General features: G+C 37.3%; 5 protein-coding genes and 3 pseudogenes across 10 annotated transcripts; 5 read left to right on the top strand and 3 right to left on the bottom strand.

Moving 5' to 3' along the window:
* Nucleotides 1-28,556: 28,556 nt before the first annotated feature.
* LOC121741173 (homeobox-leucine zipper protein ATHB-52-like) lies at nt 28,557-29,030 on the bottom strand. Its single transcript, XM_042133866.1, has one exon. It carries the CDS (start codon nt 29,013-29,015, stop codon nt 28,605-28,607), a length of 411 nt encoding a protein of 136 aa, XP_041989800.1. The 5' UTR covers nt 29,016-29,030; the 3' UTR covers nt 28,557-28,604.
* A 7,459-nt stretch (nt 29,031-36,489) lies between these two features.
* On the top strand, nt 36,490-44,384 carry LOC121741592 (guanylate-binding protein 4-like). Of its 2 annotated transcripts, XM_042134428.1 has the most exons (14): nt 36,490-36,849; nt 37,999-38,160; nt 38,995-39,060; nt 39,245-39,388; nt 39,525-39,638; nt 39,821-39,922; nt 40,046-40,231; nt 40,458-40,547; nt 40,620-40,754; nt 40,959-41,081; nt 41,285-41,370; nt 41,452-42,064; nt 42,165-42,242; nt 42,935-44,384. In XM_042134428.1, the coding sequence occupies exons 1-14, from the start codon at nt 36,595-36,597 to the stop codon at nt 43,982-43,984; spliced, it is 3,204 nt and encodes a 1,067-aa protein (XP_041990362.1). In that variant the 5' UTR covers nt 36,490-36,594; the 3' UTR covers nt 43,985-44,384. The 2 variants fall into 2 exon arrangements, with proteins under 2 accessions (XP_041990362.1, XP_041990364.1); XM_042134430.1 differs by lacking the exon at nt 36,490-36,849 and having other exon boundaries at nt 38,046-38,165.
* Nucleotides 44,385-48,107: 3,723 nt separating this feature from the next.
* Nucleotides 48,108-53,384, top strand: LOC121741301. Of its 2 annotated transcripts, none has more exons than XM_042134017.1 (8): nt 48,108-48,194; nt 49,797-49,915; nt 50,180-50,247; nt 50,991-51,063; nt 51,754-51,866; nt 51,947-52,048; nt 52,672-52,771; nt 53,006-53,384. In XM_042134017.1, the coding sequence occupies exons 2-8, from the start codon at nt 49,832-49,834 to the stop codon at nt 53,180-53,182; spliced, it is 717 nt and encodes a 238-aa protein (XP_041989951.1). In that variant the 5' UTR covers nt 48,108-48,194; nt 49,797-49,831; the 3' UTR covers nt 53,183-53,384. The 2 variants fall into 2 exon arrangements, with proteins under 2 accessions (XP_041989951.1, XP_041989952.1); XM_042134018.1 differs by having other exon boundaries at nt 48,112-48,225.
* A 16,071-nt stretch (nt 53,385-69,455) lies between these two features.
* On the top strand, nt 69,456-73,097 carry LOC121810925 (annotated as a pseudogene).
* Nucleotides 73,098-73,518: 421 nt separating this feature from the next.
* On the bottom strand, nt 73,519-84,707 carry LOC121741511. 4 transcript variants are annotated; one of them, XM_042134295.1, is made up of 9 exons: nt 84,389-84,706; nt 82,602-82,739; nt 82,239-82,446; nt 81,886-82,105; nt 80,825-81,768; nt 80,572-80,729; nt 75,064-75,215; nt 73,909-74,231; nt 73,519-73,833 (listed from the first exon to the last, which is right to left on the bottom strand). In XM_042134295.1, exons 1-4 carry the CDS (start codon nt 84,609-84,611, stop codon nt 81,916-81,918), a joined length of 759 nt encoding a protein of 252 aa, XP_041990229.1. In that variant the 5' UTR covers nt 84,612-84,706; the 3' UTR covers nt 73,519-73,833; nt 73,909-74,231; nt 75,064-75,215; nt 80,572-80,729; nt 80,825-81,768; nt 81,886-81,915. The 4 variants fall into 4 exon arrangements, with proteins under 4 accessions (XP_041990229.1, XP_041990227.1, XP_041990228.1 ...); XM_042134293.1 differs by having other exon boundaries at nt 73,519-73,825; XM_042134294.1 differs by having other exon boundaries at nt 73,519-74,231; nt 80,825-81,771; nt 84,389-84,707.
* A 5,491-nt stretch (nt 84,708-90,198) lies between these two features.
* On the top strand, nt 90,199-101,213 carry LOC121742494 (receptor-like protein 4). The gene is made up of 9 exons (XM_042135636.1): nt 90,199-90,535; nt 91,085-92,143; nt 93,427-93,574; nt 94,398-94,469; nt 94,698-94,769; nt 100,111-100,182; nt 100,262-100,339; nt 100,530-100,711; nt 100,807-101,213. The coding sequence occupies exons 1-9, from the start codon at nt 90,466-90,468 to the stop codon at nt 100,926-100,928; spliced, it is 1,875 nt and encodes a 624-aa protein (XP_041991570.1). The 5' UTR covers nt 90,199-90,465; the 3' UTR covers nt 100,929-101,213.
* Nucleotides 101,214-108,773: 7,560 nt separating this feature from the next.
* LOC121741943 lies at nt 108,774-115,763 on the top strand (annotated as a pseudogene).
* A 24,596-nt stretch (nt 115,764-140,359) lies between these two features.
* On the bottom strand, nt 140,360-141,955 carry LOC121810748 (annotated as a pseudogene).
* Between the last annotated feature and the right edge of the window lie 2,224 nt (nt 141,956-144,179).

Here is a 144,179-nt window from a genome sequence, read left to right as displayed (position 1 = left end):
GTAACAAAGTTAAGACACTCTAGTTTTATTTATTTGTTGTTTTACAACTCTAGGATAACTTTGGTTCAGACTTTAGAGTTTAGGCTTACTTTGCTTAAGATACTAATATGTGAAGATAGCTTATGTTTGTATTTTGATACACATTAGTCTCAAAATACTCGTGTTATATTAAAAATTAATTGAATGATTGGATTGAATATTAACTGAATGATTTAAGAGAGAATATTAATTGAATGATTAGATAGTACTCGTGTTATATTAAAAATGTGGTATGAGCCCACAAATTTTAGCCTAAAATGAAAATGAGACATTTTAAATACGACAATTCAAAATACTCCATAAAACTGGAATATAATTAAAAGGAAAATGAATGGCATTATATTTTTTTCCTCATAAATACATGATTTTACAATAAAAATAATCTCAAAACACACTTTTTAAAATAATCTCAAAATACTCCATAAAATTGGAATCTAATTACGTAACTAAAATGTTATTTGCTCATATAAGTATACTAAAAATTCCAAACGTCGTTATTGCAAGTTGACCAATCTAGTGGAGAATTGTTTTAATAAATTCTACTAATATTTAATTATTTATTCTGTCTTTTTTCTTTTTTTGAGGGGAGGGACAACAATCAAAATAACGCGTCTCGTACAATTAATACTTTCTATAAAATCCACTAAGCCCAACATCCCAAGTTGACTTTAATTGGCCGGTTCACAACCTAGATTGCCACAATCGGAATTGCCTTTTCAAAATGAGGGCAAAAACTATTCATAATTGGAATTGTTAGTACTTAGTATGGACCTAATCTTTCATAGTCTTAGTTTGCTCGAGATTAATTTGAATTAGAGTCCTTTTTCGGTTGCCATTCAGTTAACATAATATTATTTATTGTTTAGTTGTTATTTTAAAGTTCAATCCTTAACAATATATCATGGTTTGTCTTCATAATTTTAAGATTACATTGTATTTCATGATTATTAATCTTGCTTTTATCAATTTAATCTTAGACAATTCCATTTTAGTTTATCACATATTATATTTTAGTATTATCTTGTCTGACGAACTGAATACTATCTTAAAGTTATGACAAGCGAGGAAATATAAAAAATTCACTAGAGAATAAGTTACAAATTTGATTAGATTTAAAGTTCTCTTTGATGGTGAGATTGAAATGGAATTAGAAACTTGGAAGTTGAAATCTCCATTACAAATTAGATCAATGTGCAAGTACTTTATGTCTCTTAAAATTAAAAGAAAAAAGGGTGATTTCAAAATGGTGGTGTAGTGTAGGGAGGTCAACTAAAAACTGTAAATACCTTGAAGTGGTTGATAATGATGACCATTCGAGGTGGGCTTACGAACCCTATTGTTGCTTCTTTAAAATGACTATTACGTAATTTCAAACGTAATCATATTTTTCTTTAATATCTCATTCGTCACGTCAAAATTTGATCACGTATCACTCCAACTTTGAATTTCGTTGCACAATTGCACAATCATTTTTTTTTAAAAAAATGATAAGAGATTTTATACAGTTATTGTACTAGTACTAGTACCAGTTTAAAACGATAAAACAAAATGTTATAAGTACTCTGTATTTACAATTTTAGAAAGTGTTCATCTTTATTTAGTGAAATACCGAAAATAAAGTTAGGCATTTATTTTTTTAAATGAAAAAAATAAGAATATTGTACTCCATTTATGATTTTACTCAAATCAGTGATCGAGCATTAAGTTACTAACTATCAAATTACTATGAGAATATAGGAAATAATGAGCATTATCGTGCTGTAAATTGCTATTTGAATATGAACTAAGTAGGAGTATATTACTATATCACAAATATAGATACAAATTCAAATTCAAATTTGATGGATCCGCGAATTTCTGATGTTAGTAAACGCTGGTAGAGAATGAAGATTACGACACAAAGAATTTACGTGGTTCGATTTACTGAAGTAAATCTACGTCCACGGGAAGAAGGGAGGGCAAGATTGTATTGCTTGATCTGGGATTACAGCTTACAACACAGACTTGCTATAGGGTATTTTATCTCTAGAGAGCTTAACCCTTTTCTATCTGATCTAAGTTCTATTTATACATTGAACTAAGGTCGTGGTTTGCAGCCCCACTAACAAGATCGTGGGTGAGCAATAACTGCTCAATAACTGCTTCGTACCACTAAATAGATCGTGGGTATAGCGGAGATCGTGGAGGCCTTTCATGAGTCCACTAACTCCTAGTTCGGTCGAATGCTGAGACCGAACTGCTGGACTTTACCGATCAGCTCTTGCCGATCTGAGAGGAGAGCTTGACTGGTCGGCTTTTACCGAGCTGTAGGCTGAGTCCGAACTCTTTGGTCGTGCCGAACTCTTTGGTGCCGAACAGATACTCTTTCTTGGGCTCTGGGCTGATGGGCCGTCACTGTTATTGGGCTTGCCATTAGGGTTTAGTTCGTACCCCATCACTACCCCCCCCCGAAAAGCGAAGTGAATCACTTCGGCGAGGTGAGTCACTTCGGCATTCTGGATAATGGTAAGGGGGAGGCTGACGTCAGGGGACGTGCCTTGCGCGTGCCTGCATTAAATGCGACAGTAAAATCCGGCCGTTGAATCCTGAAAAGGTGGGATTCGAAACAGCGCAACGATCTCGAAATCTTTCCCGAATCTGATAAATATGCTCTTTCTTCCTCATTTGAACACCTTTGCTGTTGCGTCTTCTATACTCTCTCTTTCTCGAGAAATTTTCTTCCGCTTTCAAGAGCTTCTTCAGACTTTCTTCACCTTCAAAAAGTAAGAAAAATGTCTTCTTCTTCTTCTTCGGAGTCGGGTAGCGGTAGGAGAGGCGGTAAGGGGTCTTCTGGCCGGAAAGAGTCCGGGGAGAAGACCGTAGAGTATTTCCATAGTATTTTGAGTAAGGATACTGTGGTATCCCTACCCGAAAAATACTTTTTTCCTGGGGGGAGGGCGGTGGTACCTGACGGTGATCATAGGGCTGACTCCCCGCCGGAGGGTTACGCCACCGTGTACGAGGCCTGCTTAGAATGCGGGCTTCGTTTCCCCCTCCCTTCTGCCTTTATAGATTTACTAGATTTTTTTCAGCTTCCTTTAGGCCAGGTGACTCCGAACTCTTGGAGGCACTTGTCGGCCTTCGCTGCCGAACTCCGTAGGTTAGGAAGGGATTTGTCTTTGAAGGCGATCCTTAAATTCTTTCAATTTAAGAGGAAGGGGTCTTGGTTTTACTTGATCCCTGTACAGCCCTTTAGGGCCTTTTGTAAAACGAAGTGGCCGAAGTGGCAAAACCGCTTCTTCTATTATGATAGGACCGCGGCTCCTAGTTTTCCTTGGAGAGGGCCGAAGTCCGTTATCCGTCATCCTCGGCCTGAACCGTTGGACGAGCTCGATGGCGAGCTCAACAAGATTCCCATAGTTAGGAAACAATACACGGAGTCTGAGCTCGTCAAGGGCGACGTCATGTTCGACATCTCGTCTTCGGACGAAGAGGCCGAGTGTGAGGATTTCTCTTTATCTTTATGCTCTACTTGCTTTAACGAAGAAAATCTGACTTTGCTTTCTTGCTTTTTGGCAGTGTACATGCTGAATAAGGCTATCCGAAAGTCCTCCGAGCTTGTGGAGCCGGAGAGGCAGAGAGCCCCTCGCTCGGCATCTGAAGCCGAGGAGAATCCGAAGAGGCAAAAAACCTCTTCTTCGGATCCGAAAGTGCCGGAGTCGTGTTCGGCTAAAGGGAAGGGGAAATTTCATGAGTCCCCAAGAGTGCCGGGGAAAGACCTGGTCATCTCCGAGGTGGTTGCAGACATCCCGGAACACGTCCCTGAGCCTTTTCAATGGCCGACAAATTTTGTGGAGGTAAGCTTTCTGACTTGGCTTCTTTTCCACATTTTTTGATGGCCATTCTGTTGAGTTTTTTCCTTGTTCATCTTCAGAGAGCCAAGCTCGTCTCCGTGGAGCTCTCCAAAGCATCCCACGACTACGAGGAGATGCAGAAGAAGTTGCATCTTGCTCGTAGTCTGGCCGAACAGGCTGAGGCCAAATTTGAGAGGGCCCGAGCTGCTAGGATCTCGGCTCAGGATGAAGCCTGGTCAGCCAAAAACCAGCTCATCATCCTGCAAGAGCAGACGAAGCACCGGGAGGCTCAGAAGGAGGCTGCCGCCGTGGCTGCCCAGGGGGAGGCTCTCCGTGTTTACACGGAGAAACTCTTTTTGAGCAGCCAGTTCTCGGCCTTTGTCGGTAGTCTGGTAAGGCTAATTACCGATAAGGGCGAGCAGGGGGCCGACGTCGTGCTGCCTCTGTACAGCCGTGAGATAGCAGCTCGGCTTCAGAATCTGCCGCTCCTTGAGGAGCTCGCTTCATCCTCGGTCCTGCTTTCTGCAGACCGAGTCCGGAGTTGTCGAGCTGATCGGGACGAGAACCTGGAGGCTATCTTTGCCTCCGTGGGACCCGTTTCACCCGCTTCGACTTACAACGGAGAGGGTGAGGCCGAGTCGCTGGAGCTGGAGGCCGAAGTCGAGCGGGCCGGGCATCCGGAGAAGGAAGCCGATCAGGAGGCGGAGGCGAGGCCGGCAGGATGCGAGGCCGAGGCTGAGGTAGCTCAGGAGAAAGAAGCTGAACCAGACCAAGGAGCCGGAGACGAAGCTGGCGGAGTATGATTTCGTCTCCCTTCTCTTAGTCTAGTTTCTTCCTTGTAAAATGGCCTTGAAGCCCTCCTAGTGTAAAAATTTTCCTTGTGAATGAAAAATTCTCCACACTTGTCTTCGTATAGCTTTTCGTACTCGCCTTTATTCCTGTTGTATTTTACTATCTGCTCGGTACAGCTGCCGAACTAATATAGCTGCTTTGTACTCAAGGAGATGGAGATACTTCACTGGAAACGGCTGTACTCTTCGGCTTTAGACGAAGCTGAGAAAAGAGCTATAGCCGATCAGACGAAGAATGACGAGCTTCTGGCTCGTTTAGTGAAGCTGGAGGCCGATAATAAGGACTTAGAGTCCGATAAGAAGGATCTGGAGGCCGAGCTGAATACGACCATTGCTGAGAGGACTGCGTACGAGGATTACATCCGTGTGCGCGGGGGAGTGACCATATCAGATGTTCAGAGTCGAGTTGACGAACTGTGGGAGGAATATCATGTACTCCGGAGGAACAATGCGCTGGAGAGCTCGGCTTGCCAACAAGTTGTGAAATCATTGCGGCGCTGGGCTTCTCGGTACAACATTGTTCTTTCTCGGCGCCCCTCCATAGAAAGATTCCTTCGGCATATCGTGGCAACAGATGCTCGCACTCCAGATCAAACCTCTGGTTCCCTTGTTCAAAATCCTACTCCCAGTCAACAACGAACTCCGGAACAGCCGGAAACGTCAAGACGAGAACGGGCTCAGGAGCAACCGGAATCGTCAAGACAGGGACGGACGGAAATTCGCCGAGGAGTTGTGACTATGAGCGAGCAAGATCAGCAGATGCTTATTGCAGAGACTCTTCATCGCCGAGGTGTTAGGACTTCTCGGGCTCGGGGAAGAGGCGTTGGGTCGAGGATAGCATCTCGTCGACCTGCTTATTCTTCATCTGCTCGGAACAACCGAACTCGGCTTCCAGAGGATTTTGCAGATAGGTGGCTTAACTTCAGCAACCCTGGACAGTAGAATAGTCCTTTGTAATAGCGTAACGCCATTTTGTAGGGTAGCGGAGTTGTATGCCGAACAAGATTTGAAAAATGAAATTTTGTTTTCGCTTCTAACACTGTATTTACAGCTTAGCGAAAAAATTTCATCGTACTTGTCCTCGGTCTTATGAAGTAAACTTCTTTGACCGGACTTGGTCCTTGGTCTTATGAAGTAAACTTCTTTGACCGGACTCGTCTTTGGTCTGATGAAATAAACATCTTTGACCGGACTTGGTTTGTGTTCTAATTTGGCGATTTTTGTCGCCGGGATCGAACTTTCCCTTGTCCTAATTCGGCGAGTTTTATCGCGTGGATCGGACTTTCCCAGTTAACCGAAGTGGTCTTATGCAGTAAACCTCTTTGACTAGACATGGTCGTCCCCGGTCTTATGAGGTAAACTTCTTTGACCGAACTTGGTCGTCCTAATTCGGCGAGGTTTATCGCGTGGATCGGACTTTCCCTTATTGCAGTTCGTTTCAGACGAAGTGCTTATTTCTTAAGCCGAATTGTGGTCTTGTATCTTCCTGAGAAGCTTGGACTCACAATCGTTGGCTTATTGCAGTTCGTTTCAGACGAAGTGCTTGTTAAGCTGAATTGCGGTCTTGTATCCTCCTTGGAAGCTTGGACTCACAATCGTTGGCTTATTGCAGTTCGTTTCAGACGGACTGCTTGTTAAGCTGAATTGTGGTCTTATATCCTCCTTAGAAGCTTGGACTCACAATAGTCTTTAATAATCGATCTAAAAAGGGGATCAGTCTTTAAAGAACGATATACCTTGGTACCATTTGTAAGAGACGACAAGCACATAGAGACAAAACACATAGAGAAAAAATGAAAAAGATGAAAGAAAAAAACTTTAAACTTTTTATAAAACGACAAGTAAAAGGTACAAGTAAAAAACAAACAAATAAAAACATATACCCCTATGACCGAACTAGACACGAGACGGACTGACCGGACCTTTGTCTCTTACAAGTGGAACTTCTTGAGGTTGGAGACGTGCCATGTTCGGGGGTACTTGTTCTCCTGACATGTGAGTCAATTTATAAGACCCTTTGCCGAGGACTTCTGACACCCGATATGGACCCTCCCATGTGGGTTCGAGTTTGCCCAGCTTTTCTGCTCGGCTTACTTCGTTGTTTCTCAAGACGAGATCTCCCACTTGAAATTGAAGCTTTTTCACCCTTTGGTTATAATACCGGGCTACTTGCTCCTTATACTTGGCTGCTTTTATGCACGCCAATTCTCTTCTTTCTTCGGCGAGATCTAGTTCTGCTCTCAGTCCGTCGTCATTCATTTCTGAGGAGAAATTTAGAGTTCGGGGACTGGGTACGCCGATCTCCACCGGAATTACGGCTTCAGTGCCATACACCAGACTATACGGAGTTTCACCGTTGGAGGTTTTGGGTGTAGTTCGGTAGGACCATAGGACTTGAGGGAGATTTTCTACCCATTGTCCTTTGGCTTGTTCTAACCGAGCTTTTAACCCTTTCACCAGAATCCGGTTCGTTACTTCCGTTTGTCCGTTTGCTTGGGGATGGGAGACCGAAGTGAACCGCTGTTGAATGTTCAGCTCTTGGCACCAATTCTTGAACGTCTTGTCGGTGAACTGAGTCCCATTATCCGAGATGAGGATGTGGGGTATGCCAAATCGGCACACTATGTTCTTCCAGACGAAGTCCAATGCCTTTGAGCTCGTTATCGTAGCTAATGGTTCCGCCTCCACCCACTTCGTGAAGTAGTCCACGGCAACGATAAGGAATTTCATTTGCCGAGGAGCTTGAGGAAGTGGTCCCACTATGTCTATGCCCCATTGCATGAAAGGCCAAGGGCTTTGCATAGTGTATAGATCGGTCTGCGGCATCCTTGGGACATTTGCATGAATTTGGCACTTCGTACACTTCTTGACGAGCTGCACTGCCTCTTGTACCATGGTTGGCCAATAATATCCCCATCTCAGAACTTTTTTAGCTAAAGCTCTGGCTCCGATGTGGCTACCGCACGATCCTTCATGAACTTCTCTGAGGATGTAGTCCGTCTCTTCTGGTCCTACGCACCGCAATAACGGCTGGAGGTAAGACTTTCTAAAGAGGACTCCTTCATGAAGTTCGTACCGAAGTGCTCGGCACGTGATCTTCCGAGCTTCTCTCTTATCCTCGGGCAATTGTCCTTGATCCAGATACTGCAAGATCGGCGTCATCCAGTTCGGCGAGCTGGATACTGAATGTACCTCGGCTTCATCAATGCTTCGATGCATTAATTCTTCTGCCTTTGAGCTCGGATCTGAGGCCAACTTACTTAAGGTATCTGCTCGGCTATTTTCCGCTCTAGGAATGCGGATTATCCGAAAATAGGAGAAACTTCGGCTGATGCTTCGCGCTTTGTCCAAATACTTCTTCATTCTCTCGTCACGAGCTTCACTTGTACCCAACATGTGATTTACTATGACTTGTGAATCACAATGGACTTTGAGAGATTTGACGAGCAGACTTTGCGCTAACTGGAGTCCGGCCAGGAGGGCTTCGTACTCGGCTTCATTATTAGTAGTGGGGAATAGGAACCGAAGTGAGTAGGTTACCTCGTGTCCGTCGGGAGCGACAAGTAGAATACCAGCTCCACTTCCCATCTTGTTTGAAGCTCCATCTACGAATCCGCTCCAGCAGTCCGGCGGCTCTACTTCGGATTCCAAGGGCTGTGCTAGTTCGGCATTGGCAGAATTCTTCTGTTCGGCAATAACAGGAATTGCTTGATCGAACTTTGCTTCCGCAAGAAAATCTGCCAAGGCTTGTCCCTTGATGGCTTTCCGAGGTAGATATTCAATTGTGTGCTCTCCCAACTCTATAGCCCACTTGGCGATTCTGCCTGATGCTTCTGGTTTGGTCAACACTTGCCGAAGTGGCAGATCAGTTAAGACGCATACCTTGTGAGCATAGAAGTATGGCCGCAGTCTCCTTGCTGCATTTACTAATGCCAGAGCAATCTTTTCCAGTGGTTGATACCTGGTTTCTGGACCTCTTAATGCTCGGCTTGTAAAATAGATGGGAAGCTGCTTTAGGCCTTCTTCTCGTACAAGCACCGCGCTGATGGTTTGATCCGATGCCGCTAAGTATAAGAATATTACTTCGGCTTCGGTTGGAGCAGAGAGAATAGGAAGCTCGGCTAGATAACTTTTGAGCTCGTCAAAGGCCTTTTTCTGCTCGGCTCCCCACTCGAACTTTGGTGCCTTTTTCAACACCTTGAAGAACGGCAGTTGCTTTTCGGCTGCTTGGGAAAGGAATCGATTCAGTGCGGCTAGACATCCGGTTAGCCTTTGCACGTCATGTATGGACTTCGGCATTGCCATGTTCTGAACGATTTGAACTTTTGAGGGGTTTGCTTTGAGTCCGTCCTTTGAAACCCAACAACCCAGAAACTTTCCCGAATCTACCAAAAAGGTACACTTTTGGGGATTAAGTTTGAGGTTGGCTTTCTTGAGCACGTTGAGAGTGGACTTGAGGTTGTGCTCGTACTCCGAAGTGCTTTTGCTTTTGACGACTATATCGTCAACATACACTTCGACCTCCTTTCCAATCAGGTGCCGAAAAAGCTTGTCTACCATCCTTTGATAAGTGGCTCCGGCATTCTTTAAACCGAATGGCATCTTTTTATAAGCGAAAATGCCGAAATCAGTAATGAAGGCCGTTTTTGAAGCGTCAATCTCATCCATTAAAACTTGATGGTATCCTTTGTACAGATCAAGAAAACAAAAAATTTCAAAGCCTATCAAAGCTTCTACTTTTTATCTATGTTCGGAAGGGGATAGCAATCTTTGGGACAGTGCTTATTTAGATCGGTGAAATCTATGCACATCCGCCATCCTCCTTCCTTTTTCTTGATCATGACAGGATTGGCCACCCACGAAGGATACTTCACTTCGAATAACACATCCGCCTTCAATAATTGACGGACTTCGTCATGGATGACTTGACTTCGTTCTGCCGCAAAGAGTCTTTGCTTCTGTTTTATCGGCCGGACTGAAGGATCAATATTTAACCGATGAGTGATTACCTCGGGGGGCACTCCGGTCATGTCCAACGGAGACCATGCAAAGACGTCTTTATACTCCTTGAGGAGCTGGATGGTTTTTTTCCCGAAGTAGGGGCGTTCCCGCGAAGCCGATCTTAACCGTTCTGGATGGATCGTCTTCGTACAGCTGAACTGTCATCGAGTTCGGCTCCGGTATGACTTCGGTCATCGCCTCTGACTCCGGCTGCTGTGATTGCTATGCTTGGTGGTGCCGATCTGACTGCTCGGCACTTCTAAGCGCAATTTGCAGACATTCCTTTGCTCTCTTTTGGTCACCTCGGATGACCGCTATCCCTCCTTTAGTAGGGATCTTGATGGTGAGGTGATAGGTGGAGCAAACGGCCCGAACTGTGTTGAGCCAGTCTCTTCCCAGGATGACGTTGTACGGGGACCGAGCTTTCACCACGAAAAACTCAATCATCGTACTGGAGCTAGTAGGCGCTTTCCCCACCGTGATCGGAAGGCTGATAATACCTTCAGGGCGGGTGTCCTCCTGGGTGAAGCTCTTCAGGGGAAGCGGAGCCGGACTGAGCCGAGCTGGGTCCACTTCTAGTTTGTCGAAGCACTCTTTAAAAAGAATGCTAACCGACGCTCCTGTATCCACAAACACCCTGTGGATCAGTTTGTTTGCCACTCCGGCTTGGATGACAATGGCGTCTTGGTGAGGAGAGATGGCCGGGACGGGATCAGCAGCCGAGAACGTAATCACTTCGTCCTGCTTCAGCGTTTTATGCGTTGGCTCCTCTCGATTGGAGCCTCTGCGCTCTGACTTTAGGGACGACTTGGTCTTCCCGGCAGGGAGAGCGTCAATAGTCTGGATTACTCCATCATATTGCGGCTCGTCATCGTCTTCGGGATCCGGCTGCCTTTTCGGATCCTGAGGAGCGCAGTTCGCACCACTCTGCTTTTTATTCTTCTTTGGCTGCTTGCTTCGGTATTTTTTCAATGTCCCTGCCTTCACAAGAACATCGATACCTGCAGCCAAGTTTCTGCACTCCTCAGTATCGTGACCGTGGTCTTGATGGTAGGAGCAGTAGCTATCCTGTGGTCGGCGCGCGGCTGATTTCGTCATCCGCTTTGGCTTTTCGAATAGGTCAGAGTGCAGTTCGAAAATTTCCGCTCTCGGCTTGTTCAGCGGTACGAACTGAGCGGGCGGCTTCTCGGGATTGAGACGAGGGTCCCAATCTGTCTTGCACCGGAGCCCTTTGAATTCTTTCAAATGGAGTCCGGCGAGGATGCCCCTGATCGCTATGATCGGGCTTCCTTCTGTCTCCTCGGGTCGATGAGCTGTCTAACGACCGTTTGCGACGGTCTGCCTCATCGGCCCGGGAGTACTGGTCCGCAATGTCCCACATTTCCTGAGCTGTCTGCGGACCGCACTCAACGAGCTTCCTGTAGAGAGCTCCGGGCAGGATTCCATTTTGGAATGCCGAGATGACAAGCAGATCGTTGAGATCGTCTACTTGCAGGCATTCCTTGTGGAATCTTGTCATAAAGTCGCTGATTTTTTCGTCGCGACCTTGACGAATGGAAAGCAGCTGAGCCGAAGTGATTCGGGCTTCCGCTTTCTGAAAGAACCTCCTGTGGAAGGCATCCATTAGATCTCGGTAAGATCTGATGCTGCCCTGGGGGAGGCTATCGAACCACCTTCTCGCGTTCCCGATGAGCAGCTCGGGAAACAGCTTGCACATGTGGACCTCGTTGAGACCCTGGTTCGCCATGTTATATTGATAGCGCCCCAAGAAATCGTGAGGGTCCACGAGCCCGTCGTAAGTCATCGACGGAGTTCGGTAGTTCTGTGGTAGGGGAGTTCGGGTGATGTCGTCCGAGAACGGAGTCTTCAGTGCTCCGTACACGGCGAATCCGATATCTCGTCGGTATGGAGGAGATTGAGTTCTCCTGTGATTCCGGTACCGAGGAGGAACTGGAACATGTTGGGGACGGGGATTCTTTCTCCTGGGAGATGCGACACTACTGCGGTAGTGACTTTCTTGTGCGGAGGGAGAAGGAGAATCCGCCGTTTTCGTCTCCGGCTGCTTTTGGCTTTTTTGCAGGAAGGTTAAGAATTCCTCCTGCTTCGCCGCCAAAAACTGCTTGACAGCCTCATTCAAATCGGGCTGCTGGGAAGACTCAGTGGGACGATTTTTGGAGCGGCTTGTTCCTTCGCCATGAGAACTGGTGGTGGATTTATCCCTAGGCTGTTTTCCAGACCTATGGGATGGATTGGCTCCCTCCTGGTTCTCACGGGCAGGAATACGGGTACTCTGCGATCTGGTATGCATTTTTTGGGTGGAAAAAATGGATCAAAAATTCGCTTTATCACAAATTTTGTTCTTCGCTTCCCACAGACGGCGCCAGTGATGGATCCGCGAATTTCTGATGTTAGTAAACGCTGGTAGAGAATGAAGATTACGACACAAAGAATTTACGTGGTTCGATTTACTGAAGTAAATCTACGTCCACGGGAAGAAGGGAGGGCAAGATTGTATTGCTTGATCTGGGATTACAGCTTACAACACAGACTTGCTATAGGGTATTTTATCTCTAGAGAGCTTAACCCTTTTCTATCTGATCTAAGTTCTATTTATACATTGAACTAAGGTCGTGGTTTGCAGCCCCACTAACAAGATCGTGGGTGAGCAATAACTGCTCAATAACTGCTTCGTACCACTAAATAGATCGTGGGTATAGCGGAGATCGTGGAGGCCTTTCATGAGTCCACTAACTCCTAGTTCGGTCGAATGCTGAGACCGAACTGCTGGACTTTACCGATCAGCTCTTGCCGATCTGAGAGGAGAGCTTGACTGGTCGGCTTTTACCGAGCTGTAGGCTGAGTCCGAACTCTTTGGTCGTGCCGAACTCTTTGGTGCCGAACAGATACTCTTTCTTGGGCTCTGGGCTGATGGGCCGTCACTGTTAAATCACAAATAGAGTATGGTATGTGTTTGTTAAATCACAAATGGAGTATGGTATACGTGGCACGTATACGTGGTGTCTCGGTACACAGACTGCCGCTGACGCACAGCCGTCAAATCGCGTCAGCTGTCAAATCGTGTCAGCCGTCAAATTGCGTCAGCAGCATGCAGGCCGCCACTGCAGAAGTCTGTGTGATATGCCCATAATGCCCTTTTAGGGCTGAAGGGCCTTTTAGTCCGAAAAAACATGATATGTGATTATGTTAAACACCAGAGACTTGTGGCGATATTTTTAAACGTCAGGGGCCTGGAGTGAAACAAATGAAAACGTCAGGGATGGTTTATGTAGTTCACTCTTTTGCAAAATAACGTTCGAATTGAAGCGCCTCACTTGTAGTGGGACAGAGGGAGTGCTATGCTCTCTGCTTTCCAGCATCCAGATTAATTATTTGAAATATAGTAAGTATCATTTTTTAGTCAGAAACTTATGGAGTAATAGGCATTTAACTTGTTTACGCCACTTCTAGGAATCTAGCTTGTTCTATAGTATAGTGTTATTATCAGAGACGCACATATTGTCTGATGAAACAGGCCAATAGGCCCTCTACATTTCAAAATAATACTACTACCACATGTTAAACGATTAAACACCTTTCATTTAGTCAAACTCAGATAACTATCCTTGTTCTCATTTCCAATCTTGTACTACTTGTCAAATTAATAGTAACAAAGTTAAGACACTATAGTTTTATTTATTTGTTGTTTTACAACTCTAGGATAACTTTGGTTCAGACTTTAGAGTTTAGGCTTACTTTGCTTAAGATACTAATATGTGAAGATAGCTTATGTTTGTATTTTGATACACATTAGTCTCAAAATACTCGTGTTATATTAAAAATTAATTGAATGATTGGATTGAATATTAACTGAATGATTTAAGAGAGAATATTAATTGAATGATTAGATAGTACTCGTGTTATATTAAAAATGTGGTATGAGCCCACATATTTTAGCCTAAAATGAAAATGAGACATTTTAAATACGACAATTCAAAATACTCCATAAAATTGGAATATAACATTATATTTGTTCCTCATAAATACATGATTTTACAATAAAAATAATATCAAAACACACTTTTTAAAATAATCTCAAAATACTCCATAAAATTGGAATCTAATTACGTAACTAAAATGTTATTTGCTCATATAAGTATACTAAAAATTCCAAACGTCGTTATTGCAAGTTGACCAATCTAGTGGAGAATTGTTTTAATAAATTCTACTAATATTTAATTATTTATTCTGTCTTTTTTCTTTTTTTGAGGGGAGGGACAACAATCAAAATAACGCGTCTCGTACAATTAATACTTTCTATAAAATCCACTAAGCCCAACATCCCAAGTTGACTTTAATTGGCCGGTTCACAACCTAGATTGCCACAATCGGAATTGCCTTTTCAAAATGAGGGCAAAAACTATTCATAATTGGAATTGTTAGTACTTAGTATGGACCTAATCTTTCATAGTCTTAGTTTGCTCGAGATTAATTTGAATTAGAGTCCTTTTTCGGTTGCCATTCAGTTAACATAATATTATTTATTGTTTAGTTGTTATTTTAAAGTTCAATCCTTAACAATATATCATGGTTTGTCTTCATAATTTTAAGATTACATTGTATTTCATGATTATTAATCTTGCTTTTATCAATTTAATCTTAGACAATTCCATTTTAGTTTATCACATATTATATTTTAGTATTATCTTGTCTGACGAACTGAATACTATCTTAAAGTTATGACAAGCGAGGAAATATAAAAAATTCACTAGAGAATAAGTTACAAATTTGATTAGATTTAAAGTTCTCTTTGATGGTGAGATTGAAATGGAATTAGAAACTTGGAAGTTGAAATCTCCATTACAAATTAGATCAATGTGCAAGTACTTTATGTCTCTTAAAATTAAAAGAAAAAAGGGTGATTTCAAAATGGTGGTGTAGTGTAGGGAGGTCAACTAAAAACTGTAAATACCTTGAAGTGGTTGATAATGATGACCATTCGAGGTGGGCTTACGAACCCTATTGTTGCTTCTTTAAAATGACTATTACGTAATTTCAAACGTAATCATATTTTTCTTTAATATCTCATTCGTCACGTCAAAATTTGATCACGTATCACTCCAACTTTGAATTTCGTTGCACAATTGCACAATCATTTTTTTAAAAAAAAATGATAAGAGATTTTATACAGTTATTGTACTAGTACTAGTACCAGTTTAAAACGATAAAACAAAATGTTATAAGTACTCTGTATTTACAATTTTAGAAAGTGTTCATCTTTATTTAGTGAAATACCGAAAATAAAGTTAGGCATTTATTTTTTAAAATGAAAAAAATAAGAATATTGTACTCCATTTATGATTTTACTCAAATCAGTGATCGAGCATTAAGTTACTAACTATCAAATTACTATGAGAATATAGGAAATAATGAGCATTATCGTGCTGTAAATTGCTATTTGAATATGAACTAAGTAGGAGTATATTACTATATCACAAATATAGATACAGATTCAAATTCAAATTCAATTTTGAATCGCTATTCCCACGAGAGGGTGTCAAAAAACACTTTTCGAATCCCCATATAAAGATTTGTAGCCAAAATTTTACTTTTGTTAGGTCCACCGTCCACTATATTAGGATAATGAAAGAAAGAGAACCAAGATAATGATTTATTATTAAATTATAGTCACAATATTATTATTGCTCTATTGGTTCGACATTATGTTGTGAAGTAATGTCCTTTCATCACCCACTGCCGCACATTTAAGGTCGTGTGTAAAATGGCTTCAGATTGTAAAAAATGGATCTACTTGATTTATAAACAAGTTTAAAATTAAGTGGCTTCAGATTGTAATAATTGGATCAACTTGATTTATAAATAAGCTTAAAATTAAGTGGCTTCAGATTGTAAAAAATGGAGCAACTTGATTTATAAACAAGTTTATAATTAAGTAGTAATTGAAATTCAAGTTGAACGTAGCAATCAAGTAAATGAATAGTTCCCAAAATCAAAACAAAGTCGCGAGAGCATCCACAGCGGTGCTCTTTCGCAAGAGCAGCCGTCGTGCCAACGGCATGGCAAGAGCCTCACCGCTGCACTCTTGCCGTCGGCGGCAGCCGACGTGGCATGCTCTGGTTGGCAGTTGGTTTATCATTTTAATAAAAAAAATATTTTCTCACTTCCCAATAAAATATATCCATTTTTTCCACACTTTTAATTTATTTTTTATCCCAATATTCACACTTTCATCTATAAATACCCTCATTTCAACACAAAAAATCACACTACGCCAAACAACTCTCCCAATCTCAATTTTTAGGATTTTAATTATGTAATTTTTTTTAGAATTTTAATTATGTAAGTTTTAATTTTTTAGTAATTTGTAATAAAATTTTGGATATTTTGAATTCATTTTAATATTGTGGAAATGTTTTTAGTAATTGAAGTATTTAAATTAAATAATAGAATGGTGGGACCCTTGAGCATGCTCTTGCGAAAGAGCATGCATGTGGGTGTTGTGCTCTTACGAAATAGCAAGGGGTAAAAAATGAATAAAAGTGGATCCGGACCCACATCAATGCTCTTGCCAAGAGCCAGGATGTCGATGCTCTGATTTTCTAAATAAAGTAGTCTGCTTTGGCGGAAAACTTCCACAAACGCGTAAGTTATTATCTATCTTAAAGTAGAGACTAGAACATCACAGTATTTTAAAATATGGATCTAGAGCTAGAGTCCAATTTGATATTAGTGGGCTGATCCTAATCGTTCTCTAATTTAAGTGGAATGTCAACATTAAGGTTTTAATCGATAAAATTATAATCCTTCGACAAAATTATAATCACTAGAGCTAACCCGGATTCGATAGATTTGGGTTTGTGGGTTGATGCTAGATGTAACTATTGCATATTCTTCTACTTTGTTTGATAAATAAGTTCACACTTCAATGATAATTTTATTAAACTGTAATACCCTGACTTTTCTACCCTTTTTATTTGTTCTCGTAGTGACATCGTTTGTGCACCTGAAAATTTTTTGCCTTTGTTTCGATAGAAGGATATATCATTTTGGGCTATGATCTTTTTCTTTATTTATATGAAGCTCAATTCTTCGTCACCAACTTTTGGAAGTCCTTTTCAACATCCTTTGGGCCTAGAGCAATTATTACTTTTAACCCAATTTGAAATCCAATTATTATGAGCCCAAATAATTCATTAATTTTCATCTCACTTTGAGTATGCAAGAATTTAAGGTGAGATTACCTTTCACTCAACAATTATTCTGTTCCACAAAATCTGGAACAAATCGGTTTCTACCCCATGATCTCATGAAATCGGTTATACCTATACATATCTCTCCATGACCACGTTTCATCAGATTCAATTTTCGTTTAATTAGTGCAAGTTTGCTGAATTATAAAGAGATGAAAAGGATGAAAGAGTAAAGTTAAAAGCAAGAATGAAGCAGGAGGTGCCACACCGATCATGTGGTGGTCCAATAACACACGCTCGTGCGTGAAAGGGGCACATTTCATTCATCACTTTTGTATCAAACAAAAATCAGCAAAACAAGAAACTGAGAGATAGAAACAAAAATAGAAATCAAATCTTCAACACCATCTCTCGGAATGTGAGCATTTTCGAAATTAAAGAAAATAGAGAAAGAGAAGAGAGGTTAGTTGTCCAGAAGCGGAACGACTAGGGGAGAAGAAGTCCTCCATGGGACGGCTGCCACGAACTCCGGCTATTGCTTGGCGGCGTTGGGATAGCGCTCACGAGGGGAACAGGAGAAGGCAACGACGAGGTCGAGCAACGACGGCTGGAAAGGAGACGAACAGCAGCAGCGGTGCCTGCGTCGTTGGCCTGGACGTGAAGCAATGGCGGACAGCAACTGATCCTCGGCGGCGATCGATTAAAGGCCGTGCTGGTCCATGGCAGTCCAGCGAGGAAATTCCAGCGGCGGCTATGGAAAGACAATGGAGAGGCAACGTGCCCCTGAAACGAACAGCAAGAGAGATGGGCGCTCTTTAATAGAGACGGTGTAGAAATCATGGTATTAAATATGCCCGGTCAATGGATTTTGACCAAATAATAAATGTGACGAGACATTTAATTTTGTGAAATTAAATGACATAGCGTCGATCTACATTTTACGTAGATAAATGTAGTATATTCACTTTCTCAAATCCAATTTCCGGTGAGTGAGAAATAGTGGATTAAAGTTGGGCATAATTAGCTTTTAATTAAAGCTTGGAGTTGAAGCTTAGGGAATAATTAACTAGTGTTAATTATCTCATATTGGAGGATTAACATATCTTTTAATGTGTATAAATTAAGTGACTTTATGTTACTTAATAATTATAGTGGACCAAGATGGGTGAAAGAGCTCACACGCGCGCACACGCGCGCCGCCGCCGCCGCCCGCCCGCTCGCGCTCGCGCTCGCGGGCCTCGGGCCTCAGGCCCGATCCTGATCTCGATCTCGATCTCGGCAATTGGTCTTTGGGTGGTCTTTGGGCTTGGGGCTTGGCCCAAACTATTCTTTTTAGACCACCGCCGAGTCAGCAATCCAAGTGGCTTGACACGTCGTCAAGCGAGGCACAGTCACGGCTGCCACGTGAGAAATCCACACGTCGGCGGTTACAAATCTGCCATGATGAGCCTTCATGGCTGTTGACCCACAGCAGTGGACTGAGCCTATAAATAGGCTAGCCACTCCATGCATTACACTACATCATTCACAAGCATTACAGCATAAGCTCTCTCCCTCTCTGCATTGTCTTTCTGTCGAAGCTCTGCCCTCTCCTACATCCAGTTCGCCGGAGCTCTACTGATTGCGGTGCTGCATCAATAGAGACGTAGCCGTTTTACCTTTAGGGACGACACGCCAAACCGAAGAGCACTATCGGGGCGTATCTCGTCTTGCGGGAAGAGGCCTCCTCGACTCGGCTCAAACATTTTTCACGGTTACTGTTTCGTTTTTACATTTGTAATCTCATTCTCGTTCAGTTTCCTCTTTTGTATTCCTTCTTTTGGGTTGTATTACGCCCGGCTCTTATCTCTTGTAATCCAGAAACCAACAATCGCAAGACGAGATAACTTGCCTTTGAAGGGATTTGGACCTTTTAAACTAAACTAAAAACTTTCGAAACTTAATCCTTTGCTGGAGATGTCGACGGAATCCAACACTGCTGCTGCCACCACCACCTCCGCCATTCCCTCCACCATGGCGACCACTGGACCGGTCAACACTTCATCGATTCCCTCGATGATGCCAACCCCCGGCTTCCGAGCTGCCTCATCCACCGTCCCTTGGGTTTGGGACAACCCCTTCGGGGCGTCCACTGGTTCCACCTTTGGTGGTTCGGTTAGTTCCACTTTTAGTGGTTCCTTCGGATCCTTTAATGGATCGAGTGTTGGTGCCTTCGGGCTCAATACTGGTGTTGGATCTTCCGGGATCAACACGAATGTGGGGGGCACTATGCCCAACACGAATGTGGGGGGCACTATGCCCAACACGAATGTGGGGGGCACTATGCCCAACACGAACATGGGGGGCTCTATGCCCAACCAAGTTGTTGGCTCCTTCGGGGGCAACGGAATTGGTTCCTTCAATGGACCAAGTGCGGCACCTATGGCACCAAGAATGACGCCACCCGCCGAGAAGCCACCAAAGTTTGGAGGATCTGACTTCAAGCGGTGGTACCAGAAGATGTTGTTCTACTTGACAACATTGGGCGTCGCCAACTTCCTCACGGAAAACGAGCCGCCAGCGCCAAGTGACCAAGAGACTAGGCTCGAAGTCATGGCGGACTACGAAGCTTGGAGAAAAGGAGATTATCTTTGTAAAAATTTCATTCTAAGTGCATTAGATGATAGTTTGTACAATGTATACTCCAATGTAACCACATCTAAACAAATGTGGGAAAGCCTAGAAAAGAAATATAGCATAGATAATGCTGCAGGGACTGAACAGGTCGTAGCGTCCAAGTTTATGGACTACAAAATGGTCGACTCTCGACCTATCATGGAGCAAGTCCAAGAGCTCCAAATGATCATCCACTCCTTAGTGGCTGAAGGGATGACCTTGCCCGATAAGTTCCTAAGGTGCACGATCATTGACAAGCTCCCTCCAAGTTGGAAGGACTTCAAGAGTTATCTCAAGCACAAGCGAAAGCAGATGACCCTTGAAGACTTGATCGTGAAATTGCACATTGAGGCCGACGTGCGCAAAAGTGATCAAAAGGCTAAGGGCTTCACCCCAAATGAAGCCAAAGCCAACCTGTTGGAGCGGGGCGGTCCCTCCAACAAACGCCCTCGCCCAAACCGTCCAAACGACAAAGGGAAGGGAAAGCAGCCTTCAAAGAAGTTTGAAGGCGACTGCTACAAGTGTGGCAAACCAGGCCACTTTGCTAAAGACTGCCGCAGCAAGAAGAAGAAGCCGACAGCCCACGTCGTTGAGAAGGAGTTCAAAGACTGGGATGAAAACGACCTCATTGCTGTGGTCACCGAAGAGGTTAACCTTGTGGATAACAAGGGTGGCTGGTACATCAACACCGGCGCTACTGCTCATGTCTGCTCAGATAGGAGCAAGTTTGCCTCCTACACTGCTGCTGAAGGGAGGAAGATCAACATGGGGAATCAAGCATCGTCCGAAGTCCTCGGCGTTGGCAACGTGATTCTCATGATGACGTCTGGCGTCACAATCACTTTGAAGGATGTGCTGCATGTCCCGGACATCCGCAAGAACCTAGTGTCAGGATCAATACTAGTTAATAAGGGGTTTAAACTTGTATTTGAGTCTGATAGGTTTGTCTTGTATAAGTTTGGAAAATCCCTCGGAAAAGGTTATGTAACCGATGGGCTTTTCAAGCTTAGTGTAGGAACTCGCAGTGTTGCAAAGCCATTGGCTAATAATAATAAAGCATCTACTTCCTCTTATTTGACCGAGTCTTCAAATTTGTGGCATTGTAGATTGGGACATGTAAATTCAAAAGCCATTAAAAGATTAGTAAATTTAGATTTACTAAAGGCTAATGAAGTGGATAATCAAGATAAATGTGAAATTTGTCTTGAAGCAAAAATGACTAAGTTGCCGTTTCATTCGGTTGAACGAAACACAAAACCCCTTGAATTAATTCACACGGACGCATGTGATTTAAAGATGGTGCAAACAAGAGGTGGTAAAAAGTACTTTATCACTTTCATAGATGATTGCACAAGGTATTGCTACATTTATCTTTTAAGAAGTAAAGATGAAGCAATAGAAGCGTTCAAAAATTATAAGAACGAGGTTGAGAATCAACTTGGTTGTAAAATCAAAATGATTCGAAGCAATAGAGGAGGCGAATATGTAGCCCCGTTTGAGGAGTTATGCAACGCAAGTGGTATAATTCATCAAACAACTGCTCCATATTCACCACAATCTAATGGTGTTGCAGAACGCAAAAATCGAACTCTAAAAGAGATGATGAATGCACTGCTTCTAACTTCAGGATTACCACATAACATGTGGGGGGGAAGCTGTTTTGACAGCCAACTATATCTTGAATAAGATCCCTCTCAAAGGAAAAGATGTCACTCCTTATGAGTTGTGGAAGGGAAGGAAGCCATCCTACAAATACCTCAAAGTGTGGGGGTGTTTGGCAAAGGTGATGGTTCCTCCGCCCAAAGAAGTTACAATCGGACCTAAGACGGTTGATTGCATCTTCATTGGATATGCACTTAACAGTAGTGCATATCGATTTGTTGTTCACAAGTCTGAAATATTGACTATCACAGTAGGAACAACAATTGAGTCAAGGAATGCTGTATTTCTCGAAAATACATTTCCTTGCAAAGACAAGGAAAAAGTCTCAATCAATTCTGAGACAAGAATTGAAGAAGCCACTAGTTCTAAACAAGTGGAAGAAGAAGCCACTAGTTCTAAATCAGCAGATGCGGAACCTGAATCGCGCAAGCGTGCAAGGCTCGATCCAAAAGATACAGTACTGAGACGTGGTAATAGAGTCAGAACACCAAAAACTTTTGGTCCTGACTACATTGCTTTCATGTTGGATGAAGAACCAACATCGATAAAAGTAGCCTTTGCTGGCCCAGACGGGCTGCATTGGAGAGAAGCTGTTCAAAGTGAAATTGATTCAATTTTGCTAAACCACACATGGGTGTTGGTTGATTTGCCCGAAGGTGCTAAACCTTTAGGATGCAAATGGGTTCTTAAAAGAAAGTTTAAGGCCGATGGAACAGCTGATAAGTATAAAGCCCGACTAGTAGTAAAGGGTTTTAAACAAAAGGAAGGACATGACTTCTTCGATACCTATTCACCTGTAACAAGGATTACATCTATCCGGGTGCTTCTCGCTATTGCTGCATTGCACAATCTTGAGATTCATCAAATGGATGTAAAGACCGCGTTTCTGAATGGTGAATTAGAAGACGAAATCTATATGGAACAACCCGAAGGGTTTGTAGTACCTGGACAAGAGAAAAAGGTATGCAAGCTCGTAAAGTCCCTATATGGATTGAAACAAGCGCCATTGCAATGGCACTTGAAGTTTGATAATGTGATGTTATCAAATGGGTTTAAAATCAACGAGTGCGACAAATGTGTCTACATCAAGAGCACTAATAACGGTCATGTTATAGTGTGTCTCTACGTTGATGATATGTTAATCTTGGGTAGCAACACTCAAGTAATTAACGATACAAAGGCCATGTTAAAGAGAAACTTTGACATGAAAGACATGGGTCTAGCCGATGTAATTCTTGGAATGAAGATTCTAAGAACGAATGATGGAATCATCTTAACACAATCACATTATGTTGAGAAGATATTGAATAAATTCAAAGCCTATGATGGCGCGCCGGTTAAGACTCCAATTGAACTCTACGTTCACTTGAGCAAAAACAAAGGCCAGCCCGTTGCACAAGAAGAGTATGCACGGGTCATCGGGTGCATTATGTACTTGACTAATTGCACTCGACCTGACATTGCTTGTGCCGTGAACAAGTTGAGTCGTTACACGAGCAATCCAAGCAAAGAGCATTGGAGAGCTCTTGTGAGGGTTTTGAGATATTTAAAACATACTCAAAATCTTGGGCTACACTTCTCGAGATACCCCCCGGTACTTGAAGGGTACTGTGATGCCAATTGGATATCCGATAATAGCGACTCACTTTCAACAAGTGGATATGTCTTTACTATTGGGGGTGGTGCTGTATCGTGGAAATCCACAAAACAGACATGTATAGCCCGATCAACAATGGAATCGGAGTTCATTGCCTTGGATAAGGCTGGTGAGGAAGCCGAGTGGCTTAAGAACTTCCTTGAAGACATTCCATGTTGGTCTAAGCCAGTGCCACTAGTGCTGATCCACTGCGATAGCCAAGCAGCTATTGGAAGGGCAAACAATGGCTTCTATAACGGTAAGTCTCGACATATACGTCGACGACATAACACCGTGAGACATTTGATCACAACAGGGGTGATTACAATTGACTATGTGAAGTCAATAGATAATCTAGCGGATCCGCTAACCAAAGGGTTAAACCGTGATCAAATGAATAAGTTGCTAGAGGGAATGGGTTTGAAATCCACAAACTAAAGAATTATCATAGTGGTAACCCAACCATGATGACTGGAGATCCCAAGAACTTGGTTCAAAGGGACAACTAAGCTATGAGAGTTCATGAGAAACACTCAACTATATCTATTCCCTAGAGAGCAATAGAGTGTTGGAGAGCTTGCCTAGTGGTAAAGGCTAAGTCTATGACTTTTAATGGTTCTTAAGGATCTCAAAGAGACCAAGTATGGCAAGGTACTCGACTAAGAATCACCTATGTAAGTGCGAAGTGTGGTCGCTTCATAAAAAACGCACTTATGAATCCAAAGTGGTGTCCAAGACTGCAATGGACACAAAACGTGAGAACGGATGTGGTTGAGGTGTTTAAGCGTTAACACCATTGTCTCGGTGCACACCGTGGGGGATTAGTTCAAAGCATCGCGCTACTAAGCCGCCTGTGTATCCGATGGTGTCGACTATGGAGGGTTCAAAGTCAACAACTACCTATCCTTATGCTTATATACCTCTCGAGGGTTGAGCTTGTGTCTGCATGCATATGCATTCGGCTATTTCCACTCATGTGGGGGATTGTAGAAATCATGGTATTAAATATGCCCGGTCAATGGATTTTGACCAAATAATAAATGTGACGAGACATTTAATTTTGTGAAATTAAATGACATAGCGTCGATCTACATTTTACGTAGATAAATGTAGTATATTCACTTTCTCAAATCCAATTTCCGGTGAGTGAGAAATAGTGGATTAAAGTTGGGCATAATTAGCTTTTAATTAAAGCTTGGAGTTGGAGCTTAGGGAATAATTAACTAGTGTTAATTATCCGACATTGGAGGATTAACACATCTTTTAATGTGTATAAATTAAGTGACTTTATGTTACTTAATAATTATAGTGGGCCAAGATGGGTGAAAGAGCCCACACGCGCGCACAAGCGCGCCGCCGCCGCCGCCCGCCCGCCCGAGCCCGTGCTCGCGCTCGCGCTCGCGGGCCTCGGGCCCGATCCCGATCTCGATCTCGATCTCGATCTTGGCAATTGGTCTTTGGGTGGTCTTTGGGCTTGGGGCTTGGCCCACACTATTCTTTTTGGACCACCGCCGAGTCAGCAATCCAAGTGGCTTGACACGTCGTCAAGCGAGGCACAGTCACGGCTGCCACGTGAGAAATCCACACGTCGGCGGTTACAAATCTGCCATGATGATATAAATAGGCTAGCCACTCCATGCATTACACTACATCATTCACAAGCATTACAGCATAAGCTCTTTCCCTCTCTGCATTGTCTTTCTGTCGAAGCTCTGCCCTCTCCTACATCCAGTTCGCCGGAGCTCTACTGATTGCGGTGCTGCATCAATAGAGACGTAGCCGTTTTACCTTTGGGGACGACACGCCAAACCGAAGAGCACTACCGGGGCGTATCTCGTCTTGCGGGAAGAGGCCTCCTCGACTCGGCTCAAACATTTTTCACGGTTACTGTTTCGTTTTTACATTTGTAATCTCATTCTAGTTCAGTTTCCTCTTTAGTATTCCTTCTTTTGGCTTGTATTACGCCCGGCTCTTATCTCTTGTAATCCAGAAACCAACAGACGGCAGTAGCGTGAATTAAAGGAGAGGAAAAATAAATAGAGAGAGAGCAAGAGATGGCAGATTTGAGAAAGAGACGAGAGAATTGGTTGAGGAGAAAAGAAGAATGCCTTGTTGTTGTTTTGATCTTTTAAAATGAGTTGCTCTCATTGTTGGATTAGTTTAGCTATTTGAAAAGTTTGGTTAAGAAGAGTTAGATTTGGAAAGAAGAAAGATTTGGTGGATGAGAGTGCTTTTGGAGCTCGAATGGCCAGAGACAACGTCGGTTGTCTACAACCATGATAGCAAGCGGCGTTGCGTCATGACCGAGCAGCAGGGGGGTAGCGGCATCCCGGTGGGCAGTGGGGATGACCGTGTTGGCAGTGGCAGCAGGGTAGCAGGGGCTGACCGCGACGGCGGCGGGTTTACGGAGGTGACCCTGGGAGAAAGAGTTGGACTTCAAATCCCATCTTTGGATTTCACGTGAGGTGAGAAAAAGAAGAAAGTTGGCCTTGTGTTATTTAAATGTTTTAGGCAATGTGAATTAATTTATAGATTTGGATTGTGCCTTTTGTTTTAGTAAGAGCATCTCCAATAACCGGCGTCACCACCGCGACGCCGAACCATTGGAACCGGCGTCGACGAAATCGGCGTCAAAATCGGCGTCGCCATGCCGATTCCCCCGCTGACGCCGGTTCCGACGCCGATCCTCACGGGCGCCATTGTGCGTCCCGGATCGGCGCCAAACCGGCGTCGGATTTAAATTTTTTTTTTGTTTTTCGAAAACACTATATATACGCGCGTTGAACCTCATTTTTATTCGCACCACTTGTTTTAACGAGTATTCTCTCTACCTTACTTTCTGTTCAAGATCAATTTAAGAAATGAGTAATGCCGGTGGTAGTGGTGGGGATGCGGATGAGTACGAGCGTATGATGAACGAAGAGCTAGATGCCTATACGAGCCGTGAGGTTGATCGATGGATGCAGAGTTATATGCAGCCGGCGGCACCTCGCCCACGACCAGTTGTCCACCGTCGACAAATGGTGCATCGTGATCATGAAGCTGCACATCAGCGCCTGTTCACAGATTACTTCGCAGAGGAGCCGCGTTTTGACGCCAACCATTTCAGGCGTCGTTTTAGGATGAGGCGGGACTTATTTATGCGTATTGTTAACGCATTGGAGCAGCGATATTTGTATTTCCGCTTCAGGCACGATGCGGCTGGCAGACCCGGCCACACCCCTATTCAAGAGTTGTGGGCGCGGAAGATTGCAAGGCGTTAGTTTTTATGCAAATTTATGTAATTTTTTAAATGTAATTTTTTTAATTATTGTACTTTTTTTTAAATTAATGTACTTTTTAAATTTTAATATTATTATTCGAATTTTCCGTATTTGTCTCGTAAATTAAATTCTGTATGTTGATACGAGTGTAAATTAAATTATATAATTGTTATTAGTGATGTGGATAGGTAGTGTGAAGGCTATGTGAGGGCTATTTGATGTCCAGTTGATGTGGCAAGCTGATGTGGCAGGAGAATTGTAGTGCTGATGATGTGGCAGTGTGAAGGCTATTTGAGGGCTATTTGACGTCCTAACCTATTGGAGATGCTCTAAAGGAGATGGATTGGAGTACATTAAATCAATGAGTCACTCTATGCACGCTTTTTGAGAACGGAATGGAACACAAGTTAAGGCTTTAAACGAATGAGGTGTGCTTTCTTTTTAAATAAGGGTTATATCCTAAGTATATTTATTTTTGCGAAATATGTTTGTCATGCCATATTTTTGTGTTGCTATGGGACCTATCTGAAGTGGCTTTTGCCATGTATGGTTAATCAAATTCGGGTCTGACTAGGGAGTGAGTCCCTACTCAGGCTAGTGTACACCCCGTAGATCGTGCGCTATCTCTTTGAGTTGGCCGGTCTAGTGGCTTGGAATGTGGCCACATTCCTTGTCATGTATGTTCAGATATGGTATGGTGATGTTGATGATGTTGAGACTGATGTTGATGATGATGTTGGTGAAATGTTTTAGTGACTCGGGCACTTTCAAAGTTAAAACCCCGAGGCCACTCGTTAATGGCGTGATAAATATTTTTATTGAAAATGTTTTCGGCATGAGTCCACTGAGTGCATCAAGTACTGAGCCCTGCATTTCTTTTTAAAGTGTGCAGGTTGAGCTGTGACGAGCGCAGTGGGTGTTGAGCAGAGCTGGTGAAGATTTGTGTTTGCTTTTAAATGTTCCGAATATATTATGTCTTCATACATAATATTATTCTTCTCTCGAATGCTTCCGCTAAATATTGTTTCTTTTGAGTTCGTGTATTGTTGAGATATTTTCATTTGGAGTTGTTGATTGTTGAGATACTCTGATTTTATTCGAGCTATTCCATTTGTTTCGAGCTATGGTCGATTTGTGCTGATTTCCCCCTTTCTTCCCCACTTCTTTAACCCTCCCCTAGTCGCGATCAACCGTGTTTTCTATCCTTAGAAAATGCGAGCGTGACATAAACTGAACAACTACATAAAAATAAAATAAAATTAACTTTCAGAAATGAGTATTTAATAGGAGTATATATAATATAATATTAAATAAATAAATTCAAATTTACAGTTAATATATACTCTCGTTGTTTCCTCAAAATAGAAACTTTTGGAACGGCACGCGTTTAATGCAAAATTGACAAAATAAGAGAGACATAAAAAGCAAAATTTTATTAGTGAAAAATGAATCTCGCCTCATAAAGAAAAATAACTTTTCTAAAATGGAATGTTTGTGGTTTAGGAAACAATCCAAAAATAAAAGAGTTTATTTTTAGAAAACTAATAAAGTATTCTATATATAGAATACCATAGTTTAAAATTTATCGAACTGTATTTATATTTCGTTTTAATTTTACAAACATTCACATGTTGAGTTACTTATCATTGTAAAATCTTGGCCCATAGACAAAATACTGTCTAAAATAAAATAAAACCCTGTTTTATAGCCCTGTTGCTTCACAATTGAACAAAAAACAGAGCTTAAATGTAATGTGTAGTATAGTTTTTCAATCATGGATTCCGTGTTTTATTTGATAGTATTTGTCATCGACACATCAATGTTTTCAGTATTAAATTTAGTTCCAGAATTGAAGGTAAATTTTGTATCCTATCCAACTTTTGTTGATTGTCGCCATACAATACAAGATTTAATGACTGGGACAGTGTTTAATTATGATAACTGATAATAATCAAATATACTCCAAGTTTTTGTGTTTGAAATACAAATTTCACAATACTTTCATGTAAACCGGAAAATATTAGTATCAATCTAAGAATCCAATAAATAAATGATTAATTACTTATAAAATCATGACTAATAAAAAAACAGTACCTTATAGAATGAGTTTTTGCATTTGAAAATAAATAAAAACTGCAGATTTCATATATAACATGAATTTTTCTCAATAGAAGTGTATAAAAAATAACCACTTAGTTGGATAGGATTTAGAGTTGGGTTATGCTATATTTAATCAAACACAGAAAAGAAAAGAAAAGAAAAGAAGACCATTTAAGGATATTGATCAAAAAGTTTGAAAGTGAAATGTGATACTCAAGATATTCATTTCATTGTAAACTCTAATAAAGTGGATTATAAATTTTTCATTTTTATCACGATATATATTATATTCAGCTTAACATAAATTATATCATGAAAAAAAGATTTCATACTAAAGATCATGTATCACACTAATACTAATCACAAAATGAGTCTTGTACACGTGACGACACTCCAAAATTGGAGGAGTTGAAAGAGGTGAAGGTGGGCCCGGTGGCACCTTGGGCCCTAGTTAACTCCACCTTGAGCCTCTCCACCTCATTCCTAAGCCTCGAGTTATCAATCAACACACTCTCGAGTTGCATCTGCAAGCTCTTATGCTCCACCTCCAGCCCTTGGATTTTGTCACGCGCCCGCTTGTTTTGGTACCATATCGCCACTTGCCTAGGCGGGATACCGAGCTCAAATGCCAGGCGAGACTTGTGGTCGGAGTCCAACTTCTTGTTGAAGTTGAAATTCCACTCCAATATCCTCACTTGCTCCTCACTCAGCCGTTTCTTCTCTTTGGTTTGTTGCTTTGGGATTGCGGGATAAGGGAATTGATCCATTTGTACTATATATGATCTCTAATTATACATACTTTATTAAATTGGAAATGGATAGGAATTTATAATTGAACAAACATAGATAAGTTAGTTGTGAGGCAAAATTTTCTTGTGTTGCGTCATACATATTTAATAGGTATTTAATGACTACTAAAAATGTCAACTGATCAATTACGCCGACAATAAATTACCATAAAACATACCATTTGTTGCTCGCAATTTTCTTACAGCTCAAACTTAGGTTTAGAATTTTGATCCACTAATTAATTGAATTAAGCACAATATATTAGAATGCACTTTTTACTGAGTTAAAACATGGAGAAGATATCTTTGACCAAAATATGAGAGAGAGTTGAATGTCCTTATCAGGAAATGGTGGATAGAATAGAATTAGCAAAATATGAACATTTGATGCATTAATGCTACTGTGTTTTTCATAAGTTAACAACTGTTAATTTACTCCCATAACTCAATTATTGCTTACCATGGTTTAGTGTGAAATACTATGCAATTTAAATAATACTACTACTAGTAGTATTTATATACTTGTTGACGAGTTAGATGCATTAATATTACACTGGAACTGTTTCTGTAGGTGGTGTTCGGTTTCCTAAATAAAATAATATCAAGATACAATATAGGATTGAGTTGTAAGATTATTTTAGTCTCAGCGGGTTAGCTATAACTAATTATTCTATTATTATCCATCTAATTGTGAGATTGGATCTTATGAACAAAACACATTATATATTTAATCTGGGATACAATCTTGCAAACCGAACCTCCACTTAGAAGATAACTTGATAGAGATAATGTCAATGGAGTTGTTTTGGATAGATTTACACTTTGAATTTAAAGTTGAAAGTTGAACATAAGAGTTGAGATTAGAGGCGGCTGCCCTTCTTGGTCTCATACTCTCATCTATTTTCCTCCTCCTACTTTTTTTTTATCATATAAATTTATTTATTTTAAGTAATTCGTAGCTATTATCAATAGGATGATGTTTTCGTTTATCACGTCATCAAATTGGAGAGGAAATGCTTTTATTTGTCTGTCCGCTTCACTGTTGATTCATAACTAGTACTCCAGTAGACTAATTTATGTTGTAAAATAGTAATGAAAACCAATCCCGGAATTCATTTGAGCCCCCCAGTTTATATTTTTTTAATGTCATGAACTCATGATTGTGCTTTTTTTTTTAAATATTAATACTAATCTTTACATTTTGGAGAAAATAGCAGAAACACCGTTAAATAATTTATTTAATTTATTTTGTGTTCATTTAAGAATCGGTTATTATATTTAATTTTTTTCATCATTTATGAAATTATGTTAAATTGGATAAAAATTTTACGTGTCTTAATAATACTAGTAATTTGAATAATTTGTTTTATATATTTAAAATAAATTGAATACATATACTCCCTTCGTTCCACAATAAGAGTCACATTTTACCATTTCAGTCTGTCCAACGATAAGAATCACATTTCACTTTTACCATAAATGGTAAGTAGGTCTCACATTTCACTAACTTATTTCACTCACATTCTATTGTAAAACCAATATAAAAAAGTGGACCCCGTGTTCCACTAACTTTTTCAATCCAATATTCGTTACATTTATTAAAACTCGTGCCCACACCAAACGTAACTTCTGTTGTGGGACGGAGGGAGTATGATATTATAAAGGGATATTGACACCTAATATCATGGAACTTTCAAAAAGTTAGGTTTTTACCACTAACTTTGAAATTGACAAATACTATCACGGACTTTATCCCGAGTTTGTTATTTCCCACCAATGAAAAATTCCAGCAAATAATATCATGATACAGATTTTTTTTTGTAATTTCTCGACAGCAACTTCGAGAGTTTCAAGATTTTCAATCTTTGAGAATAGTTTTTCTTGAAGCACACCCTCCAAATTTGTTCTTCAATCTATTAATATAGCCGGAATTTTTTCATTGGTGGGAAATAACAAACTCGAGGTAAAGTTCGTGATATAATTTGCCAATTTCAAAGTTCGTAGGAAAAACTCAACCTTTTTTAAAGTTCCATGATATTAGGTGTCAATATCCCTATTATAAATTGAAATAAATTAAATAGTCATCTTTATATATTTATTGTAGTATATTTAAAATATATTGATCACCATCTTCATACATATTTTTATTTTAACTAAGATATAGTTCTAAATAATAGTCTTTCAGGTTTTAATCTATGAAAAACTAGATTTAAATACAGAAACGCAGAACAATATTATGCGTATGACATTTTTATGTCATTGTTAGTCAATTTTTAGGTCATTCTAACAAAGCATGACCTAAAATGATTTTAACATGACATTGAACCTGAATCTTATAATATGACCTAAAACTGCTTAATTATGACCTTCCGTGTTTTAGATCATCTAATCCTAGGGTGCATTTCTGGATTTAAATGCATTCATCTCCCATAGTCTTTATATGTAAATAATTAGATTTAAATCCAAATAAATATAATACTAATTTGAAGGTAATACAGTTGGGAAATTGAAGAGAATTGAGTTTTTCGTTTCTCGTGATAATTAGGGAAAGTGAAAGAGTTTTGGAAGACGAAAAGTGAAAAGATTTGAAAGAGGATCCTGAATACTTTTGTTTGGACTATATATATTATACTACTCCGGGAGTGATTTATTGCTAATTAATACTTAATTTCTAACTACAATTAATTTAAAATCATGGGATTTATAGATATCTAGTGATCTATAAATTGGCATGTGTAATTTCGTTTTATTATTATTTAAATTTAAAAAAATAAGAAAACTACTAATATTAGGGTTTTAGATCAAAATGTCAATATAGTATATTAAATATTTCAATACGGTTCATTGAATATGTCAACACAATTTAGCATTGACATTTTATATGTATTTTATTAATATATTATCATAGGTATGTTGACATTAACCTGCTATAATAAAAATACGAAAATTCAATTTATTTTCAAATTTTGACATCAGGACATATGCAAGTGAGATCTCGTTAGAATCCTTATAAAATTATCTTTAATTTGATATATGTTGTGTGAAAAAATAATTTAAATTAAGATAGTTATAATCATTTAAAATTGTAAGATAATTTTTTAAAGTTAGTTATAACTAACTTTTTGTTAATTGATATTTTTTTAGATGGCATTTATATTCATGGATGAATGATTTTTTACCTTGTTTTAATGATCCAATACCTATAAATGAGTTGTAGTTAACAATTCAAGGAGTTAGCAATATAACAAACCCCACCCTTATTATTCTATTTGTTTGCCGTAAATCATTCCACTCACATGCATTTTTTTTACTACTTACATTTTTCACTCAATTTATGGCAAAACTTTGTGTCGGTTTTAACTTCACCAAAATTGTTGTAACATGAACTTGGTTTTGTGATTGAATTTTGTTTTTTCTTTGGTCTATTAACATATACTATCTCCATTTCTTAAAAATAAAATTTAATCTATCTTTTAAAAATTGCAACTTTCTAAATTTTTAAAATGATCTCTATTATTATCTACTCCTTCAAATCAAACTTAATAAGCCTCCAAAGTCCAAAGCTGGGTCTGAAAAATCCGGCCTACCGTTTATTAGCATTTGCACACGTAGGCTGGCCCAATGGGCTACAAAACTAAGGCCCTGCAGAAATGCAAAACACGCCAGACCCATTTATTTGGTGTATTTATCTAATTCAAATCCAACAATCTCTAAATTAATCAAACTGTTTAAAATATTGGCTTTTTCTTTAAAAAGGTAAATATTGTCAATTTAAAATATTGAATGCTAGTAATATCACTAATATCAAGATAAAAAAGAAAATAAATCTAGAAGTAACCTCTATGACATTTAATTTAACTCAATTAAAAAAAATATCTCTCTAGATCATGTTATGCCCATCCACAATAATCATCACTTATTCATCTAATATCACTTTTAAAATATTTTTTAATTTATTCCTTATAAAGGACAACACATGCAAACATTTATCCCTAATTAGAGGTCCCCAAACCGAACCGAACCGGCCGAACCGGCCCGGAACCGTCACCGGCGGTTCCGAACCGGAACCGGAACCGTCGGCGACGGTTCGAACCGTGACCGGAACCGCCGGTTCCCCCGGGCCGGTTCAGGTTCCAAATTTTGGCAAACCGTAACCGGCGGTTCCGAACCGCCGGTTTCGTCGGGACCGCCGGTTCCGAACCGGCGGTTCGGCGGTTCCGGCAACTTTTATAAACATTACTTATTCTTTATATATATATTTTATAAAAAATTAATATTGAATAGTTTAATGATTTTAAATTCTAGTTGTCATTTTATTTTATTTTTGTCTAAAATAATATTTATTTGTACAATTTTATTAAATACAAATCAGTCTATTTACACAAAAAAATAACTATAACTTATCATTTAATGTTTTACTTTTTGTTGATATTGACTATGAAAATGTCTATTTTTCATTATTGTCACAAAATTTAAGATTCTTCTATTACATAAAATGATTCCAATGGCATTCAAAATCAAAATAAAAATAATTATGATATAATTTTAAAATAGTTCTAACATCACCAAATTATTTCTCACATACTTTAACCTTAAAATGGTCTTAGATGTACAACGTTTTTGCAAGTTTGGGTACATAACATTGCAAGTATTAAATACATATGGCGGTATGATATATAAAACTATACTTTGCAAGTTTGGGTACATAAAATACTTTTAGTAGATTGGGACAATCAAGTAGTACAACCCGACCAAGACTACTTCCCCAGCGAAGAAGAGTAGGCCAATTCCTCTTATCAAGCCAAATAGGTAAGCAAGGTAAGAGAACTACTTGGACTTTGATTCCAAAATGCAATTGAGCATTGAGGATACGTAGGCATCTCAACTTAAATTTTAAATTTAAGTTGTGCTCGAGTCATTTTCATTTATTTCTTTTTTCTCCCATTTGTTTCGAATATGTAATTTGTAAATTGTGATCAAGACTTTAAATCTTTTGTAATTTTTAATCTTTAAATTGTAATTTGTAAATTTTAAGTTGTAATTTGTATCAATAAAATTGCATTTGTACATCGCATCATTATAATTTTATTTATGCAAGTATATTTACATTTTTTACTTAAATTACATTTACAATGTTAATAAAAAAAATAAAAATTCTATGAACCGCCGAACCGGACGAACCGGCCCGGAACCGGATAGGAACCGGCGGTTCCGGCGGTTGAGATGAACCGCCGGTTCACGGTTCAGGAACCGGAACCGTCGGACCTAGGACGGGCCGGTTCAGGTTCACGATTTTTTTGAACCGGAACCGGCGGTTCCGAACCGTGAACCGCCGGTTCCCGAACCGTGGTGACGTCTATCCCTAATTCATCAAATCCCAATGGGTCATAACATTTCATTCTTTTAACTTAAAAATGTAATTAATAAAAATCATTTCATTAATAAAACTTCAATTAAAAATTTACAAATTGCCTTACAAATTCTAAAAAATTAAATACTACATAATTAAAATCCTAAAAATAAAAAACCATACAAAAAGTTACTCTTCTAGTGGAGATGACATTCAAATGAGAATTGAGGTGCTCAATTGTTTAGTAATGTGTCACTATGACTGCGTCATACGGGAAGTGTCGATCGTTATTGCGGCGAACAACATTTCAATTAAAACATTTGTGGGAGTTTGGAGGGTCGCTTAGTTTAGTCTGTCTCATCCATGCCTCTAGCTATGAAAATTTTTAGAGAGAAAAATGAGCGAAAAATATTTTTTTGGTGTGAAAAAAAAATATGTGTATGATGAATGCGATAGTTATAGATGATTTTGAGACTAAAGAATGAAAATTATAAAAAACTGTAGTATTTGGGGAATTGATATTTTCCCCCCAAATTTTCCCCAATTATTTTAATAAAAATAAAAGTTAAAACGGTTAACGGACGCCCACTCGGCGAGTGGGTGTCATTGCCGCACCAAAAGGCACCACATGGGGGGCAGCGCATGTTCAACAAGGCTCAACCCCTCTACAAGGGACGCTGGTGGCGGGAGAAGATGACTGCAACGAATGTCCCTTACCAACCCATCCTTGTGAAACGGGTTGCTCTATAATAAGGGATACTATAATGAATGCTCTAATAGGTACTCAATCCGTCCCTCATTAAGAGTCATATTTTCCCATTCCATCAATTTATTCATCTCATATGTTATTATAAAACTAATATATAAGTGAGACTCACATTTCATTAACTTATTCAACCCACTTTTCTTTATAATTTCTTAAAATTTGTGTCCAAATTAAATAGAACTCTTATTCTGAGACGAAGAGAGTAGTATAAAAGACTATAGGCCAAATGTGGTCCTAAACATATGAAGGTTTTATGAATTTGGTCCAGAACATTATCTTTTGAATTATTCCGTCCCTCACAAATGAAAATGGACCGAATTTTAGTCCTTTTTGGACGACACCGTTTAAGTGTAACAGTTTACAAATTTTGACTGGATTAAGAGTCTATACTATAAAAATTTTATATTTTTTCAAAAAATATTTTAATTTAATTTTAAAAAACAAATTAAAAAGAAAAGTGTCTTTTATAAACTAGTCGCCACCCTAGTTCTAATTTTACATTCTTTTTCTTTCTCATTCATCTTCTTCCTCGGTTTATGTAGAGGAGAGGAACCCTAGTTCTTGCAAGAACCACAAGTCTCAGCTGTAACCCAACGTCGTCAACTATGGACCGTTCGAACTACAGCAGATGGACCGGTGAGCACAGTGGCAGACTTGAGCTCCCATTCCGGTATGAATTTTACCATTGCAAGAATCAGGCTTCACTCCGAATCGTCAACACCCATGGGAAACCTACAATGAGGAAGCTATAATTTGTTTGGGAGAGAAAAAATTGCCATTTTTTAAGTGGTGAGAGTTTTAGTTTGATTTTGTGCAAAGTGAGTTGAGTGGGAGAGAGGCGACGATTCTTAATTTTAGGTTTTGTTGTATTTTTTGTTTGTTATTGTCTTATTAAAACCATTTTCAGTTTTAAATTATTGTTGGAAAACTATATTTTAATTAGTCTTTAATTAAACATAAATAGTAACTTAATCTAGTTAAAATCGACTAAAACAGTCGTTAACAATTAAATTTAAACGGTGTTGTCAAAAAAGGACTAAATCCGGTCCGTTTTCATTTATTAGGGATGGAATAATTCAAAAAATAATATTATGGACTAAATTCATAAAATCGCATATACTTATGACCAAAAATTACCTTTAATTTAATCTATATAAAATAAATATGGAAAGTTGACAATACAGTTGGCTAAAGATCGCCTTCCTCCAAAACTAAGCTGTCATTAGTCATTTGATATGAGATTATAACTTTCCGAAAATACCCCCCGTTAAAAAAATCCCGGAGGTACAAAATCGTAATTCCAGCCTTCCTTTGGCGAGAACATTTTTCCCTTTCCAATTCTCTCTCTTTAATTTCCCTCTCTTCCATTTAAAAAGTGAGTGGAGACGCTTTCCCACATTTCGCCTCACAATCAACAATTTCAAAGGAAAGATTTCGATAATATGATGCGATTATTCGGCCGAAGCCCGACCGCAGAATCTCCGCACGCGGCGTCTCCGCCGACTCCACTTCCCGCCGCTTCGCCCAATATGTCTGCCGGCCCGGCGAGGCCAATCCGCCTTGTCTACACCGACGAGAAGGGTAGGTTTCATATGGATCCAGAGGCGGTGGCTCTGCTGCAGTTGGTGAAGCAGCCCGTCGGGGTGGTTGCCGTCTGTGGCCGCGCGCGTCAAGGAAAGAGCTTTATATTAAATCAGGTACAGTTGGTTTGGCAGGGTTTGTGTCAGTCTCGGCAATTTGATTTTTTTTCTACCGTGACTTGTTGCGTAGGGTTTCAGTAGTGCTGGAAGACTGGTTGACTGAGATTAGTTTTGTGATTGACTTCATAGCTTTCTGCTTGATTGGAATTTTCTCGTGCATTAGGGTTTTCGGTAGTCTGGTTGATTTTAGGGTTTTGGGATCATTGCCTGATGTGTAGTGGGTTTTGTTACTAGTTCAGGCGCTGTTCATACTTCAACATATGATAATAAGCAAAAAGGGTTTACTTATCTCTTAACATTCTATTACTCCTTTTAGGTATGGCAGAACTCGCTTTCAAAGGAAAATACCATTCTTGATACTTCTATCTATTCACAGTATTACTTATACTGTAGAAGAATTCCTAACACCGAGCAATCTATTTAGCATACTTATTGCTTATCAATTAGTGGAATATTAGGCTTGTTGAGATGGATAAGAAAATGACTGGTTGTTTCTCTTACTACATTGTCGAATGGTTAGTAAAACTGGTAACTTATTGTTGTCTTTCAAAGTAATTGTTGTGCCTGTCATCATCAAGCTGCAAATCAGATTTAATCAGGATTGTGCTACTCTTTAATGTAAAGTTTACAGTATCATTTTGATGTTTGGGTGAACTCTGAGCTTCTAAAGGAATTTTTTTGGAGTTGGGTAGAAAAATTACACAATTTCACTATTTCCTATCTGTTAAATTCAACATCATAGCTTGCTTCTTTCACTGTTGAATGGTTGGGTTTAAGTATATCTTGATTGAAGAATAAAAGAAACCAATGAAAATATTTTTGGCCTTAAGGTTTGTTTTGAGCATTTTTCCTGCATTAAAAATATTTTCTAATGTGGTAATGGTGCATTTGTTTTGTTTCTCGTTTGTTTTGTGTTACGTCAGCTCTTGCAGAGTGAAGAAGGTTTACATTTTTGGTGAATTGATTGATTTGGTTCAACTGTCTTTAAAAAATTGAGCTCGAAAATTAATTGGTTTCAAGATTTTTTTTATTTTATTTTATGTGATTTTGGCCCTTTCATTTGTGTAAAAAGAAGGCTATTAATGTGAAAAAACTACTTTATGCATACATACTATTTGAGTAGCTTGCTGAGATTTTATTTTGCAGCTTCTTGGGAGGAGCAGTGGATTTCAAGTGGCTTCTACACATCGTCCTTGTACAAAAGGACTTTGGCTGTGGAGTACTCCCATACGGAGAACTGCCCTAGATGGAACAGAGTACAGCCTCTTACTGTTGGACTCAGAAGGAATTGATGCTTATGATCAAACGGTCAGGTTTTGTTTCCTTTATTGCTTCTGGATTAGTATTTGTAATTGAATATTGTAAGTGTTATTTGTTCTAATCGTGGTTTAGAAAGATGTTCTTGAGGCTCGCCGCAGTGTGAGGCGCCTGGGAAATGCCTTTGTAGCCTTATTTGCACTTCTTGAAGATTTCATTATGACTTTAGTTCTATCATTCCAATTTTATTTGGAGAGTTTCTAGACCGTGAGCTAGTTATGAACTTATGATTCATATGCGTTTAACTCCCTCCGTCCCAACATAGTTTAGTCGTATTCCTTTTTTGGTCGTCCTACTATAGTTGAGTCATTCTTTATGGAAAAATTAACACATTTAATCTCGTTAATTATCTATTTTATTCTCTCTTAACTTATCTATTGTGTTCTCTCACCTACTGTATTCTCACTCCACTTAACTCAGTAACACAATATTTTAAAATCTTGTGCCCAAAGAAACGCCTCAACTGAGGTGGGAAGGAGGGGTATTATAGTTGCTATGTTTTTGTAATCATTTTATGTGTTTCTCTGTTTTCTTATATACATGTGTTTTTATTATTTACTCCCAGGGCTAATGCCTTGGACCACCTTGAGGCTTAAGCCTTCTGGGTCCATTGGAAAAGGCCTTGAGGCATAAAAATGCTGTTGTTCAAAACCTTGGTCCTATTACATGCATATCATCCGCACCCTTGCTTGCAGTGAACATATTCCCCATGTTTGCTGATCTTAAATTATATATAACCATTTCTTAATGATATGCATAGCTATACGTGCATAATCTATCCCATTGTATTCTCATCTCGTCACTCTGGACTTTATTTTTTGACAGGGAACATACAGTACTCAAATATTTTCATTGGCTGTGCTCTTATCAAGCATGTTCGTATATAACCAGGTAATTAAATTGTTGAAGGCATTCTCTCAATGTCTAGCAGTAGATAACATTGATCTTTATCTTGTATTCTGTTATCCTTGACCCCTTTGGTCCAAATTTTGATCATTCAATGAAATTGCTTCAAGGAAAATGACTTTTGATGCCAAGAAAATAAGCATAATGATATTTTGATTCTTTGGCTTAGATGGGTGGTATTGATGAGGCTGCACTTGACCGTCTCTCTCTTGTGACCGAGATGACCAAACACATTCGCGTTAGGGCATCTGGAGGTAGGAGTACTGCTTCAGAGCTTGGACAGTTCTCACCAATATTTGTTTGGCTGTTGAGAGTAAGTAATAGAATATAGACACATGTTGTTTTCAACTATTGGCCATGTTTTACCTCTTGGTAGGAATCAGGAGCACCACAATGTTTTGTTGCTTCTCTACTTTGCAGAACATATAACTGTTCAAATGCATGTGTAGGACTTCTATCTAGACTTAGTGGAGGATAACCGGAAAATTACCCCGCGTGACTACCTGGAGATTGCTTTGAGGCCGGTTCAAGGAGGCGGAAGAGATGTATCGGCAAAGAATGAGGTTATTCTTCTATTTCTTGTCTATGCCTATGCATTACTGGATATTGTAATTTGCATTTTTAAGCTGTAATGCTGTGCTCATGTGATTCTTTCAACAACATGACTCAACTTCCTCACACTCTCTAAGATTCTCTCTCTATATAATATATGCTGAGCTATTTATTGGCTGAAATACTTCACTAGATTCGAGAGTCCATCCGAGCTCTTTTTCCAGACAGAGAATGCTACACTCTTGTACGACCACTAAGCAATGAGAATGATCTTCAACGACTCGATCGGATTCCTGTAAGTGGTTAACTGAGACAATTGTTCATTTTCATTTTTTATATTTTGTGTGCTATCTATCTCAACAGCCTTCTTTCTTCTTTCTCCTTTGCTTATTATGCTTAATCTTTCGATGTATTGCAGCTGGATAAATTAAGGCCAGAATTTAAATCCGGTTTGGATTCTTTTACAAAATTTGTGTTTGAGAGGACTAGGCCCAAGCAAATGGGCGCAACTGTGATGACAGGGCCTCTTTTTGCTCGTATTACTCAGTCATTCCTTGATGCTCTAAATAATGGTGCTGTGCCTACAATAACATCTTCATGGCAGGTTAGCATGCTCTTTTATCTGGGCAAGTTGCTTTCCGTGGAATATGAGATATTCCACTTATAACCTTTTAGTATATGATATGAAGATATAGTTGTCATTGCTACAACATTATTGTAAGTTATATTGCATTCCACATCTTGTTTCCCTTAATGAGAGGACACCTTCTTCTACAGTCAAATTTTAATCTATTTAATTAGTTATCTCTATCATGATATTTTTCATTCAGAGTGTTGAGGAAGCAGAATGCCAGAGAGCGTATGAAATGAGTACTGAAGTGTATATGTTTGCTTTTGACCGTTCCAAACCCCCTGAAGAAGTAAGTATTGGTTTTCTTGTGGATGTTGTGCATCTCTTGTTTATTATTTGCTAAACTTTGGAACCTGTGTAGGCTGCCTTAAGAGAGGCGCATGAAGATGCAGTTCAGAGGTCAATGGCCTCGTTTAATGATAGTGCTGTAGGTGCTGGTCAAGTGAGGCAAAAATATGAAAAACGTCTTCAGACTTTCTTGAAGAAGGCATTTGAGGTTCATGTTCCTAGCTTAATACTATAAAAGATCTTCACTACTTCTTTAGGCTTCATAATCTGTTACATTTACCTTATAATTGAATTGTTGTAATTTACGGATAGATTAAGATCTTTGGATGTTGTTGATTACGTTTTCTAATTAACGAATGTCGTTTTGGGTCTATTGGCCCTATTATTGATTAAAATTGCATGTTAATTGCAGGATATTAAAAAAGATGCTTTCCGGGAAGCTTATCTGCATTGTACACGTACCATAGAAAATATGGAAAGGGAGTTGAGAACAGCTTGTCATGCTCCTGATGCAAAAGTAGACACAGTTCTAAAGGCAGGTTTTCCTTGTTGATAGATATTTTCTTTTGGTATAATATTGCTAAGGCATGCAACCAAAGTTTCATTTATTTGTTCCTCTTGTGTAGAGAGATTCTTATTGTGACTTCACTTTCTTCTTGTTGTGCAACTTGAGCAAGTATAAAATCAAATTCTCAACCGAAACAGTTATAGATGGCCTAAATACTCCTGTTCTGGCAGGCGCTTGATGGGCTCTTGAGCAAGTATGAATCCTCTTGTCATGGACCAGAGAAGTGGCGGAAAGTAGTTCTTTTTCTTCAACAAAGGTTCTTGTATAATGTGTTACTCTGTATTATAAATGGTGGTTGGCTATGAAGTTCTTTTCTAATATTATTTAATTTGTCCAGCTTGGAGGGTCCACTTCTCGACTTCATTAAGAAGCAAATCGACCATATTGGAGCAGAAAAGAGTTCTCTTGCTCTGAAATGCCGTTCAATTGAAGACAAGATAGAATTGCTTAACAAGCAACTGGAAGCTAGTGAGAAGTATAAATCTGAGTACCTGAACCGCTATCAAGATGCTATCAAAGACAAGGAAAAACTTACAGATGACTACATGAACCGTATAAACAATTTGCAAAAAAAATATAGTTCTTTGGAAGAGAAGTCCTCTAACTTATCAAAAACACTTGATATAGCAAGACAGGAATGTATGGATTGGAAAAGGAAATATGAGTTGGTTTTATCAAAGCAGAAGGCTGAAGAAGATCAGTTTGGTGCAGAAGTTGCGATGCTCAGATCGAAAAGTTCTGCTGCTGAAGCAAGATTGGCAGCAGCTCAGGAGAAAGCTCAATCTGCTCATGAAGAGGCAGAGGAGTGGAAGCGTAAATATGATATTGCTGTCAGAGAAACAAAAAATGCTCTAGAGAAAGCTGCTGCTGTCCAAGAACGCACAAATTATCAAACGCAATCAAGAGAAGCTGCTCTTAGAGAAGAATTTTCTAGTGCACTGGCAGAAAAGGTGAAAATTCCTTCCTCCTGGAGGAAATTATACATTTGTTTGCATCTCATTATGCTGGGACCAGTTATGTGACTTTATTCTTCTGTAATAATATCAACAGGAGGAAGAAATGAAGGAGAAGACCTCAAGGATTGAGGAAGCTGAGCAGAGTTTGACAACTTTGAGTTTGGAGTTGAAGGTAAGGTTTAGACAAGAGTAATCATTTGATTAATATTTGATAGCTTTGTGCATATTCCTCCCCATTATGGCTTAACTTCTGTGGTCAGATTAGTAGCTCTGTAAATCAATCAGTTTTTTTGGTTAAGGTACTTGTAAGTAGCTGCCAAATGTATTGACTCTTATGCCCAGGAAAATTCCACCTTTTCAACTTCTGCCTGTTTTTTTCTGAAAAGAGAAGCTTACAATAACTTTCTGGCAGCTTGGTTTCTTTCCTTTCCTTTTGTTCTTTTTTGGGGGAGGGAGCTAGTTGGTTTATATGCTACACCCTCCGTCCCAAAAGAATATGTACTTTGGTTTCGGCACGGGTTTTAATGCAAAATTGGTAACATAAGAGAGAGGTAGAGAGAAAAAGTAATTAAAGTATTGCTAGTGGAGAATGGTCCCACCTCATTAGAGATAAAAGAGTTTCCAAAATTAGAAAGTATATATTCTTGTGGGACGGATTAAAAAGGAAAGAGATCATATTCTTGTGGGACGGAGGGAATATATTTTATTAAGCTGAACCTTGTCTTTTTTTGTTTTTTTTTCTTTTCTGTTTTCTTGCTTGAGCTTGCACCTGTCATTCTGATCTCTACCAGAATCCATATCTGTAAGTAATCTCGATGTAAATTAGTGCCTGCAACTTATTTTGTCTGATGTTACTGGCTATAGGCTGCTGAATCAAATCTTAAGAACTATGATCTGGAGACATCAAGATTAAAGCTTGAAATCAGGGAGCTAGGTGAGAAGGTAGAAGGAGCTAATATGGCTGCTCTTTCAGCACAAAGCAAAGCCAGGAGTCTGGAACAGGAAAAACTACATCTCGAGCAGAAGTATCAAGATCAGTTCGACAGATTTGAGGAAATTCAAGAAAGGTGTAAAGCAGCTGAGAAAGAAGCTAAAAGGACAATGGAATTGGCTGATGAAGCCAGAGCCGAAGCAGCTTCTGCCCAGAAGGATAAAAGTGATTTCCAGCGTGTAGCAATGGAAAGATTGGCACAGATTGAGAGGGCTGAAAGGCATGCTGAGACTTTGGAGAGGCAAAGGGCTGACTTGGTTAATGAAGTTGAGAGGTACAGAGCATCTGAAAGGGATGCCTTGTTTAAGGTCGAAATACTGGAAAACAGAATTAGAGAAAAGGAAACAGAAATTGACTCACTGTTACAGTCAAATAACAGCCAGAGAAAGACCACTGTTCAGGTACTTGAGACTCTATTGGCAAGTGAGCGTGCTGCTCATACAGAGGCAAATAACAGAGCTGAAGCCCTCTCTGTTCAGCTGCAAGCTACTCAGGGGAAGCTTGATGAAGTTTCTCAGGAATTGACTGCTCTTCGATTCGGTGAAAAATCGACAATGGATGGCAGACTGAGAACTGCTTCCCATGCTAAACGTGGTAGGACCAATGATTATGAAATGGGTGCTGACTCGGTACAAGATACGGTCATGAATGACAAAGTAATCAGAGGAAACAAAAGGACCAAGAGTACCAACAGCCATATGAAGTTGGGAAGTCCAGAGGATGGTGGTTCTGTATTTAGGGGGGGTGATGAGCCAACCAATAGTGAACAAACAAACCAGGAGGATTACACTAGGTTCACGGTGCAGAAATTGAGGCATGAGCTTACAAGTCACAATTTTGGAGCTGAGCTGTTGCAACTAAGGAATCCTAACAAAAAGGACATTCTAGCTTTGTATGAGAGATGTGTTCTCAAGAAACCATAGTAAAAGTTTGTCACGAGTAGCTCCTTATGTACATTGGTGAACTTTCTAAAACATTCAGGTGTTTGCGTGTCGGCATTAGTTTCTTAGTTTCAGTGAGATGGTGGAAATTATGTGTCTGGATATGATAAATTTGTTAGGTCTCAAGTGTGGAGTGATGTTCATCCTGCATTATTTAGTGTCTTAGAACATTGCTGTTCCTGGGCTGGTTTTGCTGTTGTTACAGGACAGTGATGACTGACGTGTGCTGTAAAATTCCAGGTTGATGAAAAGTCTTGTAGGTTGTGTTTTAGAGTATTTGATCTTGTGTATGCATTGCCATGGATGAATGGTGTGTTATAAGAATATTGTTTATAATTTAAGTCGTTTGCTGTTATTTGAAAATAATTTATTTTTGTGACGATATGATTTTCTTCATTCATTCATTGCATTCTTTCTATTACTACTATGAGAATCTGCAATTCTTGTCCCTTAGCAGTTAACCGACAGCTTCAAGTTGTTTCCTGAAACTTTTCATAATCTCTTTAAAGCAGCTTGTCTTTTTGAGCGATCCACAAAAAAAATTACGAAAATTAAAAAAAAAACCTAGATTGCTTGTCTTTTCGAGCTGAATCTTTTCACCCCTGTACAAGGATGCCTCTATAACATGTTTTGTGATTTTTGTGATTTTCCAAATAAAGCCTTAGTCATAATTGGAATATAGATATACAGTTGTGATAAATGCAAAATTTAATTTTATGGGTAGATAGAACCAAAACACAGGTTCATGTTTAAACATCATGAAGGTCATCTGTAGTTAGTTTTTAGATTATTTTAAAAAAGATAACCTAATATGATTTAAAAATGACTTCAAATTCAAATATTTTAAAATGTCCTAAAAACAAATTTAAAAGGACATTCGTGTTATCTAACAATGATAATTTTGTGTTTTGCAATAAGATTGTGTACTTATTTTGATCATAATCCTAGATTTATAATATTATTAGAGTGTCCTAAGTACAGTGGCTCCGCCACATTGGCCGCTGCCGCCGCCGGAGGCGCCGCGGCAGACCACTGCTGGAAACGCACAGCCGCGGCGGGGGGGGGAGGGGTGGGGGTGGATGGTGGCGATGCCGCAAACGCGGCGTGGAAGGGGCAGTGGGCGCGGTTTAACGGCGTCCGGCTCGACGGACCACTTCAGACCGCGGCGGCGTTGGCGCCGAAAATTAGTTATTTCTTAATTTTTCTTTAAATATACCCATTCTCCCATTTTTTTTTCATTCAATTCCACACTACAACTCCACATCAACACTACAATTCCACATCCATATTTTCATCCCTCTACCTAATTGATTTTTTTTCATTCAATTCCAAACTTCAATCTAAAATTTTAATCAAATTCTCTCTCATAAAATGGCTGACGACGAGTATCAATGCATGTTGGATGTGGCGTTTGACGAGGTGGTTGCAGAGGTGGAGCGGGAAGTCCAGGAGGATACGGAGAGTGCGGTGGCTGCGGCGGTCCCTCATCCGATTCATCATCGGCGGTTTATCCGGCATGACCATGCCGGGGCTAACCAACGGCTAATGGACGACACTTTGCAGAAAACCCCCATTATCCGCTAGATGTTTTCAGTCGGCGCTTCAGAATGTCGCAGCGGCTCTTCCTCCATATAGCGACGTGATTAGTTAGGCGGTACAGGTGCTTCACCCTCCGACAGGATGCCAGCCACCGGATCAGACTGTCTACTTTGCAGAAGTGCACCGCTGCAATTAGGCAGTTGGCCTATGCCGGACCGGGTGACATGTTCGGCGAATACCTGCATATGGATGAGACGACTAGCTTGGAGGTTCTGAGGCAGTTTTGTAGGGGCATCAGGGACATCTTCAGTCCAAAGTATCTTTGAAAGCCAACCGCACAAGACTTTCAGATACTGCTGGATATGCACGGGACGGTGCACGACTTTCCATGGATGATGGGCAACATCGATTGCATGCACTAGGAATGGAGGAATTGCCCAGTGGCGTGGAAAGGGCAGTTCAGTACCGGCTTCAAAAGTAAACATCCGTCGATGATCTTTGAAGCCGTTGTTGACTACCGGTTGTGGATCTGACATGCGTATTTCGATGTTGCAGGGTCTAACAACGACATCAACGTTCTGCAGTCGTCGCCCCTCTTCAATGAGCAGTGTCGTGGTGAGGGTCCAGAAATCAGCTTCGTGGCCAACGACAAGCAGTACAACAGGGGCTACTATTTGGCAGATGGGATATACCGTCGGTGGCCCGTATTGTGAAGACGATCCGACATCCAGTTGGTCCGAAGAAAGCCTACTTCGAGCAATGTCAAGACGGTGCGAGGAAAGATGGTGAGGCTGTTTTTGGTGTGCTCCAAGCGCGATGGGGCATTATACAGTGCCCGACACGAATTTGGCACCAAAACGATGTCGCTGATATCATGTATGCATGTATCATATTGCATAACATGATAATAGATGATGAAGGCTCGGCTGCAGAGCGTTGGGCATCGGACGACGATGCTAGTTCAAGTCATGGTGTTGCCACCGCGTCCATGCAAATGAGTGTACCGCGTACTAATGAATACTTGCTCCAAGCTTTCACCGATATGCGTAGGGAAGGAGAACATCTGGCACTCCAGACTGATATGGTGGAAGAGCTTTGGGCACGTAGGGGAGCGGGCACATTGTGATAGCCATGACGGCGGTGTTGTGTTTAGTGTTTTTAGCTAATTTTCGTTGTATAATTTTCCAATATTTATAATACAACGAAAAATTGGTTTTAATAATTTTTTTAAAATTAGTTATGTTTTTTCCTAATTATTTTCATCCGATAATTTTTATTCTGGTCCAATTAAAATATACCAACAATTGATTAAATAATGTGATTTGTGGCTGTGGCGTGACTATCCATTGAGCTGGACAAGTTTTTATGGCTGTGGAAGAATTTTTGTGGCTGTTGGCTGGCTGTTTCATGGCTGGTGTCCACCACTGTGTACACTCTTACCTCTATCTTTGCAAAATATAAATTTTTGAAACGACACTGGTTTTAGTGCATAATTAATAAGTAAGAGAGGTGAATTGGTAAAATAAGAAAAAGTGAAGCGAAATAAAAAATGTCATTGAATTGTTAGGTCTATGTTCTAAAATAAAAAGTTTAGAAAAATTATATTTTTAAGAGACAACCTAAAATGAAATTAATTTCTAATTTAAGTGACAGATGGTATGAAATTGTATCGTGATTCGTGGGTTATAAAAATCTAAAATGAAATTAATTTCTAATTTAAGTGACAGATGGTATGAAATTGTATCGTGATTCGTGGGTTATAAAAATCAATAACCCTATAATACACTTGATTGCATCATCTATTTAATACTTGTCCCGTTTCACATTAGTGGAGTCATCTCATTTTCTATACTTACTTTAAAAAAATAATATTGTACAAACTCCAAATTATAATCTGGATCATTGAAAAATGTCAACAGATGATAAAATTACATCAACAGAAAATATCAACACAGTGTCAACGGTTAATGCTGTGTTGACATTTTGTGTTGATGCAACTTTATCTTCTGTTGACAATTTTCAACGGTCAAGATCATAGTTCAGAGTTTGTACAATATTTAGAGTTTGCATTTTATCACTACCCTATAATATCAAATATTAATAGTAGTAGTATTTTTAAAAAATAGAAATTATTTTTATTTTACTCACTTATTTAAACTAAGAAATTTTTTATTTTAGAATTTTTTTTGTCTCTTATGAGAGTAAAATTTATTCTCATCCGCTAACAATATGCATTTCTTGACACTTTGTGAAGTGTCGTACTCCCTCTATCCCATAATAGATGTTTTATTTTATTTTTTAGTTTATCCCATAAAATATTTACATTTCATTTTTTAGAAATTTTTGTTTTCTCTTATATCAATATATAAAAATATATTTTCTCTCTTCACTTAATACATAAAAATGATAAAATAACATCTCGTAAAATCTCGTGCCATCACCCAAGGGTGACATCTATCATGGGACAAAGGGAGAAGTATAATTTTATACTAATAAAATTAATCCTATTATTATAAATTTAAATAAAATATAAAAAACTAAATTTATACAAATTTCCCAAAATACTATTTCTCCCTCCCCTACTTAGTATCAAATTCTCCCCTTCCATCACTTTCATCTTTTCCGACAATAGTTTGAAGCCGTGAAATTTCAGGTTCGAATTTTGTGATCTGATTCGGGAAAATGTACTCTCTCATTCCATGGATTTCTAATTGACATATTTGACTCTATATTCCATTCGATTTTAATGGTGTTGATTTACTATAATTTCCCTGCATATTCTTTACTCCAAAACTGAAATTCCAGTTCTCATGATTTATGTTGTTGCTGTTCAATTACACTCAGACAAAAGTCTAAAGGTAGGATTTAGGGATACTTTGGGATATGGTCAATATCAATGGAAATTTGAATTAACTAAAGCGATCTTTCATATGTTAGACATGCATATGCATTTGGGTCCTTTTCTACACAAACACACTTGGTTCTAGGACATTTTTTGAGATTGTTTTAAAATACTGTACTAATAATACATTTTTGGAGTTGTAGAGAATGAAAATTCATGTGGAGTCTTTGCTAGTATAAATAATGAGACATGGTATGTTGCATTGTGTCAACTGTAGACTGATTTATCCTCAAAACTCAATAGAATCTAATTTTTATTTTAGAGATTTTTTTAACTCGTTATATTTTCATAGTTAGTGGGGTATGGTAGGTATAAGACCAAGTATGTGTGTTGATCAATTCTTATCATGAACTAGTGAAAATTATAATTTTTATGAAATGGAAAGGCTATCAAATTTTATCAGTGTGCAATGAATGTGAGAGAACAAAAATAAAACAAGTGTGCAGTTTGATGAAATCAGTATGAGATTCACCTGATTTTTTTGTTTAGAAATAACATACAGTACTATTTTCAAGATAGTTGCAGTTTTGTCAATGCGCATACTTGATTTCCTTAATTTATGTGCTTGTGTGATTTTTCACAATTTGTAGTTATCGCAGAGCCTATTTACCAAAAATAAATCAGTTGGATTAGGTTCAGTTTAGGTTTAACTTGTAATGTAATACTTGGCTGAAAAATGTAGTCAGAAAACCCATAAAGTATATCATATTGTGGTTTGAAAACATTCATTTGTAGGCTTCTCTGTCAATCTTCATACATTGCATCCATTGGGCATACTTTAGTCACATACCATGTGTTAAGGCGTTGTCTTTCTACAGATGTAGCACATTAACTATAGATGCACAATATGTCAATGCCGGTCAATTACAACATTTGAAAAGATTAGTATTTACACTAACATTATTTTCATTTACCGGATGTAATTGAATGTATATACAAATTGTTTTATAGTGTTTTTTTCTAATTAAAATAATCAAGGTTTCGGGCATGACAAAATCGTTTATTTTGCTCGATGCTTGTTACTTTTTAGTATTTCCTCTGAACTCATTCATTACTTAAAAGCTTGTTTATGTAATTCTAAAGTGCATTGCTTGTAGTGAACTTTCTTATCCATATGTAAAAACACTGGTTATCACCATGCCTTAACGAAATCTGAATCATTAAAATTTGATGTTTACATCATTACATTTTTGTTTCCTGGTAAACTTGAAGTTTAATTTTACTAGTGCATGTGTCAACAAACTTGATGTTGTTAAAAACTAACTTGTTATTGCCATAGCAATTATGTATCTACTTACTGAAGTTAGTAATGTACCTTTTTATGATAAGCTATTACCCTGCCGTTTATCTCAGTTGGCCTTTGAACTATACATGCTTTGGATTCTGTAATGGGCTTGAGCAAAACTGAAGTGAACTTGAGAAGGTTACTTGCAGCAGCTCCACAGCAACAAAATCAGGGAAAGCTTGTACATGTATGCACTTGGTCTTCATAATTCTTCGCTCATACATTTATTACATTATATTCATCGTTGTAGTCAAGCATATTACATATTTTTGTTGATTAATTTGGGGACAGTTTAGTGAGAACATGGTTTTGGATTCTTCAAGATACTTTTGACCAACTTCTGTGATTTTCAGCTTACCTGAGTTATTTGTCAATTGGATTTGGTTTTGAGGATTTTGTTTTTATTGGAAAATAAGAAATCCATTCTTTTGTTTGTGATGATAATATTTAGTATGTGGCCACTTTAAGAGAGCAACTGGAGCAATTGGCTGAAGAGAGGACTCCTGAAGGTTTGCCAAGGTTTGTCTAATTCATGCATGTGACTTTCAATTTGGAAAACTCTATACAAGATCTGTGGTATCTGATTCTTTATTTGGTTCTTCATATATGAAATACATGGTTAGTTGGTTACCTAGCCCTTCATGCCTCACAAGCGACTCCAGAGGAAGGATCTGTTGATTGATTGAATTCTATTAGGCATAACGAAGCTGATACTTTCAACTAATTTATGGCTGTCAGTTTGAATAAAACCCATACGTTGTTGGACTCCATCTAAAGTTCATTTTCATCATAGACTGCTAAGCATTAATCCGGTGGTGGTTTGCATAATTTCTTGCCTGAAATTACAGTATTCTTGATTTTCCTTTCACACCTAAAATATTATTTTTTTTGTTCCAAAGACTATTGATTGGTAGATTTCTATTTGCCTCCTCATGCCTTACAAGCAGCTTTGAAATTTCTATTATTGATTATTTTGCTTCCAGCATTTGAATAAAAGCCGTACCGTTCACTGGTGTATTAACAGTTTTAATGAAACACTCTGTATAATTATACTTCCTTTATAAAAGCTCATACATAATTTGATAAAATCAAGTTAGTTATTCCCAAATCATCTCCTTGTTAACCTTGAAGTCAATATCTTTTTGTAAGCTTTGTATTGCTTTTCCTTTTATACCTTAAACTAATATTCCGTAATATCTATAAATGCTATCCAGGAACTCATATATGTTTTCTATTTGATTGTGCCACTCTTACTTTTTCAGGGTATCAAAAGCTCAATTAAATGAATATTCAGTGAAAATTGAAGCTGTAGCAGCTAAGTTAGATGTCACTGAGGTGGGTTCGAGTTTTTAGCTGGATGCTTGTTGAATAATACTTTACTTAATAACTCTGTTCTATGTAGCATACTAGCATTCCATATGGTTTCTTAAGATGCATCTAATGTCCAAAGATGGTCCAATTGATAATAAACGGTGCATTCCTTTTCATTGCAGTTTTAACATTTTGGATTAATCAATAATAATAATAAAAAATCAGTGCTCATTGAATATCAGCAATGCTAGGATCTAGATAACTTTCACTAAGAAAAAGAATAGTGCATTTTTTATTTGTTGTATGTTTGTATGTTGCTTCTGACACTATCAAGTTGTTTAGTTTAATCATTCATTTCTTACGTATAGTTTCTTGAAGTTTGATTGCATTAGTTTACCCGTTCAATACTTTCAATAACTTACCACTTTGATGTTGCTAACTTCCAACAAAAACATGGCAATTAGAAAGTTGAATTTGGCTCTCTCTGACTCTTTCTTAGTGACTCTGCTCTCTTTGGGGCAATTTTCTCGACCTTCCACATTGCTAAGAATGAAATAACCTTTTATGCTTATATGGTAGTTGCATGACCGCCTCCTCGAATAAACTAGGAAGTAAAGGCCGACTCCATGTATAGACTGATCTCTCTAATTAAATCCATCTGTCAAGCTATTAGCAATCATCTCTAAAATGATCCTTTTCCTTGTCAAATTCCAGTCCAGTACTCAAGTTAATCAGGAGCCGTCCTTTGAAACCAAGGTCAGAGAATCCCCTACCACATCTGATGGAGAAAGAATTCAATCTCCCAGAGGGCTGAGAAGGAGATTTTTGTACGTAAACTGATTGTTATACTGTCTTATTACATTATTTGCTACCTAAATTATTTAAAATTGACTCTTAGTTGATACAGACCCCCATCAGGAGATAAATCCCCCAGTAGTATTGAGGACAGTAATAATGCGAAGTCTGTCAAACTGGATGCTGCAGCACATGCTCATATTGAGAAACACAGGTAACATAATTTCATCATTTCTGAGTTATTCCACTGCATGTATTTTTCTCAAATGAGCTTATATTTGGTTAATTAGTAATTAGTTAGTTCTTATGAGATGACCATAGAATCATAAGATGTTACTTTGGATAAACTTGTAGCATTGCTTTTGTTTAACTAAAGGTCATTAAACTTCTTAGACGTTGGTGGATAATAATTTTGTATTTAGGACATTCTCACTTCTTAGATAAATTGCTTATTGTCAGTAAAGTCCTAGCTAGCATCTTATATTGGAATTTCTAAAACATGTCATATGAAACGTCTGAAGAAATATGAGCACCCAAACTTGTAACATGCTTTACATAGCTTAGAAGCCAATAGCACTTTTTCGCTGGTTGTTTTCTGGCAGAATCTAAACCTATCAAAGTTAAAAAAAAACACACACGAGAAAATCATTGTCTGAATGTGTTCTGGACATTAGTGTAAATTAGTAATCATACGTCATACTTGCCCGGTTATCATGTCTTGAAGTTGAAGGTATAATCGGGCTTTTAATGATCTTTCTGAATTCAATGTGTGATTTTTTTTCTCTTTCGATCTCCATGTTTATGAAGATATATTCGTTGTGTATTTTTCTTATACAGACAACTACAAGAAGATTTGACGGATGAAATGGTTGGTTTGGCACGACAGCTCAAAGAGAGTAGCCTTATGATGAATCAGTCCATAAAAAATACTGAGAAGGCGAGTGAATTTTTGTTTTGTCATTAACAAAAAGCAGTTTGAAATTGGTTGACAGGGCGATCGAGGGTTTACACGAAACTTCATCACTGCTATTTTAGGACCAAACTGTTATCATTCTTACCTATATGGAGTATTATTGATCATGAAATTTCACTTCTAAAATGGAGGTGGTGTTGCACTGCCTTTATTATGGAGTTGTAGTATTATTTCTGCTGATTGCCGTGTCCTATGTAGATACTCGACTCAACTGAGAAAGCAGTTGAGCAGAGCTTGGCGAGCACTGGACATGCAAACACTCGGGCAATGGAGGTTTATTCGCAGAGTCTGAAAACGACGTGCTTTACATGGCTCCTGATCTTCGCCATGGCGTGCATATTCGTCATGGTTGTACTCCTTATTCGTGTTACCTAGGACTAAGGAAAACCTTTTAGCGCAGCTGTAGAATGTAATTGATGTTTTTTTAAACATAAATGATGTTGGAGTAGGGTTTGACAGCAAAATCATGTGAATATGAATTTGGATTGAGGTCTCATGGTAAGATGGTTTTGTATAAAATTTTGGGATCACTTTTTTAATGAGCAAATAAATAAAAAAAGAGAGCAGAGCCTACTAATTACAATCATTTCAATTTATATTATTTGTATAAAATTAGTGGCTTTTTTTATAACCACCCCAACTTCAAAATAGAAACAAATAAATCACCTAATTGGAATTGGAATTGGAATTGGAATTGGAATTTGAATTTGAATTTAGTTTTCACAAATAAACCCACTCATGCGTCAACCAGTTCACTTCGTAACTTCGGTAAGTCAGCACGTTTTTCATTTATGGTAATTTATTTAAGTTAACATATTTTTCGTGTCGTGGCAATCATTACCTTCCTAAAACAAAATTTTAAATAATGAATAAAAATTATAAAATCTGCCTTGTTTGTGTTCTTCGTGCCAAAGTTTCCGGGAATTGAAACAAGAGATTCTGTAATTCTCTGCATATAATTATAACAGTACAAAAATAGTTGGGGTATTATATGTGTTTAGAATTAAAGATCTCCTAATAAAAAAAAATCTTTGATAAAAATATATGGCACTCGCAATTCCATTAACGTTCCCGACAAAAAGAAAGAAAAAGTTATACGAACAAGACGACAGAAAAAAATCATAATTTGGGGGGGAGTAGAAGTTAATTTAAATTATTGCAGAATAAATTTCATTTAGAAATTATGTTAAAATAAGAAATTGGTTGAGAAGTGTAGGGATCAGACTATCCGGATTCACTATTTACCGAGACCTCTTTGGTCTTGTTTACAAGATGGCTCAGTCAAACCACCATCCAAGCGACTGATTTAATACAAGGACACTAGCTATTACAACCAATGAGCTAATGAACTTAAACACTGCCTTCACGAACCAGAATCCTCAAGATTCACCGAGAACCCTGCACAACTAGAAACCCTAGTTAGTAAAATAAGAAAGATCCTTTCGGATCTACACAAACCAAGCAGTAATAAGCAATATAACAAAGGAATCGCATAGATCTATAAGCAATGGCTCAGCCACCCGCCAATAGTACAGATCTATTCACCAAAACAACAATCCAAGGGAGCAACGTTGAGTTCAACCGTGAAACTCTTCACAAACCATAGGTTGCAACCCCAAACCACTCCACTGCACCGGATCTAGCCGATCTCAAAGCTCACAACCACATAAACCTCTCCGCAAGAAACCCTAACTTCTCTGGAACCCCAGCAACCGAAGTAGTTGCTAATCTCAAACCCACACACTCGTTTAATCACACAAATATCAGTGATAAACCACAGTGGAACAACCAGAGAAACATCAGAGAAGGAAAACTCAAGGGAAACTCAAGAACTCGAGAGAGAAGTGTGAGAAATCAGAGAGTAGAGAGTGAAGTGAGGCGGTGAGTGGAGAGAGGGGGGTATATCAAACCGGGAATGGGCTAGGGCAATAACTAGCCCAACTTACCTGATGGGCCAGATTAATTCCAGGCCCAACAATAATAGTCCACCAACTTAACAGCCCAAACAATCAACATACTCCACCTTGGACATTATTTTTGGGAAACCAATTGCACTATTAGCTAAGGTTTTAATCATCATAGCCTACAAGGCAGTTCCCACAGCACCAAAGAACAAAGTTCAATTGCATAGGGAAGCAGCCAGGTTTGCCTACAAGACTCCTGAGGGGCTGACACCCATTAGTCTTGAGGACTTAGTGCCTCCAGCCACCAGCTACCCTTACCACAGTAAGCTTAGAGGCTGAGGTCTTTAACCCCAGGGACATGCAGCTATCCTAGGTCAAAATGCAGATATTTAATGCAGAAAAGAAGTTTTTCAAGTGGTAAGCATTTAGTTCCCATGTCAGCTGGGTTCTTATCAGTGTGTACTTTTAAAAGAGAAACCTCATTCTTTTCTACAATATCTCTGATGTAATGAAACCTTACATCAATGTGCTTAGTCCTATCATGGAAGACTGGATTTTTACACAGTTGAATGGCAGACTGAGAATCTGAAAACAAAACAGGAGGAGTTTTCACAAAATTGAGTTCAGAGAGCACTCCCTTTAACCATACAGCCTCCTTCATTGCCTCTGTAATGACAATGTATTCAGATTCAGTGGTAGAGAGAGCTACAATATGTTGCAGCTGTGATTTCCAACTTATGCAGGACCTGCAAACAGTAAAGACATAGGAGGTGGTGGACTTCCTCTTGTCTCTATCATTAGCATAGTTAGAATCAACATAACCAGTCAGTTTTACACCATCTTCACATCTGGAATAGCACAATCCATACTTAGAAGTATGTTTCAGATATCTTAACAACCACTTCAAGGCTTCCCAATGAACAGGACCAGGATTTGACATGTATCTACTCAAACAAGACACAGCATAGGCAATATCAGGCCTAGTACTAACCATCAAATACATCACAGATCCAATAGCATTAGCATAGGGAACCTTTTTCATGGCATTGATATCATAATCAGATTTGGGGCACAAGTCTTTACTCAACATGAAATGAGCAGCTAAGGGAACAGATGTAGGCTTAGCATCTAACATGTTAAACTTCTTCAGAATTTTGAGCACATAGGGTTCTTGATGCAAAACAAGTACACACTCTTTTCTATTTCTGATAATATTAATGCCTAATATTTTCTGAGCATCCCCTAGATCTTTCATGTCAAAATTCTTGCTCAGAGCAGTTTGCACAGCAGTTATAGTCTTCAAGCAGGGACCCATTATTAACATGTCATCCACATACAACAGAAGGAAGACAGGAGCAGCAGTATTCAAGTTTTTAACATACAAGCAAGCATCAAAAGTGCTCCTAACAAAACCTAGATCATGCATGCAAGTATTAAACTTAATATTCCACTGCCTAGGTGACTGTTTCAGACCATACAAAGCTTTCTTGAGCAAACACACGTGATTAGGAAACTTAGGATCAACAAAGCCTTCAGGCTGTCTCATGTAAATAGGTTTATCCAAGTCACCATGCAAGAAAGCAGTTTTAACATCCATTTGTTTCAGTTCCCAATCAAAATGAGCACACAAAGTAAGCATCAATCTCACAGTTGTAAATTTAACCACATGGGCAAAGATCTCAGTGTAATCTACCCCCTCTTGTTGAGTAAAACCCTTGGCCACTAATCTGGCCTTATATCTTAAACCTTCCACCTCACTTTTAAGTTTATACAACCACCTGCAATCCACAACAGAGGCACCCAGAGGTAGAGGAACAAGTATCCAAGTATGATTAATTTTCAGAGAGTTCATTTCCTCTAACATGGCTTTATGCCATTCATTCCAGAATTTAGACCTAGTAGCTTGTTTATAAGATTGAGGCTCTTCCCCATCAGCTTCATGAACATTGAAAGCCAAATTGATTAAAGCAACCAAGCCTACATAACCATCATATCTAGCAGGTTTATGAATTTGCCTCCTAGGTCTATCTCTAGATAAGATGTAATCATTTAGATTTGGAGCATCAATAGCATTTTGAATACCAGAGGGAGAATTAAGCACATTCTGGACAGGCATTATAGGAGGATTACAGACAGGACTACCAGGTAAGTCAGCAACATTGTCCATATTATCATTTAAGGGCACATTCATATCATTATCTTGTGGACCCCCTTCATTAGGTGTTTCATTAGGAGTATAGATTGGAGTACAGTTCCAATAAGGTTGCTCCACCTCACTTGGAACATCCTGAGGATGTTCCACAACAGTGGGTGTATCTGTGGACTCCACCTCAATAAGAGGGTCACTGTCCACATTCTGTGGAGCAGGGTTTTCAGCCATTTGTAAGCAAGGGAATTCAGATTCATTGAACACAACATCCCTACTAATAATGACTTTAAACCCTGGCTCATCTCTTAGCCATATCCTATACCCTTTCACACCTTCAGGATATCCCAAAAAAACACCTTTCCTAGACCTTGGTTCGAATTTATCAGTTTTAGTATGCACAAAAGCAGAGCAACCAAACACTCTCAGATTAGAAAGATCAAGGGATTTCCCAAAGAACACATACTCAGGACAGAGTCCTTGCAAAGGCACAGAGGGAGATCTATTCACAAGATAAGTTGCAGTCATTAAAGCTTCACCCCAAAATTTCTTGGACAATCCAGACTTAGCCAACATACATCTCACTCTATCAAGTAAAGTTCTATTCATCCTCTCAGCCACCCCATTCTGTTGAGGGGTATAAGGGACTGTCTTATGTCTTTTAATGCCATGACAAGCACACAAATCATCAAATTGTTTATTACAAAACTCTAAACCATTGTCAGTTCTGATAACTTTAATCTTATTCCCAGTTTGAGTCTCAATAAAGGTTTTCCAAGTAGTAAATTTTCCAAACACATCATACTTGTGCTTCATAAGAAAACACCATACTTTCCTTGAAAAATCATCAATGATTGACAGAAAATACACAGACCCAGAGTGGGAAGACACAGAGGCAGGGCCCCACACATCCATATGCAAGTATTCCAAGACATTTTTACTAATGTTTGCAGGGACAGGGGTGGGAAAAGAAACCCTATGTTGTTTACCCAAAACACATGTGTCACAGAAAGGCATGTTGCCCATTACATCAGAATCAGACAATATTGCATGTTTTTTCAAAATGTTTAACCCCTTTTCACTCATATGACCTAGCCTATTGTGCCACAGTAACAATTTATCAGAATTTACCACATTAGCACAGGCTTTATCACAAGTCAGAGGCACAACATTACACACATACAAGCCACATTTTCTCTTTGCCTTAAAAAGACACATAGAACCCTTACAGATCTTCATACTTCCATCTCCCCACTTTCCACTCAGGCCAGAGTGCTCAAGTGCAGTACATGACATCAAATTGTAGCATAATTCAGGCACATATCTTACATCATTCATGTTCAACACATAGCCATTCTCAAACTGCAAACACACAGTGCCAATACCTTGAACAACACACTTTTTATCATCAGCCATAAAGACATAGGTATTAGTTACAGGCTTTATATCAGTGAACACTTCCTTAAAAGGACTTACATGGTATGTACAGCCAGAGTCACATAGCCAATCATTTGAAGAGAAAGCACATTTGGGGGAGGCATTAATATACATCAGACCATGCAGCATAAACACAGAGTCATTTTCATTTTCAAATTTGACAATATTTGCCACATTTTCAATCTGTGAGTTTCCATTATTATTGTTAGGAGGTTTATACTTCTTTGGCTTATTACAGTTCTTCTTAAAGTGCCCAGGTTCCCCACAATTATAACATTTCCTGATAAATCTAGGGTCCTTACTGTTGGACCTAGATCTGACCTTCCTTCTGGAGTTAGACCCTCCATTAGATTCATTCCCCCCTCTTGAGTTAGACCTTCCCCTAACATTTAAAGCCTTATTAGGAGTAGCCTTATCAGAAGCTCTTTCCCTTAGATCCAATTCTTTTGATTTAAGAGAGCTAATTATCAAATCAAGAGGAGCAGCATCTCTGCCATATTTAATAGCTGCTTTAACATCACTGTATGAATCAGGTATGGCATTCATCAAAGCAATACTGGTATATTCATCAATAGTTTTATCTCCTGACCTCTTAATGTCTTGAACAAGCTTTTGAAATCTATCCACATTGTCATCAATATCTTTTGACAAATCAAGCTTAAATTTAAAAAGTTTTTCAAGCAAATACATCCTTGAAGACATAGAAGTTTCAGTGTACAAGGTATCAAGATATTTCCACATTTCAGAGGCAGATTCAATGTGATTTATCTTCCTAATCACAGAGTCAGACAAATTGAGAATTATAGTTGCTTTTGCCAATTCATTCATTTCATCAAGCTTATCTTGTGGGGTATCAGTAGGCACAGTACCATCAACACATTTAAACATTTTTTGCTGAATAAGAACACATTTAAGCTTCTGTTTCCAAATCACAAAGTCATGTTTGCCATTGAAAGGGACCAAACTGACAGGTTGAGCCATTTTAGAAGCAAACAAAAGAAAAATTTTCAAGCAGCACAGAGAGCAAGAAAGGCAATAAAAACCCTCAGCAAGCAACCAATCAAACACACAGACAGCCTTTCAGGCAGCAAGAGAACACAGATTCACAGGGAACAAGAAAAAAAATTACTCAGATTTCACAGAGTTTTCACACAAGAACCTTAAATCCTTGACTGTCACGAGCAAGGCCGGCTAAGGCTATCCCAGTTCGCAATCACTCGCTTGTGGAGGGCGCAGGGGGTCACTTAGGCAGCACAAAATGCTTGGTGGTCAAGTAATAAGAGATTTTAAAGCAGAGAGCGCAAAGAAAAAAAAACAGACAAACACCACGGAAGCAAGAAACACAGTGAAAAACACACTAAGAAACCCTAAGTCTTGCCAAGACTGTCTACCAGCAACAAAAAACCCAATCCTATAGTTGGCACTAAACAGAAAACAGAAATATCCAGAAAGATTTAGCCAATTTACCAGAGCAAACCCCCACTCGAGGGAGGGTTCCACTTGCCCACCTCCTTTAGCGACTCGGCGTGCCGGAATAGTCCCCCCGTGGCTCTGATATCACTGTAGGGATCAGACTATCCGGATTCACTATTTACCGAGACCTCTTTGGTCTTGTTTACAAGATGGCTCAGTCAAACCATCATCCAAGCGACTGATTTAATACAAGGACACTAGCTATTACAACCAATGAGCTAATGAACTTAAACACTGCCTTCACGAACCAGAATCCTCAAGATTCACCGAGAACCCTGCACAACTAGAAACCCTAGTTAGTAAAATAAGAAAGATCCTTTCGGATCTACACAAACCAAGCAGTAATAAGCAATATAACAAAGGAATCGCATAGATCTATAAGCAATGGCTCAGCCACCCGCCAATAGTACAGATCTATTCACCAAAACAACAATCCAAGGGAGCAACGTTGAGTTCAACCGTGAAACTCTTCACAAACCATAGGTTGCAACCCCAAACCACTCCACTGCACCGGATCTAGCCGATCTCAAAGCTCACAACCACAGAAACCTCTCCACAAGAAACCCTAACTTCTCTGGAACCCCAGCAACCGAAGTAGTTGCTAATCTCAAACCCACACACTCGTTTAATCACACAAATATCAGTGATAAACCACAGTGGAACAACCAGAGAAACATCAGAGAAGGAAAACTCAAGGGAAACTCAAGAACTCGAGAGAGAAGTGTGAGAAATCAGAGAGTAGAGAGTGAAGTGAGGCGGTGAGTGGAGAGAGGGGGTATATCAAACCGGGAATGGGCTAGGGCAATAACTAGCCCAACTTACCTGATGGGCCAGATTAATTCCAGACCCAACAATAATAGTCCACCAACTTAACAGCCCAAACAATCAACGAGAAGAATAGACCAAATCACCAATGATTATGTAATGATTAGACCTACTAAATCCCAACATACCACACGTAAAATAATTACTACTACTACTACTAATTTGAATAGCCAACCCTATTGGTTTAGAATTAGACAGATCACCGTCCAATTTTGAATTTTCGCATCATTTACTCATTCTTAATACTAACACTATGGAGCACTACTTTTGCGGCTAATTTTTTCATTTCTTGGTTGTGGATGTTTTTGCTAAAGCTCAGTAGCAATAATAATAATAATAATACTAATAATAATTATTATAAACAAATAAATAAGGGAAATTGGTTCCTAAAACCATAAACTTTGCCTAAAATTTGGTATTTCCCACGAACTTTAAAATTAGTATATATATCATAAACTTTGCACTTGTTAGGTATTTCCTATGACATATCTATTAGGCCATCCACAACGCTGTTCCTATACCGTTCCTTAAACCACTATTTGAGGGCCCCACTGTACTTTTTTACTCCATTCCTTAACTAAGGAACGGAACCTGCAACCCTCCGTTCCTTAACCGTTCCTTAAATTACTATTCATTCAATTTCATTTTTTATTTTTATTTCCAACCCAATTCAATTTAAATAAACACACTTTAATAAAAAACAAACACACTTTATTAAAAAACACACAACATTAAAAATTACAACTTAAACTTAAAAAAAATAAAAAAAGCACAAAATTCAAATCCTAAAAAAATAAAAAACACAAAATAAAAAACACAAAATAAAAAACACACAATAAAAAACACACAATTAAACGTGGGAAAATAAAAAAACTACTCCGCCGGCGAATCATCCTCCGGAGGCGGTCGAGGTTTAGGGGGAGGAGGAAGACCAAGTAGTCCTGCCATATGCACAATTCCGTTCCACCAGGCCGTGAATTGGGCGTACGAGAAGCGGTAAGTGTCCGTCATTGTGGCGGTTATGTACGCCACCATAAGTGTGTCCGAGCCTCCCCGCGAGCCCGATCCCGAGGCCGACTGGCTTGATTCGCCTCGGCCCTTCTTCGCTCTAGCCGCCTTCGCCGCCTTCGTCCCTTGCGGCCGACGGCGCCCACGGCTGGATCCCCCGTATTCGTCGGGCGTTGGATTCCCCGTACCCCCAAACACCTGCGGTTCACCCTCGCTGGCCTCACCGGTGTCACCAGACGAGTAGTTGCCGGTCGCCGTGTGCTTCGTGCGCTTTGAGGTTGTAACACCCGTAAAAAAAAAAGAAAAAAAAAATCAAATAAATCTAATTAAATCTTTTCCTAGTTGACTTGGTCAAATATATTTCTCTAAACCATATCACCAAACGATTTCCCCATATCTATACTCCCTAAAATCTCTCCAACCACCAAATCCATCAATATCTATCAGTTTTGCCTATATATATCCAATCAATCCCACGATCTTTCTACACATAAATTCAATACCAAGAAAAACCAGGAACTAAAATTTAGAGAAAGAACCGAGTTGGAGAAGAGAGTTTTCTGCCGCCTAAGAAGGTAATCACCGATCAATTCCCAGCCTTGATTTCCTTGCATTCATTTAGGATAACTCGAATTTTGGAGCATGAAATCTGTAGTATTCGGACAGTAGGTTCCAACGCATGTTTGACCGACCAAACGAACTCCTTTTTATACGATTCTTTTTTCTGAGTAAACCTTAAGGTGTCTTCTGTGTGGTGTGTGAATTTCAACCTATTTGGACGAAAGATGTATTTTTGGTGAATTTTTGAAGTTGACTGCGCAGTTCTGCCAGAAATTGTTTTTCTCGACCAGGGAGTTACGTTTTCGATTTGACCGACCTAAAAAGATTAGTTTGATGTGAAATTTTAATTGAATGATATTTTATGTGTCTACTGTATTGTGGAAAGTTTCAGCCCCAACGGAGACCGGATGAATTTTAAATGATTTTTACAAACCAACCGCGCAATTCTGCCAGTTTTGTTGTTAGGTGAAAATATCACTTGTTGCTAAGTTTTAATGAATTATATGATGCATGTATGATTTAAGAAGGCATCCTATGGCATGATTATGTGTAACACGTTGAGAAGTATTATGGCATATTTTTCCTTATGTTGATGAACGTTCGGGAATGGACAATATAAGAAAACGATGAAAGGAACGATAGGACATGCATGATAATTGTAATAATGGAAAACCTGATTGTGTGGTGATATTGACAAGGGTTGTTGCACGTACGAGGGTACCAAGAGTAAAAGGTTGCGTAAAGTCGTGATTGTGTGGTATAAGTAAACGAGGTGGGCTTTCTAACTAAGTATTTTGTGGGCTTTCTAACTAAGTATTTTGTGGGCTTTCTTTTTAAATATGGGCAATGCCCCAAGTATATTTTTATGTGAAAATGATACGAATATTTGTCATGCCGTGTTTTGTTTTATTCTATGGAACCTATCTGATGTGGCTTTTGCCATCAATGGATAATCGAATTCGGGTCTGTCTAGGGAGTGAGTCCCTATTCAGGCTAGTGTACACCAATGGGGATCGTGAGCCGTCTTTTGGGTCGGCCGGTCTAGTGGCTTGGAATGTGGCCACATTCTTTGTCATCAATGGATCAGATATGGTAGACATCTATGGGAAAATGACTGCAGTCACGAGTTTTACGATGGAAATGATTTTAGTGTCTTGGGCGATTTCTAAAGTTAAAACCCCAAGGTCACTCAATGGTGGCATGATAAATACTTTTTATAAAATGTTTTCGGCATGAGTCCATTGAGTGCATCAAGTACTCAGCCCTGCTTTTCTTTTAAAAATTGCAGGTTGAGCGTGACGGGTGCGGTGGGTGTTGAGCAAGACCGTTGAAGAAATTAAGTGTTTAGAATGTGTCATGTCTTCACACGTGGCATATTCCTTCTCTCAAATGCTTCCGCTAAATATTGTTTCTTTTGAGTTGTTGATTGTTGAGATACTCTGATTTTATTCGAGCTATTCCCATTTGTTTCAAGTTATGGTCGATTTGTGTTGTTTTCCCGTTTCTTCCCCGCTTCTTTAATCCTCCCCTAGTCGCGATCAACCGTGTTTTCTATCCTTAGAAAATGCGGGCGTGACAAAGTGGTATCAGAGCAATTTTTCTTTCCACTCTGGACCCGAGAGTCTTTTTCAGTGTTAGTCTAGACTTGTTTCGCTAGACTAAAATAATAAATAAAATAAAATAAAAGAAGATAAAATAATAATTGTGTATTGACGGCTCAACATCCCGCTTCGCCACGCTCAATCAAGAAAGAGGTAATTTATTCTTATGAAAAAATTTTATGAGAAAGTTTGCAGCAAAGGAGATGAGAAGCTATGGTTATGAAAACAAAGTATGTTTTACAATGGGATACAAGAGCTATGGTTATGAAAATATAGTATGTTTTACAATGGGATAGAAGAGCTATGGTTATGAAAACAAAGTATGTTTTACAATGGGATACAAGAGCTACTATGGTTATGAAAATATAGTATGTTTTACAATGGGATAGAAGAGCTATGGTTATGAAAACAAAGTATGTTTTACAATGGGATAGAAGAGCTATGGTTATGAAAACAAAGTATGTTTTACAACGGGATAGAGGAGCTATGGTTATAAAAATATATATGTGTGTGTTTTGCGATATGTTATGCAATGAGGTGACTTATCTTTTATGAAAAGATTTGATCAATGGAAAATGCTGTGTTTATGAATTGTTCAAAAATTTGTGAGTTTCGAGAAAAATAGTTTTAACTTTTTCATTTGGAAAATTGAGCTATGGAAGTATGATGATATTTATGTTATGAGGTGCAAAGTATGATGCGTTATTCTATGGAGTGTTTTATACGATGGATGAAAGTTTATGCGAAAGTATATTTTAGTTTTGAGTCAAAACTTTTATTTTAAAAGTGAGATGTGGAAATTTTAGGAAAGTGTGAAAGAGTTTGAAGAAAGCTTTTGTGTCAAAATTTTATGAATGCAAATGTGAGGTGCGAAAGTGTTTAGCTATGAGATGTGAAAATGTTGTGTGTTTATCTTGTGGTATGAATGACGTTAATTGTGGTAGATGTTGAGATGAGAGATGATGAAGTATGTGGCGAACATAGAGTGCTTACGTTGTAGGTTAGGTTGAATACGCGCAAACCGTAGTTTTAAGTTGAGATAATCTATCACTTTCCCGAGGGACGAAAACGAACGAAAATCTGAAAGTTTGGGGAGAACCCCTAATTTGTCAAGGCACAACGAGGCAAGGAGATCGAGAGTGCGAATGGATGCCGGTGGACCATGAAACTTTTTCTTGGAATTGCGTGAAACGTTCGGGCAAGCTTGATGTGTGAACTATTTTACTATTTTCTACGTTTTCCATGAACGACAAGAACAAAAAGAAGACGAAGAAGATTTCAAGAAGTGGAAGATAGCGAAGACGAAATGAAGTTCAAATGCAAAAGATGGTGCAAAACAAGGAGGGATGATGCGAAGTGCGCAATTTAATTTAATATAGTCTAATCTCGCGTAATTTATTAAAAGTGGCAGCGATGTGACTTTCAACTACAATGTTAATTAAGCGACATGAGGAAGCTGCTTGGAAGACAAGATGATGGAGAAATTCTGTATTCGAAGGACGTAAGCAAATTTCGGGACGAAATTTTTGTTAAGATGGGTAGATTGTAACACCCGTAAAAAAAAAGAAAAAAAAAATCAAATAAATCTAATTAAATCTTTTCCTAGTTGACTTGGTCAAATATATTTCTCTAAACCATATCACCAAACGATTTCCCCATATCTATACTCCCTAAAATCTCTCCAACCACCAAATCCATCAATATCTATCAGTTTTGCCTATATATATCCAATCAATCCCACGATCTTTCTACACATAAATTCAATACCAAGAAAAACCAGGAACTAAAATTTAGAGAAAGAACCGAGTTGGAGAAGAGAGTTTTCTGCCGCCTAAGAAGGTAATCACCGATCAATTCCCAGCCTTGATTTCCTTGCATTCATTTAGGATAACTCGAATTTTGGAGCATGAAATCTGTAGTATTCGGACAGTAGGTTCCAACGCATGTTTGACCGACCAAACGAACTCCTTTTTATACGATTCTTTTTTCTGAGTAAACCTTAAGGTGTCTTCTGTGTGGTGTGTGAATTTCAACCTATTTGGACGAAAGATGTATTTTTGGTGAATTTTTGAAGTTGACTGCGCAGTTCTGCCAGAAATTGTTTTTCTCGACCAGGGAGTTACGTTTTCGATTTGACCGACCTAAAAAGATTATTTTGATGTGAAATTTTAATTGAATGATATTTTATGTGTCTACTGTATTGTGGAAAAGTTTCAGCCCCAACGGAGACCGGATGAATTTTAAATGATTTTTACAAACCAACCGCGCAATTCTGCCAGTTTTGTTGTTAGGTGAAAATATCACTTGTTGCTAAGTTTTAATGAATTATATGATGCATGTATGATTTAAGAAGGCATCCTATGGCATGATTATGTGTAACACGTTGAGAAGTATTATGGCATGTTTTTCCTTATGTTGATGAACGTTCGGGAATGGACAATATAAGAAAACGATGAAAGGAACGATAGGACATGCATGATAATTGTAATAATGGAAAACCTGATTGTGTGGTGATATTGACAAGGGTTGTTGCACGTACGAGGGTACCAAGAGTAAAAGGTTGCGTAAAGTCGTGATTGTGTGGTATAAGTAAACGAGGTGGGCTTTCTAACTAAGTATTTTATGGGCTTTCTAACTAAGTATTTTGTGGGCTTTCTTTTTAAATATGGGCAATGCCCCAAGTATATTTTTATGTGAAAATGATACGAATATTTGTCATGCCGTGTTTTGTTTTATTCTATGGAACCTATCTGATGTGGCTTTTGCCATCAATGGATAATCGAATTCGGGTCTGTCTAGGGAGTGAGTCCCTATTCAGGCTAGTGTACACCAATGGGGATCGTGAGCCGTCTTTTGGGTCGGCCGGTCTAGTGGCTTGGAATGTGGCCACATTCTTTGTCATCAATGGATCAGATATGGTAGACATCTATGGGAAAATGACTGCAGTCACGAGTTTTACGATGGAAATGATTTTAGTGTCTTGGGCGATTTCTAAAGTTAAAACCCCAAGGTCACTCAATGGTGGCATGATAAATACTTTTTATAAAATGTTTTCGGCATGAGTCCATTGAGTGCATCAAGTACTCAGCCCTGCTTTTCTTTTAAAAATTGCAGGTTCAGCGTGACGGGTGCGGTGGGTGTTGAGCAAGACCGTTGAAGAAATTAAGTGTTTAGAATGTGTCATGTCTTCACACGTGGCATATTCCTTCTCTCAAATGCTTCCGCTAAATATTGTTTTTTTTGAGTTGTTGATTGTTGAGATACTCTGATTTTATTCGAGCTATTCCCATTTGTTTCGGGCTATGGTTGAGTTGTGTTGTTTTTCCCCTTTCTTCCCCGCTTCTTTAATCCTCCCCTAGTCGCGATCAACCGTGTTTTCTATCCTTAGAAAATGCGGGCGTGACAGAGGTTGAGCCCGAGCTCGAGCGGACACCGCCGGCCCACCTTTCCTCGTCCTTGACGAGCTGCCAAATATCAACATATTTGAACTGTAGACCGGTGTCCTGGTAGAAGACGCGCAAAGCCGCCCTCAGAATGTCGGCGCCCGAAGCTCCGCTTTGGTAGTTCGCCGCTTCGGCCGAGTAGATGTCGCAAAATTTTTTGACCTGTGCGTCGACTCGGCCAAAGTGAGCACGGAGCATTGTATATTTGCGCTTCCGGGCCCCTTTCGGCTTAGTCTGGTGGTAGACATCACGGACCTTTTCCCAGAAGCACTTGGCGGCTTGTTGATTCCCGACGATTGGATCGTACGAGACGGTGAGCCAGGCGGTGTACACCGCCTTGGTTTCTTCGTAGTTGTACGGATGCCGGCCCAGATCCTCCGGTTCCTCCTCCTCCTCCTCGGCCGCCTCAGACGCAGCCCTGGAGCTTCCACCGCCCCGGCTTCCTTCCTGGGTGGGTTCAACGGGGATATCCTCCCGAATCTGGGACAAACCCTGAGAAAGCCGCGAGCCGGGTGGTCGAGCGTAGGCATCCACATCGAAAGTGGGTGGTTGGTACCCACCCGGCGTCGCCGACCCCTGGGTGCCCGGCGTCGACGACCCGGAACCACCAAGTGTGTTGTACATGGTCTCCCAATCGCCGAACGCGTTGAGATCCCACCCACCGGAGCCGCCACCGCCGTAGTTGCCGTCGCCGGACATTTTTGTGTAGAGATTGAATATGAAAATTGGAGAGGAAATGATGTTGATTTAGGAAGAATAGATGTGTAGTTGTGTGTGAAATGAGAATGAGAAGTAGGAGTATTTATAGAATAAGAAAATAAAAAAAAATTTAAAAAAACGGTAATATTACCGTTAATTAAAAAAAAAATTTAAAAAATGATTTTTTTAAAAAAAAATTAATTATTGCGTCAGCAGGTGACGTGTCCCACTCGCGGGCCGGCGTTTCGTTCCGTCGGCACCCGGCACGGAATGGGAACGGAACCGGGACAGAATAGGAGCCCACAACGCGTTCCGCTGCGAAACCGTTACGGCGGAACGGCACGCGGAACGCCGACGGCCCGCGTTGCGGGTGCCCTTACTACTATATTTGACTAACTTACGGGGTTTTTTTTCATACTTGACACAATTAAATTAACGTGGTTTTCAACGTGACTTTTTATCCTAAATGTTATGAACTTAAAAGTGGTTTTAAAACGTATCACGTTGCCTACGTAGAATAAGATTTTGATGAAAATATCTTATTTGAGTAAGTTTGGGAAATACCAAACAAAATGCAAAGTTTGTGATATTATAGACCGAATTGAAAGTTTATGGGAAATACCTAATTTTAGGGAAAGTTTATGGTTTTAGAAACCAATATCCCAATAAATAATAATACTCTCTCTGTCCCAACTTAATAGAGTCATATTTTATTTTAAGGTGTCCAAAGTTAGTTGAGTAATTTTCTTTTTACAAAATTTGAATAGATTATTGGACAGGTAATAAAAAATTACTAAGTACTCCTACTTCATAATTAATCACGCTCAAATTCTAAAATTTAGCTCTCCACATACAAAAAGACTAATAACATCACAACAAGAAATAACAAAACAAAATTCATACGGGCTGATGATCTTGTTTTTTCCTCGACCATCAATCAATTAATTTTTTTGCTTGATCTACCCAATAAGAGACTATTGTCTTATAGCCTATGCTAATTGAAATTATGGTATATAGCCTATCATCTATGTGGTGGGATAGAAATTCCATACTTATATCATTGATACGCCTTTATGGCAGACTTTTAGCGTGAATAGAAGTTTGAAACAGAGATAGTCTAGAATGGATAGGAACTTGGCTTGGACCATGCTCAAGTCATCAAGTGAGAAAATAATAAAACAAGTTGACTTTACCTACTTAATAACATCTCTTTGCAAATCCTCATTATAACTTCAACTTAACAGTTGGCACCACTTTATATGTCAAATTGAATCGATTACAGTTCAAAATTAAGATAAAAGAAATAATCTCAACGAATAAAATAAAATAAATAACCCTCCTCATTTAACAAATCTTCTATACACGTGGCACGCACCCTTTCTCACATAAACAGACCAACATTGATGGATGTTCGTGTTTGTGTATAATTTCTGCCCGGTTTTCCAGTGCTGCGAGTTTTGGCCTGGTTTGATGTGTGAATAAGCTGGAGATCTGCATGTTTTGTTATTCATTACGATTTGTTTACTAGAGGTTCGCGGAGGTCTGGCATATACATGAAGCAATTTGACATTTTAATCTCCTTTGATGAAATCCGCAATTCATCTTTGACAGCTGTGAACTCTTACAATTGAAATCAATTTTGTTAACGGCTTTGGGTTTTCTCCCGATAAATGATGATTGTACCACTAAATCGTCTAGAAATCAAGATTCTGTATTTGGCTAGGTCGTGTAGTTTACTGCTCATGTGGACCAAAAGCACTTGCTCGCTTAATTATTGGAATTATTTGTTATGATACAGTATAATGCTATCTGTCTTTCTCAATAGTAATTTCATGGCAACAAATGTTAGTGGCTATTTTGCTGCTCCACAATCTGGCATGGCCATCCAACATATAATTTTTTTCACCACTCTGATACTTTTCTTGAAGTGGAGAAGGAGCTCACTTAGAGGGCATCGGCTGTTATAGATGTCCATGAGAAGTATCGAGGCTGTTTAAGTTTTCTAAGCATATTAGATGTCTTTTATGTCTTCCTTGTCGGAAGTGTAGCAGTTGCATTGTGATTGTCATGCACATAATTAAGTAGTAAACGATGCTTTTCCTTGTTGTGGCCAAATAAATTCGTGGTGGGGTCTAGTTGTTATGACATGTTAATGAGCATGTTCTATATTGAAAAGCCAAATAGAGTAGAAAATAAATGTGATTATGCGAGGACAGGAAACTCGGTTGTTTTGCTTGGGAAAATTGTGAATCTGTTTGTAATTGTGATAGATTTGGACCTATCATTGTCCCATGTGACATGATATTCTATTCTTAAGATTAAATACGCGTTATAGCTGTCTATTGCTGCAGAAACTAGGAATTCAGAATCAGAAAGGCATTTACTTTCATTTTATGTTTGGGATGGAGATAAAATACCCAACTACAATATGGAGATATTAATTAGAGGAGTTACTGACTTCCACAGTTGCCGCAATGTGGCAGAGAATATTTTTGTTTGCAATAATCCGTGTTAGGCCATGTTTGCATTTTGCAATGTGTGTAAACTACTATTAAAACCTATTTTGCTCTATACCAGATTTATTACGGTGAAGTTGGGAGAAATACGCAAGGAAGTGCAGTGCCCAATATGTTTAGGTACACTTCTTGAATCTCAGTTTGTGACATCTGCATATAAAAACTCTTTTATGCAAACAAAGTGTCAGATATCACATGTTAGTATTGGCTATTTGATTACTTTGAAAATGCTGTCTTGCTAATAATGTGGCCAGGAATGGACAATGGTAATATATTTGGTGCCACTCACATCTCTTTCCCTACATAAGTAATTCATAGCAGTTCATTATTCCTTGAACAGGTATAATTAGGAAGACAAGGACAGTCATGGAATGCTTACATCGTTTCTCATTGACAAATCCATGCGCTTAGGGTACTTGCTTCCATGTTCTATACTATGGTATGAAGATTGGATTTTTCTCGCCTTCTAACTAGCTGATTACTGATGCAGCAACAACGAATGTCCAGCTTGCCGCACACATTGTGCTAGCCGCAGATCCTTGAGAGATGATCCGAATTATGATGCCCTAATTGCCACTCTGTATCCTGATATTGATAAATACGAGGAGGAGGTACTAGTTGAGAAATGCTTTGCCTCTTTATTTTCCTATATAAAATTTTATTTTCTTCATCAAGACATCCTTCTTGTTTCTTTCAGGAATTGGCTTTCCATGAGGAGGAGAATGCTCGCAATAAGCAGGTAGAGTTTCTCAGTTTTCAACTGAGGCTTCTTCTGCTTGTGGATTATGCAGTGCAACCATATGCTCACACTATGCTTTCATTGAGAGAGCTTAAATATATGTAGCCCGTATTCCTTAAAGATGTCTGGATCCCCTCAGACCCCTTTTTGGCTGCAAATCCTAATTGTGTACTTATACTTATTCTCCACGAATGACTAGTAAACAGTTGCCTCCCAACATTTGTAGTTAAGAATTGCCTACAAACCAAATACAATTGGCTTAGTGGTTCTGTATGCTGACAGATACAAGCTTCTATTTCCCAAACATTTCGTCGGCAAGCTGAAGCACTAGGAAAGAAGCGAACATCAGCCAGAGTCACAGCAGCAGCATTTGTCAGGCGACAGGGCAACTATCGAAATTTGAGAGGCCGGCGAAATCGGACAGCTGATCACCAAGGATCTGATGAAGAGGATGGATCTAATGGAAATGATGGTAGCAAAGACTCATCATCAGCTGATGAACGCTCTCCAGACATCAAATCTAAGAGATATAAAAGACGGCGTGGAGCTCGGACTTCACAAACATCAGGAGCAAATGCAGATGGAGGTTCTGATGATAATAATTCTGAAACCAACAGAGAATTATTAAGTGCTTCAGCTGGAATTATTGGAGGTACAGAAGTTTTTGCCTGGGGACGAGGTGGCATGTGCAGTAACGGCCGGCATGGTGGTCATTGTTGGGACAACATCAAACTTTCCAGGAATAACCGGCTTTCAAAGCTAGTTGATCATCTCCAATCTTCAAAGGAAAATGAAGAGGTCGTAGCTATAGTCTGTGCTTTTGAGGTCACAAATCCTGACCCTCACTTCTTGTTCTTATCTAGCTTCTCATTTAATTGGTCATTATATTAAGAGAGGCTTAACAAGGGGATGTGATAGGGTGTGGATAGTGTTGATTTGGAACTAATGAATCTCGGAACCTCCATACACCGGAATAAGTTGATTGCTTACTTTGTATTAAATGTGAAATTTAAGTCTGTGAGTTTGTGTGATTGCCTCATCAACGTTTTTGCATGTTACCATTTGATCTGCTATGGGAACTTAAAAGGGTTTTATCTTCTTGTTTCAGTTGAAAGTAAGTCTGACACTTGTGTCATTGCTTGAGGACAAAATGCCCAGCCTGAAGCGACCTTACCTCTGCTGCAGTCCTCGATCATCAATTAGACACTTATGCCAGGTATTTTCTCCTGCATTTTGCTGTGTGGTCTTTCATTTGCTGAAGAAAATTGTTCAGTTAGACTAAAGTGGAGATCCTGAAAGATTTTTATACCCATGTCTCTTGCAGTATGTTGCTATGCAGACATCCACTGAAACTAGTGAGATTGAGATACTAATAATTAAAGATTTTCATCCTGTAAACAACTCTTCAAGTATAAAAAATGAGCCTGGCATTCTCAATGCTTGCCACAATGAGTTGCAGCTTTTGAACGAGAATCAGACATTAGGGGAAATTCATGGCAGTTTTACTCAGCAGAATCTGGTAAGATTTGTTCCCTTGTGATGTACAAAGACTTCAACTGATTCTGTCTTTTGCATGCATGATTTTACTTTAGCACCTTAGCTCTTATGTAATGAGCACATTAGATTGAACAAGATGCTTGTGGTCTTCACGCCCATCGGCTCACCTGTCCGTTTACTTGTTTGCATGGTTACCACCCAGGAATATACTAGAGATTATTAACCTAGTTATGACCTATATCTGTTCAGGTTATTGCATACCGGCAGAAGGTGCAAGGCGCATGTAATTGACTGGGATGGAGCTTAATCAGTTCTCTCAAATGAACTAGTATGATGCAGGAAACAAATCTCTGCTTTTATATGTTTAAAACTACATATTTTGTGGATAATACATACCGATAAATTTATGAATCTTGTACAATCAATTCTAGTGTAAGCTTATATCTGGTGGCTTCACATTATATATATATAGGAAGAGGACCGGGTGAGCCCTACAAATGTAGGAGAGAAATGAGAATCATTTTCAGCTCTTTGATAAAAAAAGGTTTATGTTGTATGCATTTTCTTATTGGCTGAGTGTAACATATGTGTTCGAATCTCATCAGGCGAAAATTTAGTATCCTATCGCTCATTGCTCGTTTGTTGATTTTATGCGTTTGAAAGTGACACTAGATGAGTTTAAGCAGTAGCACCAACATTTGGAGTCGGTTTCAAGCTTGTCTCCCACATCCAACCTCGTATGAATCAACAACCACTTCATTCAATACTTTTCTTTTCTTTCCTTTCAGCAACTAAATTGAGGCATCCGAAAATTATTTTAAAATGTGACAGAGCTGTACACATCGAAATAGACAACAGAAAATAATGCAATAGTTCTCTATTACTCTGGGAAGGAAAACCTCAAATCACAAAATTAAAGGAAAAATTAAAATATCGGATCCTAGCTTTGCATATAAAGCCCACAATTATGGCAAGCTTACCTATCTGTCAACACAAGTCCAGTAATTCACCATGCCGAAGAAAGTGTTCCCAGATGTTGCAGCAGATTTCCCCTCGAGCGAGTCGCTTTCTTTTGCAGGCCTCATCAGCTCAAAAGAAAAGAAAGAAGACCAGGAGGAGTTCCAATTCAGCTGCTCCAATGTTGGCTCGATGATTGTGAGCCCAAACAACTGTTCACCTGGTAAGTCAATTTCAAACTACCAGCAAGCGACTACAATACGGAGTTCACGGCATCGAGCTTCTAAGAGAGTACCTTTGGAGAGTTTCCTACAAATTCCTCGGAACAGGAGAGAGTCGGATGTGAAGCAGCCAAATCACCAAAGTAGCAGCAGGAAGCAAGTTTCCCAAGCCAAAAGGAGAGCAAATGAGAAGCAGTCGGCAGGAGACAAAAGTTTCAGTCTGAAGCTGCTATCATCATTTGCCACCCCTTGCAGAGATTGTCGTTCCAGTCAACCAACCCAAAGCATCAAACAACACACATCGCAGTGAGGAAAGTATACAATAACAGACTTCACTTTCCACAGCTCATCACTTCTATCAGCTGAGCTTGCAATTGCTAATGGCTTGTCTGTTGATCTGTTGCAGCATATCCAGATAAGAAAAGATCACCAAATTTCCCAGAATATAACCTTCTCAAGAAGGAACCTTTTTTACTTGGGAGTAAATCACAGAATATTTTATCAATCAGATCATCAATATTTTGTAACCAATTATTGCATGACCACAAAAGCACCATGAAGCCTAATGGAAGTAACTAAGAGGAGCTCATTTAAGGAAAATGACTTAACTAATGCTTGTGAATACGATAAATTCATTGGTTACTGAAGTGGGGAGAACTAAAAGTAGAATTCTTGAAATAGGCTGCCAACCTAAAAATCCTATAAGAATGAAATTTTTTGCATAATATTTTCTAGTAATTTAGAATTCCATGGGTAGTAAATGAGCTTTCACTATGAGCTTCAAGGTGAGATAAATCACGACAAAACCAACTACTGGGAACCAGCAGTAAATTAAGGGGAAAGAGAACCTAACTGCAGTGACATAGTAATACATTTCATATCTTTGACAAACCAAGTCATGATATTAACAGCAATGGATGTATGTTGCAGAGTGGCAACATTTAAATTCGTTTATCCAACAACTGATGACCACAAGCCCAGGAGGACAAATGCATCTACTTCTTTATTAACAATAGAAGAGATTAATTATTTTTTCCTCTCTTTCAATTGCAAAACCAACATCCCAGAATTATCTCCTCCAATTTAAACTTACAAGGCTTCTATAGCAAACTTCATAGGATAGCATATTCAGATTTATGTGAAATCTGGATGTACAGTACACCAAATTTCAGTGGTCTATGATTTCCATGCAGTAAATGAGTAGTCAGGATAAGGTCAAAAAATATTACCTACTATTAACTCCTACGCAGTGATCCCATGGCAATAAGACAATTAACAGATATAAATGAAACTGGAAGGGCTCATGAGACACTTCTTTGCTTCATACTAACCACGCCAACAGAAGCACCTGATTCTCAAAGAAGGGTTGCTGATGCTCTACCTGGTGTGCATTCATTTTTTAGACTTCACATTTGATTGACATGCATTCATGAGTGAGTGTCTTTAATGAGAAAATCTGGACGAGTTTATGCCTATCTTGATTGCACATGCACGGGGTGTAGCATCCTCATGACCCTCTACAAAGTCCCTTATTTTAATTTAGGGGGAAAAACAAGTTGTCAGAGCACACAATTGACCAAATTCATGATAAACATTCATGCTAGAGGCCTAACTAGGTCATACTAAACTACTAGGACAGAATGGCAAAAGGAAGATTCATAATTAGATCGTGTCTCTCTACTAATATTACGATTGCTCCATAGCTCTAGGTTTAGCAGCATTGAAGACATGAGAACCAGCAGACAAGTTCTTCTACATTGTTTAGTTGTTTATCTAGTTAGGTATTAATTGTTGAGATATCCACATATGAATTGTTTTCCATGGAGAGATATTGTTTAGCGTGTTAAATAAAGAGAAAGAAAGTAATTGAATGTATTAATGGAGAGAAAAAGGTAACTGAAATAATAATGAAGAGAGAGAAATGATGGTTGAGTGTATTAATTAGCGTTTAATGTTTCCAAAAAAAAAGGAAATGTGACATCTTGTGGGACAAACTAAAAAAGAAAGTTTGACATCTACCTTGCGACTTGGGGAATTTTATTTTATTATTTTATTTTACTAATGAGTACTCCCTCCGTCCCATTATATGTGAGGAGTTACTTTTGGGCACGGTATTTAAGAAAATGATATTTATTGAGTTAAGTGAAGAGAATAAAGTATGAGAGAGGAAAATGTAGCAGAGATAAAGAGAGAACAAAATAAAATAGAGAGAATAAAGTATGAGAGAGGGAATAAAGTAAGAGAGACAAAAGTGTTGCTTATTGCCACAAAAAAAGGAAATCAATGTGAGGCAATCCAAAATGGAAAGATGATCACTTATAGTGGGACAGAGGGAGTATTATTTTAATCCCTTTGTTCCTTAAAAGTATGTGCACTTTCTATTTTAGTTTCGTCCGTCACATAAAAATATGGACATTTCCATTGATGGAAAGTTATCATATGAGCTTTAACTATACTTATATTTCCCTCGGTCTCTTTTTGCCATTTAAGTTTGTCCCACAAATATAGTCCACTTTTTATTTTTGGAAACCTTTTTACCACGCATTCAATTATATATTCTTATAATAATTAATTAATTTTAATATTAAAATTATAATCTGCTAAATTATACTCCCCTCGACCCAATAAATATGAAACGTTTGGTTTCCGTTGTATTGTGAGTAAATGTAGATAGAGTAAAGTAAAAGTGAGGAAAAAGTATAGATGGTGTTGTAATAATTTTAGGAAACGTTTCATTTTTAATGAGATCGCCCAAAAAGAAAAACGTTTCACTTTTAATGGGAAAGGGGAAGTATTTATTATTTATAATTTGAATAATACTCCATATTTATCTAATTTTATTCTTTTTTAATTCTATTTATTACCCAAAACTTTTGGGCACGAAGATTAAGAAATTGTGTTGAATAGATTAAATGAAAGTAAAATAAATAGGAAAGGGAAAAAAGTAGGAGAGATAAAGAGATAAAAAGTATCTGATGAAATAAAGTAAGAGTGATTTGATGTTTTGTTTTTTGTCAAAAAAATGAAATGCCTCAACTTTGTTGGGACGTCCCAAAAAGGAATACGTGACAGTTTTCGTGATTTTCGTGATGTCAACACGGTATTGTAAAAAAGTCAACTCAATGACTTGAATAACTAAATTTGATTGACATTGTACATGCATTATATTGACATTACATGTAGTATGTGTTGACATTAACTTGATTATTGAAAAATTATCAAATTTTATAATGCTAACATATGCAATTAGGATCTCGTTAGAATCCTTATAAAATTACCTTTAATTTGATGTATGTTTTGTGATTTTTAAAAAAAATCTAGACAGTTATGTGTTCAGAGATATTTTTTAAAAAATAGTTATAACTAACAAACTTTAATTTTCATTAAAACCTTTGATTGACATTATTTACACATCGAGTTGACATCGATACTCTCTGATTGACATTGTTAAAACAACTAGTTGACATCGCGTGCAAATTAATCGTGGCCGTTTGTTTTCAAATCGGATTGACTAGATTTGGTAATAGTTATCAATTTAGTGCTTCTCCGGTAGCCCAGATAAGACCAATATATATGAGTTATATAGATTATTTGGTTGTTTGGTAGATAAAATAAGGCCATGTTAGGCCATCAAAGCCCATCTCGGCCCTCTGAGGCCCGGAGTGAATTAGTTCAAAATGATGGATTATTTAGCAGCCCAAAAGAGTGAGATAGCATATCATTATCTTAAAACCCATTTTGATTATTATCTTGTGCTAATTTAACATGCCAGCCGAACATGCACTTAAGGTGTAGTTAGCATCTTAATAGGACCATAGTATTAATTATACTTTATGATTCACTAAATTATAAAAAAAAACATTTTAATAAAAATAAAAATGTGACATCTATTATGGGACGGATGGAGTACAATATATACTATTTTCATCTCATAGAAATAGACTGAATTTATTTTTTCATCCGTCCAATAAAAATAGTCCATATCCATTTATGGAATCTTTTCTCTTTCTCTTTTACTTTATCATTTATGGGTCCCACCATCCACTTCATTATTTTAACTACTTTTTTTCATTCTCTTTTACTTCACCCGTTACGCATTAAAACTCGTGACATCTCCAATTAGGCTATTTCTATGGGATTGAGAGAGTATTAAATTCTTGATATATTTGTTATAGTATTTCCGATTTGACCAGTGGTCTAACAACTAGTTGAACCGTGATCCGATAATTTTGCTGGTTCATTTACCAACTCGATTTTTAAACATTGATTTAGTACAAAGATATAGGCTGAGTTATTGGAGCAATGTTGTCAATGGCAACTTATGGCGGTGACCCCAAAAACCGTCACAAGGATATTGCGTATCGTGTGGAGGGACATAGCAATTGATAAATACATATATAAAATATTACTCCATCCGTCCTTGAAAAATATGAACATTTGGTTCGGCAAGGGCTTTCATGCATAATTGGTAAGTAAGAGGGAGATAAAAAGAAAAAAGTAATTAAAGTATTGTTATTGGAGAATGAGTCTTCCCTCATTAGAGAAAAAAAAGTTTCCAAAATTAGAAGTTCATACTTCTCATGGATGGATGGAGTATTAATATATAATTCATTTGTCCTGCCGCAAGTGATCAACTTCATTTCAGCACAAGATTGAAGAAAATGATATTTATTGAGTTAAGTGGAAAGAATAAAGTATGAAAGATAAAGAGAGAATAAAGAAATGAAAAATAAAGTAAACGATAGAGAGAAAATGTGTTGCTTTTTGACCAAAAAAAAAGAAATCAATCACTTGCGGTAGGACAACCCAAAATGGAAAGTTGATTACTTGCAGTGGGACGGGGGAGATTATATAATTCAAATGATTAGAAAATAATAAAAACGTAAAATCTATAATCTTAGAACCAAGTAAAGCATAGTCACAAAAAACATATAATATGTCTAATAACCAAAGTCTTAGTTAAACAAAATATAAAATCATGATAATTAGTACTTTCTCGTCCCTCTATAATAGAGGCGTTTTTTTTCGGCACAGGATTTTAAAAAATTGTTTTAAGTGAGTTAATTAAATCGAGAATAAAGTAGAAACGCGAAGAGAGATTAAGAGAGAATAAAGAAAGAGAGAGTAAAGTAAGATAGAAAGAAGTGTAATGTTTTTTGGCAAAATAAGGAAGGACTTTGTGGAACAACCCAAAAAAGAATACAACTCAGCTACAGAGGGATGGGTGGAGTAATAATAATAATGTTTAATTAAAATTTTACTCAATAGTCATCATTCCCAACAGCATAGTCATCTTCACCCTCATCTTTATCATCGGCATCCATTGGCCATGCTGGAGGGCGTCGGTGGTGTTGGAAATAGATGGAGGTTGGAGGGTTGCGAAGGTTCTAAAATAAGTCAAGGGGCAGTGTTGGGGGTGGCAGGCCTATGACAGGCAGTTGTGGCCTTGTGGGTGCCACTATGGTAGAATTTGGGTAAAGGAGAAGAAGATTTAGGGTTTATCGTTCTGATTTTTGTACTTAAATATCTTTTTAATTGAATTATAGGTCTGGTTATATGGGTAAATGGGTCGGACAGAAAAGTCAAAATTGACCGTCATGGCAGCCGACACAAAAAACTAAAACAAATTGGTGTGGCAATGGCATTTTTACCGAAATCTGCCATGGCTAATATTTGACAACATTAACTAGGAGCGAGGGGCGCTCCATGGCAATTAGGTGAAATTTGGGGAGCAAGACGAGCATGCACCCCACAAATTGGGGCACACAAATGCTTCATGTTTGGATTTGTGTGTATGTATTGTAGGGTAGTTTAAACGAGTATAACACATTGATGAGGGGGCAGAGTAACTAAATATAGGTTCCCCACGGGTCAGCACATTAATGTCGAAAATAGAGTATAACACACATTCATGACACCTATGTTTGCAACCAACCAAATATATAAACAATTATTTATCGGTCGTTGTTTGAGAAAAGTAAATATACATGCTTAAACCTATATGCAGATTTGTGCAAGTTATTTACCAAAATTCCGTTCGGAAACTTGCACTATAGATATCTCTTGAACCTGATCAAGGTTTCTGAAGTTTCACCAATAATTAGATATCTTAAAAATGAAGCCTTTTGTTTTGATGAAAGGAAGAAGCATAAAGGGCCCACCATGAAGGGATCAAAACTTTACTTTTGCGGAGAGTACAGCCAGTGTTGTCAAAATGTCGTTCGGGTCGCTCGGGTCGCCCGGGTCGCCTGGGTCGAGACCATCACCGCCCCAACATGGGTGGGTTGATCGAGATACAGGGTCGCCGCTGGGTCGCCTGGGTCGAGTGAGTCGCCTGGGTTGCCCTAAACACATGTTATCTCTGATTTTCTCAAATCTCTCGCGTGTTTTCTGTCTCTCTCAATCACAATTCTCTATATATATGCATGCCCCACATCAAACTTTTCAAACCTACTTCTACATTTTAGAATTCGGCCTCTTCACTCCTAAACAAATAAACAATTCAAAGATCTTTTGCTGCCACCATTCGTATATTCCTTTGTTTTTATATTTTCAGACAATGGTTTCAATTATTTATTGTGTTATGACTTATGAATTGTTTTGATATTTTGATCATTTCTATTTTCCATTTTATCTCTATTCACATGAATTGCGTCTACATTTATATTATTTGATGTATTATAAACATTAGAGCAATATATTTATTTTATTTAATATTAAAAGGCAAAAAAATTAACCTAGCTTTGTGCGTCTCTCGACCCCGTCGACTCGTCGACCCGCGACCCGAATTTTCACCTCATCGACCCGGTGCGCCCCGCGACCCTAACAACACTGAGTACAGCACAAGCATAATCATTCAACATTCTCAAATTTTGCCATAAATATTGAGGTATCCCTGCAATGACAATGACCAGATGTCAAGGATTGTTTCTAACAAGGTGTAAATTTTGATTTAAATACTTTTCAATCAATTTACTGAAAAGACTTAACCTCAACTAGCTTTGCAAGTTTTGGCTGAGATGAAGAAAGATATGACTGGACAGATTCTTCTGTGCTAGGAATTTGGTGGGCTGGCAAAGAACTAAGAACCTTGTTGGCAGCCTTCTTAACAATCAATTTATGGGCATCTTTGCTTAGAAAGCCTTCCCGCCAAGTTGGTTTCACTAATTCTTTCACAGATTCTATTAGTGCAGATTGGAAATATTTGAAAGCCTTCGTATCACTTTGCACATGATCATCTTGCCTAAAGTCAGCTTCAATATCATGTTTTGTGCCTGATCCGCCAACTTCAGATATTGTTCCATCCACTGTCTTATTGAGTTTCACTTTATCATCATTGCTAGAGCTCAATATATTTTCCTTCCCATTATCACCAGCAAGAACATAATTCAAAAGTTTTTCCTCCCCTTGAGGACTGCTTGACTGAACAGTTACATTCTTATCAGATGATCCCTGGCCAGAATGTGAAAATATCACCTGGATATCCATAACATATTTCTGATCAGTGCTGTCATAGCCACATTCTTTCAGCAATATGCTTCGAGTTATCTCATGAGATGGGCAGAAAGGAGCAGATAGCTGCCAATCAAAAGAAGAGAAAGTAGCCTCCAACTTGGGTGGCTTGGGTTCCCTGAAACTACCATCACGCAACAGAGAATCTGATTCAGAACGAAAAGCTTGCGGAATACTTTGTTGCATTGAAGATGATATGTAAGCATGATGCTCCAGACCATCTCTAGCATTTACAATTCCTTGGACAGGAGGACTGCCATAGTTCTGGCAATTATCCAGACATAAGTTGTGCCTGACACTCCTATCTTCCCGGGTAGGAGCACCCGGATAGGTACCATCTTCAGGAAGAACCAGCTTTTCTGTCTCACTACTTAAATTTGCGTCCCCACTTTGTAGGGGTGGAATAAATGCACTAGAAGATGCTGCTACAACCACACAAAAAAAATGGTTGGCTTATAATGTCTAATGAACACAAAACACAAGCATACTTCACAGCGTGCTTGTATCAGATGTCTTGCTACAAAAAATATACAAGTTACCTTCCCTCCCCAAGGCTTAACTTTTTATTATCACTGCATCTGGTGCTTCCTTTGTGTGAAGGAATCTACAAGACTTTCCTCTGATGCACCATCCTTTGGCATGAAATTCACGCACCATCCTTTGGCATGAAATTCACACACCATCCTTATTTTTTTGCTCTCACGATCAATTTCAGCACTAGGTGAAGGATCCCTAAACCTTATTTTTGCAGCATGCAACCTGAGAAACTTATAGCTACCATCAGGATACAATTCCATAAGGAATGACTAAAGGTGAGATGTGACTATAACTATAATCTCTTAGGTGCAATGTTAAAGTTGTATGACATCTGAAATTCAACAAGAAGTTTAACCTGGGTGATCTATTGCCAACACCTTCTAAAGCAGTCTGGTCGGTTTTTTCCATGATTGATGCAATAGCACTATCATTCTCCCCAGAAGCATTATCCATTGTGGATGTGGCATTAACATCTCCAATGGAAGGAGAGGTTTTGGCATGATTTACTTCTGCACAGTCATTCAAAGGTATCCTTTCCTGATTGTATTTAGAGATTTCTCCCCCTGCGAGAACACAGTAAGTTATAGACAAATGAGGTTCGCAAAAGCAATCGGAAATGGCTGATACAAGACTGAAAATATGGTGTGGAAGTGGCATCAACCTAGAAATTTTCTACTTAAAAGTCACCCCTTGAGTCATAAAATGCTAGAATCCTCACCATTGCCGTATAATTCTTCTTTTTCACGAGACTCAAAAGGTTTCACATCTCCAATTTTTGAAACCAAAAATTCTTCAGTAAAGGAACTTGATTGTCTATGGTCTTTCTGCTCATCAAGCTCTAGAATCTTACCAGTATCTACAATAAGAAAGAGAACAAAGAAATATTAGATCAGACTGCACCAGGCATGCTACCTAAAAGCATCCTGATAGTAGTATAACTAACAGATTTAATAATAGAAAAGGACTTCGATGTGGACTGAGAAACATCTCAGAAAAGCTTGACCATCTAAAATCAGAAAGAAATTCATAGCCAGTATCTCTGGACAGGCAAGCTACATTAAAAGGTTAAAGTCCATAATTCTTAAGCTTACATTTAACACTTCCAATGGGAATAAAAGGCGGGCCTCTAGGTAAAAATATAAGTTCGAGAGTAGAGCTGTCATTTGGCTAGTAGGCCAAGTGGCCAACCAACTGACCACCCTAACTGCAACTTGGCTCATGGTCACACAGGCTTGCTGGCTCCACAGGTCTCAAATTCCTACAAACCTACACTAACCCCAAACAATGCAAAAGTGTATATATCGATAGCAACAGGATATCAACATGGAGGGGCAACACCAAATACGTGCTTGTCATGCTGCCAATATTATGGCATCTATAAATCTTACTACTTTCAAACTTTCTTCGTTTTCCTCATCAAATCGCATGCATGCACCATGTGTACGAAAAATATCATATACCTTCTTGTGTACCACCAACTCCTAAACAATACGCCTTTGTCTCTCATTCCATGACAAATGGAAGGCAAATCTGTCTTATCTCAGCCAAAACTTCTATCATCAAATCAAATCTTTTCCTAAAGGTTTCCTCTTTTTCATATCAAGAATTCCATCCTTTCCTTTCTGTTGACACTATACTAGAGAATTCTAATAGACGAAAATCTTAGCACTGAGCTAAAACTAGCACTATGTCAATGAAGGAAAACACCGACAAGCCAAGGAAAGAGGTCAAGGGAAAGACCAGCAGGTGCACAACATTGAGGACAAACAAGGGAGTTCAAGTACAATGTTATCAATGGTGGATGAAGGGTTATGGTAATTTGACAAAAAAATCACCATATGGTTATGGTGGATGGTAGGCTGTCGTAATATGCCGAAAATCCACCATAAGGTTATGGCAGATGTCATAACAGGTTATGGAAGAAGTGTGGTAGATTTGATAAGAAACAATTTATACATATAAGACTCTGTATATAAGTATTTATTGGGTCTTATTTGCTTGTATTTTTCAGTTGGCGTAAAGATTTACTATTATTTATCAATTGTGTCTCATTGCGAAAAGGAAAATTTTTTGTGTTAGTTGAATTCATTGAGAGGTCAAAAGCAATGGCCAAGCCGCCAAGCACAGTATATAACTGATGGAGCTAGCAAAAGTCATAAGAGGCTATGAGAAGCTTCAACTGTTCCCTAAATCTGATAAGGCCGCAGTCCACAACATAAATCTTAATACTAATATAAACATGTCTCTCAAACTACGACTATAAAAGGTAAACATGAGTGCTGCATTGTTTTCCAGAGAAAAAGTACTTGTGTTGATTTATAACGAGCTCTGAAATTTCAATGAGTATATAGTTCTGATCAGAAACGTTTCACCAAAACACACAACAACTGAACCAACAACAAGCACATATACACGCATGCAATCCGAAATTATTTCAATAAGGATAGCACCAGAAATAGTCACAAAAATAAGGAAAGGGCTCAATCATTGAAAAACAAAACTAACCAGTTTCCAGATTTTTTAGGCTCGAAGCAGTTAGATCCTCTCCAATTTCAACATCCCCTCCATTTTCGACATGATCGGCTCCGAGATCGTCTTCTTCCTCTACCTCTTCTTCGACTTCAATCTCCTCTTCCACTTCGATTTCCTCGTACACGATCTCGTACTCCTCATCATCTCCTTCTGGGATCGATGGTTTCGGCGAGACCACGGCGGAGGATGGAACCATTAGGGCTTTACAATGGCACAAGAGGCGGCGGCGGCGTCGTATGCGGTGATGATATATTAGTGAATTTGGTGTCTACATCGATGTCTTTTTTCTATATATAGGAGTACAAAATTGAAAATACGACTAATTTGCTATTGCTTAAGAAATTTTATTATAAACTCTATAAATTAGGGATCACGATCTATCATTAGATTGGGGATCACATTTTTGTGAGATCTTTTGTACTCCCTCCGTCCCGCACTACTCGCACGTTTCATTTTCGGCACGGAGATTAAGGAATGAGTGTATAGCAAAGTCAAATATTACGGCTGTATGTGAAATTTTTTACTAAAAATGGAAATAGTGCAAATAACTTGGGACGCCCAGAAAGGAAATAAGTGCAAGTAGTCCGGGACGGAGGGAGTATTAAAATAAGCGGAAAACTTCACGCACGGCACATCGTCAACTGTTTAGTTACGTAATGTTGGCGCGCGTTTATCGAGCGCACGTCGTTAACCGTTACAAATTCATAATATTGGCGCGCGAAAGACATATTTATGATATTGGCGTGAACAAGAGTGCGATTTCTTAAAATAATTAACGTTTTATAGCTTTCATTAAATATTTATGATATTGACGCGCATAAGAGTATGATCTCTTTATTTAATAAGCGCCTAATCTATTTGAATTATTTTAGAAAATAAAAAAATGAAATTATAATGACACACTTTATACCCATCATGAGATTTGTGAAACTTTGAAGGATTTAAGATTAAAAAAATCAAGATAATGATTTAGTAGTGTTGTTTGACATAAAGGATAGAAATAAATGAGATTTCGATTGTGTAAATTAAGCAGGTAAATTGTAAAATGACATTTTTACTTCTTTCAAAAAATAAATATATATGTATTTAATTCTATTTAGTACTATTACTAATTATGATTTGGTTGTTGACTTAAACTAGATTATTGATTTATTAATGAATCTAGTGAAAATATATAATTAATCAAGTATTATTAATTAAGAATCAAACAAAATTAAGAGCACCCGCATCGCGTCTCTATGCGGACTCGATCTCGTCTCACCAAGACGACACCGCATCGAGACAGCGATGCGGGCTCCCTCTCGTCCCTAACCCGTCCCTTGTCTCGCCGCGGAGAGGAAGCTCGCGTTCGTCCGTGGCGAGCTCCCGTTCGTCCGTGACGCCCACTCGCCGGCCCGCGAGTGGGCGTCGTTTATTTCCGTTGAAAATGTTTTTTTTAAATTCAGGAAAAATTCAAAAATAAAAAAAATCCCAAAAATATACTAGCTGTTTATAGCTGTTTTTTTCAAAATTTTAATTTTTTTGTATTTTTTTAAGCCCCCAATCACTTATATAAATATCAAATCATTCCCACAAATTAATCCACCATAAAAAAACTCTCTATTCTCACTCAAACACTCTACATTCTTCATCTCAAAACATTATTCTTCTCCCAATTTTAATCCATTAATGGATCCATTTGAGCAAATGGGTCGAATAATGGAAGAATCGCTAGAAGAAGATCGACGTAGGGAGGAGGAGGAAGCCGCGGCGCCTCAAAGGCGATCCCAGATTTACATCCATTGTGACCGGGAGGAAGCCGCCGCAAGGTTGGTACGCGATTACTTCTGTGAGAACTCGGTATGGGGAGAGACCTACTTCCGTCGCAGTTTCCGCATGCGGAAACGGCTATTTCTGCATATCGCAAATACATTGGCAGCCCGGGAAGAGTACTTCCAAGAAGGGTTCGACGCTATTGACCGTCCCAGTCACACGACGCTCCAGAAATGTACTGCAACAATCCGTCAGCCTGCTACTGAACAAACAATGGATTTGTTCGACGAATACCTACACATTGGGGAAAGCACTGAGAGACTATGTTTGATGAACTTCTGCAAAGGCGTCCGGGCAGCCTTCACCGACGAATTTCTCCGGAAGCCAAGCACCGCAGATTGTTAGTTTCTGCTCCGACTTCACGAACAAGTGCACGGATTCCCCGGGATGCTTGGCAGCGTCGATTGCATGCATTGACAATGGAAGAATTGTCATGTGGCGTGGAGGGGGTCATACACGAGCGGCCACAAAGGCACCCACCCCACCGTTATACTCGAGGCCGTTGCTGACTACCGGCTATGGATTTAGCATGCATATTTAGGGGTCCCCGGATAGAACAACAAAGTCAACGTGTTCAACCAATCCGACCTCTTCAGCCAAGTTTTGAATGGTAAAGCGCCGGCCATCAACTTCATCGCTAACAACCGTCAGTATAAAATGGGGTATTATCTTGCCGACGGCATCTATCCGAAGTGGCCAACCTTTGTGAAGACGTTCAACAGGCCGATGAACGAAAAACAGACTCTTTTTGCGCAGAAGCAAGAGGCTGCTCGCAAGGATATGGAGAGAGCGTTCGGGGTTCTCCAAGCTTGATTCAACACTATCAAACCCCCGGTTCGTACGTGGTTTATAGAGAATATGGTCAACATCATGTATACGTGCATAATCTTGCACAACATGATTGTCGCCGACGAAGGACCTGAGGCGGAAAATTGGTTCGACCTTGAAACCCTGGGAAGCTCTACCGCAAGTTGTCCGCTTCGCAGTGGAGTGCATTCATCTTTGCAAGAGCGGTTGTGTGTTCGGGCAAGGACACGTAATTCTACCGCCCACGCCCAACTCCAGGAGGATCTAATGGAACACATTTGGGCAAAATTTGGCAACTGGTAGACGCACATGATCGTCATTAGACAACTTCTTCTGCTTCTTTGAGTTTTGAGATTTTGAATTTAGAGAGAATGAGCGGAAGATTTTAAATTATGTATTTTTTTTAGGATTTTAATTATGTGGTTTTTACTTTTTTTTAGAATTTTAAGTTGTAATTTTATTTTTTATTTAATGAAGTATGTTTTTATTAATTGAATTTGTTGGAAATAAAAATAAAAAATGAAATTGAATGGATAGTTAAGGGATGAGATGATTAAGAGATGGAGGGATGCATGTGATGTGGCTCATGAATAGTGAAGAGATGAGACGATTAAGAGACGTGGATGCGGATGGCCTAAGGATTAATTACATTTATGAGAAACATTGTTTTTAGTTTTTAGGCGTCTACCGAGAAAATGTACAGTCATATGCCATGAAAAAAAGTTTAGTGTCAAAGTTTGTTTGGAAAAAAAAAATAGTTCATACCATTGTGATAGTTTTAAAAAAATGAATAAAAATTCTATTTCATTAAAATACTATGAATGATTATTTTATCTAAATTTTATTATAATTTTTTTAATAACCGTGGATATTTTCAAGAATAAAATTAATTACATAATTTTTAATACAATATAAATAAGGAAAACTTGTAATAGTATAATTTTCCTCCTATAATTATAAGTAGGGTCAAATTAATCATAGAAGTATGTAATTAATGATGCTACTAATTCAAAATAATTTTGGTCTTATCCTATTCAAATTTGAAGAGTGTATTTGTATATACAACTTTTGTCAATTTATTTTTACTCATTCTTAAATAGGTGTATTTAATAAATACATTAATACAAAGGTAATAAAGTACATACTAAAAATATAAATTTAATTAAAACTAAAATATAATACAATACCGTTTCAACCTCATTATGCATCACCATTATATCAAAAAAAAAAAATATTTTCCATAATTAAAATTGAATATTGAGTGAATAAGGTGTTTTGCTTCTTGGGTTCTAGCAAAGAATCGATTTTTAAGAGCATCAGCAGTGGCGCGGAATTCCCCGCGGAATTCCCAAAAACACCTCTTGTCACATCACACGGACTTCCCACTGCACTGTCATGTCATAAGGAATTCCCACCGCACAGTGGCGGACATCCCCAAGGACTTCCCACAATTTAAAAAATTCACAAATTCACAAATTAAACAATTTCCAAAAGTAAGAAATTTACGGAGTTAAACAGTCGACAGGAATACGGAGAAAATGCAATAACTTTATTTAAAAAAACATACTTCATTATTAAAAAAAATACATAATTACTAAAAAAAATTACATTATTAAAATAAAAACCGGCTTCTGCCTCGGCAGGGGGGGAGTTTCGCGGAACCGGCACTGCTACTGTAATCTTTGGAGTCGTTGATCTTCATCCGCTTCGGCCAGCCAGATTCAACACCCACAGTGAACTTGGCCGTAGACTGCACCATAAGATACACCGCCCAATATTTGAATTCCCAGAAGCCCAATCGAGTGTCGGGGAACTGCTGATGAGACAGGAGCTTCATATCATCGGCAGACATGCCGTTGGTTGCTGAGCGGAGGTTGTTTGTGTAAATGCCTGCAAATCGGCTGACTGCCTCTTCAGCCGATCCCACTGCTTCCGGCATTGCTCTCCGTTGTGAGGCTTCCCCCCTGGCGGTTTGAACTGAAGGTAGCTTTGGCTAATGCGCCACCACATCCGGTCGATGTGCTGGTTCGCCTCGACGTAAGGATATTCCACTACACTGATCAACGCCTTCGCCAGCGCGACGCACTCGTCCATGATCCAAACAGTCCTCCTGTTCCCGCTGGAGCCCTCCCCCACCTCAGCGGCCCCCTCCTCACCACCGTACATCGGGACGCCCTGTCCCCTGCCCCTCCCTCGCACTATCCTCCCCCTCCTCACTGTCGCCGGTGGTGCGTCGGTGGGAGAATCCTGGATCGGAGAAAGCCTCAACTCCTCGAGCGAGAACGTGTCATTGCCAGTGAACTGAGTCTCGAGAGGAGAACTCGTCGGGTTGTCCGTCAATAGTAAATCCATATAGGGCCGATAGACGTTGTCCACCGGTGATTGGGGGACCCCCTGCCTACTCCCCCCGCAGCAACATGCGATCCCTGCATCATCCCGGGCATCATCATCCCCGGCATTTGGGGCATCATTCCCGACATTCCGGGCATCATCCCCGGCATTCCGTCACTCACCCCGGGCATCTGGGGCATCATCCCATATCACTGCGGGTACATGTTGTAGTACCCGGGCATCATTCCCGATGGAATTTGAGATTGGTGCATCATCCTCGGCATTCCGGCACTCCCGCTGACGGGAAAATAAGGCGCCGGTGAGTTGCTAGTGGCGGGGGAATCGCTATCGTGGTGCTCCATTGTTCTTCGAAAGAAAGGTAATTTCAGAGAGAGATACTCGTTAATACAAGTGGTGCGAATGAAATGAAGTTCAACGGGACGTATTTATAGAAATTTTAAAAAAAACATTTAATGCAATAAACGGGAATTATGCGCGGACGTCGAGATGGAATTCCGCGTAAACGTCGCGGAACTGCTGTGTCCTCGGCGGAATTCCGTATCCGTGCCTACCATGCACAATGGCGGACGTACGCCGTGAAATTCCGGCACGCCGATCGGAATTCTGCAGGGACGGGGGCAATTGCTAATGCTCTAAGGCGATCCGAGAATGTGGTCGCGTGGTATTTGGTAGAAGTGGGTTCTAACTTCTACGGAATGAGACAGCCTACCAGCACTCCATTGCAAGCCAAAAAGTCCACGAAAAGGAAACTAAGAAGAGCATATCACGGGTCAAATAGACTCGAAATTGGAGAGATAAAGTTTCCATTTTTTTCCTATTTTTTCACTTCAGTCGACATTCACTCCACTAGAATAAATTGTCAACTGTTTTACCTGCACCACGCTACAACTTCCCTTTTTCCAATAAGTATTTAATATTACGGCGAAATCGCGGTCAAGAATTGAAGAATCTCAATCAACTCCATCCAAGATTGGGCACCAGAATAAAGGGTAGGGATCCAAGACGGAATGTCATTCACTTTTTCCTTGATTAACCCGAAGAAGCTTGTTCACTTTTGCTAATCTGAAGTCGGAGCAGCAATGCTGGAATTTCGGGTGCTCTTACTCTTGACTTCCTTATTATTTGCCCCGAAGCCTTCTCTTGCTCGAGGTTCATCTCTCTCTCACTTTAAAACACACTCACACACAACTACGCGTTGCACGCGAGAGATTAGTGCATCTTGAAGTGATGTGGTCGATTAGTTAGTGGATATGTATGAACTGTTTTAGGGCTTTGAGTTAATCTGGAGCTTATGGGGTTATTTGATGTTAACAATTCGATGAAATGGGAGTAACGTGGATTTAATTTTGGTTTAGTTTTATTGTTAAGTGTGTCGAGAGTGAGGATTTTGAACATATTTTTGTTGAAATGAGCTCTTGCTAGTCCAAGTTAGAAGCTTGTAGATTGGTTGGGAGTGTTAGGACATTTAGCAAGAGCGTGAAAGCTTTGGGGTCTAGGTCTACTTTGAGCGCCCAAGTCAATTGAAGATTTTTCGCCAGTATGTGTTGATTTACATGTGGCATTTAGTAATTGTTAGTATTTTACAATGCATTTCCATGTGAAGTTTTTATGAATGTATTATGTTTCTTGAATAGGTAGGTGTCTGTGCTTACTTAGCAATAAAGCCCTTTTCACTTCATGAATTTTGTGTTTTGACAGCACCATATGCATTGCGAATAAGCTGCGGAGCTCGTGATGATGTTTATACTTCTCCAACAAATACTCACTGGTACAAGGATTTTGCATACACCGGAGGCATTCCTGCTAATGCGATCACCCCTAGTTTCATCTCTCCTCCACTCAAGACACTCCGATATTTTCCTTTGTCTGAGGGTACTGAAAACTGCTACAACATAAAGAAAGTTCCCCGTGGCCATTATCTTGTAAGGATCTTCTTCGGATTGCTTGCAGAACCTAGCTTTGACAATGAACCTTTGTTTGATGTCTCAATTGAGGGAACCTTGATTTATTCACTTCCATCTGGTTGGAGCAATCATGATGATGAGCATGCATTTGTTGAAGGCCTCATTTTTCTAAAAGATGGAACATCAACTCTTTGCTTCCATAGCACTGGGCATGGAGATCCAGCTATTCTTTCCATTGAAATTCTTCAGATAGATAATAGGGCTTATTATTTTGGCGGCGGGTATGGTCAAGGAACTATTCTCAGAACCGACAGGCGACTTAATTGTGGTGCTGAGAAATCTAAGTTTGGTGCTGATTACAGTGCAGACCGGTGGGGCGGTGACCGATTTTGGAATTTACTCCCCACATTTGGTGAGAATTCTGATAAAGTCATATCTACTCAGAAAAGCATCAAACAGAGCTCCCAGTCGCCCAACTTTTATCCAGAAGCTCTCTATCAAAACGCTCTCATCAGCACTGATACGCAACCTGATTTAATGTACACAATGGAGGTTGAACCTACTAGGAATTACTCCATTTGGTTGCATTTTGCTGAAATAGATCCTTCAGTCACTGAAGCAGGACAGAGGGTGTTTGATGTCCTGATCAATGGTGACCTTGCATTTCGAGATGTTGACATTGTTAGTATGTCTGGGGACATAAACAGCGCGCTTGTCTTGAACAAAACATATGCTGTCAGTGGGAGGAGTTTGACCATAACTTTGCATCCTACAAAAGGAAATTATGCTTTAATCTGTGCTATAGAGCTTTTGGAGCTTGTTTTAGCTGAATCCAAAACGCTGCCAGCTGAGAGTAAGCCAAATACAAATCATATTTATCAAACCTGAGTTTCCAATTATATTCTGCATCTTATTTAACACACCTAGATTTACATCATTGCTGAGGTATGGAGATAAGTATTTCTTATGCAATCATCTAGCTCATGTCTTACTTGCTAGAATGGGTCTGCCTCTTATAAGAAAATATTATCTTCTGTTGAGTTTCAAAGTGAAAGAGGAATTAGGATCTCAGTCAATATCTGTTAAGACATAATTTTATTCCCTGAAGTTATTTATGCATTTCCGGTTTTGGCCATTCATAAAAGTGAATGTGATTTATTTGCTTCCTTTCATTCAGGAGAAGGGATATCCTTTTGACCAACACAACATAGTCATTGATTAATTAGAGTACAATATTATTCAATATTAATCCAGCACCTCCTTCCTCAACTTCGGTAAAAAAAGGATATTCCACAAAATTCACCAGCTGGGCTATGTAAGTATCAATAGCAATAGTGGAATCTTTAGGACAATGTTGATGACCAGAGATAACTCTCTTTTAATATTCTTGGAGTAGGAGGGAGTAATTCTTTTATGTATCTAATATTCTGTTTCCCCAAGCTTTGATGCTTACAGTTATCCTCGATTCTTAGAGAACTGGTACAATTATGGGAATTTAGGGGGGTGTGTAATATAAGTAATATAAGATATTCAGGTGCCCCGGGCAAACTTCTTACTTTGTTGGCTAACTCTAACCCTGGAAACTCTACCCTGATCATGCGACATAGAAAAAATCACTATCAAGATAACATTCCTAGTCCAAGGTGTACCATCTGCATTCCAAATTGGCCAATAGTCTCTTGAGTGTATCTACTGGAACATGCATATCTAAGCAAAATGAACTTTTAAGCACACCAATAGTTGTCACAGAGGCATTATTGACAAAAACTGCTTTTTTGGCGATTCTGGCAGTGTGTTCTTTATTGGATGATGGCCATAGTTATTACTCCCTTCGTCCCCTAAAAATAGAAACTTTCTATTCAAGGAAATTTCTTTCTCTCAAATGAGGTGTGACCCATTTTCCACTAACACGCTTTTCTTTCTATCTCTCTCTTTACCAATTTTGCATTAAAACCCGTGCCATTTCAAAAGTTCATATGTTTAGGGGACGGAGGGAGTATATAAAAACGATCACTTTTCAAACCAATTGGACACAATCCTTTTGTAATTGTTCGTGGTTTCTTGAGACTGTCTTAGCTATCATGTCATTTTCATCCCTCTCTAGAATTATAAGTGTTAAAACTTTTTTCCTTGTAGTTGAGGCTTTGCAAAAGTTGAAGGGCGCTCTTGGTCTTCCTCTCCGTTTAGGGTGGAATGGTGATCCTTGTGTTCCCGAACAGCATCCATGGAGTGGAGTGGACTGTCAGTATAACAGAAGTATCAGTAAACATGTTATTGATGGGCTGTATGCACTTGATCCCTACCTTGGTCTTTTATATGAAAATAAATCTAAAAATCTACCCCTTTTTGAAGCAGAGATGAGATTTGTAAATGCCTTACCATTGAAGTGACTGAATTACTTGATGCATTATTAAGCAACTGACAAAAATAAAAACAAATGTAATTACCAAGAAAAGTAAACTAGATTCATACAGTTCTTAGCAGGCATGCTTTGATCAGAACTATTGAATTCAAAGATTGATACTGCTGAAGCTGATACTTTTATGAGGAGGAAATATCTTAAGTTCCAACATACAGAATTTTTTTTGTCTCTAAAGGCTTGTTCGAATTTGAACCTTGATCGCATAAAGTTTACCCATGACATGGGCTGTGTTCTCACTACAAAATTGTAGGAGATACCTTCACAAAAAATCCACCGTAATAAACTGATAAGGGAATATCATGAGCTACAGGTAGGATAGTCTCTTTTTACTTTTCTACTTATAGTCTTCTTTTGCTATTTGAAATTGCCCCTTCTAGATTTTTGAAGATTACCTGGAATCATTTCTTAGATGCTTATTTCTGGCAAAGAGTCACTGTGACTTTGACTAGATGCGTACTTACTGATTTTGTGTTTAACAGCATCCCTTTGTGTGTTTCTGTTTTAGCGATAAAAGTTTGAAAATTGTAACCAAATGCTTATCATGATAGTAGTCTAGTTGGATTGTCTGGCATTCATCAGAAAACCATTATTCCCAATGTAAATCGTACCATTCACTTATACTTTGTTTTCTCCATTCATGATCGAATTTTATGTATTAATTCTTTTATTTGCATTGCGAGTTCAGAATTCTTGACAATCAGGGTTTGAGGGGTTTCTTACCAAATGATATATCTCATCTTCGCCATCTCCAGAGCATGTAAGTCAAATCGGGGCCATCTAGTTATGATAATAAATTATGCATAAATTGATAAGCAGATTCTTATGAGTTTCTTTTTATGGTACTGTGAATGATACTACATTTCTCCACTCGTCAGATATAAAAATCATATGCATGGCATGGCTTGATGTAGAAAGTCTTTACATTGCATTATAGTAAAGCAAATATTCTCTTTATCTCATATTTATGTAAATTTTGTGTTTACAGAAATTTAAGTGGGAACAGCATTTCTGGGGGCATTCCCTCTTCACTTGGATCAATTCCTACACTGGAGATTCTGTGAGTAAAATTTACACCATTGTTAGCCTGGTTTGAGATTTATTTCTTTGGTTTCTCTCCTCTGAAGTGTGGAGAAGAATGGTGAAATCTGAACTTGCTTATCTTTGTTGATGTTTTATGTTAGTGTACAACGGTAGATGTTGCAGCTGTCATGTTTTCTTTTTTCTTTACTCCATCTCAAGTAACCAAAAGCTCTGGACTCAGAATAATGAATGATCTTCAAAACAATTCTCTGAATTATGCCTTTTTGATAGGATTCCTAGTATATAAAACTTGGAATAGGTTTTAATTTCTATTAAGTTGTTGAAATGAGTTAAAAAAAGCTGGGGGCTTTGCTGTTTTAGTTTGATTGTACATAACTCTAAGGTAGAAGTGAAGATACGAGTATGTAACTTACAAACACGGTACGTGTATAAAGCGCACCAGAGTAACTCCTGCATCCTTTGATGGATAACTTTTGATCCCAGATCGCGCTCTTGATCTCTGAATAAACATTTAAGACTAATAGAGTGCGCAGACCATTAAGAGGGGACAATGTGACAATATGACAAATGCAGTCAATCATTTTCTCCTTCATGATCTACTGTTGATTGTTAATTATGGAGCCTAAAATATCTCCTACCATGTTTAGGATTTGTTTCCTTGAAGTATATTTCCTTGTGATAAATTTATTCCTTAAAAGATATTTCCTTATGGAATATGTTTCCTAGTTTGACTAGAATTATGGCTCTCTAGTTACTTATAAATAGAGGTGCTCCCTCATTGTTAAATCATCCTGAAATTATATAGTGAAATCCCTGGCTTGGCATCGCCCCCAAACGTAGATACACATTGTATCGAACTGGGTAAACAACTTCTTGTGTTCATTCTCTTTCATATTCGTGATTGCCTGTGTTTATTTCCCAACAACTGGTATCAAGAGCCTAGGGTTTAAGATGCAGAAATCACGATGGGGATCGACGAGAAAATTGCTGTAGAGAAGTTCGATGGATCTGATTTCGGATTTTGGAAGATGCAGATTGAGGATTACCTGTACGGTAAAGATCTCTGGAAGCCTTTAAAAACCAAACCCGAAAAGATGGAACATGAGGAGTGGGAGCTGCTGGACAGAAAAGCGATGAGCGCGATTAGGCTATCGTTGTCCAAGGATGTGGCTTATCACATGACTGCAGCAAAGTCGACAAAGGAGATGATAAAGATCTTGGAGGACATGTATCAGAAACCATCAACGGCAAACAAGGTACATCTGATTAGACGATTGTTTAATTTTAGAATGCAAGAGGGAAAGCTGGTGCAACATCTCAACGAGTTCAACATGATTACTTCGCAACTGAACTCGGTTAATATAAAATTCGATGATGAAAGTCGTGCCCTGATTTTGCTATCGTCTCTGCCTGAGAGTTGGGCTGGCACAGTGACTACAGTTACTGCTGCAGAGACAAAACTAACAGTTGACAGAGTAAGAGATCTAATGATTGGTGAGGAAGTTCGCCGGAGAGAATCAGGATCTTCTACTTCGGGATCAGCACTGAATACAGAACAGAGAGGCAGATCGAAGGGAAAGCAAAATCGTGGAAGATCAAATTCCAGAGGAAGGAGTCAATCCAAGAAGGATTTGGATAAAGTTAAATGCTGGAATTGTGATGAGTTTGGGCATTTTAGAAATCAATGTGAGGCACCGAAGAAGTATAAGAATAAGGATCAGAAGGACAAGAAGACAGCAAACGCTACCATGTCTGATGACGATGGCGAGGCGTTGGTCTTGAGCGTCAGTAGTCCGATGGAATCGTGGGTATTGGATTCTGGGGCGTCGTTTCACTCCTGCAGCAATGTGGAGATAATGGAAGACTACGTTTCTGGCGATTTTGGGAAGGTACATCTGGCTGATGACAAGCCCTTAGATATCGTGGGAAAGGGAAACGTGAAGGTAGTGACGTCCAATGGATCCGTAATAAAACTGAATGGAGTCAGACACATTCCTGGATTGCATAGAAGTTTGATTTCGATTGGGCAGCTTGATGCAGAAGGGTACACCGTGACGTTTGGCTGCAACAATTGGAAGATTACCAAGGGAGCTATGATAATAGCTCGAGGTAAGAAGGAGGGTACGTTGTATACCACAACTAACTCCAAAGATTGCATTGATATTGCAAGTGAGGCAAATAATGCAGATTTGTGGCACTGTCGTCTTGGCCACATGAGCGAGAAAGGGATGAAGATAATGTGCTCAAGAGGTTTACTGCCTGGCTTGAAAACTGTTGAAGTTGGCCTGTGCGAGGATTGCGTGTTTGGGAAATAGAAAATGGTGAGTTTCTCAAGAGGAGGCAGAAAATTGAAGACACAGAAGTTGGAGATGGTCCACACTGATCTATGGGAACCAGCACCTGTGAAGTTCCTAGGAGGCTCTGAATATTATATGACTTTCATCGACGACTCTACTCGAAAGCTATGGGTTTATTTTCTGAAGAGTAAATCCGATGCGTTTGACGCTTTCAGGAAATGGAAAGCCCTTGTTGAAACTGAAACCGGGATGAAGGTGAAGTGTCTAAGATCCGATAATGGAGGAGAATATGAACTTGCAAAGTTCAAGGAATTCTGCGCCGAGAATGGAATCCGCATGGAGAAAACTGTGAAAGGAACTCCACAGCAGAATGGAATCGCAGAGCGCATGAACAGAACGTTGAATGAGCGAGCAAGATGCATGAGGTTGAAAAGTGGATTGCCAAAGAGTTTTTGGGCAGATGCAGTCAACACAGCTGCATTCCTAATTAATAGAGGTCCATCAGTTCCCTTGGAGTTTCGGATACCCGAGGAGGTTTGGACAGGAAAAGAGGTAAATCTATCTTTCCTACGCATCTTTGGTTGTGTTGCTTATGCTCATGTTAGTTCCGTTGAGAGAAGTAAGTTGGATGCTAAATCTATTAAGTGTACGTTCATTGGTTATGGAGGCGATGAGTTCGGTTATAGACTCTGGGATGAGCAGAACCGTAAGGTTATTCGCAGTAGAGATGTCATCTTCAATGAACAGATATTGTACAAGGATAGATTGGAGGCGTCAAGTCCCAGCAGTTCTGAGCCACAAGTGGTCGAGCTAGACATCTCAAACTCGAGTGGGAGCAAGGAGAGTCAGAATGCTGAAGAGGTGCTTGAAGAAGAACCAAGCACTCCACCACCGACTATTCCGCTGCCTAAATCGACTAGAGAGCGACGTGCACCTGATAGGTCCTCGCCCTCTAATTTTTATTTGTTACTTACTGATGGTGGTGAGCCCGAGTGTTATGCAGAGGCAGGAGAAGGCCCTGATAAACGAAGGTGGAAAATTGTCATGGATGACGAGTTTGCCTCTCTTCTCCTAAATGGCACATGGGAGCTTGTGGAACTTTCTAAAGGGAAAAAGGCATTGCATTGCAAGTGGGTCTATCGAATCAAAGGTGAAGCTGATGGTAGCAAGCGCTACAAGGCTAGGCTGGTTGTCAAGGGATTTGAGCAACGATACGGTATTGATTATATAGATGTGTTCACTCCTGTTGTGAAACTAACTACTATTCGTTTAGTGTTGAGTATGGTAGTTGCAGAAAATCTATTGTTACATCAGATGGATGTAAAGACGGCATTCCTTCATGGTGATTTGGACGATGAGTTGTACATGACACAGCCTGAAGGATTCATAGTAAAAGAAATGGAAAACCTTGTATGCAAGTTGAAGAAGAGCTTGTATTGTTTAAAGCAAGCTCCAAAGCAGTGGTACAAGAAGTTTGATGGATTCATGATGAAGATTGGCTATAAAAGATGCTACGCTGACCATTGTTGTCACTACAAGAGGTTTGACAAGAGCTATCTTATTCTGTTATTATATGTTGATGATATGTTGATCGCATGAGGTGATCAAAAGGAGATGGATAAGTTGAAAAGGCAATTATCTGAACGATTCTCCATGAAAGATCTTGGAGAGGCTAATCAAATTTTGGGCATGAGAATCGAGCGTGACAAGGCGGCAGGAAAATTGTATCTTTCGCAAGCTGCTTACATTGGTAAGGTTTTGGAAAGATTCAACATGGATAATTCGAAGCCAGTAAGTGTGCCTTTGGGCAGTCACTTTAAGCTGTCGAAGAAGGAGTCGCCGAGTACAAAAGAAGAACGTGCTGAAATGAAGAAAATTCCTTATGCTTCAGCAATTGGCAGTATTATGTATGCAATGGTGTGTACGAGGCATGATATTGCACAAGCAGTGGGAGTAGTGAGCCGGTTCATGGGTGATCCGGGCAAGCAACATTGGGAAGCAGTTAAATGGATCCTTCGATACTTGAGAGGTACTACAGAAAGCGTCTTATGTTTCAATGGCAAGAATGTCGAGCTGGCAGGTTATGTGGATGCAGACTTGGCGTCCAATGATCTTGATGGGAGAAGAAGCACAACCGGGTATGTATTTACTTATGGTGGTACTGCTATTTCATGGACTTCTAAGTTGCAGAAGACTGTTGCTTTGTCTACTACGGAGGCTGAATATGTAGCTGCGACAGAGGCAAGCAAGGAGATGGTGTGGTTGCAGAGTTTCTTAGATGAACTTGGGAAGGAGAACAAGAGTAGCATACTCTACAGTGATAGTCAGAGTGCTATTTTCTTGGCGAAGAATCCAGCGTTTCATTCTAGGACAAAGCATGTGGAGTTGAAATATCATTACATCCGACACCTAGTGTAGATGAAAATCCTGCAACTTGTGAAGATACTTGGAAGTGAGAATCCTGCAGACATGTTTACTAAGGTGGTGACCTTAGAGAAATTGAAGCTATGCATAGCTTCAATTGGCCTTGGAACTTGAAGAGAAGGTTAGGCGATGCTAAGCGGATGAAGGGATGAGATCACGAGGAAATGGTTGTTTAGGAGTTGTTAGTCTCCAAGTGGGAGATTGTTAATTATGGAGCCTAAAATATCTCCTACCATGTTTAGGATTTGTTTCCTTGAAGTATATTTCCTTGTGATAAATTTATTCCTTAAAAGATATTTCCTTATGGAATATGTTTTTCCTAGTTTGACTAGAATTATGACTCTCTAGTTACTTATAAATAGAGGTGCTCCCTCATTGTTAAATCATCCTGAAATTATATAGTGAAATCCCTGGCTTGGCATCGCCCCCAGACGTAGATACACATTGTATCGAACTGGGTAAACAACTTCTTGTGTTCATTCTCTTTCATATTCGTGATTGCCTGTGTTTATTTCCCAACATTGATAGATCAAGTTGATACCTTCTACTTACTATCTCATATTTTGCACTGAATTAAATATGCTTAAATTGCCTCATCCACTTAACAAATGCTGAAGCAAGATTTTTGAACAACAGCGATCTATCATTCAACTCTTTCAATGGATCCATACCTGAAGGTCTTGGACAGCTAACATCACTACGGATACTGTAAGAAATTTCAAGATGTTACCTGATTACGCAATGAAAATTCTTCGACATTGACTAATCTGTTGCTATTTTTTCACAGAGACCTGAACGGAAACTCCTTATCAGGAAAAGTTCCAGCTGCACTCGGGGGAAGGCTCTTGCATGGAGCTAGCTTCAAGTATGTTGTACCTATTTGTCAAATTTATATCTTCAGTCATTATTATATTGGACCATCAATTGAGGTTTCATGAATTTGGCCCCTATGTTTCATGAATTCGAGTTAGATGAGATGACTTCAGTATCATGCCTCTATGAGATAAGGCTTCCCTAGTTGTCCCCTAAGAATATTTCTGCCATTCTTTGTGCAGCTTTACTGATAACTCAGGCCTTTGTGGCATCCCTGGATTAGCAACATGCGGGCCACATCTTTCCGTTGGTGCTAAAATTGGCATCGGGCTGGCATCCCTTGTGGCTCTTGTACTGATAGCGACTTGCTTGACATGTTGGTGGAAAAGGAGGCAAAACATTCTTCGTGCTCAGAGAATCGCATGTAAATATTTCTCTTGAATGTAGACTGCTTGGGAGCACATTAAATTTGGCAGATCCAGTACATTTTCTTACGTGCTGATTTATTTCTTTGCTCAGCAAGAGCTGCGCCATATGCAAAAGCGAGGACACATTTCAATCGCGATGTACAAATGGCAAGACATCAAAGCCAAGAACATGCCAAGACAGCAGCTGAGAACGGGCCAAGCTTGCTGGCATAACTGACCAGCAACGAGACATATGTACGCGTTAGTTCATGTACGATTTTGTGAATACACAGAAGCCTTCCCATGCTACAACATCAAATCATACGTTTTACTTTGAGAAAGAACTCGGAAGAGCTCAATGCAGTTTGCTGTCTGTGGAAGAGAAGTGATCAATCTTGACGGAACAACTGGGTAGATTACTGTAGTTTTTGATTTTCTATTTTGGATTGTTTCACAGCAAGTGATTGAATTTTTATTTTTATTTTTTTTGCAAAAATTAATACCTTTTCTCTATCTTAATTTATTAGTCCATCTGTCCCATTTAAGATGACCCCTTTCATTTTCACACATATTTTGGAAAAATCATAATAAATAGTTAAAATGAAGTAAAAGTAAATTAAGAGAGAATAATGTAGAAGAGAATCTATTCCATATTATTCGCTCTCTTAATTTACTTTCCATTCAATTTAACTATTTATTATGATTTTTATAAAACGCATGCGAAAAACGAAAGGGGCATCTTAACTGGGACTGAGGGAGTATCTGTTATCTTTCTTACTTTTTTTTCCTCTCATACTTTATTCTTTACATCTAACCCAATAAAGATAATTTTATTAAATTTTATGTCAAAAAGAAATTGATCAACTGTGACAAGACGAACGAAGTACTCCTATTTGAATATACATTTGTGAAAAAATTTGTGCAAGAAATGTAAATATGTAAAAAAACATGTAAAAGGATAAAAGTACACTTCAAGAGGGTTAGTAGGCTTACAATAAATAATTAAATAGTAGTAAAAATTAATTTTGATGATGGTCCAAAATGGAAAAAAAAATTGGATTAATTTTTATGGACGGATATAGTAGTACTAAATTACTAAGATCAGACTAAATTACTAAGATCATGAGAATTAAAATAAAGATAAAAATTAACTTGTTTGTTACCTCCTCTGATAGAATTAAATATCCCACTTTAGTTTGATATGAATTTTAAGAATATAAACATAAATAAATAGAAAAATATAATAAATATCAATTTTATTTTTATATGAATATTAATTAATTTATACTAAAATGGCAGTGAAATGAGTTAGTAGGGTAGTACATGTATTAAAAGTAGGATAAAATATTTAATAATGAACATATTAAAATAGCAACATGATGCATTTTAATATGGACTCATGAAATATTTAGTAAATAAGATTGAAAATAAAAATGCAATAAAAACAGGCAAGGCGTATGATTGTCTAATTCAATGCCTTCTTTGCACTAATCATTATTACATTTTACAAATTTACTTTAACAGTTAATTGTTCAATTATTATCAAAGTCACTCCCTCCGTCCCAATTAAGTTTAAGTCGTAGTATTTCTTTTTGGGACGTCCCAATAAAGTTGAGTCATTTCCTTCTTTTTTTTACAACAAAAACATCTAATTATTCTTATTTTATTTCATCACTTACTGTGTTTTATTTTATCTCTTCTATTTATTTTATTGTCATTTAATATAATTTCTTAATCTAAGTGTCCAATAAAAGTGACCTTATTTAATTGGGACGAAGGGAGTATATTAGAGAGTTTATTAATGAATGATAAGGTTAGATAAATTAGTCGATCAATTCATCACTAAGATAAACGATGAATGATAAATGATAAATTGATTATACAAATAGAGTAATGATAGATAAAAACAAATGTATATACAAAATTGGATATTTTAGTTATTAGTGATAAACGGTGAATGATAAATGATAAATTGATTATACAATTAGAGTAATGATAGATAAAAACAAATGTATATACAAAATTTGATATTTTAGTTATTAGTAGTGATAAATGATAAATTGATTATACAAATAGAGTAATGATAGATAAAAACAAATGTATATACAAAATTGGATATTTTAGGTATTTAATATTTATAATTATTAATTAATGTAATGTATTACGTATTTACCATTTTAATCAACATATATACACTTATGGAATGATTTACTGCATCATAGTAATTAATTATGTAGATTAACCGTTACATAGTTATTCTTCCACTAACAAGAATGAATATATTTGATAAGGCTCGTTTAATGCATTGGTTTAGATCTAAAATTCTGTGTTTTCGGTGCACTAATGCATATTTGTAAGTTCAGGTGCGTAAGAAACCTGCCGGACCGAGAAACGCGTACTATTTACCAGGGGCAGGGAAAAATGAAGCAAAAAAAGTGAAGAAAGGGGCAAAGTTAAAAGATCCTAATTCAAGGGGCACAAGTGTCAATTCACAACAAGATTGTCCTAGGGATCAGAGTCGTGCCTATAAATAAGAGTTAAACATTGAAGAGAAGGAACCGTTTTTTAAAGATCATCTTAGAAAGCTCTCGGCTCACTTCTTGTTTTCACTCTGAGCTCACTTACGCACTTGGCACAATGGGGAATTCTGGGTAGTTTCTGGGTGGTTCGTGATGGTTTGAGTATTTTCAGAAGTGTAACACCGTCCTTAAGAGAGCAAAGATACAATCGCATTTACTTTTCCGTTGCTTATTTCTCTCGCCGTGACTTCCTTGCCGGAAGCTAGGTGATAGTTTTGTGTTTGAACTTAAATTCCGTGGTTACAACTTACGTTTTCTGTTTTTACTTTGGTTTCTCAAGTTTGATGTTGCTTTACTGATTTTGGATGCTTTTCGCAATTGAATATTGGATTGGAGTTGAGATCGGTGGGATCTGAGTTGTTTTGTTGGATGATTGTTTGAATCGGAGTTGAAAGATATGGATCTTGGTGTTGTTGAGTTTGAATCGGTTAGATCTGGAGTGGATTGTGTTCCCGTAGGATGAATCTGATACGTACTTGTTGGATCTGCATGGTTATGCCTGTTACTTTGATTTATTTGATTTGGTAGTTTAGATCTGTTAATTTTCTGCTTAATCATGATGTTTGATGATCGATCTGGGGTTACTCTGTTTTTGATGCTCTGTTCTGTTCTATTCATGTTTTTTTTTCCACACACACACACATACACATCGGACACACACCCACACACACATCGGAGTTCGAGATACATTGGCAAGCGAACCGGCCTCTTCCAGCCCCTCGTGTCCGCACGAACTAGCCCACCCCAGCCCTTCGTGGCCCCAACGAACTAGTCTTCTTCCCAGCTGGTACTAGGCATGTAAGCTATCTACCACCTCGTGGCCCCCAAACAAACTAGCCTTCTTCGCAGCCGGTACTAGACCGGTAAGTTATCCACCTCCAGACGGGTCCCGGGCTTGTAAGTTGACCACCCTCAGACAGGTCCAGGCCTGCACGCTTGCAAAGTCCCAAGGCAACAAGCCTTGAGCCCACAGGGAAATTAATCCCAGGATGCACCATCCAGGATTCGAACTCCTGACCTCCTGGATGGGCGGTATCCATTGCCTCCCTTCCCAACCAGTTGAGCTAGGAGGCTTGGATTTCTGTTCTGTTCTGTTCATGTTTATGTTTGTTAGTTGCAGCTTTTTCTGTCGTTAGCTATTTCGGGAAAACTATCCTGCTGCTTTTTCATGCTCTTTTGTCTGACTGTTTTAGAAAACTTTATTTTACCCGACCCAGTAGATTAATGAACCCTTCGAAGTTAATTTCAAGTTTCACATCATGAATGCATTTGTGTTGAAATTACTTTTAATTCTCTGGACCAAGTAGGTAGAGTAGTTTAGCCTTTATTTCTCAAGATCAAGTTCTCAACCCACTTGTTGTGTGGCATCAGCCGAACCCTTCCAAAACTCTCTAAATGCATTTCCAACTCATTCGTCCTCGTGGATCGATCCTTTACTTCCCTATACTAGCCAATAATGTAGTGAGTTGAGGTTTTTGAAGCGGGAAAGTGTGCTTCCAACGAGTGCATATCCGAAGGTTCCACTATCTCCTAGACCCTATGATCTAGTGAATCCTCTGGACCTGGGGGTTTGTAATTCATCCATTACAAAGCACGCACTGCATACCAATCCCTCTCTTCAATATTTCTTTTCCATTTTATCAAAATTTAAACTCAGAGTCCCATTATTCACAAATCTAGTCTTAAAGACCGAACTAGAGACTAAACTAGGGCACTTAGATCTAGTTTTTAATGGATGAGATGAGATGATGTAGTGAAAATTTTCGCATTCATTAGGTAGCCAAATTACTTCAACCGAGGGTATTTTTGTCAAATTACATTTATAGTTTATTACTTCATCCAGTAGATTTATCACTTCATTCCAATAGTTATTACTTCATTTCAGTAGATTATTACTTCATCGACTTTGCATTTGAATTTGTTAACCTTTTTATAAAATTTAAAGCGAATATACTGTATGAAGTGTTTTCAAAATGAAGTATTTAATCTTTATTAGTATGATGTACGTCAATGTTGATGACGTTATAACCTCATTTAATAAGGTAATGTATTGAAGTAATAACTCAATTGAAGTTCAATAAAGTAAAATCCTATTGTGATGAAGTGGTATACTTGTTGAATGAAGTAAATGCACATATGAATGAAGTAGTGATCACTCTTCCCCGTATGCTTAAGAATCCCTTAAAGTAATAACCTAGTCGAATGAAATGATAAAACTATTTGAATGAAGTAATAGAATAGAATAAAATGAAGTAGTGATCTAGTCAAATGAAGTAATATAGATAGTTAAATAATGAAGTAGTAATAATCTAGGTGAATGAAGTAATAATGTAACTGAATGGAGTAATAGTCTAGTTGAATGAAGTAATATAGAAATTTAAATAACGATGATTTTTATACTTTTTCTTCTCCAAATTTGTAGCCAATAACAGTACAAGTTAAATAACGATGATTTTTATACTTAGTTGCTCACATATTCAAATTACCAACAGAGAATCCCACAAACTCAACTTCAATTTCAATATTCTATTCAATGATTTAGGTGCAACACAACTACCATGGGTGTTCAAGAGAGAATGAGATGACCTTTACGGTCGACCAAAACTTAGTTAAGATTAAAACCAATGATAACTCAATACTTAATATCGGAAAATCAATTGAGTTGTGGCAGGTGGAGAACATAGAGCAGAGAACCATTGCAAGCTTCCAATAGAGCACAAAGCATTCAAGAAAGACAAGATCAAATGTAGCGGGGACAGCTCCGAAGGAATGTACATAACTACCTTCATATGCTTGAGGTATACTTGTTGTGATATAACTACTCACACTTTCAGCAATTCACCTAATAAATGCACAACACACACTCAAAATTATTCAAAATTGCTCTTCCTCTGCTCTAACACATGTCCAATTCTCGTTTTCATTGCTCCCCCGGTTTGAATTGCAACTGTCAAAGTTTTCGCCATGGGTGCGGCTGCACAGCTCCACGATGGTGCCTTTCTCCGGCGCAATCGAGCTGAACTTCTTGCTTATGCTCCATCCGGCACTAAACCAGGCAATGTCGATGTCGTCGGAGCTGTTCTCCATCAATTCCTCGACGTGTAATCGCAATTTCATAACTGACCGATTTTCCAGCAAAGCAACCTCTAAACCTCTATCTAAACCTCTCGCAGCCTCTGCCTTTCCGGCGCCGCCAGCCGCCGGCCATGTCTCCTCCTCCAGTGACCCCTCTATCTCAATATCGTCTCCCTCTCAACCTCTATCTCTCTCTCTCTCTCTCTCTACTTCTACCTCGATCCCCATTCCCCAACCAACGCCGCTGCCTTAATTCGTCGGTCACCGTCAGGCACAACACCGCCTGCCTCTTCGTTGTCCCCGCAAACTCGACCCCCACCTCAACATCGTCAGTCATCCCCGCCGTTGCTGCGCGCAGTGGTTGACTACCCGCCAATGGCCAACCTAACACCCCAAGTGCCTTAATTGTAGAGAGAGAAAAGTGGGTTGAGTTTGGGAATATAGGAAGAAATGTGTATAATGCATAATATTTAATCTTCTAAAATTACTCTTTTGTCAATAAAAAAATCAGAACATGTAATTATTAATAACCATTAGATGTGATGAATGAGTGGATAGATTTGGTCTCTGATTCAGTCTTTAAAATTAGTTCGACATTGATCAGAACTCTTTAAAATCATCTCTTCAAATTTGCAAAATACTACTATAAAAAAATTTGAATTGACTTACCTCAATGGAGAATTTTGTTTAATATTCAAAACTAATACAACATATTATTTATCGTTTGAGTATGCTTAAAAATTGATAAAATACTAATTTTTAAATTTATTCATCTAATATTCATTGACATCAAATTATTTTATTATGAAAAAACTTTTAAAATTTTAAATTATAATATGACTATAGGTATATATTCTTAATATTTTAATGTACAAGATATCAATGACTAAAGGAATTATTTAGACTAAAGGTCAATTTTGGTCCTTAACATATTGCGATTTTTTGATTTTGGTCCAAAACATTATCTTTTGAATTATTCGGTCTCTCACAAATAAAAACGGGTCATATTTGGTCCATTTTGGACGATTCCGCCAAATTTTTGACGGAAATTCCCCCTCCAGCATCTCTGCCGCCAAGCTCCACCGTACCATCACCTTCGCTCCTCCTCCTCCCTCACCAAACCAATCCAGCTCACTGCCACCGCACCATGCTCCTACCTCCTTCTCCAACACGATTTATCCTTCACTTGCGGCTAGCCACCGGTCCTCGCCGCCTACACACCGCCGCCGCACTGCCCCTCCCCAAGCTCCGCCAAAATCGTCCTCGAGTGGACGGCGACGTGCAAGGGCAGGCAATTCGACCGCATCCTCAACTCCGTCAGCCCAGGCACCCCCTAGCGCCGCCTCTTCCCCGACGACCTCTGCTCCTCCGCCCCCACGGCGTCGTCTGCGACTTCTTCTACACCCCCCCGCCATACCTCGCACGTCACCGAGCTCAGCTTCGGATATGTCTCCGACTACACCCCCAACCCCCCCAAACCCTAACTCCACCCTCACCCCGCAATTCCTTGTTAGAGGAGCTGATCTTCATCGAGATCGGCAGAACCGAAGGTCTCCTCGTGAGGTTTAGGTCAAATTTTAGGGTTTCCATCAAATTTTAATGGAACCGTCCAAAATGGACCAAATGTGGCCCGTTTTTATTTGTGAGAGACCGAATAATTCAAAAGATAATATTTTGGACCAAAATCAAAAAATCGCAATATGTTAAGGACCAAAATGGACCTTTAGTCATTATATTATGACTATATGTATATAAAAAAATCAGGACGTCCGTGTTCTTGCGCAATAGCGAACAAGAGCACGGACTAAAGGTAGGACAACAGGTGTTTTCGGGCGTGGACGAGCGCTCGTCCTACTTCGGGACGTCCTACCTTTCGTTCTTCTTTAATCTTATTGCAACGGACACCCCACATCCTAACCGCTAGTCCTATCCGCATAGAGATGCCTACGTTTCAGAACCGTCGGTTCCGGTTTTGGAAATTGTTGAACCGGAACCGAACCGCGAGGGTGTTTCGCGGTTATGGTTCCAAAATCGGCGGTTAAGGTTACAGTTCGGAACTGCCGGTTTTTCTGTGATTTTTGGCGGTTACGACACGGTTTCACGGTTTTCCGGCGGTTTTTCGCAGTTCCGGCACGGTTTCGATTCTGAAATTTTGGAGCTGAATCGAACCACGGTTCCAAAATGACGGTTCGGTTTGATTTAAATCTCACAGTTCCGGTTCGGAACCGAACCGCCGATTACGGTTCCACAGTTAACCGCACTAACCGAAAACCTTGGGCATCTCTATATCTGCTTGCTCTTAGCCATATTTCGCACACCAATTGAAGAAAACTCGTTTGATTTTGTGCTTCTCTTGCCCGTTTTTCTGAAGACGGTTTGAATAAATCCTCTCGCTGCTAAAGGAATTGGAGTTCGAGGTGAGCTTGTTCCGCTGAATCCACTGAATTTAAGATTCCGCAGTAGAGCTCCTGAATCTGTTTGTTTTTTTTAAAAAATTTCTGAGATCTGAAAACCTAACCCTTTCTCAAAGTGCTTTGCAATTTTCGTTTTTCCGTGAATTTTAGTCCCTGCTCTGGAAAACATTTTTGAAGCTATAGCAGTCGGCTTTGCGTTGCGTGTCTCAGCATTCTGTTTTCATACTTGCGATAATTTATTTTAGGTTGAGGGGAATTGACATGTATACTTTGCGTTGCGTGTCTCAAATGTTACGGGGGTGTATGTGTCGTCGAATTCATGTGAGTGTGTGTATCTACGATTATGAATTAATTTATGTCATTATCTTCTTTCATTCCTTTCGTTTGCTAGAGATTTCTATTTATGTAAATGAGCTGATTTCGTTTTGTGTCATTTTGTTTTGGTTATTTGATTTCTTTATTTTCATTCCTTTTGTGACATTTCGTTTTAGTCAATTGGGTGCCATTCAAGTCAGCAGATTTCTTTACTTTCATTCCTTGTGGCATCTTGTTTTGCAATCAATTGCGGCTTTTTTGGGGTGGAATTAGAGGACCTCTTGAGCTGTTGAAGCTTAAGGTAGGTTAATTTTGCTGTTTATTTCGTACTCGAGATGTAATGGCGCATTTACAATTAGTTTTCTGTGACGAAGAATGTAAATAGTGTGGTCGAGTGTAATGTGTTTTTCTGTAGAAATTCAGCTTGGTCTATGAGTTTGCTTAAATCTTTATAGTGATTTTTGGACGTGTGTCTAAGTGTGTGGGCTGGGATACTACTTCTCAAATCTTCTAATCTGAACCAGCTTCCCTTTTTTTTTGCAAAATTCCTATCTCTAAAATTTGTCTGTCTGAATGATTGTTGACTGAATTTGTTTGGATATTTGTGCCTTAGGTTGTGAGCTCATTGTTTTTGCTCGAGTGACTGTGCTGCAAATTTTAACCTCCAAGCAAACATGAGTGTTGTTGGTTTTGATTTTGGAAATCAGAGCTGTGTTGTTGCCGTTGCAAGGCAAGGAGGTATTGTTGCAGTGCCTAATGATGAATCAAAGCTGAAAACTCCTTCACTTGTATCCTTTGGAGACAAACAGCGGTTCATAGGGACAGCAGCAACCGCATCATGTCTGATGAATCCAAAAAATACAATATCTCAAATAAAGAGGCTGATAGGAAGCAAATTTTCTGATCCAGAGCTGCAGCGTGATCTAGAGTCATTGCCTTTCTCGGTAACTGAAGGGCCTGATGGTTATCCCTTAATACATGTTCAGTATTTGGGAGAAAATAAGATGTTTACACCTACCCAGGCATTGGGAATGCTGTTTTCCAATTTGAAGAGCATTGCAGAAAAGAACTTAAATGCAGAAGTTGTAGATTGTTGCATTGGAATACCTGTTTATTTCACTGATATCCAGAGGAGGGCTGTGATTGATGCAGCCACAATTGCTGGTTTACACCCTCTCAGCCTTATTCACGAGACTGATGCTATTGCTTTGGCCTATGGTTACTGGGAGACTGATCTTGGAGAAAATGAAGTAATGAATGTCGCTTTTGTTGATGCAGGGCATGCAAGTTTGCAAGTATGTATTGCTGCATTCAAGAAAGGTCAGCTAAAAATTTTGGCTCACTCTTTTGATCGTTCCCTGGGTGGAAGAGATTTTATCAAGCTCTTTACCAACATTTTGCTGCAAAATTCAAGGTTGAATATAAGTTTGATGTTTATCAGAATGAAGCGACTTGTCAAAGGCTCCGTGATTGTTGTGAAAGGGTGAAGAAGATTCTCGGTGCTAATCCTGAAGTTGTAAGTGGCTATATCAAGATAGAGGAGTTTGAACAAATTAGCACCTCAATTCTGGAGCGTGTGAAGAAGCCGCTGGAAAAGGCTCTAGCAGATGCTGGACTAACGATTCAGAATATACACTCAGTTGAAGTAGTAGGCTCAGGCTCCCGAGTCCCTGGTATGATTAAGATCTTGACTGAGTTCTTCGGGATGGAGCCCAGGTGTACAATGAATGCAAGTTTATGTGTTGCCCAAGGCTGTGCTTTAAAATGTAGTATTCTTAGTCCTACATTTAAAACTATGGAATTCCAGGTGCATTTTCATTCCTGTCTTGGCTTTGTCTTTTAATGTAGTTATAGTTATACTTATATCTTCTTGTTTTATAACCGCAAACACTGGCATATAAGTTACTTGGCTCTAATGTTTTATCTTCTACGTTCATGTAATCCATTGTTCAAAATAATATACTTCTGAATTAGTCTCCTAGCATTAGCTGTGACATAAATGCTGAAATATACCCTTCCGTGTGCAGGTCAACGAGAGATTCCCATTCCCCATTTCTCTGACATGGAAAACTCCCGATGGCGATACACAAAGCAGAGCAGGTGGTGAGAATCTGCAGACCAGCATTGTGTTCCCCAAGGGAAGCCCAATACCTAGCATGAAAAATTGACGTTCTATATGTCTGAGACCTTCACATTAGATGTACAATATGCTGATGTCAGTGAATTGCAAGCTCCTGCAGAGATCAGCCGTTATATGGTAAGTTTGCTATGCAAATTTGTTTTGATCCAACTATCAACAGTCTGTTGAATGTAGCTCCACCACTTACTCAGCATCTATTTTCCTTTGTATTGGCACATTGACTGCAGATTGGACCTTTCCAGTCCACAAATGGTCAGAAGGCAAAATTGGAAGTCACAGTGCATCTTAATCTTCATGGTATTGTGTCTGTTGAATCTGCAACTGTAAGCTCTTGGCCAAATTTTGTCTCTCATCCTATCTGCTGAGTTTAATGCTTCTCATTATTTTTTCCTTTGATGCCAGTTTATATGCCTATAATAAGACAACTTTGGTTATGGAAAGTCATAGTTTTCTTCATTAGCATTATAGTTTATTATCCACGAATGTCATAACTCTATCTGTTTTTCCCACGAATGATGCATGTTGTCAGTTGTGTAAAATTGTATTATTCCATATGATTTAACATTTTGGATTATCCTAGAATTAATTTAAGGATACAGGTTTTTGGGATTGTTTTGCAGTTTGACTTTTGTCAAAAGATAACATGTAGTATAAGATGGTAGAAACAATAAGTTAGGGGTTTATTAGATTTTTCATTCAATGAATATGATTTATTCTGTAAGTGGAATGACATATTAATGGGAATCAACCATTTATCTTTGGTTTTATGTTAAATTAGGTCTCCTTAACCTATATGCTTATGAATTTTAGTGTGTGAACGTGGCTGGACGGCCAACAATAAGGGCTACCCGGTGTGACCAAGGGGTGCCACCAAAGATGTGGGCCCAATGGTCAACATATAGATTGATCATGGAGGGTCTTGCATTGGGTTATCCCTGTGGTCTGTGCTGTCTATGGATGTCTGGTTCAAAGGGAAGGATACCAATCCCTGGTTGTAACCACATGAAATTGTGGAATGACATATAAGTGGGAGTCAACCCTTTACCTTGTATGGTAGGCCTTGTATTTATGCTAGGACTCCATAACTTATATGCTTATCAGTATAAGATAATGGCTTGATCATTATGGGGATAAACTTAGACTTGAAGGGAAGGACAAATTGCTAGTGTTAGTTGTTTTGGTAATAAAGGAACTTGTCATTGGTTGCTTAAATTATTGGCAGAAGGTCACTGAGCTATCTATTTATCTGGCTTTACGAGCTGTTTCTTTTATGTGCTATTTACATTATTATTTGTGAAAATTGACTTTCCTCAAAAAACATGATGGTCGCTAATGAAACAGCTGCTTGAAGAAGAGGAAGTAGATGTTCCATTTATTAAAGAGTCTGACAACGAGCCAGCTAAGATGGAGACTAATGAGCTTCCTGCTGACCCTGATCCACCAAGTGCTGCGGATGTAAATATGCAGGATTCAAAAACTGGAGCTCCTGCAGCTGTAAATGGCATGCCGGAGTTGGGAGATAAGCCCATTCAGATGGAAACCAAGGTCAAGATAATTTTCCTGCTTATATTGAAATACTATGATTTTTAAAATAATTTATGCATATGTTCCTATAAATGTACTTTTCTCTCTATAGAGTGTAAAGTATTTCCCCACCGATGACTTTGGAATGCCCGTTTTTGGTTCTTTCTCTTGGTTCACTTATCTGTTCACTATTTTTTATTTTACCTGAGTCTTTTTCTCATGTTCCCTTTACATAGAATATTGGCTTCTAAACTAGTAGATTTGCATTTAAGTCGAGTTAATGTATATATAACATGTTTTTAATATTGTAGGGATTGTGTTTTGAGTGGTCCTTGTTCATTTCCTTTTCTTGTATGCCTTTTCTTTTGGTATTTGTGTTTGTCCTGGACTAGACTACTAGTAATATCACCATAGTAATGCTCATCAGGTGGATGCTATGAGGAAGAAGGTTAACAAGAAAACAGTGCCTGTGTCAGAAGTTGTATCTGGAGCTCTTGCTGCTCCAGATGTACAAAAAGCTGTGGAGGAGGAGTTGGAGATGGCTTTGCAGGATCGAGTTATGAAGGAAACCAACGACATGAAGAATGCTGTCAAATCTTATGCTTATGATATGAGGATTAAAGTACGTCAAAGGTCATCTGATTTTGTACTGCGAGTCACCTTAATTATTTATCTGAACTATTTTTACTGTATTTGCAGCTTCATGGTAAGTATCATGATTTTGTCATGGATTCAGAGCGAGAGCAGTTGATTACCAGTCTCCAGGAGGTAGAAGAGTGGTTATCTGAGGATGGTAAAGATGAAACCAAAGATGTATATGTTGCCAAGCTGGAGGAGCTCAAGAAGGTAAAATCTGAAGCTCCTTATGTCACGTTTACTGTTTTTGCTTCTTACTTTACCAGACGGTTTGTTCAGTGTTGTCAAAATGTCGTTCGGGTCGCTCGGGTCGCCTGGGTCGAGACCATCACCGCCCCAACATGGGTGGGTTGATCGAGATACAGGGTCGCCGTTGGGTCGAGTGGGTCGCCTGGGTCGCCCTAAACATATGCTATCTCTGATTTTTTCAAATATCTCACATGTTTTCTGACTCTCTGAATCACAATTCTTTATATATATGCATGCACCACATCAAACTTTTCAAACCTACTTTCTACACTTTAGAATTCGGCCTCTTCACTCCTAAACAAATAAACAATTCAAAGATCTTTTGCTGCCACCCTTCATATATTCCTTTGTTTTGATATTTTCAGACAATGGTATCAATTATTTATTGTGTTATGACTTATGAATTGTTTTGATATTTTGATCATTTCTATTTTCCACTTTATCTCTATTCACATGAATTGCGTCAACATTTATATTATTTGATATATTATAAACATTAGAGCAATATATTTATTTTATTTAATATTAAAAGCAAAACAATTAGCCTAGATTTGTGGGTCTCTCGACCCAGTCGACCCGCGACCCGAATTTTTACCTCATCGACCCGATGCGCCCCGCGATCCTAACAACACTGGGTTTGTTAACTAGTACTCCAAAACCTTGCAGCAAGGTGATCCTATAGAGGAGAGCTACAAGGAGCACACGGAGAGGGCAGCTATGTATGACCAGATGTTTAGCCTTGCTTATTACATCAATTGTCACAGGGAGGCTGCAATATCCACTCATCCCATGTTTGACCATATTGATGCGGCGGAGAAGCAAAAGGTATATATTCTTTGCCATATGCGCTCACATGCACTATATTACATATATCTCACCAAGGCTCCCATCGGTACATGAAATTGGAATTAAATTGAATTGAATTAAGGATTGTACGGAATTGAATATGAAAGAATCGACATACAATTCAATTTCAGATCTTTTGTCCGGTAAATATGATATAATTGATATTAAACTAAATTTGAAGAAATTGTGCAATGTGTGAACGCGTGTCTGCAGCGTGTGTGCAGTGTGTGTGTGCACTGTGTGTAGTGGTGTGTAAAGGTATCTAATTTTATACTACTAACAATTTGTCATTCCAGTTGCCTACTTTTGATATGGAATTCAATTTGTGGGAATTTCAAATATTTTGCGCTACCAAACATTAGATTTGGAATTCAAGGTTCCAATTCTATTTCCGCAGACCCAATTCTATTGATACCAAACAGGAGCCTAATAAATGTTTTCAACTGCCAGGTTTTGAATGAATGTGCGGAAGCTGAAGCTTGGTTGAGAGGGAAAATACAAGAGGTGAAGGAAAAGTGTGAAGCCCTTGATAGGTACTGTACATATATTCCTTAAAGTAAAACTCCATCCTTTCCATTGGTACCAGCAACTAAAGACTTTCGGTTTTGCCTTGATCTTCTGAATTGAGTATCTGATAAGACCCAATATTCTCACAGGTTTTGCCGGCCAATAATGACGAAGCCAACGCCTACGCCAGCAAAACCAGCCACTCCTGAGCTAACCTCTCCAGCTCCATTCCAAGGCAGCGAGTCTCAACCTCAAGGGGCTAACAATGCTGGTTACGGCCCTGGCCAAGACACGGAAGCAGGGGTCGGACAAGAAGTGCCAGCAGCAGCAGCTGCAGAACCCATGGAAATGGACTAATCCGAGGGTTCCCAAAATGCGTGATGGTAGCTGTACCTATATTAAGCATACCCTAGCGATGAAATTTTATGAACAAAAATGACAATTTTGTTCACAAAATTCTATGCCTAGATGAGTTATCAACTCTACTGCATGGGCAAAATGGGAAATAATAAATGGAGAATGATTTCAAATGTGATCAATAATTTTCTAGAGACCTAATTGTTGTTCTCTCTTGTTAATTTTGTGTTCGACTTTATGGTTATGATTTTATGCATAGTTTTTGACAAAATGTTTTAGTTTTGGGAAAAGCTATGCACCACATTATGGACAATCATAAACGGGTTATGTATGAAAAAAACCTGGTTAATTTACAATATCTGGTTCATTAAGAACTAAATTTACTTTTGTATCCTTTAAATAAATTTGCCGCCTTGTATTTTCCTTCCCTACAAGTGGAGCCTGTTTTTTTGTCTTTCCCTCTCTCCCATTTATTTTTCCTTGATTTACGGTAAAGAAAATAATTGCAACTTTCACATTTATTTCCTACTATTAGATTCAGTTTGTTAAAAATATTCTGTTATTCGTATGATGAAAGATAATTGTGTAAAATTGTACATACATAGTACTCTAATTACTGGAGTTCGGCCAGTTTTTTTTTTCAACTGTTTTTATTAATTCTATTATTTATTTATAAAATTGCTTTTAACATATTTAAAAATTCTTACATATAAATATTTTAATGGAGTTTGACCGGCTTTTTCTCAACTGATTTTATCAAATTCTTCATCAAAATATTGAAGTTCATAATAAAGTGGAGTGTCGACATGATATTCATATTATCAATTTAGATTGAATTATATAAATAGTTATTTTGTTTGATTTCATTTCATTTCTAGTTTTTAGTTTTTTATGTTACAAGCCAAAAAAATTATTTTCATCCATTAATTCAATGACAATTTGTTGTTATTCATTGTTTACATGTTCAATAAATAGTGAATATACATAGTTTGTTAATAATTATTTTTAGTTTGTTATTTATAACTAATATATTACTAATTTAATCATATTATGTGATTTTGAGTCAATATGTTAAGTACAAAAAAGTTACTTAATAATATTTATAATCAATTAGTTGGATGATATACTTAAAGTTAAGTATATATATGTGGTTAGTTTTATATTTTACAATTTCAATAATTATTTAATAGTATCATAGTTGAGGGCAAATGATTATTCGCTCTTAATTTTTTTACTATGATTCTCATATATTTTAATTATGTTTTGCGTTTTTAAGCTAATATGCAAATATTTAAATAAAAACTTTCATATTTTTCTAAATTGTTACAAAATTATTAATTTATTTTAAGTTGGATTGAATTGATTTTTATTGTGGTTAAGATAGGTCAATTGAATCAAAAATAAAAATATCTCAATAATTTTTACTGAATTTCAGATTAAATGAATATAAGATTAATCTAAATTAAATTGAATCTAATATCCAACTTAATTGTTCAATTAAATTTAAGTCATGTTGAATTTAAAATTAAACTCAATTGTTTAATTGAATCAAATATTCAGCTATATAGTTCAATTCAAATTAAATACTATCAAATTTTGACATTAGTCGTAATTGAGATATAATGTTACTAATATACAGTTCAATTAGTGAAATATTTTCATCTGACTATCTGTTAGTACGAGAAATACTATGACATAAGTTTTGATTGAAATCTAATGTTGCAAAACAGATAGATCAATTAGTGATTTGATTAAATGATAATGTGATTGATATCTAATAATGGTGATTTATTATCATCCAATCTTTTGACTTATTAGAGAAATCTTAATGATCTATTATTTGTTTACCTAAATATTTTTAATTTACTTTAGTTCTAATATCACAACAAATAAATAGATCAAATAGTAAATTTTCTCATCGAGAAATTCTAATGACTTAGTATTGATTGAGATCTAATGTTGCAAAATAGAAAAAATAAAATTAGCTTTTTATTCTTATCCAACCTTTTAATTTATTAGGCAAATCTTAATGACATTATTGTTTGATTAAATTAATTTTTAATATACTTACGATATAGTAATCAGTTATTTGTTCTCATCCAACCTTTTAATTAATTAAAAATTTATAATAACGTTAGTATTTAATTAAATAATTTTTTATAAAGTGCTCAAAACTAATAATATTACAGTCTAAATAAATCAATTAGTAATATATTCTCATTTATCATTTTTATTCGCTAGAAAAATCCTAATAACAAAATTACTATAAACAAAACACACACCCGCCACCTCCTATGAAATTATCAACTTTTTAGACTTAGTATCAATTTATGAAAATTATACAAACCAAGTATACACTCGTACAAATTGCATACATTTAACTGCTATCAATACAATCCAAAAAATATATTACTAATATTTTCTATGCTATCATTCTATCAATGCATATAATAATAATATTTTTTTTATCATCTTGCTCATTTAATCAATGAGTTATCACGAAACTTGAAGATCAAGTAAAATAATGAGAATATCAATTATAATTAGTCCTAAAATAAACATAGGCAATAATTCTCATTTTTTAGGGGATAACTATGACATATTATTGCAAATTAACGTGTATATAATCAAAAGTAATGCACTCATGTAGTAGTAAGTTTCTCCATTAAAATCAGTAGTAATATTGTGGCTAACTTTAAGATTTGTGCATTAAATTTTTATTGAAAGTATAAAATGTACAATTAATGCATAATTTTAATTCAAATTCGAAAAAGCAAGAAGAGAGAGATTCTGCTTAAAAAACGAAAGAGTGATGCTAAATGACCATAATGTGGCCGGCCATAAAGAGTTAATTTAGTCTATTTACATGTATAAAAAATTAGAATTACCGATATAAACTTATATGTGTGTGAATGGACTTGTGAGTTGATACTTATCTTTGAATTCCATTACGTAAAACACATTAATATCACGAATTACTGTATACGCTGAGCAACAATCAAGAAATGACAGTAGTAATAAGTTGAGCAAAAACTACGAAAGAGCAACACTAACATGTTGAGCAACATATAATGAAGATGATATAAAAGTAAAATCAAGTAGTATTAAACCAAAAATTTGAAAAAAAAATCAATTTTTTTGTTATTTAATTAATTTATGGCTGGCCATAATGTGGCCGCATAGCTTTATTCAAAACGAAAATGAGTTGAAGGTTAATAAAGTCTTTTTAATTTATCCACTAACTATCATTAATATTTTAATATATAATTAATACTGAAATTTACTAATATATCTTTGTGTGGTTGACCATAACGTGGTTGTTTAGCATGTTTTAATAGGTTGCATGTTTTTCGGTGCATTTACGGGGTTCACACATTGCAAGACAGGCCGTGATTGAATAATGTTGTGGGCGTTACTTGTTAATAGATTGATCACATTTAAATTAATAAATATCAAATCTACTCATCTTGTAATTAATTATTTGAATGAGTAAAGGTTAATTATAAAAATTGTATCTACAAGATGCCCTTAAATTCTAAACTAATTTTTATTTAAATTGATTTTCTTATTAACTAGTATTATCCTTTTACTTAATTGCCCTTTTGCTATATTTGTAAAGTTAAATCAATATCAAATTACATTGATTATATATGGAAATGGAGTATGAAAATATTACAATGCGGATATAATCACTTCAAAAAAAGGTTTCATTTATTTAGAGATACCGCATAAATTGAGGTTACACCAGGAAATTGAATGATAACACTATTATTTACCTAAAGTATTAAGAATTACTAGTAATAAAATAATTGAATATGAATACTATTACTCCTATTATTTTGTTGGATGACAAAATATTAAGAGTATAATAATAAAATAAATAAATATAAAATACTATTATTTCTTTGGATGATAACACTAAAAAATTAAGTATATATTGCATGAATTCGTTTTTATAATGTAAACTTTTAAGAATTATTTAATAATAAAATAATTGAATATAAAATATTACTATTATTATTTTGGATGATAACACTAAGAAATTAAGTATATATCCACGTGTAGCCATTTTTATAATTTAGTTATTTAAAATTAAAATAATTGGATGTGAATTGTTGGAAGATAGCACTAAATAAATTAAGTATATATCCATATAGTCACTTTAATAACTTAGAAATTTAAGAATTTAAAAATACTATTATTATTATTTTATTAGATGATAAAATTAAGAATGAGTTTACATCATGTAGTCATTAATTTATAACATGGAATTTTCAGAATTATATATAATAAAATAATTAAATGTGAATGACTATAATAAGGGACAGAGATAGCACAGGCCAAACCGCCACATTCACCTTGTGCAAGTGTTTTGTGATTTTTTTACCGAGAAAGATAGAGAAGTTGGATTTGGAACGATGAGAGAAGAGATAGAGGGGAAGGCCAGTATAATTAATAATACTTCCTCCGTATTGAAAAATAGAAACAATTGAAACGACATGAGTTTTAATGCATAATTGGTAAAGTAAGTAAGAAAAGTTCGTAAAGTAAGAGAGGAAAAGAAAAAAAATGAGAAAAGTAAGAGATAGGAAGAAAAAAAGTAGTTAAAGTGAAGTTAGTGGATTTTGGGGTCCATGTTCTAAAATAGAAAGATTCTAAAGTTTCTATTTTTAAGGAATAGTCCAAAATGGAAATAGTTGCTATTTTTAAAAATGGGAGGAAGTTATAAATTGTTTAACTTTATTGGAAGTGGAGATAACCTTTTAATTATTTTTGTGTGTAATGAGTTTGGCCGTTTGGGTATTATAAATAATCCAAATTATTTTTGGGAATTAAGATAGTTTACTTGTGATTTTATATACTCTGTCTACTATTTCGTCTATTTAAATAAGTTTGGAAGAATATAATTATGCTGATTACATATTAAAATTAAAAGAAAGTTATATTCATCTTTCTTCTATTTAAATTTTTTTTCAACAATACAAAATGCCAGCTACTTTATCAAAATTTTTCTATTTATATGTATAATAATATATTGTATTAATTCTTCGTACTTACGATTAATTATCATGCCTATTTAAATTTCTATGTTAACTGCTTAATTAGTTATTTTGTAAACTCTTAAGCTATCTCACTCCCTCCGTCCCACAATAATTGTTACTCTTTTTCCATTTCGGTTCATTCCACAATATTTGTCACACTTTATTTTTATCATAAACGGTAAGTAGGTCTCACATTCCACTAACTCACTTCATTCACATTTTATTATAAAACCAGTATAAAAATGTGGGTCCCACATTCCACTAACTTTTTCAACCAATTATTTTACATTTCATAAAATGACAATTATTATGGGACGAAGGGAGTATCATATTTATAGTAATATAAAAATATACTACTAATATTTTGTTTAAATCGAAAATCTTGGACGCGTCAATTCAGACCATTTATACCCACTAGAGAAGATTAGTTGCTCATGTCTGGGCTGCATGATTAGTTTACACTCACAAATAAAAATATGTGACTCGTTGCAATTGTGGTTCAACATCAGCACCGGCTGTCACACCCTAACCCCTCTAACGTATATATTAATAATAAATAAATACTTCATTTGTCCCATTAGAAATGAAACGTTTCCTTTTTAGTTAGTCCTATTAAAAATGAAACGTTTCTAAAAATGGAAACAATACTCTCTCTACTTTTTTCTCTCTTCATTAACTCACAAAACAACACTATATAAAATCTCGTACCGAAAAGAAAATGTTGCATATTTAATGGGACGGGGGGAGTACAAATTAAAGTAAAGAAATCCCGTACATTTCACTATCCAAATACTATAATTACAAAATCCATAATTTATTAGACTTATTTACATATATTCCAAATCCACACATATAAATAAACATCAAATACCATAAACAATTTCAGATACATATACATATGCATCTGCGCTCAATTTATTATTCTGTGACAAATCAAGTCTGGTATCTGTCCGAGATTCTATTGTATATGACCCGAAGGTCCCATTGCCTTTGTTCATACATATATATATGACCCGAAGGTCCATTGCCATTGTATATATGGCCCGTAGGTCCCACTGCCATTATATATATATATATATATATATATATATATATAGGGTAGTGTTAATCTCCTTTTCCTCCCTTAGATTTAAGTTCCTTCTTAATATCAACCATTAGATTGATGGAATGGATGGACTAGATGAAGCATCACAAAATCATCCCGTGTTGCATTATTAGACTCATTCTGTGCATTATATGGGTATAATTGTAAAACTACGAGGAATTAAAACGGAAGGAGCGAGATTTAAACGTGATTTTCTTAGACCTTCCATCTACCCACGCTCTCTCACTCCCACCGTCTCACTCCTCAAACCCACGATTCAACATCGTCTCCCCGAATTCCCCCCCATTTCCAAACCCTAGCAACCACTCCTATCCACCGGAAATCAACCTTAGTGTCGATTTTCGCTGTTAATTCAACCTTCCGTCGCCGTTTCACTGTCGAAAACTCACTCCCTTCGCGCGCGACTTCCAGTTCGAGTCGACAACAAGGTAGGGTTTTAACGCTTCAAATTTTCGTAATACCCACTGTTTATCGCCGATTATCACCGCTGACACACCACCTAATTGTCGATTCATGTTTTTCGCACTTGTTTTGGTCGAGATTTTCGTAAATCGTAAAATCATGTTCATTTGTGTTAGAGTTCTGTCTATTATTGAGGTTTGTAGTTAATAACTGGTTGACAATTGTGTATTGACCGAATTTGGAGAGAAGATTGTATCCGATTTGATATTTGGTTGAGTGTATGTTATATTATGTCGTGCATTATTCGTTGGAATGTATACATTGTTGTAGGAAGTGTTGTGCATTATGTTTTAGGCATTATAGGCCTGTTGTTGTACATGGGTAAATGAGTGAATGCGGTAGTTGTATGTTCATTAGTTGATTGAATCTGTACATTATGTAGCTATTTCTATGCATTATTTATCATGGTTTAGCCATTATGTGACTTGTGTTGTACATGTGTCATAGAGTGAATGCAATATTTGGATGTTCATTACTTGATCGAATCTGTACATTACGTAGCTATTTCTATGCATTATTTTTCCTGTTTTATGCATCCTTTGACAGTTGTTGTACATGAAACTAAGAGTGAATGCAATATTTATATGTTCATTACTTGAGTGATTCTGTTCATTATTTGTTTATTTGAATGCATTTTTATTCTGTTTTATGCATCATGTGACTGCTGTTGTACATGAGTCAAAGGGTGAATGGAATATTTGTATGTTCATTACTAGACCGGATCTGTACATTATTTAGTTATTTTAGTGCATTATTTATCATGGTTTATGCTTTATGTGACTGTTGTTGGACATGAGACAATGGGTGATTGCAATATTCGTGGTGCATTTGTTGATTTATTCTGAACATTATTTGATTATTATAATGCATTATGTATCAGTTTTTAGGCATTATTTTGAGGCTTCTGTACAAGGGTGTATAAGTGAATGCAGTATAACTGTCCACATGATTTATTCAGTATGTACATTATGTAACTAATTATATGTTATTATTGTGTATGTTGTACACCATCAAAGCAGCTAAGATTGGACATCGACGAGGCAGTTGATGATATACTGTCAGCAGGAATTGCCCAGAAATTCCGGGAGCAATTATCAGAGGCCGGGACTAGTACAGCTCCGGAAGAGACGGAGGATAGGAAACCAAGGGGTAGGCACGTCGACCATCTGTATTGTCGACGGTTTCTGAATTGTATAAAGAGTTTAATTCCACGGCAGAAGGAAGCCGCCACGGAACTTGTACATGAGTCTAAGAGTTAATTCAATATTTGTACATTATTTAGCTATTTCTATGCATTATTTATCCTGTTTTATGCATCATTAGACTGATATTGTACATGAGTGTAAGAATGAATGCAATATTTGTATGTTCATTACTTGAGTGATTCTGTACATTATTTGGCTATTTGAATGCATTATTTATCCTGTTTTATGCATCACGTGATTGTTGTTGTACATACTACACCCTAGCTCCTAGGCTTGTTAAGCCCTTAGGGAAAACAAGAAACGAGCGCCAAACATCGAAACACGGTACAACTTAAATGAAATGGGGCAAGATAAATGTTCATTACATATCACAAATAATGCATTCCAGAAGCTAAAACTTTGCAATACACTACATAATATGTACATTATGTATATCTGTTTTAAAAAATGCCTACGCGATATGCATGTGCAACCCCAGATGAATTACTGCAGCTCGTGTATTTGGACAACGTTTTTTAGACTTAGAACATACTACACCCTATCCCTTATGCTTGTTAAACCCTTAGGAAAAAATAAGAAACGTGCACCAAACATCGAAACACGCTACAACTTAAATGAAACGGGGCAAGATAAAGGTTCATTACATATCACAAATAATGCATTACATAAGCTAAAACTACGCATTACACTACATAATATGTACATTATGTATATCTGTTTTAAAAAATGCCTACGCGCTATGCATGTGCAACCCAGACGTATTACTGCAGCTCGTGTATTTGGACAATATTTTTTTTAGATTTAGAACATACTACACCCTAGCCCCTAGGCTTGTTAAACCCTTAAGGAAAACAAGAAACGTGCGCCAAACATCGAAACACGGTACAACTTAAATGAAACGGGGCAAGATAAATGTTCATTACATATCACAAATAATGCATTACAGAAGCTAAAACTACGCATTACACTACATAATATGTACATTATGTATATCTGTTTTAAAAAATGCCTACGCGCTATGCATGTGCAACCCAGACGAATTACTGCAGCTCGTGTATTTGGACAACATTCTTTAGACTTAGAACATACTACACCCTAGCCCCTAGGCTTGTTAAACCCTTAGGGAAAACAAGAAACGTGCGACAAACATCGAAACACGACACAACTTAAAGGAAATGGGGCAGGATAAATGTTCATTACATATCACAAATAATGCATTATAGAAATTAAAACTACGCATTATACTATACAAAATATACATTATGTGCAACCCCAGACAAATTACTGCAGCTCGTGTATTTGGACAACGTTTTTTAGACTTAGAACATACTACAACATTTTTTTCAAACGGATAAAATGATACTTTTGTTTAATAATGATAGTTTTAGATTTTTGGATGATAAAATGATACTTTTGCATCATAAAATGATACTTTGAGCGGATAAAATGATAGTTTCAAATGATAAAATGATAGTTTTATTTAATAATGCATAGTTTTAGATTTTTTGATGATAAAATGATACTTTTACATCATAAAATGATATTTTGAGCGGATAAAATGATAGTTTCAAATGATAAAATGATACTTTTGTTTAATAATGATAGTTTTAGATTTTTGGATGATAAAATGATACCTTTGCATCATAAAATGATAGCTTGAGGGGATAAAATGATAGATTCAAACGGATAAAATGATACTTTTGTTTAATAATGATAGTTTTAGATTTTTGGATGATAAAATGATACTTTTGCATCATAAAATGATAGTTTGAGGGGATAAAATGATAGTTTCAAACGGATAAAATGATACTTTTGTTTAATAATGATAGTTTTAGATTTTTGGATGATAAAATGATACTTTTGCATCATAAAATGATACTTTGAGTCGATAAAATGATAGTTTCAAATGATAAATTGATAGTTTTGTTTAATAATGCTTAGTTTTAGATTTTTGGATGATAAAATGATACTTTTGCATCATAAAATGATAGTTTGAGGGGATAAAATGATAGTTTCAAAATGATACTTTTGTTTAATAATGCTAGTTTTAGATTTTTGGATGATAAAATGATACTTTTGCATCATAAAATGATACTTTGACCGGATAAAATGATAGTTTCAAACGGATAAAATGATACTTATGTTTAATAATGTTAGTTTTAGATTTTTGGATGATAAAATGATACTTTTGCATCATAAAATGATACTTTGAGCGGATAAAATTATAGTTTCAAATGATAAAATGATATTTTTGTTTAATAATGATAGTTTTAGATTTTTGGATGATAAAATGATACTTTTGCATCATAAAATGATAGTTTGAGGGGATAATATGATAGTTTCAAACGGATAAAATGATACTTTTGTTTAATAATGATAGTTTTAGATTTTTGGATGATAAAATGATACTTTTGCATCATAAAATGATACTTTGAGCGGATAAAATGATACATTATGTGTACATTATGGGGATCGACGACCGAGTTCACGTTCACCAGGACTTCAAAGACCACGAGTTGAACCATTCAACTCACCAGCACAACCTCTTCTACAACCTTCTCAAAACACGGAATTTGAAACCTCGAGTCCACCTGCAATGTGAGAAAATGGTTATACCCTCATACGAGAAGCAAACGAGTACGATAACACAACTGAATTCCTAATTTCGTGGGCTCACATTTCTGATGCTATTCTTTTGACAGATAGCAGCAAACATTGCATCATGAATGTCAAAGGTTTGCAATTTCGGATGGCTGTTGAAGAAGTCGACAAAATCAATTTTCCGAACAATAAGCATTACCGCAAAACGCTGGAAACTACAGAATAGTGCAGTGAGGGAGAAGGAAGATAACGAAATCTCTACAATTTTGACAGATAGCAGCAAACATTGCACCATGAATGTCAAAGGTTTGCAATTTCAGATGGTTGTTGAAGAAGTCGACAAAATCAATTTTCCGAACAATAAGCATTACCGCAAACCGCTGGAAACTATAGAATCGTGCAGGGGGGGGAAGGAAGATAACGAAATCTCTACAATTTTGTTGAAAAAACCGCAGAGATGCTGAAGGGAGGAAATCATGGAATTTCCATAACAACCCACTTAATTGAATCTCTATTATACCCTTTACGTTTTTTAAAATGATTAAATTTGATAATTTCAGCAAATTATTTAGACCATAGGATTTGATTAAATTAACACATAAGATTAAGAAGGAGAAAGGAGGAATGACGGGAAAAGGATTTGAATACAACTATATATATATATATATATATATATATATATATAGGAAAATGATCAATACAAAACTTGATCTCAATACAAAATCCAGACCAAATCCTGACCATGAGATTTGACAATCCAATGGTCAATAATTAAACAAAAACACGGAGGGTCATTGTAAAGCAGTTTTAGGTCATATTATAAACTTTGGGTTTGAGGTCATGTTAAGATCATTTCATGTCATCCTTACTATAATGACGTAAAAATAAGCTTACAATGACCTAAAAATGACTTTTGTATGCTTGGTTCTGCATTTTTGTATTAAGAATGGTTTTGCATGGATCAAAACCCTATATATATATATATAGGGTCTTGTTAGGTTGAGATTTTTAGCTTAATTGAGAATTGAGATGCATTTTCAGCCACTCATTTTGAAATGTCAACTGCAAGTAGATTATGTCAACTAAGGGGTATTATCGTCATTTCATTTCAATAGCCAGAATATCAAATGTCAACAACTCGTATTAAAATGTCAACAACTAAAAAAAATTAAATTTTTTAATTTTTTTTATTTTTTTTAAATTTTTTTTAAATTTTCGCGCGATGTCAACTACTGAGACATTATGTCAACTACGATGTGTAGTCTGCACATCAAATGTCAATAGCTCTGCACATCAAATGTCAACAGCTTATAATTGACATTATATATGTGTAGTTGACATGAATTGTATATGTAGTTGACATTATATGTGTGTAGTTGACATGAATTGTATATGTAGTTGACATTACATGTGTGTAGTTGACATGAATTGTATATGTAGTTGACAAAAAAAATAAAAAAATAAAAAAATAAAAAATCGAAAAAAAATAATTTTTAAAAAAAAAAAAAAAAATATTTATTAAATAAAATATATGATGAAATTACAAATATGCCCTTTCACAATTAATTAATGTAAAAATATTTTCCATGTGGCAAATTCTGGACCACTCATTTAATAAAAATGAGTGGCTTATAATGCATCTCAATTCTCAATTAGGCTAAAAAATCTCAATTGATCACAACCCTATATATATATATATAGGGAGATGATCATATGATAACCCCCAATTTGTGTGATAACCCTATAACCAAATCTGGACCACACATATTTTCTAATCATGTGGTTCAGATTCAAACTTAGCTTTCCTTCATAAAAAAACGTGCAGAGGGTAAAACTGTCATTTCCCTCATTTAATTTCTGAATTTCGCTCCATTCTTTCCCTCTCTCTCCGTTCGATTCTCGCAGCAGATAAAATGATACTCACAGCAAATAAAATGATACTTCTGACCTATAAAATGATAAAATGATACTCGCAGCAGATAAAATGATACTTCTGACCTATAAAATGACAAAATGATACTTGCAGCAGATAAAATGATACTTCTGACTGATAAAATGATAATCTTGGGTGATTATATTCGAAACCACTATTACAAAACACTAGTATCAAGTTATACAAGTTACTATTACAACCACCAGTTTTGCCTCTTCTTCTTCTTCTTCTTCTTCTTCTTCTTCTTCTTCTTCTTCTTCTTCTTCTTCTTCTTCTTCTTCTTCTTCTTCTTCTTCTTCTTCTTCTTCTTCTTCTTCTTCTTCTTCTTCTTCTTCTTCTCCACGATGCAGCCCCAAATCCCTCTCCCTCGATCTCACGCCAAGCCACCGCTGTTATCCTCTCCTTCATCAAATTCTGCGCCGCCGTCACCACCCTATCTTTCCCTCATCTCCTTCACAGGCCGCTGCTGTCAAAGTGCTGCCGGCGTCGTCGCTGCCGGGTCAGCCGCTGCTGATCTCTTCTCCAAGGCGTCGCTGCTGTCCGTTATTACGACGCGCTGCTGCTCGTGTGGTTGCATCAGCCGCCGTCTCATCTTCTCTCTCTTTAGTTGACTGCCGGCAATGTCATCACCGGCGTCAGAAACACTGTTGCTGCCATCTCCTTGTTCCGAAACGGCCCGGAACTACCGAACAGCTGCTGCTGCGAGTCCAGCCAGTGCTGCCCACCCAATTTTATAACGAAATGACAATTTTGCCCTTAATATATCTGAAATATGATAGTTTTGTTAGATTAAATCTAGACCACATATTTTAAAAATGTGGGGTGGAGATTTAGTTATAGGGTTATCACATAAATATGGGTTATCATTATAACGCACCCATATATATATATATATATATATATATATATATATATAGGGTTACGTTAAAGATAGAACCATTCTTAAGTGTAGAACCTAGAACTCTACATATTTTATTCATTGGATGAGGAAAAAATGACGGTCTAGATTAAAAATCATACATATTAGACTATGTTTTCACGACATTCCGGACTCAACATGTGAAAAAACTCACATGTTGATGGAAGAATGAATGAAACGAAGAAGAGTCCATGCATGCTTTATTTTTTCACTTCTCTGCATTCACCCATTAATAATAGTTTTGGTTGTAATGGGAAGTTGATGTGCAAATCAACACCATTGGATTAAAAGATCTAACGACCTCCGTTTGGCATTTGTTCTACGTTTAAGATTGGTTCTACGTTTAAGAATGGTTCTATCTTGATCACAATCCATATATACATGGTGCATTATTGGTCGGTGTGCATTATTCAACTGAAAATTTGCATTATTAAATGACACGTGGCACCAATCTAATCGTCGGATGACAAAATCGTGGGGCTGAGATTAAAAGGAACAAAGAACAAAAGATACAAAAAGGAAATGAATACATCCCTATATATATATATATATATAGGGATGTATTCATTTCCTTTTTGCATATTTTCTCCTTTTTCCTTCTTGATCTCAGCCCCACGATTTTATCATCCGACGGTTAGATTAGTGCCACGTGTCATTTAATAATGCAGATTTTCCATTGAATAATGTACACCGACTAATAATGCACCATTATAGTGTAATAATGCAGATTTTCAGTTGAATAATGCACACCGACTAATAATGCACCATTGTAGTGTAATAATGCAGATCATCTGCACCGTTGATGAATGAGATCTAACGGCTCATATTAAGAAGAATAAAGGATCTAAGGGATGAATAGGAGAATAACGCTCCCCTAGATCCTTTATTCTTCTTAATATGAGCCGTTAGATCTCATTCATCAACGGTCTAGATGATCTCCATTATTACACTACAATGGTGCATTATTAGTCGGTGTGCATTATTCAACTGAAAATCTGCATTATTACACTATAATGGTGCATTATTAATCAGTGTGCATTATTCAATGGAAAATCTGCATTATTAAATGACACGTGGCACTAATCTAACCGTCGGATGACAAAATCGTGGGGCTGAGATCAAGAAGGAAAAAAGAGAAAATATGCAAAAAGGAAATGAATACATCCATATATATATATATATATATATAGGGAGATGATCAAAATAAGTATGTGTTTAAATCCAGAAATGCAGACCAAATCTTGGCCCTAGGATTAGATGATCTAATGGTCAATAATTAACAAAAAACACGGAAGGTCATAATTAAGCAATTTGAGGTCATAATATAATATTTGGGTTTAATGTCATGCTAAGATCGTTTTAGGTCATGCTTTGTTAGCATGACCTAAAAATTATCTAATTATGACCTAAAAGTGACCTAATTATGATATTGTTCTGCGTTTCTGTATTTAAATCTAGTTTTGCATAGATCAAAACCCTATATATATATATATGTATATATATATATATATATATATATATATATATAGAGTCCCACTATTTACAAATCCACTCTTAAAGACCGAACCACCGAACCATACCAAATTAGGGTTTTTAGATCTAGTTTTTTATGGATGAGAGACACAAATTTATCAATTATTTTTGCCTTCATCACGAGCCTATTTTAATTCATCCGAAGGTAAATTAGTCATACTAACATGTTACGAAGATTTAACTTAATTCCAGTAGGTTTTTACTTCATTCCAGTAGGTTTTTACTTCATTCCAATAGGATTATTACTTCATTCCAGTACGTAAATGCGGTTTCGCCACCGCGTGCCGTTCTTTCTCTTTACAATATCCATCACCACCGCCACAACGCTGATATGGTGTAATAAACACATGGAATGATGTAATAAATTATTGGAATGAAGTATGTGTAGAAGGATTTGAAGTCCTACTGGAATGAAGTAAAAACCTTATCCAATGAAGTAATAATGTTTCTGAATGAAGTAATAAACACACTTGAATAAATTGCATTTTTTAATGTAAATAAAGTAAAAACTCAGGTCAATGAATTCAAATGAAACATATGTTGAATCATTTCAAAACATACTGGAAGAAAGTAAAAACATGTTGTAGTTTCAGGGTATTACGTACGGAATGAAGTAATAAACCTATACAATGAAGTAAAATGAGCTTGTAATGAAGACCGAAAAATTTACACAGCAGCGCATCTCATAAAAAAAACTAGATCTAATGGCCCAGATTTGGTCTCTAGTTCGGTCTTTAAAATTGGTTCGACATTGATCACAACTCTCTCTATATATATTTATATATATATAGAGGGTGTGATCAAATACAAACCCTCTAAAATACAAACTATACAAACTATGTCAACGGAGTGTACAAATTCTGTCACCGGAGTGTACAAATTATGTCAACAGGGGTCGATGTCAATATGTCACCGGGAGTCGATGTCAACGGAATGTACAAATTCTGTCACCGGGGGATGTACGGAGTGTACAAATTATGTCGATGGGGGTGTCCAAATTCTGATTTTTCGATGTCAAAATGTTGACATTAGAAAAATCTCTTATATTAACCGTTGATTAATTGTATTAAGTGAGTAGGATTAAAGTTTGTATAGTTTGTATTTTAGAGGGTTTGTAGTTTATCACACCCCTATATAGATATATATATATAGGAAAATGATCAATACAAAACTTGATCTCAATACAAAATCCAGACCAAATCCTGACCATGAGATTTGACAATCCAATGGTCAATAATTAAACAAAAACACGGAGGGTCATTGTAAAGCAGTTTTAGGTCATATTATAAACTTTAGGTTTGAGGTCATGTTAAGATTATTTCATGTCATCCTTACTATAATGATGTAAAAATAAGCTTACAATGACCTAAAAATGACTTTTGTATGCTTGGTTCTGCATTTTTGTATTAAGAATGGTTTTGCATGGATCAAAACCCTATATATATATATATATATATATATATATATATATATATATATAGGGTTTTGATCTATGCAAAACTAGATTTAAATACAGAAACGCAAAACAATATCATAATTAGGTCACTTTTAGGTCATAATTAGGTAATTTTTAGGTCATGCTAACAAAGCATGACCTAAAACGATCTTAGCATGACATTAAACCTAAATATTATAATATGACCTAAAATTGCTTAATTATGACCTTCCGTATTTTTGGTTAATTATTGACCATTAGATCATCTAATCCTATGGCCAAGATTTGGTCTGCATTTCTGGATTTAAACACATACTTATTTTGATCATCTCCCTATATATATATATATATATATATATATATATATATTATATATATATATATATATGGGTGCGTTATATTGATAACCCCAATTTCCGTAATAACCCTATAACTAAATCTGGACCACACATATTTCTAATCATGCGGTTGAGATTCAAACTTAGATTTACTTCATAAAAAAAAAGCGCGGGGTTAAAACTGTCATTTCGCTCATTTAATTTCGCAGCCGATAAAATGATACTTCGACCTATAAAATGACAAAACTATTATTATAAGCCAAAAGTATCATTCTATTCGGCAAAACTATCATTATATCCGACAAAACTATCATTCTATCCGCCAAAAGTATCATTTTATCAACTCAAAGTATCATTCTATCTGCCGTGAGTATCATTTTATCATTTTATCAGTCAAAAGTATCATTTTATTAACTCAGAGTATCATTCTATCCGGCAAAACTATCATTCTATGCAATAAACCTATCGTTTTATCATTTTATCATTTTACGTGATATTTGGCGAAATTCAGAGTATCATTTTATCATTCAGAGTATCATTTTATCAACTCAGAGTATCATTCTATCCGGAAAAACTATCACTCTATGCAATAAACCTATCATTTTATCATTTTATCAGTCAGTAAAAAGTATCATTTTATCAACTCAGAGTATCATTCTATCCGGCAAAACTATCATTCTATGCAATAAACCTATCGTTTTATCATTTTATCATTTTACGTGATATTTGGCGAAATTCAGAGTATCATTTTATCATTCAGAGTATCATTTTATCAACTCAGAGTATCATTCTATCCGGCAAAACTATCATTCTATGCAATAAACCTATTATTTTATCATTTTATCATTTTATCATTTATTTGGCGAAATTCAGAGTATCATTTTATCATTCAGAGTATCATTTTATCAACTCAGAGTATCATTCTATTCGCAAAACTATCATTCTATGCAATAAACCTATCATTTTATCATTTTACGTGATATTTGGCGAAATTCAGAGTATCATTTTATCAACTCAGAGTATTATTCTATCCGGCAAAACTATCATTCTATGCAATAAACCTATCATTTTATAATTTTATCTTTTTACGTGATATTTGGCAAAATTCAGAGTATCATTTTATCATTCAGAGTATCATTCTATCCGGCAAAACTATCATTCTATGCAATAAACCTATCGTTTTATCATTTTATCATTTTACGTGATATTTGGCGAAATTCAGAGTATCATTTTATCATTCAGAGTATCATTTTATCAACTCAGAGTATCATTCTATCCGGTAAAACTATCATTCTATGCAATAAACCTATCATTTTATCATTTTACGTGATATTTGGCGAAATTCAGAGTATCATTTTTCAACTCAGAGTATCATTCTATCCGGCAAAACTATCATTCTATGCAATAAACCTATCATTTTATAATTTTATCTTTTTACGTGATATTTGGCGAAATTCAGAGTATCATTTTATCAATTCAGAGTATCATTCTATCTGGCAAAACTATCATTCTATGCAATAAACCTAACACATATCATTTTATCATTTTACGTGATATTTGGCGAAATTCAGAAATTAAATGAGCGAAATGACATATTTACCCCTCCGCCTTTTTTATGAAGTAGAGTATCATTCTATCCGGCAAAACTATCATTCTATGCAATAAATCTAACATATATCAGTTTATCATTTTACTTGATATTTGGCGAAATTCAGAAATTAAATGAGCGAAATGACATATTTACCCTTCCGCCTTTTTTTTATGAAGTAAATCTAAGTGTGAATCTTAACCGCATGATTAGAAATATGTGTGGTCCAGATTTAGTTATAGGGTTATTACGATATTTAGGGGTTATCATATGATCACGACTCTCTCTCTCTCTCTCTCTATATATATATATATATATATATATATAGGGTTTTGATATATGCAAAACTAGATTTAAATACAGAAACGCAGTACGTAGGGCACTTTTAGGTCATAGTTAGTTAATTTTTAGGTCGTGATAACAAAGCATTACCTAAAATGATCTTAGCATGACATTAAACCCAAATATTATAATATGACCTAAAATTGCTTAATTATGACCTTCCGTGTTTTTGGTTAATTATTGACCTAGATTATCTAATCCTAGGGCCAAGATTTGGGTTGCATTTCTAGATTTAAATACATTTTTTTTTTGATCATCTCCCTATATATATATATATATATAGGGTTGCGTTAAAGATAGAACCATTCTTAAGTGTAGAACCTAAAACTCTACATATTTTATTCATTGGATGAGGAAAAAATGACGGTGTCTATGCATGCTTTATTTTTTCACTTATCTGCATTCACCCATTAATAATAGTTTTGGTTGTAATGGGAAGTTGTTGTGCAAATCAACACCATTGGATTAAAAGATCTAACGACCTCCATTTGGCATTTGTTCTACGTTTAAGAATGGTTCTACGTTTAAGAATGGTTCTATCTTGATCACAATCCTATATATATATATATATATATATATATATAGGGTAGTGATCTATGGCAAACACCCCCTAACCAAATAACTAGAGAACAAATCACAGCCACAAGATCAAGAAAATCAAGGGCTAGTATTAATACATGTAATTTTCTAATTTAAGGAGAAATTAGTTCCTTCAATCACAAATTTACTCCATAATAACAAGGTGGGGTATTATGGTAATTTTTAAAAAGCTTGATATTAAAATCAGGTTAAGTTGCCCAACAGAAGCTTCGAATCCCCTTACTCTGCATCTTCCGCAACCGCACCGGCGTCTCCAACGGCCGCCCCGTCTACACCGTGGTCTCTGGCACATCGCCACCGAGGTCTTCTCCAACATCGTCACCGCAGTCGAAATTCAGGCTGCCAACGGGGATACCTAATGCCGATTTAATCGAAGTGGGCCAGAATCTGACCATTCCGCTGCCGTGCAGCTGCGATGAGGTTGACGGAAAGGTGGTGGTCCACTACGGGCATGAGGTGGTGGCAGGAAGGTGGTGGTCCACTACAGCCTATCTATGTACGAGAATTAACGAATGCGAACTCTGCTTGTGTGAGATGAGGTGAAAAATACACATGCAAGGAGGAAACTGAACTAGTTGTGAGATATGAATTCAGTGTATTGCGTGTTTGCTGATAAATTTGTGTTCAATGGATTCAAGGTGGAAACTATAAAAGTGAACTGCTTGTGCGATAGGAAGTCAGTTTATTGCGTCTGTTCGCAATTGGTTTAATAAATTTCTATTCAATCGATTCGATTCCTCCGGTTCTGGCGATTTAATCAAAAATTTACTCTACAATCACAAATTTACTCCACAATAACATGCTAATAATGATGTGTTTTGTAAACAAGAGTGAAGTAAAATCATGCTAAGAGTGATGCGTTTTGTAAACAAGAGTGAAGTAAAATCATGCTAAGAGTGATGCGTTTTGTAAACAAGAGTGAAGTAAAATCATGCTAAGAGTGATGTGTTTTGTAAACAAGAGTGAAGTAAAATCATTCTAAGAGTGATGTTTTGTAAACAAGAATGAAGTAAAATCATTGTAAGAGTGATGTGTTTTGTAAACAAGATTGAAGTAAAATCATAGTAAGAGTGATGTATTTTGTAAACAAGAGTGAAGTAAAATCATGCTAAGAGTGATATGTTTTGTAAACAAGAGTGAAGTAAAATCATAGTAAGAGTGATGTGTTTTGTAAACAAGAGTGAAGTAAAATCATGCTAAGAGTGATGCGTTTTGTAAACAAGAGTGAAGTAAAATCATGCTAAGAGTGATGCGTTTTGTAAACAAGAGTGAAGTAAAATCATGCTAAGAGTGATGCGTTTTGTAAACAAGAGTGAAGTAAAATCATGCTACGAGTGATGCGTTTTGTAAACAAGAGTGAAGTAAAATCATGCTAAGAGTGATGCGTTTTGTAAACAAGAGTGAAGTAAAATCATGCTAAGAGTCATGTGTTTTGTAAACAAGAGTGAAGTAAAATCATGCTAATATTTCTTTTTTTTTTTCACCGATTCGGATTTGTGGATTATCATCTCCAATCTTTATCTTCTTCATCTTTTCTTTTTAGAATGCAATATGAGATTAATTGAATATTGATGGCAAAAGTTTATTAAAAGGAGAGGATAAGGAGGACTCTCTCTCTCTCTTTGCGACTGCAATGCGACAAGGAAAACATCAAAGGGAGCATGTTGAGGGGCGAGGTGGTATCGAGAAAGGCAATCATACACTGACCGCTTCTCATAATCATACAAACACTACGCACACACTTTCAAGCTCATATTTACATAAACGAAAATTAACAATGACGACCGCCTTGTTGAGATGGGCTCTCCGGAGGAGCGCGGCAGCGTCGTACATGTCGATCCGTGCCTTCGCTTCGTCGCCGGGGCAACAATGGAAGGTAGCGATTTTGGGCGCCGCCGGAGGGATCGGACAGACGCCATCTCTTTTAATGAAGCTGAATCCGATGGTTTCACACCTCTCACACTATGATATCGCCGGAACGCCTGGTGTAGCCGCTGATGTTAGCTACGTCAATACCATATCTGAGGTTTTGCTTCTTCGATTTCTCTTCGTTTAATTGTTCGCGTTCACTTTGTATAGGTTTTGAAGCAATTCCCTGTAGTTCAAATTAAGGAAACAGTGTAATTGTACGCAGATTTAAATTTCATATTGTAATTTCTATGTGAGCGCCACAATGCAAGTCAGCAACTTCCCTTATTTTTCGTGAGCCACGTTAGGCATATTATTAATTTACATTCTATCCTTATAATTTTATTGGCCAATCTTTAATGTATCTTCTTTTTTCTACAATAATTTTAATACTGTGTTACTATTACAGTGGCAATTTGACCACCTCTGTTTTCATCAAAAACTTTTCTAACTTTTAAATTAAAAAACATTTGTCACAATTGGTACCACCTTTTTAAAAGTAACTTTACTTTAATATTATTCTTAAAAAGTAGCCACCCTTTGAAGAACTATCATTTTTAATGCATCATTTTATCATTTGAAACTATCATTTTATCCCCTCAAACTATCATTTTATAATGCAAAAGTATCATTTTATTATCCAAAAAATCTAAAACTATCATTATTAAACAAAAGTATCATTTTATCATTTGACACTATCATTTTATCCCCTCAAACTATCATTTTATAATGCTAAAGTATCATTTTATCATCCAAAAATCTAAAACTATCATTTTAAAACAAAAGTATCATTTTATCATTTGAAACTATCATTTTATGATGCAAAAGTGTCATTTTATCATCAAAAAAAATCTAAAACTATCATTATTAAACAAAAGTATCATTTTATCATTTGAAACTATCATTTTATCCCCTCAAACTATCATTTTATGATGCAAAAGTATCATTTTGTGAAGGGATTATGCTAGTGCATATACATGTTGTGAAGGGATTACACGTATGGTGGCTGGGAGCATTTTTAGCTACTGACTTTTTCTTCATTGTTTGTTTAATTGGGAGCTGAACTAGTTTATGTATTAATTGAGTTATGGTATTGAAATTGAATCTTTTGGCCTATTACAGATTAATAAAAATCGAAAGAAATGAGTATTGGTTGGGACCGTTGTATTTAATTTGTTTGCTAAAAAGTAGCCACCTTTTGAAGTAGTATCATAAAATAATGCAAAAATATCATTTTATCATCCAAAAAATCTAAAACTATCATTATTAAATAAAAGTATCATTTTATCATTTGAATCTATCATTTTATCCCCTCAAACTATCATTTTATGATGCAAAAGTATCATTTTATCATCCAAAAATCTAAAACTATCATTATTAAACAAAAATATCATTTTATCATTTGAAACCAACATTTTATCCCCTCAAACTACCATTTTATGATGCAAAAGTATCATTTTATCATCCAAAAAATCTAAAACTATCATTATTAAACAAAAGTATCATTTTATCATTTGAAACTATCATTTTATCCCCTCAAACTATCATTTTATGATGCAAAAGTATCATTTTATCATCCAAAAAATCTAAAACTATCATTATTAAACAAAAGTATCATTTTATCATTAGAAACTATCATTTTATCCCCTCAAACTACCATTTTATGATGCAAAAGTATCATTTTATCATCCAAAAAATCTAAAACTATCATTATTAAACAAAAGTATCATTTTATCATTTGAAACTATTATTTTATCCTCTCAAACTATCTTTTTATGATGCAAAAGTATCATTTTATCATCCAAAAAATCTAAAACTATCATTATTAAACAAAAGTATCATTTTATCATTTGAAACTATCATTTTATCCCCTCAAACTATCATTTTATGATGCAAAAGTATCATTTTATCATCCAAAAAATCTAAAACTATCATTATTAAACAAAAGTATCATTTTATCATTTGAAACTATCATTTTATCCCCTCAAACTATCATTTTATGATGCAAAAGTATCATTTTATCACCCAAAAAATCTAAAACTATCATTATTAAACAAAAGTATCATTTTATCATTTGAAACTATCATTTTATCCCCTCAAACTATCATTTTATCATGCAAAAGTATCATTTTATCATCCAAAAAATCTAAAACTATCATTATTAAACAAAAGTATCATTTTGTCATTTGAAACTATCATTTTATCCCCTCAAACTATCATTTTATGATGCAAAAGTATCATTTTATCATCCAAAAAATCTAAAACTATCATTTTAAAACAAAAGTATCATTTTATCATTTGAAACTATCATTTTATCCCCTCAAACTATCATTTTATGATGCAAAAGTATCATTTTATCATCCAAAAATTCTAAAACTATCATTTTAAAACAAAAGTATCATTTTATCATTTGAAACTATCATTTTATCCCCTAAAACTATCATTTTATGATGCTAAAGTATCATTTTATCATCCAAAAAATCTAAAACTATCATTATTAAACAAAAGTATCATTTTGTCATTTGAAACTATCATTTTATCCTCTTAAACTATCGATAAATGATAGTTTTATATTTGTAAGTAAGTAATTGATAATGAAGAAAAAGCTTTGAAAATGATATTATGATGTGGCGGCCATTGAGATTTGCAAAAGCTTTGACAATGATAATGCAGAAAACAGATCATAAATGATACGCCTCGTTAAAAATGTGTGATGGAGATTTAGTTATAGGGTTATCACATAAATATGAGTTATCATTATAATGCACCCTTATATATATATATATATTATATACTAAACTAGTTTTAAACACTAAATGCTAAACACATCATTATATAATAACACGAATTTCATTACAATTTTATTTGTAGTTCATTATAGGGAATTCTGAGATTTGAAAACAATGACATCATCATGCATAGTTTAGAAATCTGAAGTTCATTATAAGTTTGTTATTAGTTCATTATAATGAACTCCAGGTTATCATGTAATGATGTTGTTCGGCGTTTAAGGTTTAAGAGTGGTTTGGTATTGATCACAGTCATATATATATATATATATAGGGTCCTGTTAGGTTGAGATTATTTAGCTAAATTGAGAAATGAGATGCAATATCAGCCACTAATCCACAAGATTAACTAAATGTCAACAGCTATCACATTATGTCAACACGGGGGTATAAGTGTCATTTCATTTCAATAGTCAGAATATCAAATGTCAACAGCTCGTATTAAAATGTCAACAACTAAAAGATAACACTTACAATTCACATATCAATACCGAGAATATCAAATGTCAACAACTCGTATTAAAATGTCAACAACTAAAAAATAACACTTACAATTCACATTTGAATACCGAGAATATCAAATGTCAACAACTCGTATTAAAATGTCAACAACTAAAAAATAACACTTACAATTCACATATCAATACCGAGAATATCAAATGTCAACAACTCGTATTAAAATGTCAACAACTAAAAAATAACACTTATAATTCACATTTGAATACCGAGAATATCAAATGTCAACAACTAAAAAATAACACTTACAATTCACATTTGAATACCGAGAATATCAAATGTCAACAACTCGTATTAAAATGTCAACAACTAAAAAATAACACTTATAAGGATTCACCGAATGCTTCGATCTGATCCACACAAGCAACAACGTCACCAAATGCTTCGATCTGATCCACACAAGCAACAACGCTTTTGCGGAGCTTCAATTCCAAATCGGAGCTTCAATTCCAAATCTATTTGAATTTCTTACAATTCAATTACCATTCCCAAACGTATGATGAAATTTCTCAATTTTAAAATTACCAATTCAAATTTGTTTATCTTTAATAAACAACAGCTTTTGTTTATAGCACAGTGCAAAACAAATTTTTCGGCAGTGGGAATTGAAATAGAAAATTGAGCTCAATTGAATCACAAATTCAGATTATGAACTGCATCTACTCATCTATTTCCAAATTCAGACGAAATCAACCAGAAATCAAAATTCATTTACCGCACAAAATTAGTCGATCGAAATTTCCTCTGCATCGCGCTAAAATGGAGATCTTCGCGCCGGCCTCCTCGAGCTGCTTCTTCGCCGCCTCCGCCTCCTCCTTCGTCACTCTTTCCTTGAATTTCTTCGGCAATCCTTCAATCAATTTCTTCACCTCCTTCAGCGCCAGGCTCGTCAGAGCCCTAACCACCTTAATCTTCGCGATCCTTGAGTTGCTTGGCACGTCGTCGATCACCACGTCGAAGGGGGCGAAGGAGGCGGCGGAGACGCCGAGCTTGTCCTGGAGGTACTCGACGAGCTTCTGAGTGTCGGCGAGGGTGAGGTTTGAGATCTGGTCGCCGAGCTCGACGACTTTCTCCGGAGCATCGACGGCGGCAAAGGGTGGAGGTGTGTGGTGCGGCGGCGGATGGGGCAATTAATTAATGTAAAAATATTTTCTATGTGGCAAATTCTTGACCACTCATTTAATAAAAATGAGTGGCTGAGATTGCATCTCATTTCTCAATTAGCTTAAAAAATCTCAATTGATCATGAACATATATATATATGTTCATGTTTTAATTCCAATTGTTCCTTAAGAGGGAGTGGAGTACTATTTACGAACTTATAACAAATTTTTCAATCCGCTTACAGTTTTTATGTCATTTTCATTTTGCAATATATTTTTTCCATATATTAGGGGCTTAGGACTCAACCTAAACATGTATTAATTCAAACAAACCGTGATTTTTCATTCTCCATGTTACGACGATTTTTATATTTGTAGCATTATACTATTTTTTTGTCAGGGCATAATGGGATAAAAAATGTTCCTATCACATTTTCTCAAAACAAATTATAAAATTTGTTTTGAATTTTATCATCATATTAATGTATAATGACGGGAAATTAAAATGAAACTGAAAAAAACCTGGAAAAATACTTTGGTGTAGTTATATTTCCAAATCAAAACACAAATCAGCAAAAAAAACATACGACATGACAAAAGAAGATAGAATAAAAGCTCGAATATGGTAAGATAGTCACAACTAATCCAATCATGATCACTAAAGAAGATAGAATAACAGTTCGAATATGGTAAGATAGTCAGAACTAATCCAATCATGATCAACTTCCTGCATATGAGGAACAAAATAAATTTGTTAGATTTTGAAAAACTCAATGAAATAAATGAAATAAGATTACTAATAGTGATTAAAATACCTTCATTAGTACAAAAGAACAACTTTATGCTGCTATCAAGATCTATGTCACCATCAAAATACTCTGCTACAGAAGTAAGGTCATGAACAGGATCATTATCTGGGAGAGGAGGAGGTGGACTAGTTGGGAGAGGGGGAGTTGGAGGAGGTGGACTAGTTGGGAGAGGAGGAGTTGTTGCTTCGGGTGGTGGTGGTGGAAGAGGTGGACCAGTTAGGATAGAAGGATAGGTTGGAAGAGGTGGATAGGTGGGAAGAGGTGGATAGGTGGGAAGAGGTGAATAGGTTGGAAGAGGTGGTGGTGGACGACGTGGATACAAGACATCTTGGAGAGTGGGTCTTGGCAGCACAGGTGGTATTACAGGAGCAGCTGGGAGTGGCACACTCATTGCACCCAAAACTTGATGAGTGCGTTGATGAACTTGATAATGGCATCTCCAAACCATTGCAAATCTCCCCCAGGAGAAGGGTGTACCGCTAAATAACAAAACATAATAAAGATAGACATTATTAATGTAAGTAAATAGTGTAAATAATAAGAGACGGAGTTCAAGATATAACACAACTATGACAAAATAGTGTAGATAGAGACTTACAGGCAGCGGACTTACAGGCAGCGGACATTGCATAGCATCGATTCACAAATTCTAGAGCTAAATCAGGCATGCCCATCTCCACCAAATAATACACAGCCTGTTTCAAACTATTGAAAAAAAATGCATCATTTAAAGCACAAAATCACAACTAAGCAATCAAACGACATTGACATTCTTGGGAACTAAATCACAAGCTGAATTAGTAAATCCAAAGCACAAGTTAAGTTAAATCTAACGTTGCACACGAGAAATTGAAAATGCAACACAAGCTAAATTAGTAAAATTAAAATAGGACTTTGAAGTAGTAAAAAGAAGAAGAAATTGAGAGATTTACGAGTTCATGGACTGATTCTTGGTTGAAGAGCAAGAAAATCTGTGCATAGAGAGAGAGAGAGGGTGAGAACGGGTTGAGAGATTTACGAGTTCATGGAGTAATTCTTGGTTGAAGAGCAAGAATATTATGTGCATAGAGAGAGAGAGAACGGGAGTGTATAATGTACTATAGGGCTTATGGATGAAAGAACGGGAGTGTATAATGTACACGAAACTCATGGTATCCTTCAATCGAATAAAAATTAGGGGAAGCACAGCTACTTCGTAAGTTAGAAGCAATTCACAAGAAACTTCAACCGATCGAACAAGAAACTCATGCTATATATATGTAATGCTTTGTTTCTACCATTAGACTTCAATATCTAAATTCAACCAAATTAATCTAAATTGAAGCAAGAAATGGAATAAGCAAATAAAAATAATTCGAACAACAAAATTTCAGAAAATTCAACCAAAATATCTAGAACTTCAATGTAGCTTTTCATATAATAAGAAACACAACAAATAGGATTGTTACCTAATTATCCATCAAACGAACACAGAGATGAAGATTTTGTACAAATAATAATTACACAGTCATGAATAGATAATCATTCTTCATTAGAATCAAACTTTCGAATAAAACCCTAACCCCTAATTTGATCCATGCCTTCAAATTTGGGTAGTACTACGACAGGGAGAAATCATTTTTGAATTGAAAAATTAGGGGAAGCACAGCTACATCGTAAGTTAGAAGCAATTCACAAGAAACTTCAATCGATCGAACATGAAACTCATGGTATCCATCAATCAAATAAAAATTAGGGGAAGCACAGCTACATCATAAGTTAGAAGCAATTCACAAGAAACTTCAATCGATCGAACACGAAACTCATGCTATATATATGTAATGCTCCGTTTCTACCATTAGACTTCAATATCTAAATTCAACCAAATTAATCAAAATTGAAGCAAGAAATGGAATAAACAAATAAAAATAATTCGAACAAAATTCCAGAAAATTTAACCAAAATATCTAGAACTTCAATGTAGCTTTTCATATAATAAGAAACACAACAAATCGGATTGTTACCTAATTATCCATCAAACGGAACACAGAGATGGAGATTTTGTACAAGTAATAGTTACACAGTCATGAATGGATAATCATTCATCATTAAAATCAAACTTTCGAATAAAAGCCTAACCCCTAATTTGATCCACGCCTTCAAATTTGGGTAGTACTAAGACAGGGAGAAACCATTTTTGAATTGAAAAATTAGGGGAAGCACAGCTACATCGTAAGTTAGAAGCAATTCACAAGAAACTTCAATCGATCGAACATGAAACTCATGGTATCCATCAATCAAATAAAAATTAGGGGAAGCACAGCTACATCCTAAGTTAGAAGCAATTCACCAGAAACTTCAATCGATCGAACACGAAACTCATGCTATATATATGTAATGCTCCGTTTCTACCATTAGACTTCAATATCTAAATTCAACCAAATTAATCAAAATTGAAGCAAGAAATGGAATAAACAAATAAAAATAATTCGAACAAAATTCCAGAAAATTTAACCAAAATATCTAGAACTTCAATGTAGCTTTTCATATAATAAGAAACACAACAAATCGGATTGTTACCTAATTATCCATCAAACGGAACACAGAGATGGAGATTTTGTACAAGTAATAGTTAC

Source organism: Salvia splendens, chromosome 7 (genome assembly GCF_004379255.2).
Source record: "Salvia splendens isolate huo1 chromosome 7, SspV2, whole genome shotgun sequence".
In the NCBI taxonomy this organism is placed as follows: domain Eukaryota; kingdom Viridiplantae; phylum Streptophyta; class Magnoliopsida; order Lamiales; family Lamiaceae; genus Salvia; species Salvia splendens.
Note: the sequence above shows the minus strand (reverse complement) of the source record. Positions and strands in the feature narration are given on the sequence as shown.

Coding starts and splice junctions, on each gene's coding strand:
- LOC121741173 (XM_042133866.1), bottom strand. CDS start 29,015: ATGGATCAATTCCCTTATCCCGCAATCCCAAAGCAACAAACCAAAGAG.
- LOC121741592 (XM_042134428.1), top strand. CDS start 36,595: ATGATGCGATTATTCGGCCGAAGCCCGACCGCAGAATCTCCGCACGCG. Junction 40,548..40,619: donor GTTCCAAACCCCCTGAAGAA/GTAAGTATTGGT, acceptor GAACCTGTGTAG/GCTGCCTTAAGAGAGGCGCA. Junction 41,082..41,284: donor AAGTAGACACAGTTCTAAAG/GCAGGTTTTCCT, acceptor CTGTTCTGGCAG/GCGCTTGATGGGCTCTTGAG.
- LOC121741301 (XM_042134017.1), top strand. CDS start 49,832: ATGGGCTTGAGCAAAACTGAAGTGAACTTGAGAAGGTTACTTGCAGCA. Junction 49,916..50,179: donor ATCAGGGAAAGCTTGTACAT/GTATGCACTTGG, acceptor GATAATATTTAG/TATGTGGCCACTTTAAGAGA. Junction 51,867..51,946: donor GGGCTGAGAAGGAGATTTTT/GTACGTAAACTG, acceptor TAGTTGATACAG/ACCCCCATCAGGAGATAAAT.
- LOC121741511 (XM_042134294.1), bottom strand. CDS start 84,611: ATGGTTCCATCCTCCGCCGTGGTCTCGCCGAAACCATCGATCCCAGAA. Junction 82,740..84,388: donor CCTAAAAAATCTGGAAACTG/GTTAGTTTTGTT, acceptor TTCTTATTGTAG/ATACTGGTAAGATTCTAGAG. Junction 82,447..82,601: donor AGAAGAATTATACGGCAATG/GTGAGGATTCTA, acceptor GTGTTCTCGCAG/GGGGAGAAATCTCTAAATAC.
- LOC121742494 (XM_042135636.1), top strand. CDS start 90,466: ATGCTGGAATTTCGGGTGCTCTTACTCTTGACTTCCTTATTATTTGCC. Junction 94,470..94,697: donor CTTCGCCATCTCCAGAGCAT/GTAAGTCAAATC, acceptor TTGTGTTTACAG/AAATTTAAGTGGGAACAGCA. Junction 94,770..100,110: donor ATTCCTACACTGGAGATTCT/GTGAGTAAAATT, acceptor TTTGAACAACAG/CGATCTATCATTCAACTCTT.